This window comes from Manduca sexta, chromosome 8 (genome assembly GCF_014839805.1).
Source record: "Manduca sexta isolate Smith_Timp_Sample1 chromosome 8, JHU_Msex_v1.0, whole genome shotgun sequence".
Lineage (NCBI taxonomy): Eukaryota > Metazoa > Arthropoda > Insecta > Lepidoptera > Sphingidae > Manduca > Manduca sexta.
The window spans coordinates 4,468,151-4,612,329 of record NC_051122.1 but is presented as its reverse complement, the minus strand read 5'-3'; the positions used below and the strand labels follow the sequence as shown (position 1 = coordinate 4,612,329).

The 144,179-nt window shown below is 35.8% G+C and overlaps 10 protein-coding genes and 1 long non-coding RNA gene across 21 annotated transcripts in view; 6 read left to right on the top strand and 5 right to left on the bottom strand.

Moving 5' to 3' along the window:
- Window positions 1–5,894, bottom strand: part of LOC115442750 (uncharacterized PE-PGRS family protein PE_PGRS54) — a 7,006-nt gene extending 1,112 nt beyond the window's left edge. Inside the window, exons 1-3 of one of the 3 annotated variants that reach the window (XM_037436502.1) lie at window positions 5,758–5,894; window positions 3,141–4,313; window positions 1–118 (exon numbers count right to left, since the gene is read on the bottom strand). The exon at window positions 1–118 is cut by the window's left edge and continues 1,112 nt beyond it. In XM_037436502.1, the coding sequence (XP_037292399.1) occupies window positions 1–118; window positions 3,141–4,313; window positions 5,758–5,764 (1,298 nt within the window). In that variant the 5' untranslated portion in view covers window positions 5,765–5,894. Of the gene's footprint in view, window positions 119–1,761; window positions 2,274–3,140; window positions 4,314–5,757 lie in introns of those variants that run through there. The other 2 variants (XM_037436504.1, XM_037436503.1) reach the window with 2 other exon arrangements.
- Window positions 5,895–24,597: 18,703 nt separating this feature from the next.
- LOC119188631 lies at window positions 24,598–28,069 on the top strand. Of its 2 annotated transcripts, none has more exons than XR_005111980.1 (3): window positions 24,598–24,851; window positions 25,277–25,420; window positions 26,798–28,069. It is a non-coding gene; the product is annotated as an uncharacterized LOC119188631 (long non-coding RNA). The 2 variants fall into 2 exon arrangements; XR_005111979.1 differs by having other exon boundaries at window positions 24,598–24,891.
- Window positions 28,070–29,854: 1,785 nt separating this feature from the next.
- On the top strand, window positions 29,855–54,919 carry LOC115442739 (protein ENL). Of its 8 annotated transcripts, none has more exons than XM_030167889.2 (4): window positions 29,855–30,299; window positions 30,383–30,468; window positions 52,325–52,462; window positions 53,557–54,919. In XM_030167889.2, the coding sequence occupies exons 3-4, from the start codon at window positions 52,339–52,341 to the stop codon at window positions 54,192–54,194; spliced, it is 762 nt and encodes a 253-aa protein (XP_030023749.2). In that variant the 5' UTR covers window positions 29,855–30,299; window positions 30,383–30,468; window positions 52,325–52,338; the 3' UTR covers window positions 54,195–54,919. The 8 variants fall into 8 exon arrangements, with proteins under 8 accessions (XP_030023749.2, XP_030023747.1, XP_030023750.2 ...); XM_030167887.2 differs by having other exon boundaries at window positions 52,325–52,511; XM_030167890.2 differs by having other exon boundaries at window positions 30,383–30,587.
- A 545-nt stretch (window positions 54,920–55,464) lies between these two features.
- On the top strand, window positions 55,465–56,170 carry LOC115442743 (UPF0729 protein AAEL015238). The gene has a single exon (XM_030167893.2). It carries the CDS (start codon window positions 55,605–55,607, stop codon window positions 55,851–55,853), a length of 249 nt encoding a protein of 82 aa, XP_030023753.2. The 5' UTR covers window positions 55,465–55,604; the 3' UTR covers window positions 55,854–56,170.
- On the bottom strand, window positions 56,162–64,761 carry LOC115442730 (46 kDa FK506-binding nuclear protein). The gene is made up of 8 exons (XM_030167878.2): window positions 64,505–64,761; window positions 63,221–63,448; window positions 62,256–62,428; window positions 58,730–58,899; window positions 58,238–58,460; window positions 57,753–57,917; window positions 57,275–57,447; window positions 56,162–57,108 (listed from the first exon to the last, which is right to left on the bottom strand). Exons 1-8 carry the CDS (start codon window positions 64,512–64,514, stop codon window positions 57,027–57,029), a joined length of 1,224 nt encoding a protein of 407 aa, XP_030023738.1. The 5' UTR covers window positions 64,515–64,761; the 3' UTR covers window positions 56,162–57,026.
- Window positions 64,762–65,286: 525 nt separating this feature from the next.
- LOC115442753 (40S ribosomal protein S17) lies at window positions 65,287–66,966 on the top strand. Its single transcript, XM_030167906.2, has 3 exons — window positions 65,287–65,452; window positions 65,597–65,748; window positions 66,690–66,966. The coding sequence occupies exons 1-3, from the start codon at window positions 65,450–65,452 to the stop codon at window positions 66,934–66,936; spliced, it is 402 nt and encodes a 133-aa protein (XP_030023766.1). The 5' UTR covers window positions 65,287–65,449; the 3' UTR covers window positions 66,937–66,966.
- A 2,020-nt stretch (window positions 66,967–68,986) lies between these two features.
- LOC115442738 (ubiquitin carboxyl-terminal hydrolase 3) lies at window positions 68,987–85,362 on the top strand. Its single transcript, XM_030167886.2, has 10 exons — window positions 68,987–69,258; window positions 70,292–70,436; window positions 72,622–72,916; window positions 73,082–73,426; window positions 74,947–75,095; window positions 80,559–80,676; window positions 81,170–81,301; window positions 81,673–81,815; window positions 82,049–82,195; window positions 83,053–85,362. Exons 1-10 carry the CDS (start codon window positions 69,168–69,170, stop codon window positions 83,213–83,215), a joined length of 1,728 nt encoding a protein of 575 aa, XP_030023746.2. The 5' UTR covers window positions 68,987–69,167; the 3' UTR covers window positions 83,216–85,362.
- A 4-nt stretch (window positions 85,363–85,366) lies between these two features.
- Window positions 85,367–87,214, bottom strand: LOC119188646. The gene is made up of 2 exons (XM_037436447.1): window positions 87,099–87,214; window positions 85,367–87,017 (listed from the first exon to the last, which is right to left on the bottom strand). Exons 1-2 carry the CDS (start codon window positions 87,154–87,156, stop codon window positions 85,390–85,392), a joined length of 1,686 nt encoding a protein of 561 aa, XP_037292344.1. The 5' UTR covers window positions 87,157–87,214; the 3' UTR covers window positions 85,367–85,389.
- A 25,232-nt stretch (window positions 87,215–112,446) lies between these two features.
- LOC115442737 (forkhead box protein L1) lies at window positions 112,447–114,024 on the bottom strand. The gene has a single exon (XM_030167885.2). The coding sequence runs from the start codon at window positions 113,947–113,949 to the stop codon at window positions 113,005–113,007; it is 945 nt and encodes a 314-aa protein (XP_030023745.2). The 5' UTR covers window positions 113,950–114,024; the 3' UTR covers window positions 112,447–113,004.
- A 14,536-nt stretch (window positions 114,025–128,560) lies between these two features.
- Window positions 128,561–130,841, top strand: LOC115442762 (alpha-(1,3)-fucosyltransferase C). The gene is made up of 2 exons (XM_030167914.2): window positions 128,561–129,567; window positions 130,485–130,841. The coding sequence occupies exons 1-2, from the start codon at window positions 128,633–128,635 to the stop codon at window positions 130,822–130,824; spliced, it is 1,275 nt and encodes a 424-aa protein (XP_030023774.2). The 5' UTR covers window positions 128,561–128,632; the 3' UTR covers window positions 130,825–130,841.
- Window positions 130,842–138,461: 7,620 nt separating this feature from the next.
- On the bottom strand, window positions 138,462–139,528 carry LOC115442731 (cuticle protein). Its single transcript, XM_030167879.2, is given in 3 exon segments — window positions 138,462–139,088; window positions 139,091–139,178; window positions 139,439–139,528. Coding segments are annotated over 3 exon segments (663 nt in total). The 5' UTR covers window positions 139,451–139,528; the 3' UTR covers window positions 138,462–138,525.
- Window positions 139,529–144,179: the final 4,651 nt, after the last annotated feature.

Sequence of the window (144,179 nt, the reverse complement as noted above, 5' to 3'; positions counted from 1 at the left end):
GAGCCACCGCTTCCTCCAGAGCCACCGCTTCCATCTGAACCGTTGCTTCCATCAGAACCGTCACTTCCATCAGAGCCGTTGCTTCCTCCAGAACCTCCGCCGCCTCCAGAGCCACCGCCTCCAGCGCCACCGCTTCCTCCAGAGCCACCGCCTCCTCCAGAGCCACCGCCTCCTCCAGCGCCACCGCTTCCTCCAGAGCCACCGCCTCCTCCAGCGCCACCACTTCCTCCAGAGCCACCGCCTCCTCCGGAGCCACCGCCATTACCAGGAATTACTCTATCTCCACAATCAACATTTTCTGGCCAGTCGCACTGTTCAATGTAAGGATTATATAATGTACCTACAGGGCAGTTCTTGGCTATGGCTTTCCCATGATCACAATGGTAGAATTGGTTACAGTTTTCGTGCGCCACAAGGACTCCGTCAGATCCATTCTGACCGCAGATACTTGCTGCTTCAGCAGGGTTGCAATTGCAACTGGATCCGCCTCCAGAGCCACCGCCTCCTCCAGAGCCGCCGCCTCCTCCAGAGCCGCCGCCTCCTCCAGAGCCACCGCTTCCACCAGAGCCGCCACCTCCTCCGGCACCGGCGCCTCCTCCAGAGCCACCGCTCCCTCCAGAGCCACCGCCTCCTCCAGCGCCACCGCTTCCTCCAGAGCCACCGCTTCCTCCCGAGCCGCCGCTTCCTCCAGAGCCGCCGCTTCCATCTGAACCGTTGCTTCCATCAGAACCGTCACTTCCATCAGAGCCGTTGCTTCCTCCAGAACCTCCGCCGCCTCCAGCGCCACCGCTTCCTCCAGAGCCACCGCCTCCTCCAGCGCCACCACTTCCTCCAGAGCCACCGCCTCCTCCGGAGCCACCGCCATTACCAGGAATTACTCTATCTCCACAATCAACCTCATGAGGCCAGTCACATTGTTCGGTGTGAGGATTATAAAAGAGTCCACTAAAACAAGTTTGGACTACTGGTATGCCGTGGGCGCATTTATAAAACTGGTTACAATTTTCATGAGCTACAAGGACTCCATCAGATCCGTTCTGACCACAGATACTTGGTGCTTCAGCAGGATTGCAATTGCAACTGGATCCGCCTCCAGAGCCGCCGCCTCCGCCAGCGCCACCACCTCCACTAGCGCCGCCACCTCCTCCAGAGCCACCGCTTCCTCCAGAGCCGCCGCTTCCTCCAGAGCCGCCGCTTCCATCTGAACCGTTGCTTCCATCAGAACCGTCACTTCCATCAGAGCCGTTGCTTCCTCCAGAACCTCCGCTGCCTCCAGAGCCACTGCCTCTCCCCTCCAGCGCCACCGCTTCCACCAGAGCCACTGCCTCCTCCAGCGCCACCCCCTCCTCCAGATCCACCGCTCTCCAGCGCCACCGCTTCCTCCAGAGCCACCGCCTCCTCCAGCGCCACCACTTCCTCCAGAGCCACCGTCTCCGGAGCCACCGCCATGACCAGGAATTACTCTATCTCCACAATCAACATTTTCTGGCCAGTCGCACTGTTCAATGTAAGGATTATATAATGTGCCTACAGGGCAGTTCTTGGCTATGGCTTTCCCATGATCACAATGGTAGAATTGGTTACAGATTTCGTGCGCCACTAGGACTCCGTCAGATCCATTCTGACCGCAGATACTTGCTGCTTCAGCAGGATTGCAATTGCAACTGGATCCGCCTCCAGAGCCGCCGCTTCCTCCGGCACCGCTGCCTCCTCCAGAACTGCTGCTTCCTCCGGAGCCGCCGCTTCCTCCAGAGCCGCCGCTTCCATCTGAACCGTTGCTTCCATCAGAACCGTCACTTCCATCAGAGCCGTTGCTTCCTCCAGAACCTCCGCCGCCTCCAGAGCCACCGCTTCCTCCAGAACCTCCGCTTCCTCCAGAGCCACCGCTTCCTCCAGAGCCGCCGCTTCCATCTGAACCGTTGCTTCCATCAGAACCGCCACTTCCATCAGAGCCGTTGCTTCCTCCCGAACCTCCGCCGCCTCCAGAGCCACCGCCTCCTCCAGCACCACCGCTTCCTCCAGATCCACCGCCTCCTCCAGCGCCACCGCTTCCTCCAGAGCCACCGCCTCCTCCAGCGCCACCGCTGCCTCCAGAGCCACCGCCTCCTCCGGAGCCACCGCCATTACCAGGAATTACTCTATCTCCACAATCAACCTCATGAGGCCAGTCACATTGTTCGGTGTGAGGATTATAAAAGAGTCCACTGAAACAAGTTTGGACTACTGGTATGCCGTGGGCGCATTTATAAAACTGGTTACAATTTTCATGAGCTACAAGGACTCCATCAGATCCGTTCTGACCACAGATACTTGGTGCTTCAGCAGGATTGCAATTGCAATTGGATCCGCTCTCCAGAGCTGCCGCTCTTCGCCAGCGCCACCGCTTCCACCAGAGCCGCCACCTCCTCCGGCACCGGCGCCTCCTCCAGAGCCACCGCTCCCTCCAGAGCCACCGCCTCCTCCAGCGCCACCGCTTCCTCCAGAGCCACCGCTTCCTCCAGAGCCACCGCTTCCTCCAGAGCCACCGCCTCCTCCAGAGCCACCGCTTCCTCCAGAGCCACCGCTCTCCTCCGGAGCCACCGCCATTACCAGGAATTACTCTATCTCCACAATCAACCTCATGAGGCCAGTCACATTGTTCGGTGTGAGGATTATAAAACAGTCCACTGAAACAAGTTTGGACTACTGGTATGCCGTGGGCGCATTTATAAAACTGGTTACAATTTTCATGAGCTACAAGAACTCCATCAGATCCATTCTGACCACAGATACTTGGTGCTTCAGCAGGATTACAATTGCAACTGGACCCGCCTCCAGAGCCGCTGCCACCTCCAGATCCACCTCCTCCTCCTCCAGAGCCACAGCCTCCCTCCAGCGCCACCGCTTCCACCAGAGCCACCGCTTCCTCCAGAGCCACCGCCTCCTCCAGCGCCACCGCTTCCACCAGAGCCACCGCTTCCTCCAGAACCACCGCTTCCGCCAGAACCGCCACCTCCTCCAGAACCACCGCTTCCTCCAGAACCGCCACCTCCTCCAGAGCCACCGCTTGCTTCCTCCAGAACCGCCACTCCCTCCAGAGCCACCGCTTCCTCCAGAACCGCCACCTCCTCCAGAGCCACCGCTTCCTCCAGAACCGCCACCTCCTCCAGAGCCACCGCTTCCTCCAGAACCGCCACCTCCTCCAGCGCCGCCGCCTCCTCCAGCGCCACCACCTCCTCCAGAGCCACCACCTCCTCCAGCGCCACCGCTTCCATCTGATCCGTGGCTTCCATCAGAACCGTTACTTCCATCAGAGCCATTGCTTCCTCCAGAACCACCGCTGCCTCCAGAGCCGCCACCTCCTCCAGCACCGCCGCTTCCTCCAGAGCCACCGCTTTCTCCAGAGCCGTTATCGCTGTCTTCATTATTTCCGTTGCATTCACCGCTAACTGCACCACTTTCACATATACAGTTGGGATCTATTCTATCACCGCAGTCAACATTTCTCGGTTCGTCGCATCTTTTTATATACGGATTGTATAATGTATGTGGCGGACAGTCCATTGGGAATGGTCTACCGTGGTTGCAAATATAAAATTTATCGCACCTCTCGTGCGCTACCAGAATTCCATCGGAACCAACGACTGAGCATATTTTGGGTGCTTCCGCAGGGTCACAGTTGAATGGACCCTGGTCGTCAACGTCATTTTCACCGCCATTGTTTTCATTACTGTCGCCGCTTTCATCTTCGGGTATTATTCTGTCACCGCATTCTACCTCATGCGCCCAGACACAATCTCGCTTATACGGATTATAAAGTGTGTTAGGAGCACATTTCATTGCGACTGGTCTGCCATGATTACATTTATAAAAGTGATTGCAGTACTCATGAGCGACGAAGACTCCCTCGGATCCTGGAGCTTTGTAGATGCTCGGCGCTTCGCTAGGATCACAGTTGCATGGGCCTAGATCACCCTCGTCCTCGTCGTCGCTGTCACCGCCGCTACCACCATTGTCGTTGTTTTGAAGACATTCATTCTCTTCATCCGGCACAAAGCCTCTGTCACCACATTCGACATTTGAGGGCCAGTCGCATTCCTCCTTGTCAATGTTGAAGACAGTGCCGCGAGGACAGCAATGGGGGACAGGCTTACCATAAGCGCATTTATAGAACTTATCACATCGTTCATGAGCTATGAAAATATCTTCAAGGTCCCAATTAGCGCAAATTTCGTGCGAATCACTCGGGTTGCAGATACATAGTTGCCTGCTCCCGATGAAGAACTTACGCCCCTGTGCAATGGTTATTGCACAGAGCAACGTGAGTACTGTGCCTGAAAATATAAAGATACTTCATCATCAAAATGAAAAAAAAAAATACTTCGAGTAGTTTTTTTTTTATCGGGATACAGATGAGAATATTTCATTATGTCGTCTATTGTTCTTCTTCAAGGTTCTTACGTATGTATGTATATACAGACATACATATCTTTATTCTACAAAGAATAGGCAGAGATGCAGCCAGGGCATCCACTTTTCACCCTATTTGTTTCGTTCCATGATGTGAAATGGATAAAGCCTATTGCTGTTACGAGGACAAATTTCAAGCTCTAAGTTGATATTGAGCAAAAGATATAGAATATTACTGTCTGATCAGGGATTCGAACCCAGGACCCTCAGAACGGTGTCATCCAATACAACTACGCCACCGCCTACGTCTAAACTTGTCATACTCAATTAACATTTTCATTCAAAAGATTAAAACATTAAAAGTGGTTATATCAGCGTGAAATGTAAATACATATTTTGAACTAATAATATGGGCCTCTCAGGAGTCAATCGATAGGTTTTGGATGCTGAAGCCTATTGAATTAATGTTTGATTATCACTTATAACGTAACTAGTCAAATTAGTTAACTGTTCCCGACTATTAGCACATGTTATGCTTAGCGATTAGTTATCGTTTAAAAATAACTTAATTAGAAAGCTTCAAAATTACGTTAAAAACTATTAACACAGGTATTTTATAAGTAAAATAATTAAAGTGAGAGGGGAAATGCTCCTTATTTCATTCTATGATCTATTTCATCATAAAATTCTTGTCATAAACGAATCCTTTAACTTTTTCCGTTAAAAGGCCAGTATTAGAAAAAATTATAAAACAGAATTGAGAACGACATTTTTAACTATAAAAATAGGAATTAGGATTATCCCGAAGAAACGACCTTTTTGATCAATCTTAAAATAGGTCTATCGTAATTGTAGGCTACGATGCCCATACCGACAAACAGTAAGAGATAAGACGATTAATGTTTCGCGTCACACTTTAATAAAATGGTGAGCATAATGTCTAGAAATATGTAAAATTTTGTATTCCAATAGCAAATAAAGTTAGGTTCCACGGATTATGCTTATTTTTTTTCAGTTTTTAACCGATTTCAAAAAATAAGGAGGTTATCAATTCGACGAGTATTTTTTTTTAATATTAACTCAGAACTCGTCAATTATTAAACAGATTTGAAAAATTCCTTTTAATTCGAAAGTATATACCTCCAGATTAGACCCACAGAATTGTTTTTAAACCACCTTGGTAGTTTGGCTTTAAAACAAAAATAACTAGAATAATTATGTCATCCATGTAAACGAAATTGAAAATTTTGCTTCCCTGTGACGTTTTTAGTTATAAAACCGGCCGTATTTACTTTTAAGAGTATCTAGATATTTTTTATGACTGCTTCTAAGAAAACAAATCATGTGTAAGACGGAAGTAACACTTACCTTTCATTTAACTTTTTACTTTTCACTTGTGTAGTGTGTTGCACTATTAAAACTGATAATAATTTCATGAACTGCACATTATTTATATCCTCCACCTGTTTTTAAATAAATTAATGTCTGATTATCAGCGTGATTACGGCAGAACTGTGATTTGACGATTACAAGGAAATAAAATATGATAAACCGAAAATGGCAAATGTTTATGTGAAATTAGAAAATGTTTACGATCGTTCGACTTCCGAAATTCCTAATACATGGTAAGATTAATGTTATATTTTCAATTTATTATTATTCTGATAGAATCTATTATGCATACTTTTGGCATGTTCCCAAAATTATTAACAAATACTAGATGCCTCCTTATCAATTATTTCTATTAAGTGAGGTAGTTCCGTGACCACGTAGTATGCTTAGGTATACGATAATTTGATAATGGATGTCTTAGTCACGAGGCCAGAAAATCAATCCTAAAAAGATATTAATAAAATTTGAACATATTTGTTTATAGTTTCTGGAGTGCTTTGATCAATACACTTTAATGCAGGAGTTAATAATGTAGGTATTTCTTTCTGCATATGGTTACCAAAACTTGTGGCATTGTCTTTTAATCTAGTTAAAGTATCTTAATGTTTAGGTACCTAAGTTCTTAATAACTATTACTAAGAGTAGGGCTCTAGACTTAACTAAGATACCTGGACAATAACTTAATACAGATTTCTCCAGGAGATCTGATACCTTGATGTAAGATTTAATTTTTTTTGAACACATCAGTATAAACTTCAAGTAATATGATAATTATAATTTTTTTTAAACTGTATCTATGTTATCTTTTTTTTTCATTTTATGAATTTCTGACTCCAACCCTCAAGTGACGCAGTGTTGCGTAGAAAGAAACATCACGGATGTTAACCCAATACTTTCGTTGAAGTTAAAAATTTGATTTGGTTCAGCTAAATTTTAAACAAATCAACATGCACGTTATCAAATCGACTTAATCCCTATGGAATTACATTATGTACACACAAAAACCGCTTTCAAGCTTTAAGAGTGTCTAAAAAGTAAATATCATAATATATACTTTTTGTAAATATCGCAATATATACTTTTTGGGCCCGCTGGCTTCTATTTTTACAAAGGCTTGGAAAGCTAGCGAGTACACGTGCATTTTAATACTTTAAAAATAATTACATAATATTTTATTCTCGAAACGTCAGATTTGCAAAAGTAGCGATGGTCGGCAAGTCTAGCAATTTAAATAATAAAGTTACTAATATTTTGGGCCGGACATATCGCTGACCAACAAGTTAAAGTCCTGCTCCGCTACGCTTCAAGTTGTATAAAAACGTAAGTCATCAAATATCAAAATATCCTTTACCCGGTTACCGTCTAAAATTATAGGTCGAAGTCAGTTTAAAGGTTTTTGGGCTGAAATATAATTTCAAGACCTAAAACTCTAAAAGACAAATGTTCGTTATAACAATTTGAATTAATGATTTGTATTATAGGTTTATGCCATTCCTTATGAAGAGTAGGCAGAAGCTCGCCTACATTGGTGATTATGTGCAACCACACATCGCCAATTTAGTATCCATGCCATGATGCGATGGAGCCTACCCAACCGCTAAATGTCACAATTTCTAATCCCGCTCTGCCCTAGTCAGTGTCACTTTTCGTATCATAAAACGCAAATTATTGTTGCCCGATCTGGTATCGGACCTTAAAACCTTACGTTAACTACTGTGAAAAATTGTGATGTGTAAAATTATTTTATAATACCCTCATTATTCTCGATATTTGATTAAAATTTACCAAATTTAATTTTACCAATAGAATTTGTTTATTTTTATTTCGTGTTGCTAATTCAATCCGCATTGATTATTTATGATAAGAATTAAGAAAATACTGCGAAATCTAATCGCCTTAAAAAAAAAACAAAGACAATACTAACAACAATGTTGTTTTTGTTTTCGTCAATATTTTCGTACTGTAAATACAAACGTCTTTATATTCTCTAAGAGGTAGGTTGCTTGTGACTGCTAGAATTAAAAATCCCACAACATGCCCTGGTCAGCTGCCTTCCCCCCGGAGTCAACACAAGTACATACTTTGTATGCACATACTTGTGTCCTATGTTGAATTATTCAGATTACTTACCTATGTGAAATTTCGGCTTTGCCTCCTAGATCAGATTTGAGATTTGTCATCTATGAAATTGATAGTCATTCAACCAATTCGTAAACTAAACAAGTCAGTTGACAGTTGCTTCGACTAATTGGTCACTGAGTATAAAACAAAGTCCCCCCGCCGAGCCGCGTCGCGTCTAGCTGAACGCGATAAAGTCACAAACTACCAAACAGATTCTCATACAATTTTCACCAATGGATTTTATAATTAAAGAGGAAAGTTCATATGTATAATTCATTAATGTTTTGTACGAAGCGGGAACAGTTCTCTAGTTTACTGTATAGTGTATAGCTAATGAAAACATTTTATGCACGACACCATTTTTGCATCAGATTCGACATTGCAATTGGCTTTAAGGGGGACCTTGATATAAAAAATGTGTCAGTAGGATAAATACCTTTTAATTTTATTATATTGATAAGGTGGCGTTGATAATTTGCCAGACAAGTATGTATTTAAAATATTTGTACAATTTTCGAATTGACTTCGCGTAGACGCTCTGCTGCATAACGGACTGAAACCTTGGAAAGATAGCGCGCGACCCTGGGCGGGTAGACCTAATGGATGCCTTATCTAGATCTGGTTGTTTTACCCTCACTGGGGAGAGTCTATGTTCAGCTGTGAACGGCAATTTAGTGATAGATAAAGTAATAATAAACACTATGAATAATTATGCTGCACTCAAAAGAACATATTATTATTGTTGTCTTCGCGTTTTTTTTTATTCCTTTGAATGACGATACGAGCTTGCCGTTTGCCTGATGGTAAGCGATACGAAAGCCCATAAACGGTGGAAACACCATCTAACACCTTGAATTATAAAGTATCATTTGGTATTGCACTGCGCTCGCCATACTGATTCATGAGATGTTAAGTCTTAATATACCCAATGGTTACACAGGCTACAATGTCCTTCAAAACGGAACACAACAATGACTACACATTGTAGCTTGGCGGCTGAAATAGACATTGCGGTGGGACCTACCCAGGCAGACTCTCACATATGAGAAACCTACCGTCAGTATTGTAATTATTAATTATTATAATCTATCTACTAGCTACTATATTTCACTACCATTCACATCATTTTGCTGGCGTGAGACCGCTTCATTTCATATAAGTTAACCACCTCATTCAACGTCTAAAAAGTCATTCACGTTTTAACTTTATTCGCCATTTGCAAAAATTATTATTTACTCGCTGCAACAAAATGAGATCTTGGAATTTGGAACGCAATAGGTGAATAATGAATCAGTCTAAATCAATGATAAGTAAAAATATGATGCATTGATATTTATTATTCATCAATAAAAATATTATCTTATATCAAAATTGTTTTAATAATATTATTGTGCCATTTAATTACATTTTAAGATGACGAATGATGCAAGACTTTTTGTATTTTTTAGATAAATATGCCACGTAAGGAAATTATGCCTTTCCGGGATCACCCTGTATATATCCGGTTTCAAACAAATGTCAAAAGATGAGAGATGATTCACGGGTGACGAAGCGAATCATCTCCAGTCTTTTGAAACTGTATCTGAACCCCACTCCGCTTGTCATGAGGTGGGGATCATTTTGCCATGTTCGTAGAAAAAAACCTCTATGTAATGTAAGGTTTGGTAAACTTTTGCAATATTACGTAAAATTTAAATATTATTTATCTATTGTTTTATATTCCTACTGGAATTTATCAGTAAATTGAAAAGGCTGGTTCTTACAGATAAGATTCCTCTATCAGATCTAAAATACGATTATAAAGAATTATCAAAAGTAATCAGTGCTGGACGTTAAATTGGTAAGTCGATAAAGATAGGCTGATGACGACCAATAATACAAATAACTAAGTTTTATATGTAATTGTAATTCACTGGAGTATTCGTGAGACATTTAATGGCATATTGATAATAATTTATCTTTAATCAGTGCATTGCGCAGGAAGTGGAGTGTCCGTATATGACATTATTCTTAATTAATTTTAGGGCTTAGCGATAAACAGTTTTATTCGTTGATTTTAATTAAGTCTTATGTTTATGCGAATGTTACGATATTGAAATTACACTATTTTACGGATTTTATCGCGGGTTTTTATATTGTAATTTTCTCCTGACGTTTCGGAGAATGCAGTCTTTATGGTCATAAAATTCTTAAAATAGTTTTATTTCTGTATTTAATGAGGTAGTTGTTTATAACTCTCATATTTCAGGTTCAGAGGGAGTACCAAACAATATTCTATTGTATTGCTTCTTCTTTAGGATAGTCTTTTGGATTTACTTAGGTTATAAAATATTTTTAGGATAGATTGAAACCCTGGTTGGACAAAGTTATATTGGGTTTTTCTATTTTATTAGCTCGGAGTCTGGAATCTGTATCTGATGTGATACCTCCTGATACCTCTCTATCACATCATGGGACAGGAAATACCGGCGAAAATTGGGTTTGCCTACCTCTTCGGGGATATGAATGTGAGGTTTTTGTGAGTGTGTGTATCTGTGCGTAAGTGATTGCATGCGAGTGAGCGTGCGCCGCTATTTATCGATTCTCCACATATTGAGGCTGAAGATTTCTAAGTAAATTTTACAATTTCAGTTCTTCTGAACTATGGAAGTTCTTTTCGTACACGGATGAAATAATGTGATTATGCGATATAGTTGGAATTTATCATTACGCATAATTTACTATCTGACAATCAGATTATTTTGTATTATAGGTAGGTATAGATTACATGATAATAGGAAAATATGTTGATAACCTTTATGAGAGCCAAGTTCCAACTAACATGCGTTTAACGCGCTCAATCTGCGCAATGAGATAGCTTCCTGAAGTACATACTTCATAAGTACATACTTATGCATATATTGCAGCCAAAAACGCTTCTATTACAAACGGGGCTCACGGTTTATTCATTAAATCCTACTAATATTATAAATGCGAAAGTTTGTGAGGATGGATGTATGAATGTGTAGTTGTTCCACTTTGACGAAAAAAATATTGGTTATATACATCAGAATATCACATAGGCTGCAATTTCAAGATACATAAATCAAGTAAGTCGGGAAAAAATTGATCCCGGAAGACTCCTTCACGCGGGCGAAGCCGCGAGCAAAAGCTTGTACACAATAAAAACATAATAAAACACGTTTCTTATATGACGGCGTACAGCGAACAGAACTATATTTCGGTTTTAATTTAATATGTAATTACAGAAATTGTAACAAAACATATATGAAAATACCGATTAACTGAATCTAAGATGTGTAGAAGAAAACATGCATAAAATCTCTTTTATGAAATATCCAAGTGCTTAAATCACAATTTATTTAGATTATTGTGTTCTATCTGATAAGGTAGATTGATGACTTGTGATGCCCACACACGATAAACACCACTGTCAGGGAAAATATGCGCTGTGCATTTGTAAGTACGAACAATGCGGATTTGGAAGTGACATAGACCGGGGCTTCAAGCAGATTTTCTGTTAACAATGGTAGATACCTCCATTGGAGCTCTTCAATTTATGATATATACAGTTAAATGGACTACCCTGTGGCCTGTATGCCGCCAAGCAGCAGTGTGTAGGCACTGTAATGATCCGGTTTGAAGAAAATTGTAGCCAGTGCAACTACTGGTCATAATAAGACTTAAAATCTCATGTCTCAGGATGTCGAGCAGAGTGGAAAACCAAACAATACTTTGTAATTTGGGGGTGTTGGATAATGTTCAATTTTTTCCGCCTTGAGAATGGGATCGAACCTGCAACTTCATACATATAATCCCATATAAATAGTAGAGTCAGAGGGGGCTTTAAGGTGCTGTGGAGCCGGACAGGGCAACCATCCAAGACTTTACGTTTCGAGGAGCCTTGCGCTAGCAAGGAGCATAAAGAAAACGACTCTCAAAAATCTGCCGCTCCTAGCCTCGCATTGATTAAGACCGCTATTGCGTAAAATCCTGAAGTATTGCTCGACGGTTAAGTAATCACTGGAAATCGATCTACTAATTACAAATTTTACTTACTTTGTAGGCTAGATTATTTTACTTACTATAAAAAGATCGCAGGTAATAAAAACAATTATGCCATTTATAGATATTGACGATTAGTAAATAGGAATTGTAAATAATACGTAAACAAAGGTACCAACTCCAAAATGAAGGATTTGAATCAATTTTGTGTATTTATAGTAGCTAGCGGGCGTCCAGAGATGGAAATTCGACCGTTGAATTTAAGACATTTGTATACTACATAAATTTTATTTTAATTCTCCTTCCTATGTGAACTTCAATTGTGCCAAATCTCACAGTATATATATGTATAAACTTCTAATAAAATCTCTTTGGCTGTACTAATTGTATCGGGCTGGTTTTGAAAAAAGAAGTTTTGAGTTTCATCACCGCTGTAGATAGTAGGGCACGGTGGGGTAATCCTAAAAGAAGAATAAATTTGGAAAACATATAATACCTTTAACTTTATTAAACTAATATAAATGAGTACAAAGTACAAACTATTTTCAATACGTAGCACGATGATCCTCGACTGTGCAACAATTATTCTCTACCGCTAAGCTTATTTTTGTTTTAATAGTATTTTCACCAGATAATCCTTAGTAGATAAACACCTGTCTAAATCCATTGTTGACTTTTTAATTACGTGCTATTGTTGTCTGTTAATGCTACAATAGATTATTTCCGATTATTGGCCCTAATTTACTTTAAATGACGCAGTTCCATTGAATTTACTACTGGTGGTACGTCTCATATGTGAGAGTCCACCTGGGTCGGTACCGCAATGTCTATTTCTACCGCCAAGCAGCAGTGTGTCATTGTTGTGGTCCGGTTTGAAGGACATTGTAGCCAGTGTAACTACTGAACATAATAAGACTTAACATCTCATGTCTTAGGATGGCGAGCGCAGTGGAATACAATACAATACAAATACTCTTTATTGTATCCATTGTTAAATAGAGAGACAAAAGCAAGATTAATACATTTAACACAATACCAAATAGTCTAAGAGCCCGTGAACCCCAGACCTTCGTTATTTTATAAAAGCTGAAAGTTTGTCAGCGCATGCTCCCAAAACAGGTAACAACGATGGGCCATTATGAAGTTTGGGCTACAGTGGCTTTGGCAGGTACACGGTACTAAAGGTGTGTAAAATACCGATCTAGTTTCTGCATTACACAGTATTGCTCTAAAACAATACTGTGTAATTCAAGGTATTGGATAGTGTTTCTACTGTTTGTGGGCGGTCGTATCGCTTACCATCAGGCGAACGGCAAGCTCGTCTCGCTATTCAAAACAATAAAAAAAAAGTAATAAAGTCTGTGGCGAATTGCGCCTTACTTAATGCGTTAAAAAGTGCCTGAAGGGGATGGCTACGAATTTCAAGTTGTTTCTTATGAATAAGAATTATGTTTAGTGGGATTAAATTGTTGGCTATGCAATATTGTTGTTAAAGCTTGATTAACTCGTTACAAGTTGAGCAATATTAAGATAAGAAAAAGTAACAATATAGGAACACCACAATTAAATTGGTGCAAAAGAAAATCACAATATTGCGTGGAAAAGTGGAAATAGTCTCTAAAGATTAAGATCTATCGGACATAGATCACGGAAGCAATAGATTGTATTAAAAAGATGAATATCTATTAGTTAATTTCATTATAAAGGCTTGAATGATAATATCTTTTAAAGTAACGTTTATTTTGTCATGTCCTTTGATTTTTTATTATGCCGGTGTCCATAATTGCGAAGAGGGCTAATACTCTATTCCATAATATCTTTAAAATCAGCGATATATTCGATAAATCACAACTGACATTGAGACTCGAAGGTTTTTGACACGTCATCTGTGTCATTTGTCATGTCATCATTTGAAAAGTCAAAACCAAATAAGACACGACATCTTATTAGGTTTTGATTTTGACGTGTCATTTTAGCTGCTACGATATATCCGCCCGGATAACGATCACCGTACACAAGATGTTAAAACTCACAATAGTGACCCACGTAAATGTGCCGCGTTTTGGCATCAATCTGTGTATATTCGGTTCCAACAGGCCGGCATAATTGTGCCGACTGCCGAGGGGTAATCATCTCTCGTCAATGACATTCTATTGGACCCCACTCCACTTACCATCAGGTGCTGTGGGGTCACTTTTCCATGCAAGTATAAAAATGAATTCAGGATTCAATGTTTTATTAGGCTTCCGCCGTTATGTAAGGACGAGCCATTTTTTTTTTGCATCGGACCTATTTTATCCAGTCAGTTTTCATTGGAAAGGGGGGAGGTTCCATATTCCATCTGCTATTTTTATTAGTAGTAAAGGTTGTAGGAATTTATTATATGCTAGCTGTTTCTAACAGGTTTCTGAAAGATTATTAGAGGTGACATTTTCAGCAGTGGAATTCAAAGGCTGTAAATGATGTTAATATGTGATCAATCGAAATGAAGTGAATTTTTCTTCAACACAGCAGTGAGATCTTAAACACCCGTTTAATTTTTACGGGTCAACAGAAAACTGTTATTTATTCTCTCCAGTAGAAAATTAAATTTAACCTTTTAAACATATAAAAACCAAGTCATTTCATGAGAAGAATTTAAAGACGTTCAAATTGAAACACAAGGTATTTTGCGGAATAGCTAAATTTATAGAACAGTCACGCCTTGTTAAAAAATATGACTACCGTAGTGACGCAAATATTTTATTATTAACGATAAAAATAATAAGATAACATCAATAAATCCTGATCTTTATCACGATAAATCATTCAAAGAATACGTGATATGAGGCTCATTTTGAAGAATTATACATTAACTAGGTACATAGTGTTTACCTACTTACCACTTTATCGAAAGTTTTTAGAAACCTAGGTTATATAATAAAGACTGGCTTAGAGGTATTGTTGTACTCTTTCGGTGTTGCCCTGGGTAAGGTGCATAATTGATTATCTTTTTTAAGAAAAAATACCATATTACCAAATTCCTTCTCGCATTGTTTTCTTCGTTGCCGAGGATCGAACATCCCCTTTACATAGCATAATTTTTGTCTTGATTACGTTGCGCCAACTGTTCCTATCTTTGGTATCATGGACTGCAACATGAAGTTTGACACCCAACTTCATATTGCGTGCGTCATATGCGTGGAGCTACTGACACGTGGAGCGGATTTGGTCCGACTATCAAATCAAATCAATCATTAATTCAATAGATAGACTCTGAAAGAACTACCTTTCGGACGTTTACCCTTGACTTTGCCATTCACCATAATTTCTTGGGGTTATTACTGTTCGTTCTAGTCATGTAACCGAAAACTTCCAATACTCGACGCAAGTACATGAATAATATGTATTTAAATGTTACTTATATTAATTTTCATAATTTTACCGAAGAAGAAGGGCATCCTAGCAAGGTCAGCTATTTGGAAACCATGAAAATCATCCCTAAATCATGCGTTTCCGTAAAGGCTAACATCGCGTCCAGGATTCTTTAGAGATTGTGGGTGTTTATGAACAGTGGCGATCACATATCAGAAAACCCACCTGAATCTTTGTCGAATTTAGTAATAAAATTAAAAGCTGTGACACTGGCGCCGTCGCCCGCCTAGCTGCGCATTGTTTTCCAATGGGCAATTAGGTGCATACAATTTCATAGTACACAAAAAAAAATCGTGTAAATGTATCTAAATCCCATTGCAGTTAATACTATGAAATATTCTGTCAAAACTACACTTTTTTACGGAATTACTTTCCCGAGTCCGTACAACGACATATAACTATTAGATGCCTATGCGGAATTTATTTGAATAAGGTACTGCGTAGTAGCATACCCTGCTGATTCCTATATACGACGTGTTAATGGTAACAAAAACAAAAAAAGTAATCTGTAAGTATGCCAAACAAACTTTGCTATGATTGATTCTATATGAAATCTACAGTGGTGGGTAAAATTACTTATAAGAATCGGTCAACATCGCACTGTGAATTAAAACGTGAAGTATGCAGGTTGTAATAACGAAAAAAAACATGCATAAATATCCGCAATGCATTCTAACCCCCTTATTCATAAACGTTTTTTATCTAAGGACGGAGTAAAAGCTGTGATAACAAGCCTGTTTCTCAGTGCCCAACGGCACTGAGAAATAGACATAGGGCCGTTGTGATTGGTTATTATTGTTGTATTTCAATATTAGCCAATCACAACGACCCTACGTCTACGCACTGCGAAGACTGCCATGCTGTCAGCACTGAGAAACAGACTTGTTATCACAGCCTTACTCGGTCGTTAGATAAAAAACGTCTATGAATAATGGGGTAAGTCTATATATTTTTCACTAACTTAAATCAAACAGAATTCGCTGCCGAAAAAATTACTAATGGCAATTGTTTCTTTCCGAGATTGTTAATTAACAGAGCGTAAGTGTGGCCATTGGTAACAATTTATATCAATTTAAATACTTACTTATATAAAATAAATCGATGGCTATCAGCCTTTAGATTTGCGGGATAAAGGCGCGAAGGTTGGTCTGGTATCTAACAATTATAGATAGATTATAATAATTATATTAGTCAACATGTTTATATTTCTGAGTTACTTTTTCTAATTAGACGCACTGGCGACTAATTAAATAAAAAGGTAGCAGTATAATCGTGAAAGATGTAATAGTAAAAGCTGGTAAGATATATTGATGGCTGCGTCCCTGTTCCTGGGCCAGGTATGGAGCTCTTATGAGTAGTGGTTTAATATTGCCCGTACATTCCTACTTGGGCAGAGAAATCAGCCCAAGCAGGAATATTAACTAGATGTTTATGAAAATCATCGTAGCGCTATTAAAAGGTAATATAATTTCTTATGTACGGAGAAAAATATAGAAAATGCTTAATAAATTTCAGAGCAAACTTAAAATACATCTAAATGTGTCGATAGTTGAATGATGTATGTATGTATTCATAAAAAATGGAATGATTACATGCAAATTTCACAATATTTAGATATCTAAATATTCGTTAATAGGCATGCAATCATTCCAATGACGTCAAAAACAAAAGGCATTCATCATTTCCAGAAATAGCTTCCAAAAATAAACAATAAATATCTTTTTCATTTAGTAAATTAACTTTTTATCAGCGTGGTGTGATAAAATCAACACTGTTCGGATCATAATCAAAATTTTTTGGGGCGTTTAGCAGGAACTTTCCATATTATTCAATCGTATTGCATTGTTTGTCGATCAAACTCTCAGCGATCTATATCATCGGATACGATATAAATCGATATTGATCGATATTCATTGCCTAAACTAACAATTAAAGGTCTATAAAATTATCTTCATACATTTCACAGAAATCAGCATTATTTTTTATTTTATTACGATTTTTTTACATATTATTCTTCGCCGATTTCCTGTAACGTTGAACTTTATTATCAACTTCTTAACTAAAAATATTAATGAAGATCATGGATAGTACAATTTTCTTCGTAGAGTACTCAATCAACAGTAGAGGAATATACTGCTGCTAAAAGTACTGATTTTCATAATTACTCCAAAGATGCTGCTTCTCAAAAGTTGCGTAGACAAGGCAATTTTTTGAGTGGGACATTTAAATAGAGATGAGAAATTTGATGGAACAAATCACAGCATTGGTGTCTATGGAGATAAAGACAAAATAATTATACTGGTAATAATTATTTCTTTTCTAATTCAAACATGCTCCTGGTACAGACTACAGAATTCATCCGATCCTGTTAAACTGCGTCTCGCACCTATTAGAATTCTATAAAAGTACGCCTAGGACCTGGTGCCTACCTAACAAATCACGGTTCAGTTATTAGATTTATGTTTTTTTATATGCGCGCGGCAAAGTCACCACACTGCACGCAGTGGGGTCCAGTAGAATGTTAAGTGATGAGAGACCATTACCCCTCGGCAGTCGACACAATTATGTCGGCCTGTTGGAATTGGATATACAAGGGCTGATCCCAGAACGCGAAACATTTATGTACTTGACCCACTGTAGCTGGTTTTAACACCTTGTGTACTGTGGTCGTTGTCCTGACGGATTTAAAATATATCCCACCTCCAACATAAGGTTGCCACCTTTGTTAATATTACAACTGGGGACATCATTTTTCTGAGTACTCATACAATAATATACATAACAATAATCCCCGGACTTAGTGCCAAGTCTATCAAATCTTTTCTTTGAATTCGCACAAATTTCGCATAGATCTAAGCTAATCTGCGTTCATTTTGAATCTTGGGGTAATATGAAAGAGTTCATATTGCCTCGACTGAACTAATATCCGGTCAAATTTGCTGGGGAGGCAGCTTCAGTTGGATAAAGAAGTCCTAATGTGCTTAGAATGTTGCAAAAAACAGACACAACCCCGTGTCATTCTCTCGATTAACCACAAACATCAAAATTAATCGACTTACGAGTTGCGTTTTTAGGAGATTCTAAGAGGGCTGATAATTTTTAATGTCTGTAATCACGGCACATCTGAAGGTAATAATCGTTCAGTCAAAATATAATTACGTCTAAAGGAACTGTTCCACTTACACTGTCTGGCTCAGTAGAATACTATTCGTAGGGAATCCGAGGTAGAGGTGCACAGAAAATATAGATTGAGTCACGATAAAACCTAATAATGAATAACTGGGTATAGTGAACTGACGTGTCTTTTTGAATTGTAATTCAATTAATTAAGTCACTCGAACTGTAAAGTAAATTAAACAAATGTACGTAGGTAATCCAAAGCAGATGTAGCAGGAGGTAGCATAGCGTAGAAAATATACATGGAACCACAATAAAACGTAACAACGTATATCTGGGTCTTGTGAACTCTCATGTCTTTTCCAAGTGTAATTCAACCAATGTAATTTTATTTATTTATTTATTTTTATTTTTCTCACACACAATCATTACAGAACTATTCCAATGCGACAATGTGGGGTAACTATCATTAATTTAAAATAAAAATAAAACAATTAAGTATAAAACAAAAAACAAAACAACCATAAACATTATTAAAATATTGAACAAAATAAAACAAAATTATTAAATACTAATTATTAGGTGTAACAGAGAATAAATAACAAAATCTTTGCCAATTTACTCCACTTACATGCCAAAATATCGGTTTTGGCATGTACCTCATTAATGGTCCTAATCGCTCGGTTGAAAGCCGCTTTTACCAATAGATTAGTCCTAGCCGCCGGCACCGCCAGCAGCGGCGGGCGGCGCCGTCTCCACACGTACCGGTCCGGAACGCTCAGGCACAGGCATCGCAGAACTCCCGGGTTGTGCTCGACACCACGCAACAGCTTCACTAGGTACGACACGAGGACGAACTCGCGCCGCACCCTCAGCTCGTTGTACCCGACCATGCCCAATACGAACAATGAGGGGTACATCAACGGATATAGCGGATATACCCCATACAGTTTCATGTACAGATGTCTCGCGAACTTGTTCTGCACGCGTTCCAACATGGTCGTGTACTTGTCGTCTTGTGGGGCCCAAACGATCGCGCTGTACTCTAAATGACTACGAACCAGCGCGTCGTAAAGTACTCTAATGGTGGTGATATTAGTGAAGTGTCGCGTCTGCCATAACACAAAGCCGAGATTTCTGTACGCCTTTTTGCAAATTTTCGTGATATGATCACGACACGTCAATTCAGGCGTAAGATGCAGTCCCAAGTCGCACCTGCGACACTCTCCGGATGGGTTCCGCGCCAATCCGGTACTCGTGGTGCAAAGGTGCGTGTGAAGCTCATCACCGAGCACTTAGGCACATTGAAATGCAGTTTGTTTTTAAGACTCCATTCAACTATGCTATCTATATCTTCCTGCAGGTGTTCACAGGAAGATTGGTCTGTAAGTTGAAGAAACAGTTTAATCAACTCGAACAGTAAAATACAGTAAACGTAAACGTAGATAATCCGAGGTAGAGGTAGCACAGAAAATATAGATTGAATCAAGATAAAACATAATAACGAATACCTAGGTCTTGTGAACTCTCATATTATCTTTACGAATTTTAATTCAGTCAATTAAGGTGGTAGCTCAAGGTCCATTTTCATACATTTTGTTTCGGCTTTAATCTGGGTAACTAAACAAGTATTGGCAAGTAAAGAATTTAAATTCACGTCTAGTTAGTGATTAGTTCTCGCAGTTGAAAGAAAAACGTAAAAATAATTAATAATCATGGATATTTATGCCTTTAAAATTTCGTCATATTAAATTTTAAAGGCCGAAATATCCATGATTATTAATTATTTTTACGTTTTTCTTTCAACTGCGAGAACTACTAACTGAATTTAAATTTACTTTACTAATTAAGATGCTTAAATCAAAATGACAAGTATATACTGGATACCAATTTTGGAGTCGGTGCCTAATTAAAATGCTAGTTAAGCTAGATAAATACATGAACAAATTACCCTCATAAGTGTGTTTCGTTCCGAGATTAGCTTGCGTATATCCGGCTCAAACAGGCTGGCATAATTCTCTCGACTGGTGAGGCGTAACAGCTCGACAATAACTAAATGATATCAAGCAGGAGGAGGGCGTAATTTGCACTCTATACATCTCAGCTAATCCACTGTACACGAGGTGCGTCGGCCATACAACTCACATAACTACGTTGCGTTCTAGGATCGAACATTGTATATCCGGTTTCAAATAGGCAGGCATAATATACTGGCTAATGAGACATGTGTCATCAGTCAATACTCCATCTGGACTCACTCCACGTACTATGAGGACAGGGTCAATTTGTGAACATTAAAAAAAACTGAAATAAATACGAGGTCAGTTAAGGGGCCGTTCAAGTATTACGTACCGCAATTTGGGTTGGAGGGGGTGTCTTGTAAAACGTTACGATGCGTTACAGGGGCGGGAGGGTGTTTTCGTACAAAGCTTTATGTAACATTGTTTTTTATTTTAAAACAATAACGGTATTTTAGCGACTTTCCGGTATTTTGCGTAAAATAATTGTAAATATTGTAAATTTAGCGTTACAAAATTAATATTTGAGAGGGGGCGGGGGATTACTGGAAAACGTTACGGCGCGTTACTTGGGGGTGGCGGGTCAAAAATCTTCATAAATTGCGTTACGTTATACTTCACGCCCCTTACAGGTGACTCCGACTCAAATGTTTCGACTACTAAGGCCGATCTAGCCATTCTCACGAAGATCCCATAATGCCGGATACTCATCATGCAAATACAGTTTTTCGTCATGCTTTTTATATATTATGATATGAGAAAATAATCTATTTTTAGTATGTGACAAACAACGCCTGATTAATATGATATGCAAGCAATATTTAATAATCTAATGAATCTAATAATTGGGCATAATAATACTATGTTTAATATTCATATTTCCGATTAAAGTCATTGGACAATAATGTCTGCTTCGCCGAAATTAATAAGTATAGACCCTGTAAATAAAACCTTACTCTACATTATTGAATGTATTTATTGGATTAAGAAACGGTATATTGATCTTATTCTTTATTTTTATCAGTTATCGGTCACATCAGTTGTGGCGTGTTTAATATTAATTGGCTCACGGTAATCCCTCTCACTAGTATCAGATAAGTATATAAATGATGGTAGGTAATCCGATTTGACTTTCAGGTAAATATATTTAAATGTACTTATATTTACGGCTTCTCAGATTTATTTTTTAATTTTGCTGATAAACGTCATATTTAAGGATTTATAATTATTTTATATTAGTGATTTGTCAGGATCTTGTCAATAGCTCGCAAATAAATAGTAATAAAATGAATAAACAGAATTAGGAAAACCTGCCGACTTCACAAAGGCATTTAGGCAGCCTCAGTTAAATTTGAAATTTCGTAAAAATAAGGTAGTTTTTAATTTCAAACTTCAACTTAAAAGCAAAGAGAGGCACAACGAAAGCACTTGCAGGTACGATCCTTACATGTTATAAAAGAAGATACTAACGTATGTCTGTCTTAACGCAATAAACACACAATTTTTGCTCGGAGGAGTAGACTTCATCACGGCGCAACGGTAATTGCTCGGTCGAGGCCCGTCTTTGTAAATTACGGGCACGGAACCGGCTCGGTGACCGTATGACGAACGACGCTCGGCTTGGACCCGACACGGTCTAGCGTGAGTCGTCCTTTAACCTGTTATAAGTTTACATAAAAGCCGGACAGCGCGGCGCGGCGCGGCGGTACACGGAGAGATTCCTCGTGGCCCATTTCACTTCAAAAATTTTATGAAATGTAAAATTACTTTTTCGAACGTCACTTGATCTGTATGTTAGCTCTATAAGAATATAATAATTCAGTAATTGTAAATATGTTTTTTTAAGGATATTAAACGTAACATTTTATTTATGTTTTTGGACATTTAAGTAGATCAATGATTTGTTTTATACATGCACAGTAAAGTGACCCCTCTACACCTAATAGTAAGTGGTGTGGTGGTAATAGAATGTCGACTGACGATAGATGATTACCCTTCGGCAGTCGACACAATTATGCCGACCTTGGAACAGGATATACAAAGACTGATCCCAGAACGCGACACATTGACGTGGGCCACTGTCTTGGGTTTTAACAGCTTTTAGATCGGATAGCGAGCATGCATTTCATTTAAAACACTGCTAAGTAAAGTATGCCATACTTATGAAAATCATGAAAACTATTTTGTGTGGTTTAAATAGATCTATTAAAGCCTATGAGAGAAACAATCGCCTGACGTATTCATAACTGGGCCCTTATTCTGTATGATAGTGTAAACGCGTAACGCGGCCGTGTCATGTTATCTTCGAGAAATGTGCGTGGAATGGTATTCTGTAAGCCAAATTTCTATAGTCCTGAACATGATGCGTTGTGTTACGTGCTTGTTACACACTGTCAAAATAACGTGCGGGATAGAGAATAAGGCCCCAGAAATATAGCATCTATGTGACAATCGATTTCTGCTACAAGTTTTGCTAGACGGTAATAGTGGAAGTGAAGATTTTGTTCTAAACCACACTTTTTAAACGAAAACAAAAGTGGTGACTAATCTACACTCTGTTTCCTTATTAATTTGTTCTGATTTTACTGTTAAATATTTTAACACTATAATCTAGTAGAACTATATAATCTAACACAAACACTGATTTATCTACTCTACAATCGCCATCATTAATCATAATATTATTAAGTACATACTTTGTAAAATAATAAATAACTGCTGCTGCTAGGGTCATTTTGACATTGCGTCACTAAATGAAATCACATAAGTATGTAGGTAATCGTCTTCTGCTTTGCTAACATTATGCCAAAAATCATCCATTAATAACTACAATATTTTCACGAAATATCCTGATTTTAGTTGTCTGATTTTTCGATCATTTTGTAGTTTATTGCGAATATGGCGTGTGTTTGAGTGTATCTCCGACTGAAAATATGATGTTGCCGCTGCTACGAATTATCTTAGAGTAGTAGTAGTGGCTCTAGGGCGCGTAAAATTTAAATTACTTTTTATTATTGTTTATTTTTTACGAAACTTACCCTTTTTTGTTTTATATCTACGACTCAAGTAACTTATTGTAAAGTATTATTTCCAAGTAGATATGTATGAGATTTCATTTAGAGACGCGATGTCAAAATGACCCTGTATTAATATATTTTCACGATATTCTTGTCCATATGAGTTGAGAATAAGACGAATATGCCTATTCATCCCATTCCCTCGCTTTGCGTTACGTTTTTCTGTGTTATTTTAGGTTTTTCGGTCTACGTCTACGAGATTAGGTCCATATTTCATGCATGAATGGTCCTCTTAGTTTGCTTTGGTGTATCTTCAGTACACATCATTAAGATTGCCAATGCTACAAACATGGGCGCCGCTAAGATTAGTTTTAGGGAGTTACACCTGCACCTACGCACTATACCTACTAAATATTATTGTTTAAGTTTTTTTTTTAAATTGAAATCTCGCGGGTTTTTGAAAATACTTTACAATAAAAGAACCTCTGTGATCGATAGCTCCCATTTTTGCAGATTTATTCAGTGACTTATATTTTTTTGTGATTTATTTGTGGGTAAGGGGGTGCACATGCACCTACTTGCACCCTCCTTCCAGCGCCCATGGCTACAAAATATATTTTATTTCAGGTAGATGTTAACTACATTTATTATGTAGTCATCACTTAGCAATGATTTAGTATTTCCGCCATCTATTGACGTATAGGTGCGATCACGATAAAAAGAATTTAAACAGTTTAATATTCTTTATCAAACCTGCCGAAAATATGTCAATTAAGTATAAGAAGTTTTAGTTTTATACTTACATAAATATTTTAAAGATTAAGATTCTAAAGTTATTATGATTGGTAAAACGGAACGTGTCGATATACACGTCAAGAAAGCGGGTCGTGAGCGGCAGACCTGTTTAACTCGGCGAAAAAAAGTAACACAATAGCGATGAGCAGCTATCTCACTTTTCACGATTTTTCCATACATTTAATGAATCGTTCCTTAAATGTCTCCTTCTACACAACGTCCTTTATTAGTGTGTGTATTATAGTATAAGCTGTCATTCGATCGCAAATAAGAGTCTCTAATCTCGGATTTTGAAACGACGCGTAGCGCCATTTTTTATTGTGGTTAACCTTTAACCGCTGCTTTGAAATTGAATTTTCCGTTGCAATTCGCTATTTTGATTTGAAGGCGGTTTTCATCTATTTATTATCTAATTATAGTGCTTTATTGTGTGTGAATGTTTTTGTAAACAATATATTATAAAAGCAATCATTTAGTGTTTACCGGTTTAAATGTGTAATTGTTTTCTTCGTATAGTTTGGTTTATTTGATAATATAATGGTTTATAAGTGCTCTGTTCCCGGGTGCAGTACTCGAGGCCGAGGTATTAAATATTATAGTGTGCCGTTCACAAATAAAAAAAGGTGGGAAGAGTGGTTAAGGTTATGTCCATTTCTACAAAATTATCCTCCTACTAAACGCGAAAACATTCGTTTTGTCCTAAACATATTATTCCCGAACATATAAAACAGAATCTAAGATTAACACCTAATGCGATTCCTTTAGTAAACTTAGGAAATACAGATGAATATAAAGTCACAAACCGAGATTTGATATTAGAAATTGAACCCCACTAGTAGCATTACTGAATAGCATTGCTGCTATTAAGTCATTAATATCAGATTCTAATGCTGAACTCCTACGTAGTAACAAATATACCAATGACATCTGTTATAAATCGGCCCAAACCAATTGTACCATATCTATGATGTACCTCATTTATTGAAATGTTTTCGCAATAATTTTCAGACAAAAATCCTACTCATTGGCAACCAAAGGGCAAAGTGGGAGTATATTGAGAGACTTTATAAAGTGGATGGTTTTGGTGGCAGAGCAAGAAGCACCAAACTTACTGAGAAGCACATAAATCCAACTTCATATGACAAAATGAAGGTAAATAAATATACATTGTTCTATCATAGTTTTGTTTACAAGTCTTGACTGATTAATAAAAGATTGAAATTCTCCCTTATTTAAGCATGATTATTGTACTTTGATAATTGCTCCTAATATACTTTTCAATATTGACATTATTAAAAATGACCCTTATGCAAACTCTAATTGGCCTAACTGGCATCATAATTATTGTGCTGCTTCAAAGAATAATGCATCAACTGTAGGCATAGGAGTTTATCACCTACAAATTAATATTATAAAAAAAACCTCCTGGACTGGATTTATTTTATCGACAGCTGCCATAACAGTTGATGACAGGTCAAATAATGCCATATGAATAGAACTGTGCTTATGAAAACCTTTTAGATCAGCACAGAATAATTTATGTTTTTCGAAATATGAGTAATGAGCAGTTAGTCTGTAAATTACTTTCCCAATAACTTTTGAAAATTACGAATTTTTGCTATAATAAAAAAACATTATAGACCTATAATTCTTCATATTACTTTTTTGGAATATAATACACAAAATTATTCCTGTAAATATTCTCTTATATAATAATATGTCTTATCAATTAAAAGGTTTTTAATTTAAGTTTAAATATATCTATGTTTTCTATGTTTACAATACAACTTGTAATTTATTATACTATATTCTTGGACCCATGCAGATAACGCTCTTATCTAATAGAGCTGTATTGTTAGGTGGCATTTTTATTTCGTTTGCTATAATATTTAGTGTACATAATATATGTAGGTTTCTTTTTACAAATATTGAAATTTCGTATATAAATAAACTAGTTAATGTAAGAATTTTTCCTTAAGTTCCTTCCAGTTTTAAGTTGCAGTACACCTGGAGCCCTAAAAATCGTATGGCTTCTGCCTGTAAGTGATAATTTATAGAAAGCAATTTAGTTGCTGACCTATTCTTGAAAAAAATAAGATGTTTTCTTTTAAAGTAATTTATAAATGGTTTTCTGTAAGCCAATTTACAATGTCCTCTAATGCCTTATTTACTCTAGCCTCTAGTAATGACTGAGTTTTCTCAGAGAATATTACCGTACTATCATCAGGAAATAAAATCATATCATCATTACTGATCCTTTTCCTTTCATGTTTCCAATAAATCGTATTCTGTGATTAAATTAACCACTTTCCCCAACTTGAAATTGGCATAATGTACAATTGTCATAAAAACCTTAATATAATATGTTAAATTGCCGTATTCTTGTGAAAGTATTGGCCAGAATATAAATTTCTTTGGGCCATTTAATTAAATATCTTTAAGCTCATAACAGATTAAATAAACATACCATGATTAAAATCGTTCATTTATTAATTTACAAATATATTATTTATATTATTAACATTTCAGGTCAAATTTGCAGCCCAAGTTTTTAGCACGGCAAGTGGCTACATCACTAGAAATCCAGATGAAGTCTCTGCTATCTCTCAAGGATCATGATTACATAAGTTTAAATAAAGACATTGGAAATGGTTTGTTCACAGCAGAAATTCTTCTTTTATAAATAATTTCTTTGATAGTTTAAATGGTCTTGGTCATTATGGGAATAAGTTAAAACATGCTCTTTCATATAATTCGGAGCACATTGCGTTCTGGAATGATGCTGTGAAAAAGCTAGCTTCAATGCGCTTTGACGCTTCCAATGAAAGGGAAAGGAAACCCTTATCACTGAAGCATTTTGAACATAATATAAAAACAATAAAACATTTGTGGTCAGATCTGCTGAGAATTGATGGTGTTAAATTTTTAAGTCTTAGACGTCTTAATCAAGATCCGATAGAAAACTTTTTTGGTCAAATAAGGGCACATGGTAATTTTAGTACAAATCCTAATTGTACTCACTTTGTATCGGCTTCTAAAACCTTGTTGATTAACAACATTACTACCGGTAAATCTTTATACACTAATTGTTCTGATGATGATGACAAAATGTTGGGAACATTAAACATTTAGTCAGCCACCAAAAATATGGTTCATACACTGATAGTCTTCAATGTAATGAAACTAACTTTATAGAAATTTCTATACCTAACGAGAATATATTCCAACATATGTCTGTAGTCTGTACCATATATTGCTGGTGCAATTTGTCGTTTTTTGATGTCCAATTTGACCTGCAAAGATTGTGATAATTGTACAAAAGCACTATTATCTCAGAGAGAGTCTAATGTAGATAGGTTATCTTATCCTTCTAATAATTTTAGTCAAATGGTCTGGCAGAGTATTTACATTATTGAGAAGATGATGCCTTTCTTTGCAGTGTTTATATTTATTCTGAATTAATAAGTAATTTAATAAAATATATTGACACTACTTGGTTCAACTGTAAGATTCACAAAACAGCTGTTATTAAAGCTTTTTGGTCCTACATAGTTAGAATGCAAGTTAAGCAGTGGTGTATTAATTTTAATAATAGAATGAATAATATTGATTCAAGGCCTAAAGATATAGAAATGGAAACTCTAATCCGTGAGAAAGTTACAAAAGGATTGAGTTATAGATCACAAAGAAGGCGTAGTTCCTAATCTCACTTAATTAAAGTTCTTCATAGTATTTTGTCCACAATTATTACGATTTTTGCAAATGAAATTGATGTTTTTTAAAGTGTATTACCCACATTTTTGTGGTTTTAAATTAGCTATTATGCTTTCTGTTTATTGTATAAAATCATAGTAGTTTTTAAAATAATCTTCATTATGGTGACTGCTAAGCAAATAGTTGTTAAAATCTTATATACATAATTATGCTTGTACAACCTAAAATGAGCCTACCAGGTAATTGTCAAGTAAATTACATTTCTACAAAAAGTAGTATTATGTGTATGTTTTCCAAATTGTTCATATTTTTATTGATTTACATTGTGCAGAATTAGTAATTTTACCTTTAATTTAATATTATATTTTCATTATAATGTATCCAACATTTTTTGTATTTTGTAGCATTTTTAGTAGCAAATGTGCCATTATATGATATTGCAAAATGTTAAATTATGCATGGAATGCTTTTCGTGAGAGAATAATCATATTCAAATAAATTCTTAGTTTTGTGTTTTTAGATTAGTTATTATACCTAATGCATAGTGTATAATGGTGAATAGCTTAAGTATGTCTCCTTATATTGTGTAAAATTATAGTGCTAGTCTTCACAATTATCTTCATTTTGCTAACTGTTAAGCAAGCCGTTGTTAAAATCTCATATGCATAATTATGCTTGAACTCGGTAAAATAAAAATGTTTATGTTTCCAAAATAGTTCATATTTCTATTCATTTACTATGTACAAAAATATTATTTTTACCTTTTTATTTAAAATCATGTTTTCAATATAAAATATCTAACATTTTTGTCCTTTGTAGTAATTTTTCTTACAAATGTGCCACTAGTCAGTCATTGTATTGTCATTATTTTTAATTTTATGTAAATTGTTATTGTTAAATTTATATGCAATCCAATTTTGTGTCTTGTATGTTATTGTTGATTTATATGACAAAATATTAATAAGTGGATGACAACCAAAAAATCATGTTGTTGCATTTGCCTTTATAATATTGAATTGTAATGATGAAAATTAAAATTATGTTGGTAAATGTAAGCAGCTGAACGGTGTGCACTATTTATGTATTTGCTTTATGCCAGTCCATGTTTTTAATCCGTGCACCACCTTATATAAGCTATGTGACTACTTTGTATACAACATCTATAAAAAATGTGGTAATTGATGACAAAAAAATAAGCCCGGAGTTCCTTTCTGCCTTTCTTCTTCGGGTAGTCATCTCTTAGGTAGCTAGTGAAAGGCTGGTGGGTTAGCTAGGTAGGGGCCTATATTGTATTCTTCGACGGCGGAGATCGTGATGCATTCCTTTTATTTTATTAAGATTATATAATATACCTTTTGTCCTGTCGGCTCGAGCTGACTTCTTTCGTTTTTTTATCCTTTATATATCAATTATTTTTAAATTTTAGCGTCTGTAGTGCCTTAGTTGTTTGTTCATTAATTTATTTGATTTGTTTTAAACGTATCATAAGTACAGCAATAACTTTGTTTACCTATATTTTATTTTATTGAACAGAAAATGCAATTATACGGACTGCAATTTTAAGTAAAAAAATATTTTCGCTGGCTATCGGTAAATTATGGTAAATTGGGCGTGAAAAGTAATGAAAACATTACTAATAAATCTTTATATTTAGATAAGAAAAGTTGTTTTATTTTATTTGTCAATATTTTAAATGGGTCAACACGTGACACTACATTTACGCCGTGTACTCACTGTAGAAAACCGATAACCGATTTTTTGTATTAGTATGAAACCAGCCTAAGCACATCCCTAATTATTTAAAAATCGGTATATTCGGAAAAATATCGATTTTCAATACGGCTACGTCTCTAGTACTACGGCCATATTTAATTTTCAACATAACCTGCGTGCAAGTGAGAATAATAAGGGTCACAGGTTTTTCACACGGGAAAGAAAGAGAGTTCCAACTATTCATGAATTAATTGTATAACATAATATAGACATGGAACGCATGCTAGTGTGGGTTTCCTTATCGTGTTAAAATCAATGTATGAAGTTAACCGTCTCTCTAGTTTATTGGTCTCTGGTGAGCGGCGCGCGCTGCGCGAGGGGCGGAGCGCCCGTCGCCCGCCGGCACTCGGCAGTGCTCACGTCACAGTGCCAGCCCGTCATTCCGCGCGCCGCGCCTCCCGCCCGCGGCCTCCAATCACTCGGTGATTCAGTGATAAACAAACCTCGCCGGTGATTCCTTGTCAGACATGCTGCGAGCTTGATTTCCCGCCCGGGAACCCAGAGCTGCCTTCATGCATCATCGTTCACAACCTACACAGCACAAGTGAGCTGCGTTCCTCATCGCCCGTGATGCGAACTCCTCGCCTAGTCAACAGCACCTATGACCTCGGTGGCCTCTTGTTGCAGATGTCAGCCGCCGCCGCACGGACAACGGCGGTTTTATCACATTTTAGAAAATGACTGAAGGTCCTCTGTTACATCATGATAAGCCGGTGAGTGTTCGACGACGATTATGTGGTGCAGTGGTGTGAACGGTGATTTATTGTTGGTTGATTACGATCATCTGTCAAATGTGTACGTGCCAACTTGAGCTTTATTGCGTGGGAATAAGGTAAATAATGCTTTTTACTTTGGAATTATTTGGAAGTGTTATCGCCCGAATGCGAATATTGACCGTGAATTACAGAAATTGCCATGAAAATGAAGAACGGTGCTGTCCATGCATGACGCTCGGCATGCGGCAGACACGCACTGTCTAATCGACAATAAATTACCCACTGGGGTTAAAGGACATAAAATATTGTGCCAGAAATCTGAATATGCGAGACAGGTAAACGAACGCTGCGACTGATGTATTTTTTAACTTGATTTTCCCCTCGTTGCATTACTTTGTTGGTTACATACGTTCTGTATATAAATAAACCTGTTTAGTAAATAACTATACACGTATTTATGCAGATCAGGAGGCGTGTCTTGCGTTTGTAATTAACAAAGTCGAGTAGTCAGTACGTAAACAGCACACTTATAAAATTCATAGTAGTCTTTTAGTAGAGCGTTTAAGTAACATATCTATAAATCAAACCAGTACTTAAGTATATTTCTTGTGGCTACCTAAGGAACAATTTTTCGTCGATCGACATTATATTCGGACTCGGCTGTACATCATAGTCATTTCATAGTACTTAACCATATATAAGACAAACTATTTTCGACTTATTCCATTTATTACTGGTTATTATTCATAGACACCAATAAGGTACTTTCTTATCTAAAAATTTACATTTCTAATGAGACTAATCTTGACACTAGAATATACACGTGGGTTGTCTTGGCGTTTTGTCATTAAAATTTTATCTTATCAAACTGCAATCACATGGAAATGTGGAGTTGATATGTCAAATATTTAAACAGGTAATACAGTCGATTGTACATAATAATGTACACTTATTGTCTTTGGTATAGACACAAGAAACAGTATTTCTGTTTCATACATGCTGTGGGTATAATGACGTCACGCGCTGCGCGACGCGGCGACGCAGTTGCTAAAATGTGTTGAGAATAATTCAAAATAGGTCAACCACGCGACATAATGTCGTATGAAATGACTGATATTAAATGTGGGTTATTGATAAGAGATTCTTGTAAGATGACTAATGTTTAAAACATTTAAATATTTGTATCTAAATAGCGACTTCCAAAAATATTAACTTCATTAGCTGAAATACACACACAACTAGGTATTAATTTTCGGGCTTAATGCATGGTGCAACACAAGTCCTTAATTGTATCCAATAAGATTTAGTACATAAAAACATTGACAGAGATAAATGACAGCAATTTATTCGTGCAAATCTTTTTTTTCTAAAGGACGTAAAACACGTGAATCTATAAGTATTATGTCGGCAAATATAAGAAAAAACTAAATTTGCATGTTTTATTAATAATATGCATGATCTTAGTATTAGGTATTAATAAATACGAAAGTTTATAGATATGTTTGAAAGTTAAAAGTAAACGCATCTATGCCGCTGAACGGATTTCGATGAAATTTGGAAACGGACAGACCATGTCCTGGATTTACATGTAAGTTACTTTTATTCGTAAAAAAATCCTATGGGGACTTTTATTCAGAGAAGGTGTAACAGGCGGGCGCAACAACGGGTCAAAGTTAGATAATAAATCTAGTATCATGTTAAGGTAAAGCACCATAGAGTGATACAATTCAAAAAAATCGTTCTATCGCCACTTAAATGTTTACTAAATAGATGCATCTCAATCAATACTTACGCTAATTGTTATATCAGTACCCATTATATCATCCGTATGCACCATATTGATAGGTAGTGAATAAAAGAGAAATATGTTATGCTCCGTGATGTCACAATTTCCGTGAAACCTCATACAATTACACGTTAATAAGGAAAACTGTTGTGTCACAGATTGCCTAGTGTAATGGATTTATCTCCATGACGACTTCCCTGTGGCTTTTGCAGAACTGGATTGTATACTGACTTACATATAAGTACACATAAACTCACGCCTGTATCCTACTGGGGTAGGCGAGATTATGATCCATCAATTCTTAAAAAAGTATTTTCTTATTAATCTTATGGGCGTGGCATCAATTACGAACACCTTTGTTTGGAACTTTGGAAAATATTTTTTTCAAAAACATGTTTACGTACAAACCTTCCGTAGTTCGTACCTCGTTCTTCGATTGATACTACTCATTATCGCTAGATAAACAGCATTGGGCATTTAAAATAACTATCGAGTACTCATTTAATAACAATAGGCATTGTAAACAAGAGAAAACTAATTATCCTCCCTTACTCAAGTAAATATACAGATTTTTTTAAGCAATTTATAGACAGCATGAAACGACATTTATCATCGATGATTGACTACGGTTACTCGGGATTAACCGAATATCATACACGTGCACATACCAAAAGCAAGACCAAAGAAAGACACGCTAAACGTCTATGATCATACAGATCAGAATTACCCCGATTAACAGACTTACTTATAAACTTGTTTTAGCGTTAAGATGTGGTTAAGAATTGCTTAAATAGCTGTCAAAAATATCACCGGTTCATACATAATTTAAACCTTATTGAGAGGCAAGATGGCGGGTTTTGACTAAGCATAGCTTTGCGATTTTTTTATAAGTAAGACTGTAAAGATTTGACGACACCCGTTCAAAAATGGTTTAATATGCCGGTGAAATATGGAAGCTAAATTTGAATTGAAATGTTTATTGTGTTAACGGTATTGCACGTCATTAGATTTACATACATTCTAATTATTAAAACAATACCATATACGTATTTATGTTATTTTTCAACTGTAAGTTCATGTCAATAAAGATTAAAAACAAAACAGCCATTATTTACACTGATGTGACTAGAAATGTTATTGTCAAAATCGTTACTTGTACCAGGAGCGTCAAAACCAATAATGTTCAAGTGGGTATAATGACGTCATTGGTTTAATGACCGTGGCAATTAAATATACACATGAGACAGATTTCTGAGAGTTTGCTCATTTATTTATATGTTTGTATATTGAATGTTTATGTATGTTTGAGTTTTAGCAAATTTTTTAGATGCCTCAATTGAAGTTACTTCGTGAAATTCAATACAGATGGCGCATCATTATTCTCTGCCTATAGATGTATTCTATATTATATGAATATTGATTTGTAATAATATTAGACTTTATTGTAAAATAGTTACTAGACACACTCAGCCTTTTGTCCCCGACGGGGTAGGCAGAGTCACAACTAGTGCACCTACTTCCCAAGTAAGCATGTCGTCCATGGTGTGTAAGGAGGCGGGTCTATCGCCATATCGAGCACAAATTCCAGACTCCGCGCTGATACTGAATAGAAAAACCCAATATCACTTTTCCCAACTAGGAGATCGAACCCGAGACCTCAGCACTGCAGTCGTAACGTAAAATAACTACGCCACCGCGGCACTCAAAATCAAAATAGCTACCAGCTTTACATAATACGAAAATTTAATGGTGTTTGGCAAAAATTCAGGTACAGTTATGTTTAAAATAACCAGTTTAGGACGTTAATTATACATCATTCAAAAACAAACTCATTAACATACTTCGGCTTTTTTGTGTACAAAATAATTCTTTACATCGATACGTGATTCATTATAATTATTTATAATGGAAAGAGTTGAGAATTCGCCGCGGGCCGTCTGTACCGAATAACTCGACAACTGGTTTTGGGACATTATAGAAGCTTCCTTGTATTGCAAATTATGACCTCGCCAATCACGTACGCCATATTAGTTCAGCGTCAAAAATAATATTTACCGTTTATTTTGATGTTCTGTGTATCTCAATATGCTACCAATGTCTATACATAATTATTATAAAACAAAGTCAACTTTTCTGTCGGTATGTTATCGATTTTCTCAAAAACAAAAACTGCTGACCGTATTTTGATGAAATTTGGTGTGGAGATATTTTAAGACCCCGAGAAAAAATATAGCGGAACTTTTATCCCGGAAAATTACTTCACACGGGCAAAGCCGTGAGCAAAAGCTAGTTTAGTATAAATGCGAGTTAGTTAAGAAGTTTGGATTTACTTTAGAACTAAACGCAGAAGCCTTTGATTGTATTTTGATTAAATTTGGATAGACCTTGACAATGAACCCATTCGTCCAAACTCCTAAGGTATACAATATATTGCGCTATATACTTACCTCATTACCCACAGTAATGATAATTTAGTGACTTAACTTGAACATAGGTCTTCTCTAAACATTTATAGACTAACCTGTTAGAAGCGATTTGTTAAGCAGTCTATGTTCAGCCATGGACTTTCAAAGGTTAAAAACGAAAAAGACAGAACTTAGATTAATAAAATCAAATTTAAAATAAAAAAGTCACCTTCTTCCTCATGGGCCTGTTCCAATACTAAGTTAAGGCTATTCGTCAAAATATGTTATATAAGACAACCAAATACAAAAGCTAGTGTCAGCTTCGATCCGTAATAAATGGAAAAAATAAGCACCCTCTACATGAGTACTTTTACTTGTATATTGTAAAACGGGTAAAGTAACAGAGAGAGACAAAACTGTATCATGTTTTTTCATTAATAAAGTTATCAATAGAAATCATTAATGAGTGATAACTGATACGAATAAAGTAAATATTTTGTCGTCCTATCATTTCGAATAGGATTGCAATACTTCATTCCCTACGACTGATCTTTTATTAACACTGTCTTTAAATTACGTCTTTATTATTATTGAGAATGATTCTGTCAGGTCAGAAAGAAAGGTGCGAATGAGTTCATAAAAGACGTGAAGAGAGCTATGTAAAATTGATACTTTTGCTAGCTTTAAGTTTTTTTTTCGAGTAATCTGGGAATAAAAGCTGCAACGTGCACCTAACACTTTACCGGGATAAAATTATCATTTAATAAGTTATTCGAAGGCTAGTTCTATGTGAGTTTTCAGCAAAGTATATTTAACTATTTACTTATTAATTACTACTGGTATTATCTAAGCATATTATAAAATGTTAGCATCTTAACAATGTTTCACATTTATAATACTTATATTACTTAAGATCCATCCTAATGAAGAGACTGGTCGGTCGCTCTGCTTAGATGAAAAAAATCGCATAAATCGGTGTTGCATACCGATATGAGCGAGGTTATGGGATTTGACAGCCACATGGACTCTTAATTAAGGTTGATTCTGACGGATAGGTTAGGATAGGTTGTAAAGCCCACTTGTCCATTTGAATCATGTCCCAGTTGATGCAGCATATGAAGAGAAATGAATGGACTACTGCCGGTGTTTCGATCATTTTAAATATGGAACAAGAATTATAAAAATAATATGGCGGACATATCCATGTCTATTATATCGTAGGTATAAACAAGGCTGACTTTATAGCGCATATTTTAAGTGCTTATAGGTTAAGTTCGTGTACATGAATAAGAAACATATTTATTATCCTCACAGTTCGAAGGGCATGACTTTTGGAACACACAGCAATTAATTTGCTGCCTTTTATCTGGCCAATTACTATTTATTTTCGATGATATAAGATAAATAAATTATTTTTTTATCTCTGTCAAAATTGTAATTTGTATCAAAAAATCATTCGATAATTATTAAAGAGGATCCATTTTACCCCTCCCTTGTGGATGTCATTAACATACTTAATATGTATATTATCTTAAGATATAATAAATGTATTATAAGATTAATTAAACGCAGCGAAAAATCTTTAGTTGTTAATATAAATATTGCTGCCAAAAAACCTTTTATTTATCAGTAATTTTTCCTTTCTTTAATTTTCAATACATAATCTATTCCAACCGCAGCTCTAACTAACCGTCTTTAAACAATCAGTAATAACTCACACTATATTAAAAGTACATTTCAAGAAAACGTGAAAGAAACATCCCTTCAACTTTTATATGTTTTCTATATCAACCGTATGTGTAAACAGGTGTAAAAATAATGATGAGACTTTATTAAAAATTGGTTACACCGTAAAATTACTCGACAAAATAATAGACGTTTTTATCGACATTTAAAATTTATTTTACTTGATACAATATGCATTAAATGCTGTACAATGTATGTACTACATCGCTTCTCGGCCCTTTGGCACACAATGCAGTGTAGTATCTGTAAGATGCTTGTAAGTAATGAACATGTTCTGCTCATAAAAATATAAATTCATTTCACTAGTTGTGCAGTGAGGTATATTAGAAAAGCAATTAAAAATAAAAAAATAGCTAATTTGAATTCTTTGTCAACCATTTTTTTATTATTTTTCTTACTATCTTTATTATATTTAAATAACATTGAAGACGTGTCTGAAATCAGTATGTATGAAATGAGTAATATTGGTACATTATACATATATGACACCGATCCACATATAACTCGACCAGTGCAAGAATGAGTCAACCCTTGTGACTATCGACGACCAAATGTCTGGCCAACGCACCCACAATGCGGCAAACCATGTCATTAAAATGCTCGCGTTTTTTCCGTTTCCCGCATTGCTGTTGGTTGAGGAAAAATGTTACTATAACTCCATCATGTTGATTAGACTTTACCTTCTTATGATAAGGAGTGTTTGGAACACAACTGTGTTGACACCGCACCCACATTGGTGTAAAAAAAACACTCATTGACAAGAAAGCAGTAATATTAAAGCTATATATTTGAGATCAGTATTTAGTAGTAGCATTTTAAAATCTTTGAGTGATAAATGAAACTACGTTTTATGAACTATATTACATACATTATACATTTATAAAATTATATTTTATGAACTTTATAAATAGGATCGCTGTAATGTCCATGATTAGGTCTTTTACAGCAGTGTCCGTTTTTATTTATGTTTAGACCAAAGGTTATCTTACAATCTGCTAGGACGGACGTAAATAACACGTACCACGTGAATCTAAATTAACATAATTATCTGCATAAAACTCCGCGATGTAATCATTAACGATGATAATAATTGTTGGACGTTAATTGTAATTACATAATATAATGGACACGAGCTGTGATGACCTTCGTGTATTCATAAAACATAATTATGTATGTGATACTTCGCAGATAACGAATGCGAGAATGCATAAGTATCGTATTAAAGTACAATGTATAATTATTAAGATACTAAAGATATTCATTGGTTTCCCAGAAGATAGTAAATGTACCAGCTTTTGTACCTTGTAGCCCTTTACTGCTTGGAATTGTTCGCTCTGTTTCTACTTTCTATGCAATTTTCCAGGGTAAGAAAGATAAGAAGAGTTAAAAAGTAGCCTATACATTATTCAATGACTTTGTCTATGTGTAGGGTTGCTAACTAAGCTGTTAATAACAATTTCTTTTTTTCGGTTATGAATACTGTTTACTTTTTTATTTAAAAAAGTATATAAAATACTATGTTCTTCGCTAGTATCAATGTCGTTCACTAATTACTACATTAATAATACGCACGTAACCTCGAAAAGTTGTAGTGTGTGTTCAACAATCCGTTTCATTTCCAACTGAGCCATTGCTGCTGTCTTCTAATAATTAAGTAAATAAATACGGAGCTATTTATTTGAAACTATCTTTTGTCCGCGGCTTCACTCGCGTGAAAGAGTTTTCCAAGATAAAAGTCCCGCTATATTTTCCCAGGATAGAAAGTTGCGTATGTCCTTCGGCAGGGTTTTAAACAATCTGCATATCAAATTTCATACATATCCATTTGGGTAGTTTTGAACTAATCACATTAGGAAAGACAGACAAATGCAACGGGGGACTATTTTTTATAATATATTTTTTTGAACTTTTTAAGAGGAACTATCCGCCATACATGATTGTTGCATAACTTTAACCCGTTTACGCAACGAAAGCTCTCAAAAGGAATAATTTTTCCCGTTTTAATATTGTTAATGTGTGGGAGAAACTCTAAAGAATAGTTATTATTACTTAGAAAAATACTGTTTCTTTTCTTTTACACTATTTACTTTAATTCTCCAATCTCAATATACTTTATTTTTCGTACAATAAGTTGGCAACCCTGTGCCAAATTTTGTCCAAGCCAATTTTATTTTTACGTTAACTTTTAACAATCATCCAAATTTCTTTATAAGCTTTCACATTTAGGGCCAGCTTGACTTCTGGGGTCGGTTATGAAAATTAAATTAAAATATTTATTTTCAATTTACTAACAGAGATGTTGGAGTGGCTGGTGTCGCGAGAAAAACCGGTATTATAATTCATATTGGGCAGCTTGGCGCTTACGTAAAGCCGGCACAACAAATTGACATAATATTTAAGGCCCTGTTGCTATATATAAATCGTCTATTACTAGTTTAGACTAGTTATAGCTTCATGCATTTGTATTTCGATGGATGGCAGGCTGATTGACTTAAGCGACATTAAATTTTATGAATATCTGAATCAGCCCATTTTTCTACGTTTTTGTACCTAGTACCAACTAAAAATATGTCGCTTAAGTCTGCCAACCGTCAATTTGTACAAAACAGAATACATATGTGTTTTTTAAAATATAAGCGTTGATGGTTTTCGGACGCTCAGGAAAGGAGACAAGGGAAGATAATGCCGTTTCAATCTAGCTTCTAACTTATATAGAGAAACAAATTAGTGGAAGAGCATTACTTCTTCTTCGTTTCCTTCCGTATTGAGTATTCTTAGAGGTCGTATCTCACAAATCTCGTCACAAATGATATAATGGCTTTAACTACTAAACTTACAATGCATTAAATAATAAACCGAATTGCAAAATAATTCCAAGAAATGTTTACGAATGCATTTGCTTATGTACTCATGTTTGCAGTCATTTGATATTATCTTGAATGTCTGCTTCATACTATTTACTAAGTGCCTATAATGTTGACAAGATCAATGTAATTGTACTGTACTTTGGACAATGAAATGGAATTCATGATTTAAATCTCAAAACCAATATCGCTTGAATTTTTAATGCCATTCCATACAGAATAATAAATTGCTCTTCTATCTAAGTGGAAGTGATTCATACGTCACAAGTGCTTTGTTAGAGTAGCAACTTGAATGTTAGAAAGGATAATAGGTATTAGTTTTCGTGGAAGTGGGAAACCAGAATACAAACGTGATCTATGTGTCTTCTATACACTATGGGTGACTTTAGAATATTTATAAACGTCTCTTTGACTGCTTCAACGGCGTAGTTCTAATGGCGAGACGTGGTAAGAGTACGTATACTGTGCTGAAATCCTGGGTTCGAATCCCGATTCCGATTCGATTATCGACGTTGCAGGCGAGAACTGATGTTATCAACACCGGACGTTTTAAAGCTGAATGCATAATTATGAGTAATTAAAACATTCTTGTAATTCTTATATTTTAAAATCTTATCTCCTTTAAGAATAAAGGATAATTTGGATATTATAATAAATTATGTACGCAATGCATTTTTCCTGCTGTTATACAATTAATAACATCAATATCAAGATTTTACCTTTTTTTTCATATTTATAGGTATGTAATCGAAGTAGATGAATATTAGTAAAACACAGGGCACAATAAACAAACTCAATTTCTTTTCTTTTTTGTACGTAAATTATAATAAGTTGATTATCTATAGTTGGCGCATAGAACACATTCACAAGTAGTGTATGTGTAATGTAAGTAAATAAACATACGCCAGTCGTCATGACAACGGATTGCTCATGCATCAATAAAGTCAAAAAATATAGTATGACGTTTTGTTTGCATCATGTATCCCTTCATTTATAATATGATGTTTTTTATATACTATGTAAAATGCATTAGTATGAAAACTGTGAACGTGTCAGCATTAGCTAACCGATCCTTTAGTGAAAGATTATAAACCGATTTCAAAAAAAGTAGGAGGATCTTAATTCCACATGTATTTTGTTCTTATTTAGAATATATTTATAAAGTGGATGAAACGTCATGCAATCGTAGTTCAATAATCATTATCAATTTATCAGAATATGATTTACTGTTTGTTGAAATATTAAACAATAAAATACTTTTTTTTTCTATATGCTTCACCGATATAAACTGTATAATGCGTACCTATAATTACAAACAGACGTTATAAGAAAAGTGAAATTAGTTGAAGTATTCAAAACATTCGATCGAGATAATAAATTTTCGTATGTTGCCACCGGTCACGTTTTGTCAGTTCTAAAATGTTTGGGCGTGGGTAGTGGCGCTTATAATAATGCAAATGGCCTGCACGTCTCGTCATGCAGCTGTATAAATAGGTACTCATACATATATGTATACCTAACGTGTAAGTGTATACAAAATTGCTTTAAAGTTTAGACAATCTGTAAAATATATTTTTAAGAATTAGTTCGAGAAGCATTAGTTCGAGATAATCAATTTTCGTAAGTTGTCGCTTGACAATTATAAAACACGTAAACGACTTGGGCGGCTTACTCCGTAAATGACTTGCAGGTCATTTACTCGTAAAAAAATATTTGAACGAATCAGTGTTTACGAATAACATAAAATTACTTTTTAAATAACCGGTCTTCAATACATATCAATGATTAAAATCACCATTATGATAAAATGCATAAAAATAATTACAATAACCGGTCATTATCCGCTTCGAATCTATTGCTGTGACTAATAAATGAACTTTTTTAATAACTTCAATGTATGAAACTAATCAAATGATAAGCAATAGGGATAGATGATAATTACGGTTTCAGCGACCGTCAGTACGAACTGTTGAGTATTTGTGACCGTCGCCATCAGAAAATTTTAATCCTTCGAATAAAGAAAATTTAGGGGCTCTCAACAGTTGCAAATCAAAGCAAGGTATGTCAATCACTATGTTTTTTAACTTGCTGTAGTTTCTTTGTTAAGTAGGTGTATTGTAAATTGTATTTGAGTCTGTACAGGAATCCCCGTATTCTTTAGACACCTGTTTAACCACTAAACAGCGTTAAGTAAAGAAGAAGGAAAGAAAAATATTTTATTAGTCACAGACATAAGAAATAAACCACACATCAGTGACGAAGGGTGAAATGTTCCGAAAGGGAATCAGACACAACATATAGGTACTAATATGCACAAATGCGGTCTACAAACATTCTTAAGATAATTAGAATGTTCATTATGAAAGTGAAGCCTGAGAAAGTGAAGACTCTTCGTCCCTGCCAAACATTAACCATCTTATTCATAGACGTTATTTATCTAAGGATGGAACATTGCTGTGATAACAAATCTGTTTCTCAGCTTTGTTTATCTAACGGCTTGCTGTTTGTTCAGCTTTGTTTATCTGACAGCCAACTAGATTCAAGTTGTATCTCAATATCTACTCGATACGAAGGCTGCCATGCTGTCAGCAGTGAGAAACAGGCTTGTTATCACAGCAATGCTCCATCCTTAGATAAATAACGTCTGTGAATAAGGGGGTAAAACTATAAGTTGTAATACAACTTAGGGCCTAAGTTGTAATACTAAGTAGGCACTCAACTTACTGTTTTTTCCAAGTTGGGAAGATATTAGAGTATATACTATTAATATAGAGTATCTTATAAGGACAAACGTAGCTTACCGCTATTCAAATTCTATAACGTTGTAATACAATATTGGTCTTCCTATTGTTTTATAAGCTATCTTGGCGTATACTTGATTTAGACTCTTGGCGAATAATTTTCCTAATAACTTGGCGAATGAATATCCGTATGAATTTTGAATAACGAATAACCCATAATAAGGTGTTTACACACTCGTATACAACTATTCGTCTGTACTCGGCATGTATCTAAATAAGAATTTAAACGAGTAACTTGTTTGTATAGTCATTCATTCCAATAAAAAAAAACTATAAATAGCAATATCCTTAATGCGTAAAATCCAGGCTTATCGCAAATTAGATTGATTATATAAAAAACCGTCAACCCGGAAATCTCACTTGTCACTTGTAAATTTTAGCTAGAATCGGCTGTCTTAATCAGTGTGACCTAGAGCGGTTAGTGAAATATCGAATCGAGCCGCACGTGCCTCTAGTACGTGATATCAGACCGAATGGCTGCAATGCGCAGCAGGTTCTGTTGTCAGTGTGTAGATAATTATTTTAATGGGTTACAATTTATCTTTGTGACATTGTAACGGACCTGTCTAATGCTGATGCTGTTAGCTTTTGTCTGCGGCTCCGCCCGTGTCAAACAGTTTTGCGGGATAAATATTTTCACGGCATTAAAAGTAAGCACTAAGGAGTAATGTAGCTTTTATTAGCGAAAAAAAAATTGGTTTAGTAGATTAGCGAGTTCAACAAACAAGCAAACTGTTCAGTTTTATATATCAGTATAGATTTTCGTTTGTGTATTACTTGCTTATTTTGTTGAATGCAATGAGAAAATAGGTTATTGTTATAAGTTCCCTTATTAGTCAATGACTAGTAATATTTATTTGAAACATTTATTAAACTGATTACGATTTATGGTCAAAAAAAAGTACAGAACCAACTATTTTGCTTCGTCGTGTGTCGCAAATATTATGCAAAACTATGGATACAAAACTGGTAAATTTTTATACATGGATGTACAATCGATCGATGATTGATGATCGATGTCACTGAGAAGCAATACCTATTAAAAAAAAAAAAAAACTATCCAAAAAAATATAACCAACTTCCGAAAAAAGAAGTCTTTTATTTCTCACTTTTTAGTTATACACCTAAAAATGACATCTCATTACATACACCTTCTCACTCAAAATATAAATTCCAATATGTAATTTCTAATGACTTAATTTAAACTTTCAATACGCTAAATATTAAAAACTGCAGATCTATGGAGTAATTATGTGGTCCATTATAAACATCGTAGCATAGTAATTTTCCTGATTTATTGTCTGTTTACGGAGTTCTGGTGCCTATCTTTCGACTTCATGATGAACTCCACTTTACTAAAGGGTATTTTTCTAAATGCAAATGCTTAAATTTTTAATCATTTGCATTTAAAAAGTGAAAATAACAATTTGTAAAATTGCCGTTAAAATTTGTTAAAAATGTTTATTTTTTTTATAACTAGAAATTGATACATATAAACTATTTCATGATGAATTCTTATATATTTAATAATAGAATTCTTCATTTATCATAAATTCATAAGTCATAAGTTACATTCCAATTAGATAATTAAAGCGAAAAGATCAAAATTGGTTGGTCTGACTATAAAGATAGCCGACGCGCTAACTCTACGCACACAGCTACGCAACGGCTCTGTGTGAGTGAATTTTGCGAAGAATTACCTATAATTGACTTCACGCGCGGCACGTAAACGCTCTTAATTGTTTTCTGATTTAAGTTGTCCATGATTGGAATTTTTGCTCGCTATGGCGATACGTTATCGCACCACGAAGCGGATATAAGCTGTGGGTCACTATTAGATTCTATCTAACAGCTGTTCAGGGTTAAGATCAAGAAGATATATTTTTTTATGTTTATTATTAATTGCTTATCTAAGCTCCTTGACCCCTTTAATAATATAAAAGCTAATTACTTAAATGACTGACTCATCAAACCGTCGAAAATTAAAGATCGATATTGTTTTCAATAAACGATCTCAATCTCAATTTTCAATCCGATTTCGAGAATAAACCAATTAAAATAACTTATTTCGACAGCTGCAATTAACACTACGCTAACTTGAAAAAGTCAACTTTACAGGAGAGACGTTTAAAGTGAAAAATAAGATAAATTTTATAATACTAGAGCTTTCTTATTGAGCGTTTTGTATATGTCAATAATTTTTCATTTTGTGGCAAAAAAAATATTTTGCATTCTGATTGGTCCATTTTTGAGATAGATCGAAAAAGCGATTGAGATAGTTCATTGTAAATGGCGGTAAGTCGCATGTATGTGGATTTCAGCTATTGTTCTTAAATTGCATTGAACTTCTGTGTTTTGGCAAACTACACGAGTTATCTATATTATTATATGTGTTTTATATCGTGCGAAATACAATACGTGAGGTATTCCATTAATAGCTAAAGATAATTTGTTGTTTTAAAATTACTTTATGATGGGAATATACTTTTGTGTTAATTTTTTTATAGTATTTAAAAAACAAACAGTTATACTGTTTGTTTACCGATTTAGTTATACTAAACGCTAATAGTTAAATCAACGAAATTCTTGCCAAGGACAGCATCAATCCACCTTAAGACATACATTTACCGAGCAGTGTGTTTCCTACCAAGCACTCTCGGGTTAATTCTATAATCAGTTAAATAATGCGAATTGTTTATCAACAAATTACTGAACTGGTTTTGATGTATACGAACGAGTCTTAATATCTATAATTATGGAGTTACAAATGTTTATACTGAAAAAGATTATTTACTATTAATAATGACGGACAACACCCAAGAAATAATACAATAGTTTTACAATAGTTTCTATTACAACGTAGGTGAGCATTAAAAAGTATATTGTTAATTATTCGTCCCCTGAATTGAGGAAGACCACCTTCACATGACATCAGAAGAAAGTTATTAGTCAAAAAGGCTTTGAAACAAAAAATGAGATACATGTGAATTGTAAAAACATACAAATAATTAGAGCAAATCGTACTCTATTAACTAAATACATATTTCCCTGTTCATATCTTGTAAAAACGTGTCGAATTAGTACTAGGAAAATAGTGAAGACACTTCTACAAACCGACCGCTGTCGTAAAATATTTGTGTACATTTAATACCTTAATAGATCAATCATAACGCTGATTGTTACTCAACTTGCAATCTACGAGTCGACAAAGAGATTGGTTATTTAAGGCCAACTGTACTGTACGGCGTACGTATCCGTATAACCGTAACAGTTCACACCAAATTGATGTTTAGCTAGGGGAAGGGTACACGATATGTAACCGACCTGAAAACAACCATGACACCTGCCATAGTCTCGTATCGACGAATTGCGTTCCAGGGTTATCTGGTGTACGCTGCAAATGCAATAAGACAGGCCGGCATAGTTCTAATGACCGTGAGAAACTTCACTCGTTGATTATATTCAGACAGTATGGTATTAATAGTAGATTCAATAGCCCTGTTGCCATGCCAAGTAAATAAACTTCATATTATACATATTAATTGTGTACTTAACATAAAATTCAATAAGGCTTTTCCACGTCAAATTTTATGGCCGGCATGAAGTCAGTTATTATAGTCTGACAAAAGCCACGACGTCGTCGCTTCAAATTCAGGCAATAAAGATTGACAATAACTGTACAATTGTTCCCGTTTCCCTTGACTCGTATCCAGGGAAAACACGGCAGCGGAATAAATGTTTGACGGTGTGGAAATAGATCACTTGCTAGTGATTTAAAATAGATTGAGCTGTTGCTACGGAGGTATGACAGCGAATGATTAATAATATTGTAGTATTAGCAAAGACATTAAACAGTATAGTTATAGGCCGAATATCAAGTCCAAATTTGTGCTCTGAAAGTTATTACCAATTGGTAATAAATCGTTGCTGTGGTGAAGGGTTCATATAACTCTATTCCTGTCGCCTTCCATTTTCAATAAACGGTCTTAATCGCTATTTTCGATGTAACTCAAAAATGGATCAATCAGAATATAGTTTTTTTGAGAGCTTACAAATGAATTATTTTTTATTACACACAAATCTATACTATTATATAAAGCTGAAGAGTTTGTTTGTTTGTTTGTTTGTTTGTTTGTTTGTTTGAACGCGCTAATCTCAGGAACTACAGGTCCAAACTGAAAAATTCTTTTTGCGTTGGATAGCCCTATGTTCATGGAGTGCTATAGGCTATATATCATCACGCTATACCCAATAGGAGCGGAGCAGTAATGGCTAATCTCAGGAACTACCGGTCCAAAAAGAAATATTCTTTTGCGTTGGATAGCCCTTTGTTCGTGGAGTGCTATAGGCTATATATCATCACGCTATACCCAATAGGAGCGGAGCAGTAATGGCTAATCTCAGGAACTACCGGTCCAAACTGAAAAATTCTTTTTGCGTTGGATAGCCCTTTGTTCGTGGAGTGCTATAGGCTATATATCATCACGCTATACCCAATAGGAGCGGAGCAGTAATGTCTAATCTCAGGAACTACCGGTCCGAACTGAAAAAATATTTTTGCGTTGGATAGCCCTTTATTCGTGGAGTGCTATAGGCTATATATCATCACGCTATACCCAATAGGAGCGGAGCAGTAATGGCTAATCTCAGAAACTAGGAGTTTGAACTGGGCCCTTATTCTCTATCCCGCACGTTATTTTAACAGTGCGTAACAAGCACGTAACACAACACATCATGTTTAGGACTATAGAAATTTGGCTTACAGAATACCATTTCACGCACATTTCTCAAAGATAACATGACACGGCCGCGTTACGCGTTTACACTATCATACAGAATAAGGGTCCTGAATAATTCTTTTGTGTTGGGTAGCCCTTTGTTCCTGGAATGCTATAGGCTATATATATCATCACGCTATACCCAATAGGAGCGGAGCAGTAATCGCTAATCTCAGGAACTACCGGTTCGAACTAAAAAAATATTTTTGTGTTGGATAGCCCTTTGTTCCTGGAGTGCTATAGGTTATATATCGTCACGCTATGACCAATAGGAGCGGAGCAGTAATGAAACATGTTGCAAAAACGGGGACAATTTATTAGTTATGAGAACTTCCGTTGCGTGCGCTGCGTAAACGGTTAAAGTTATGCAACAATGATGTATGACGGGATTGTTCCTCTTAAAAATTTCTAAAAAATATATTATAAAACAAAAGTCCCCCGCTGCATCTGTCTGCCTGAACGTGTTACACTAAAAAACTACCCAAACTATTAAGATGAAATTTGGTATGGAGACAGTTTGAGATCCTGGGAAGAACATAGGCTCCCGGGAAACTACTACTTTTATAACGGAAAACTTTAGCCTGAAAACTTTATAACGCGGGCAGAGCCGCGGGCAAAAGCTAGTAAGGTTATAATCGAGTACACATTGTATACAAAACAGCTTAATTTTTTTTAACATAATTATAAACTAAAACTTGTATTCCGGATAAGATGTGATTCATTTTAATTGGTTTTCTCGAAATCGGATTAAAGATTGAGATAGGGATCGTTTATTTAAAAAAACTGTTAGAGGATGTAGGTAAGAACCACAATGAGGAAAGTCGTAGGTTATGTAATAAATACAAGTTTTTGTGACCGTACATATTTTTGTTTTATGGCTTAAAGTGACCATACTTTAAGAAATAAAACATTTAAAATATTTGAATTTCGCGTTGCGGAAATATTCTTTATATGAATGTTCCGTAAAACTAGAAACGGTCAAATGTAAGATTAATATAATTGTTGCAAATACTTGATATTTTGGCAATTTTCCAAATAAAGAAGTCTAGCGTAACATCGTGATTTTACGTTGTATCAGTATTAGTGCCCTTTAAAAAATAAAAAATCCGTACATGATTGATTGTAATTTGTCAATATCTATGAAATAATGTCTTTAACAACTTTAATTCCCGTATGAACATTTATTTTTAACTCTGTAGTATTTTAATATTTGATGACGTCCAATAATGACCATTATTTTTATATTTTTTTCTCATTGTATTTTATTGAAATAAACCAAACATATGAATGCTTGCATATTAGCTTCACAAACCAATGAACTTATGGGTACATACAGGGCAGGGCACTTATAGTTTGCGAAATAACTGCACTTGAACCGTAATTTAATATCGCTGATGCATATAAATTCAATATGCGATTTCGTTACGGATTCCGTGAAATATATATTATATTTTTTAATAAAAAACAGCCAGTGAAACAAAACTCTTTATTGCACACGGCTGGCATACACATCGTTGTGTCAATTTGAATAATGAATACATTTGACAAGATTTATATTGTTATTTGTTGAACTCGGCAAATTAAAGGTAAAGTTTTGTGTCCATATAATTTTTATATAGTATTTAAATAATGAATCCAACAATGCAAATTTATATAAATTACTAAGTGTTGTTCGCGGTTTCGATTGCGTATTGAATAGCTTTCGGTACAAAAGACCCTAGAACAGCGTGCGACGCTGGCACCATCTAAAAAAAACATTATTTCACGTGCAAATTACCGGAATAAAAAGTAGCTTATGTGTTAATCCAGGATACCGTCTACCCATGTGCCAAATTTCATCTAAATCTGTTGTTTTTTCTACTTTTACTTATAACAAACATACAGATTTCAAAACATTTTACAATTTTTTGCATTCGTAAATATATGTATAGTAAAATTCTAGTATAACTATATATTTTCGCACTTCATTCCGCGGTAGTGTTTCTTGTTCCATTTTTATTTTATGACTAGGTTATTATTTATCACATATTATACCAAAATGTAGACTTCCAGTTGGACCTATATGCTTACCAAAATACATACGGGGGTACTCAAACCTCGCCGAAACATAAATTATACATAAATTGAAATCCAAAAAGATATTTTTTTCCCGGCCCATTTCGGACCCATACGTCAGATTAACAAACTAAAGACGCAATAAAGCAAAAAGACGTTCCATTAAATACATACATGGAGACAGCGATATCTATCAATATTTTCACTCAATCGATAATACTTGGATACGTAATGTACCGAATCTAAACGACAATACGCTACCAATCTCAATTCACGGTCAAGGCCGAATTATTTAACTTGACGTAACGCGCAGTTTTTATCTGCTTTTATACACGGATAGACGCTTCATTGTATAGATATTATTTAATACCAGTTTCAAACAGTTCATTTTGAGAACTAATGCTATTAATAATAATCAAAATTATCGGGGAAGCATACCTGGAGCCATAAGCGGAATGCCTTTGTACTATCGTTAACACTAATAGAAAATGTATATGGGATTGATCTACGGCCTTTGTAGATGAAATGGCGGGATATCAAAAGCCTTGAAACTAGAAATGACGACTAAAGAACATAGTACAGTAGGGTGTTCTGTGGTAGTACAGTTTTTATAAAGGTGTGACACAGTGCCTTATTCTTCCGAGATCAACTTGTATTGCTATAAGCGTCTGGCTTCGTTTCCGGTTGTACAAAAAAGGATATTCTATATTTTTAAAAATATTATGCTGGTTAACCAAGTTATTTTGGCAGAATGAATAACAAATATCAATAAAAATATACATGTCTAATGTTTATTTTAAACTTGCAAATAAGGTGGACCACTTGAAAAATTCATAGGACCATGTTTGAAATGTCGCTCCGCAGCTCTTGAACGGAATTTATTTGCTGTTTATATCCAAAATAAATATTAAGTTTGTAATCTACAATTCTTTGAACTTTATTCAAAATTTACATAAGAATAATAATTTTAAGATTTCATCATGTAAACACATTAAAATTTTAGCATTAAATCTAATCTCTGTTTACTTTTCCTGATAACAGCGATAAGATCTTATATCAACGATCTTAATTCATGTAATCTTATTTTATCTTTTGCATTGATTTGGATCCATTAAAATGCATTCGTTTTTCTGCAATTTGTCATCACGATTTTACTAAATATTTTTTTTTAGTTTGTTACAATAATAGCAAAACATATAACATGTCATATGTGTGTTGTTAAACACTATATAATTTCAAATATGTATGCCTATTACAGGCGAACGTCTTTGACCATATTTTGTTAACAAGAAATAAGAAAAATAAATATCTTAAAGATGTTAGTTGCTTGAAGTATTAAGTAATATCTATATATATATAGGATTTACACTTTGTTGCCTAAAGGTTATTTTTTACATCTAATACTTACCTAAATTATAATTTAAATCAATATGGCATATAGGGTCACTTTGTCATCGCATAAAATGAAAACACGTACTCATATTTCTGAGTACTTTATCAGCATAAAGCCCAGCTTTGATTGCTGATTTTTTGATGATTTTGTAGTCTAGCCCATTCATTATTTACTACATAATGTTATTTTCCCGTGACACGCGTAATGTCATGTAACTGTCGTGTAGCTGTCATGTTTGCCGGCAAACATTCCGATAATATATGGGCTAGTGCGAATATGGCGTGTGCATGACTGTATTTCTTACTGAAAGCGGGATGTTGTTAGTGCTATGAGTTCTCTTAGAGTAGTAGTAATGACATTAGGACGTGTAAAAGTAAAATTACTTTTTATTGATATTTATTTTATTCGTTTTTTTTTTATATAGATATGTAATATATTTCATTTATCATTGCAATGTCAAAAGGACCCTGTTCACAAGGGTTTTTACTTGTTATTGATTGAGCGGATCGTATTCGTAAATGCAAGGCAATAAAAACCGAGAATGGTTTTTGAAGCACCATGTCGACAAATAAAGCTGCCTCGGTGGCGTAGTTGTATTGCATGTCCGGTACAATAGCGCTCTGAGGTCCTGGGTTCGAATCCCGGGTCGGGCAAAGTGATATTTGGGTTTTTCTGCTCAGTATCAGCCCGGAGTCTGGAATTTGTGCCCGATATGACGATAGGCTCGCCCCCTATCACATCATGGGACGGAACATACTTGGCGAAAAGTGGGTGCCCTAGTTGCGCCTCTGCATACCCCTTCGGGGATAAAATGCGTGATGTTATGTATGTCGACAAATAAATAATTAATTATGACTATATAAGAAAATAAAGTCATAATAAGAAAATTGTTTTACTTTACAATATTCATAATTTTGTTACAATCATCTTCGTGAGTTGCTGTAATCGAGAATCGTAAAGAAATCGTAAAAACAAATAATTTAATTCAGACTCGATCATATCAGGTTGAATGAATAGCGTTAATTTTTACATTTCCTTGATAACCCAAAATAAATTGAACCAGAATAGAAGTGACTAAATTGAAGGATAAAAAAATGACATTAACAGACTAAATTAGGAATTTGACGTTCACTTTAACGGTATTTGGTTTACAACTAAATTAGGCCTTGCTAAGGTTGGTCGCGACTGGTAGCTTCACATTGCCATACAGTAGTATCAATCCATTCGGAGCAGACTACCCAAGTCACTACATTTTTTAATTTAATTCCAAGGAGTAAATTTTAGACATTTCTATAGACTAAACAACTTTACAAATACGATGTAAAAACCTATAATGGCACAAAGTTACCACGTAAAAATAATTATTTGATTTCATATTGCAACACAAAACATGACGAGCTATACAATAGGTAGTTATAAAATGCCGAAATCACACGCGAAATGCTAATTTAAAGATAAAGTGTACGATAAAATCTACAGTAGGTATTGTCTAGACAATAATAATATATTTTTTGTTAAAGACTGTTTTATACATTATTGCTGCTTTGGCAGCTTATATTTATTTTGAAAAATCCGTATGACGATCGGATTTACTCAATTTTTGTCACCGTCTGTTTAACACCGTGCTAACCAAAGGTCAGCATGCTTCATATCGGTTGAAACAGTGACTGATTGGCTAACGGTGAAACGAAAGTTATCCCTTTCTATCTCCCCACCCCGAAAAATATATTGTTCAGTTCTTATTTACCTACGATATCCCCGACGACGCATCTCTATGTTCATGCTCTCTTTCCTTTTGCTCTAATCCCAATGTGGCGTCGGCGCAACACATTTTATCAAGTATGTATGTTGGATCGTAAAAACACGATCGGGGATCTGACCTGTTCTAGATAATCCATGCAAATCGAAATAACACGGAAAATTTCACCAGGATTCGGACTCAGGAGCTCTTAATCTACAGCCTATATCTGTTGCCCATGAGATCAAAGAGAAAAATTTATTCATCAATAAATATATTTGTTTCAGATGTGCGTACGCATATGGCTAGAGGTTGGTCACGAGTGCGAACCGCGGCGATCCGCGCTTGGCCGGGCGCTTGCTCTGGACTGGCGGGTGTGGGTGCGTGGCGCCAGCGGTCACGACATCAGCGCCTTCGTGCACAAGGTCGTCTTCCACCTCCATCCACCAACGGCGTTTGTCTATCCCAAAAGAGGCAAGGACCTTTCCAGTTATCATCATCATCCATCCTAAGCAATCCGCTGCTGCGTCCAGTCCCGTTTTATATGGCTATCTTACAATCAATTGATGTTCCGTATTCGATGAATCCTATAGAATATCATGTCCCTAGGACAAAGAAAATCCTGACCCAAGGCAAATTAGCCGCTCAGTATGCTCGTGTGACGGAGTGGTAGACCTTATACCTCGTGCTGCCTGATTGGGTTTCTAACTTCTGTTTAACAAAGTATATTAGTTACAGACTTCATCTTGATTTACTACGAATTTATTTGACCCGACAAACTAAAATGGGCTGATTTACCACTTTTATATGATGAAGTGTGTGCACCAATATTTTTTTGTCCTTGACGATGCATGACACCAGTCGGGCCATAGATGATGTAAATAGAACCTTCAGTTTTCGTACGCTGCCGTATAGGGCAGGGTGGTGCCGAGATTAAGATGGCCACTATCGGAAACAAAAATATACCGGTACATTAATTTTATATAAGAATGCCAACGTTAAACTGTGGTGCTTGTTTATTATACAAAATTATGTTGCACGTGATGTCAGGGCCCGTTCCCACCACAAGTGTGTGGTCAAACTTTTGAACAGGAAAAACCAGAAATTTTGATGCGAAGCCGCGGTTCCGATTGCCACAGATGTTTTTCCTGATCCGCAAATATTTGTTACGGATCTGAAGGTCTGGATAAACAATAGCTTTCTTAGAATTGGCACGTAAGCTAATAAACTTGCTTACCGTGACACCAACGAACGAAAATGTGCTTCACATTTTGTATCAATATCTACCCCTTTGAGAATAAACGTGTAAAGTATAACAGCTTCACATTGAGAGTAAACAATGTGCGTGTAATAATATTGTAATGTGATCGCCGTTATCAACATGTTGATAGCCCGAAGCCAACCCCGAACCACCTATGACAATATTATCTCGATGACATTACTGCGCCCAGCGGCGCTCGTCATCGATTTAAATAATGTCAATTTTCTAGATAATGAACTCGTTCGCTCTCTCTTTCAGTTCTCCAAGAGCCACCTTACGAGATCCAAGAGTCCGGGTGCGCATCGATAGACATACCGATACATGTGTACCTGAAATACAGTAACCGTCCAAAGAAAATTCGACTCAGATACAGTCTGCACATAGAGAACAACACCAAGAGCAGTTCAGAGTCCCGGTGCATATACTACGACTTCGAGAACCCGTCGGAGCAGCTGTGCCAGGCCCTGATGAGCGGCGGCGGGGAGCCGGTGTCGCGCGCCGCCGCGCTGGACGGCGCCAAGCGGCTCGTGGTGGTGCTCTCCGACGGCGACGACCGTCCGCGCCGGCCTCTCAAACCCAAGAAGTACAAGTTCGTCGAGCCCGTGCCGTGCAAGCACGCGCCCAAGAAACGGACCAAAACCTATATACTAGACGAGATTTGCTCAAAGTGCGGCGAATCGACCGCAGTCGACATCAGAAAACAGCTGCGCGCAGTGGCCATGACTGACGAAGAGATAAGCCAAATATCGCAGTTGTACATGTCGTATACGAGTTACGAGAAATCTGTGGACGCGCTAGTGTTGCCACCGCTGACCGACCCCATATACAGGGTGCCCGAGCTGCCGATGCGCCTGCGCGAAGCTCTCAAGACTGCCGACGCGGGCCACGCGATGTGACGTGCCTTCTGTAAGACACTCGTGATGTGATATTACTCGGTGCCATTAACACTTGGTGCATTTGTTGCGCGCCCCTCTAGTGTTCACATAGTGAAGCCGTGAAAATATATTGAATGAATAACATTTACTCTCTCGTTATATTTTATATAAAATTTACTTGTTAGAGAATTATTTACCTACTTCTATTACTATACAAATACCTACTATAAAAGTACATTAGAATAAGTGGTAAGTTACCGTGGTACGAATACGTGCGCTGTGAATAAGATCTCAATTCTCAAAAGAGGTGTCTATTTATAGCTTGTAGTGAATAGTGAAATATATATTCGTTTATAAGTAAATTAGTTATACGTGATTATTTATAGTCAAGGTTGTGCAAGTTAGTCAGGTGTTCAGCCTAAATTGTAAAAGTTTTAACTATTTATGCTATTAGTAATTGTTTAAATAATGTCTAAGTAAGGATTTCTTCCTATTTATCTCAATTTTGCTTTGATGTGAATATCGGAGACATTTTTTTGTACATTTGCATTAAAAGTTGTTTAGCTTATATACGTATTGTTAATCATTAAAATAAGGCAAGCGTAATATGACAGGGTATTAGAATTTATTGCCTCTTTCAATGAAAGTACTGTAAAGAGGAAATATGTATTCCAATTTAACGCGAATTTTATATCGTGATACATCAAATTGTTACATATTATTGCTATTAAAAAAATATATATTTCCGTGATGTTTTATTCCTCAATGACAATAAATATTTAAACAGTTATCTAAAATCGGATTTAACAAAAGACGCATACCTACTGCCTAGTCTGTCTTAAAACGGCTAAACGATTTTTGATATATTTTCGGAAATTGATTGAAAGGAATCTAAAATAAAAACCTAGCTATTTTAACCATCCGATTCTTACAACATAAAGAGCTCGAAATAACGACAAGCCGAAATGGCGCATACAAAACTCGACATTAGTTATAGCCTGACTGTGAAGTGCATTCAGGTAGAAAAATATAGGAGACTATGAATTGCTCGCAGGTCCCGCATGTACACATGTATATGTACTCAGGAACATCTCATTACATGTATGGTAATATAATGATAAATTAAATCGATTAGGAAGTATGTATACGGGTTCGAATTCCTTTCATCATAAAAAATATCGTAGTTTATGGTACCTCCTTAAGGAGTAAATCAAACCAAAAAAAAAAAAAAGTTTATGGTGTTTAGATGACGTTTGACATCACTCATTTGTAACGTCACTGTCAAGTGTCAAGTTTTCTTTAGGACGTCAATTGTCAAAAACCCAATCTCGAACTCATGCATTGGAATCATAAAAAATAATAAAAGCAAGGTCAAATTTCAATAGTTTCGTCAATATCCTTGTGCAGTAGTTGCTTGACATACAATTAAATATGGTGTGCGTTCCGTGCTTTATAATTCCAGTTCTTTTGTTCCTGTGGCACAAGTTTATACAACCCTACGTGCTTCGCTTTTGGAACCCATGGGCAGTCAAGGACGCGGATGGAAACGTAAAGACAGAATTTCCATTCCAATGTGAAGGAGGCGTTTGTATGTTCAAACGAAAACAAGATGACAAGGAACAAGACACACAAGCACAAAATGAAACTAATACACCAGACAACAGAATAAAAGCAGATTGACGCATTTTATTTTAAGTTATAATTTAATTAACTTGGAATTATCCACCCAAAGTGACCGCGAGACTATATTTTCAATACTATCAAATATTAACCTTGTTATTGTCTCTAGAAAGTTCTAAGGCACTTCCTACTGCTTATTATACCATATAATAGTATTGTGTTAGATATTAATTAATGATAAAGATTACAAAGAGGTACCATCATTGTGCAGCATTTCATTTAAGATACTAAGTATCTATTCAATTCAAATGAATAAATAACTGTCTACATTTCCATAAGTTTGTAAAACTATAAATAAAACAAAAATATGTATTCAATTTGTAATTTTATTTAAACTGAGCTGAAGAAATGAAACATGTTTTGTGCAATCATACATGATGGTATTTTATGTGGTATTTATTAATCAATACATGCATAGTCATAGATGTAATCAGTATTTAAATACTATTGCTATTGAACTTTGGCCATATTGGGACAAAACTTGCACATAGATCGCACCTGTGCACTTTTATAATCAATTCAGTTCAAAAATTAAAGTAAAAAAATAGCTACTCTTAGAATTGGATTCATAAAAGGGCACCCAGTAAGCGACATTGTTTTCAGAAAATAAATTCAGCATCAGTAAGTCATTATAATTTCGTCAAGTTTAATCCTTATGACATACCTTACATTTAACTTATAATGAAAAGTCCTAACAAATAGTGTCTGCAACAGCATTTCTTGAACATTGTTACAGACACTATATATTTGCATTAAGTGTGTGTCATCCTATGCCATCATATAAGAACCTGAAATTTTATACTGAACACTGTAACTATGGACAAAGTACATTTCCTATGTATATGGGAAGTCACTGGGTGGTTAGCTACCATTGGCATAGACAAGACAAAATGGTAGGTTTCAAAAAGTCTGTTACGTCTTATTATCAGTATTTATCTTTACTTAAATATATTTGCTAGTGTGTGACAAATTAAGTTTCACCTAACTGCCCCAGCAGGCGGATAATGTTTTATTATATAATCGAGAAAAATGGAACAGAGGGCAAAATACATGCTAGAGACAAAAGTAGACACACACTGTACATTCTTTCAATGGCAATCACACACCAGCATTTATGAATACACCGCAGTCCATAACTGGCTTGGAACAAATACGAAAGTAATTTTAAACAAATCACTTGACATTTTTAAGCTCTACTTCAAACACAAGGGTCGAGTTTGGTGGGATCACTGGTGGGGACCCTTTTGCTCCATATCTGTGAAATGAAATACATGCTTGATATGTGTACATAAAATACAATATTTTAATTTATTACTGGCATATTGTTTTGTAACAAATTGAAAACAAAATGAATTGTCTAGCATGAAATACATAGTATTATTACTTAGCAGCATTAGATAAATGAGAATTTATAAACTTACGCCATTGCAGGTGGGCAGATGATCTTCCTTTTGCCTCCAACCTTCATACCGTTGACACCAATATCCCAGCCACTGATTACTTCCTTACCACCCAAACGGAATTTGAACCCAGGCCCTTTGACGCAGTTATCAAACATTTTGTTGTTTTGCTTCAGGCGACCTTCGTAGTACACCTACAAAATAAAATATCAATGTGATAAATTTGGAATGTTCCTAACACGTTGACTGCGGCTCAGTTAACTATTGTGTTTTTTGGGTGCGTTGCGCGTGCGGCCAGGACATAACTAATACGTGCCTATCTGAGAATGTCTCACCGACTCGCGTCGCGCCGATACCCTTCGTGCGAGGCGGCCGCAATGGTTAGATCATTAGTTTACGGCGAAGTCAATGTGTTCATATCGTAACAATGATTGGAATATTTACTTTTACTACTATCAAAAATAAATAAAGCTATTAATTTACATTTCAAATGACTAACCATGACAGTTTTGCCGGGCTTTGCAACAGGTCCATTGCCAACTTTCAAGTCCTCGATCTGAACACCACCGCTGAGGCTTTTCTTTTCTTTCTTGTCTGCTGGGGCCTCCTGCTGCTCTTTCTTTTCTGGCTTTTTCTTCTCAGCCTTTGCTTCGGGCTTTTCCTTCTGTTCATATTATAAAAAAACATTGCTGATAACTGATAACTCAAAATATATTAGACAATGTCAAAGGCAAAATTCTAGGATAGCAGACCATTTTATTTTTTTGTTATCCTAAACATTGACTATCCCAATGCATAGTAAACTTCCTTGTGATTGTTATCTGCATCACATAGTAATGATTCTTGTTGTGCATTAAACATTAACTTCATCAAAATTACAAAACTTCCATACAAAAATATCATGGTGTCAAATAAATATACCACAAAGTAGAAAAACCTTAGAAAGATGTTCAAATAATAAAATGTAATATTTGTAATATGCACCTTAGCTTTCTCAACACCGTTTACTTGCGGTTGTTTTTTTTCCTGTGCCTTTTGTTTCTTCTTGAGGCGTCGTTTCTGCGACTTGGTCAGTTTGGACATGTCGATCTTGGAGTCATCCTTGCTGGTGTCGAGGGTAGTCTCCGCTTCCTCAGAGGATTCTTTCTCATTCGCCTCATCGGCATCTTCTTCCTCTTCCTCTTCTTCATCGGAATCTTCCTCATCCCTAATGACAATAATTATAATATGATAAAAAAGCAAATTTTTTTATTGTTGGATAAAGTTATCAATCAAAAAATGTATAGACTGACTAAATACAAAAGTAACAAAAAATAATTTTATTCATATGAATGATATTTTTAGTTTGCTAATGTTGCAATGCTCTATCTTAATGTTGATATAACATAATCGAAAACCATTTTATAATTGACGGCTAAAACCACTACGAGCTACTACAATAAGTTTTTACAACTTCCATAATTATCTAGTACATACTCATCACTTGCTTCCGCAGAGGTGTTCATTTTGAAAGACTCGTCATTCTCATCAGAGTCAACCTCATCACCGTCCAGCAACTTCTGCAATTGGTCAGCAGCATCATCTTCATCATCATCCTCATCTGAACTCTCAGCTGCAGCAGCTTTCTTGGGTTTAGCTTTTTCTTGCTGTAACAAGGATTATATGGTGTGGATTCTAATCTGTTTATCTTATATTAAACTATACTTTATAGGAAATCAATACTAAATGATAATATTTTTTAAATGTGAATTGTTTCGCTCACTGTACTCATCTAAATGGCCATGGGTAAAATTTGCGGTAACTGCACAAAACATTCCTTGTGTAATTTTGTACAAATTATGGATCTTTACCATATAATGTTCCGAATCAACTCTAACTATGGTTTCCATTATCCACAAAAAAAAGAGGCCAATGATCTCTCCAAACCCAAACAAATACTGAGGAATTCAAGTTTCTAATACTTTAATAATATGACCACTTGGGTTTTCATTCATATAAATGATAGTGGTTTCGAAAATTTCAGCGCGCTAAATTTGTAAATTAAAGAATGCGCAATTAACTCCTGTCAAATATTCTATAGAGAAAAAAAAATCCAACAACTGAGGTTACTTCTATCTTACAAATGAGTTAGTTCTTCCAATAACTCTGATGCGCGTCGTTTTTATGCAATAGACAAAACAAAGGTGAAGTCTTATGGGACCCGTCTTATTTGTGTTAAAGAAAGAAAAAACCCAGTAGATCTTTGCAGCATTTATACTATTACAGTGGAAATTCGATTAGCCGGACCTTAGTTAAACGGTTTCACGATTATTATTATTATTATTATTATATACATCAGGCAGGCAGTTGAAACAACTGATAATGCCCGTATCTCGCTATTACTACAGGTTTTCATTTGCTGCTAAGTAATAATAATTATACTGTGGTAACCGTGAGTCTTGTAGCAATGAAAGCTTGAATAAAACTCAAAAACTTCTAACCCAATAGGGGACCGGCCTGTGCTTGATTTTGTACATTATTCTATATGTAACGGTTAATAATACGAAAAGAAGCTCTCCTGCGAAAACTGCATAAAAAATTGTTAAAAAATGAGCGAGTAATTCATATTTAAAATATTGTAATGTGCAGAAGCGGGCGCGATGTGGGGATATCGCTTCATCTCTTTCTTTCGCACGCGTCGTAATTCCCGATGACGTCACATGTGGGTATTTCTGTGTCCTGTAAATTACCCCTTCCACCGAAATTCAAAGACTTACAACTTATTGATTTTTTACCGGATTTTAATAATTCCTTCTGTGTTATAATTTATATTATGTATATATTTGATAATAGTAAAGAACAAAAATTTGTCCGGTACCCTATTATTTTTTTTTTTTAACAAAAGGCAAACTAAATTACTCTAAATTAAGGCGATACCTCAAGGTCCATTTTCATACATTTTGTTTCGGCTTTAATCTGGGTAACTAAACAAGTATTGGCAAGTAAAGAATTTAAATTCATGTCTAGTTAGTGATTAGTTCTCGCAGTTGAAGAAAAAATGTAAAAATAATTAATAATAATGGATATTTAGGCCTTTAAAATTTAATATGACGAAATTTTAAAGGCAGAAATATCCATGATTATTAATTATTTTACATTTTTCTTTCAACTGCGAGAACTAATCACTAACTAGACGTGAATTTAAATTCTTTACTTGCCAATACTTGTTTAGTTACCCAGATTAAAGGCGAAACAAAATGTATGAAAATGGACCTTGAGGTTTCGCCTTAAATAAAAATCTCTTCATCATACATTCAATTATCCGAATTTCAGAATGTGTGAATGGCTTGAGACAAAAATTTGTGCAGTTAATGGAGTCCACCTCAGAACAAGAACAAGCATAGAAGGAATCTAAATTACCCTCATATACTTGTCCTTTTTTTCAAATAGGCCAAAACAGTTGAAAAGAACGAGACAAATATTATGTTGCTAAGGTCGGCTTGCGTACACTTTAAAACTTCAGCGCGTGCTTTTCAAAAGTGGCTGCATGTTTTGTAATATTTTTGTTGTTAATTCTAATAAATACACAGTGCTGTTTAAGTATAATATAGCCCTATGAACAAGCAATGGCCTGCGTTATTATGGGGTGTAAATCTCATTCTTGTCGTAAAGAAAATGAAACTGAAATCATCAGCTTCCATCGGTGAGTAAACAAAAAACCTAATATATTTGCTTAAACCCTGTACATAAGTGCAAAAAGTATTATTAATTAATTTTTATTACGCTGTAGTCATATTATAATCTGCTGTTGGTCATTCGATACAGTAATTATTAAGTATTTTTCATTTTTATCAATTTACGTAGTCGTGTTCAATAGTGTTGTTCTGCATATTCTGTCGATAACATAGATGTTAATATATTGTAGTTGACTATTTTGCATAAATTGCGTTTTACTTTCAATATACGGTGGTGAAGTGGTAAAAGCCACTTGGAAACCGTGCGCGAAGGCTGGGGGTTGAGGAAACTATCTGATTTTCATAGTGTGTTTCATTGCAGATTCCCCACAGATGATGCTATGAGGCAAAATGGATCGTTGCCATAGCTCGTCCCAATTGGCATTGAAAAAACAGCACCGTGTTTGCTCTATGCATTTCGACAAAGTTTTATTAACTTTGAAATAAGTTATCAAACATATGTGACATGAATGATACCGCTGTGTTTTAATTTTATTGTCCCATTTTAGTAGCTTCTGTCAAATCACACCTCTAGGGTATCTTTTAATCCCTAAGAAAGTCAGAAAAGAACAGAAGGCGTACTGGCTTTCTCCTAAACGAAATTCCGGCCGATTTCTTGTTTGTTACTTACAGCGGTTTCCATTCCTTCCGAAATTTCTAAGATTTTCTTAATTTAATAATCTAAATGCTAAACCATTTTTGTGTGAATGACGTTTTGGAAGGCATGGAAACTGCTGTAAATAACTAATGAAAATTGGATAAAATTTAGCTCGAAGAGAGCCGGTAGTTCTATAGTTTATTGTAATTTAACAGCTTCTTAACGAGTGATTTTATATACCCAGACCTCATTTGGTACTTGAATACCAAATTAGGGTTTTGATATCTTTTTTTAACCTTTATCTAAAATAGCATTTTGCAACGGTTTGTAGTTGACTGACCGAAAAGTGTTTATTTTAGCAGGTCTTTGAATTTACCATAGCCGATAGACAAAGCATCTATCGATATCGATAAGATGTCAGAAGAGATCACAACACAATTAAATTTCTTGCTGTCAAAGACAGAGTACACTCAAATGTCATAATGTTACTTCTATGCTTCTCATTGTTCTGAGCAGTCCACTGTATTAAAAAATATTACTCCACAGAATCAATAATGACAAATGATTATATACTGTTTCATAGCTGTAATACAGCCAACATAAAGTATACTTTATCCACAACAACATAACAAATTCTCAGTTCTACAGTTTCTAAAAAAAAGTAAAAAAAAAAGTTGTCTTCTCAACTAACCTTTGCCTTCTTACTGCTGGTGGCTTCAGCGTTGTTCTCTAATTTTCTCTTGTTCTTGGCGGGGACCAACACTGGTACCTCTTCTTCTTCTTCATCACCTTCCTCATCCTCGTCAGATGCCTCGTCTTCAAACTCAGGATCCAGGTAACCCGTTAAGTGGATATTGCACTTGCCTATAACAACATTTTAAATATTAATATTCTATAGGAAATGTGTACGACGAAAACTCTGCCATCTGGTGGCGCAATCTGGATCTTATACCCTATCAATACTTGACAATGTTATAAAGTATTCATGTTAAAAAAATAAAAAATTACATTTAACTTGTTAATAATGCATTGTATGTCTAGATGCTACGAATCAAATCAAATGGTATGAAATCTATAACATTCTCCACAATAGTATCTACTTATATTCCATGGTTATATTAATAAAGTCGAAAATAAAAAATAGATAAAAGTATGAGTTACAAAACTTTAAAAAAGAAATTAAACCTCCTTCAAAAACCACTAAAAGCCAAAAAAATATTTAACATTACCCATGTACTGGTAACTAATTAAATATGATTTCCATATTTCTTGTTGTTTTAATGAGTCACCAACATCAAAATTGGTTACCATATTAAATTTTTTTTTGTTTTTGGTGCCTATTCAGACAGTTGATTTTTAGATAAAAAAAAATTTTTTTTCTTGTTTTAGTAGCAAATAGACTGTGTCATGACATAGGCATGCATTACAACTATTGCGTCGAGGTGTTATACCTCTGTCTATCCTTGACAGTCATATACATATATGTATGGAAAAAATCAAAATTAATCAAACCAAACATAAAAACACTACAGAAATAATCACAAGCAAATTGCAATCTTATTTACTTGGATGTCTTACTCATTCCAGTTATTTTATTTTAAAAAACAAATTACTGAACCAATTTGGAAAAAAATAATAATTTAAGAAATGTCTTACCATTGGTTAGGAAAGCAATAGAGTCACCGGTCTTGAAGTACAAGTCGAGCGGCACCTGAATGCATTTGTTCTTCTGCAGCGTGCAGACGAGGAAGTTCTTGTTGTCAACAACAACCATGACCTGGCACGACTCATTGTCGCCCGTAGATGTGTCCATAGCAGCCTGGGAAATGTGGAACGGCTTCTCCACCACTTGGGTGTACCGTTTGTTTGGCTCCACAATGAGTCCTGGGTAAAAATAATTATTTAGTCACTACTTTGATCTAGTAGAAACATACTTGAGATGTGAATTGTGTAATATTGACTTGCGACACCCTATCCAGGTGAAAAAAAAAATTTTTTTGTTAGTTGATTGCAATTCTCTTGCCAATATGACAATTTGCATGGCGTCAGCTTGTGGGATGGTAAAAACTTAGTAGAATGTAGATCCACTCATTACTGCCTTTCGAAAATGAATTACTGACTTGATTACCCTAAAAATTCACAATACTTTTAACTCATCCCAAATTGATATAAAATTATTTTTAGATCATGAAGGTTTATCGAATACTTAGTTATTGGTAATCCTTATTTTACCAAATTTTGTCTAAAAAATAAATTGCTTTCCTTTATTTCTAGAAAGAGAAGCTTGATTCAAGCAATACAAAATTGAAGCCACATGTTGAGAAATATTGTGTAATTTTGTGGTTAGCAGCAACATAAGACAACCTTTATGTTCAAATATGATCACTTATAAACACATTTTTTTTTACTTGTTGCAAGGAATATATCAAGTACTAGGCACTTTAGTACCATAGTTTAACAATACTGCTCTAAAATAAAAATATTTAGATAAATATCGCTTAATGATCAATGTTGGAACAACATAGTACATACATCCAGATAATGACCATGCAGACGAAGTACCTACATGTTAATATCTGATCATCACAAATCTAAGTTTGTAACGTGTGTGATGACTGAAAGTTCAACCTGCAGCTAGCATTTTTACATTTTCAGGTTAATTAGCGACGTTTAAGAATCATATCAAAAATTATATAGGCAGCACAATTCCGGAAAAAGACAGCTAATTCTGTAAAATTAAAACTGCGCTATTCGCAATAGCTGACATGCCTCAAGGGCCGGTGCTTTCATTAAAAAATTGGTAAGATCTAAATAATTCCAGACAATTGCACAGTAAACAGTTTTAAAAGTAATGAAAACTTTTAAAAGTAATGACAAAAACGTGCCACCCCGGAGGGCTAACGGCCAACACGTGGTGGTACTTGCCGGCACATTACTTACCCCAAAACATTTTGCTGATGTTATAGGCTTATTTCCTTTGATGACTAGATACGTTGATGTAATTAACAATAAGTGGGATAGTCAATTGTAATGCACTGTTCCGGAAATCTTTTCTCAACGATACGAACCACAGCAACTTTTTAATGCATGTGGGCTTTAGGCTAACGCGGCAAAAATTACCCAGTTTCAGCAGAAAATGGAGAAATCCATAAACTATAGAGTAAACTATAGAGTCTGCTTACTGCTGTAGAGATTTAACTTTTGACAGTTGCAGCAACGCTACTATTGAAAAAAAAATATAGCTGTAAAAAGTGATTACTCTACATCGTTATTTTATATATTTATAGAATAGTAGATGACACAGTGAACTTCGTATCACCTACATTTTTTGTATTTTTTTGCAGTGTATAAATATGTAATGATGGTCTTTCACAAATATAAGATCAAAATCCAAATCGCTCTAGCCATTCTCGAGTTTTAGAGAAGCAAACCAACAGCAATTGATTTATATAGATTGGAAAATATTAAATATCTTTGTAATTTTTTGAGTCCTTTAAACTTAACGAAATATTTAAATAAAATACAAATCTCGCCAAAAAATCCTCAAGTCACTCAAATTAAAAAAAATACTTATGTTTACTTCTTACATTAGCGTTTATAACATATGCAAGATAAGGTATGAACTTAAAGTAAGTAAGGTAGGTAGATACTTCCTCTAGGGGTAAGGAGTAACATTTTAGCTGTAATAGCGGATTTTTTAAATTTTATAACAGTTAGTGTTGCATACTGAAAAAATGTATTCAATGTTTTAGGTAGGTATAGAATGTCATCCTTAAAAATATCATAGACAATAACTTGTTCTTTTTTTAGCCGATACGGCAATACAAGAAGAAAACAAAAAATCTTTCTTTCGTATCTGTCAAAAAAGAAGGCAGTGTTTCAGCCATGGTAAAATATTTAATTTTGTCATAAAATCGTAGTGTATCATTGTAATCATAAGTTAATGTAACATAAAGATGCAAGATTCGTCGCAAGGTATATTTTATTGTTAGTAACGTGTGTTTATTTTACAAATAATTTCTAAATTTACAGGGTCGTGTCAGGACTAAGACCGTCAAGAAGGCGGCTAAGATTATCATTGAGAAATACTACACAAGATTGACTCTTGATTTCGATACAAACAAGAGGATATGTGAGGAAATTGCTATCATTCCTACCAAACCCCTCCGTAATAAAATTGCTGGGTGAGTACTGAGTATCCATTCTCGTGTTTTTAGTAATTGTGTTCTAATGTTCATTGGTTTACAAATAGTGTTTATACACTTTTTTATGTTTTTGATTTAAAATATTTGTTACAATAGTTATAGTTATTCTAATGTAAATGTAATGTAAATAAAAAGCAATCTTCGTAAGTTACGCTTCATATTTTAAGGTTATAATTTAGGGTTTAGAATAAAAAGAGTATTTATACTCTAATATATCTCCATTTCATTTTTGTTTTCAAATTTATAAATGCCATTCAAAAGAGAAAACAATGTATACCTACCACTACATAATATTTATTTTATTGTTTTTATAACACTAACAATTATATTGTAGTAAAAAGTATTATTTTTAGCTGCTTACAAGTCATAAGAAGGAAGATAGTTATTAACATCATTTCAATAGTAAATCTACCACATGAAAGATTTTACTTCAGAATGAGGTGTCAGTTAATGATGTTTAAGTACAGTCTGCTACATAAGTAACTGAATTCAAAACTTCAAATTGCCTATACACATAAATTTTAATTTTAAATATTTTTTTATGTGAAGTAAATTAGTTTCCTCTTATTTTTATGATTCCTTTTTTTTAAACTATATAAGTTAAACTTTTGAACTAATTCAGCTACTTATGTAGCGGTCTGTATGTATGTAAATCATAGATCCTACCTTATGACCTAGTTTGTCATTCTACTTGGGGCTGTGACCTCTTTGATTTCCAACTAGTGTTTGGTATAACTTACAGTTTTATTAATTACTGAATTTTGAATTATGCAGAAACATAAAATAACAATAAATAGTTAACATACAAAACAAAAATAACTAGTTTAGAATAATATTTTCCCTCCTGGGAAATATTGTGAAGTTTTCACTGGCCACACATAATATTTGCACAGCATAATAATGTGAGTAACATTGTGCAGGTTTGCCACCCACTTGATGAGGCGTCTCAGACACTCCCAAGTGCGAGGGATCTCCATCAAGCTGCAAGAGGAGGAGCGTGAGAGGCGTGACAACTATGTGCCTGAGGTTTCTGCTCTCGAGCATGACATCATTGAGGTGGACCCCGACACCAAGGACATGTTGAAAATGCTTGACTTCAACAACATTAATGGTCTGCAGCTCACTCAGCCCGCGACACAAGGTGGTTACGGTGGCAGACGTAATTAAGTTAAGAATAAAACATAAAATATAACTGCAGTTTTATTGTTTTTCTTCATGATACCTTAAATGAAGAGATAGATATATGCCTATTTACCACTGCCCTGTGTTGGACATCTGCAATGAATACAACACTTTTATTCTTCTAACAGACAGAATTCTTCTTTTCTTAGTCATAGAGTAAGTAATATGTAAGATTATAGGCCTCCAAACACACATCTTGTGCATTAACTTTGTGATTTAGAACATTATAAATGCGCGCAAGTAACGCAAATAAAGTCAAACTAGTTTCTATTCTCTAATAATTTAACAATCGTTTTAATTAATTTAACTTTGCATAGTATTGTAATCTCGGATTCTAATACTCTGTGACTAATGCGAACAACTGAAGTTTAATGTGTACTAGACCAGTGAACGGCGACAAGAGCGTGCAGCCAGTAGGGTTTTAAAAAATCTGATTTTAATTTGAGTGATAAACATGACTAATTAACTGTAAATAATAACATGTTCGGGCTTTGTATTTTTAAACTAACTCCAAAGAAGGAAGGTTCGTAGATAGAAGATACTAAACGAAGCATATATTCAGCGATATTTTTTTACTCCCTTGTCCGATTTTATTGACACCTACCTACTGTTTGAGAACGATTCCCATTTTAATTTAATTAGTATAGAATCTTGAACTTCGAATAATGAGTGGCAAACTCATGAAAATCTAATAGGATTTTGATCATTCTTTTTGTTATGTTCGGTATTGGAGCTATCTTCAACATACCAGTATAATAAAAATATTTATGTTTGAAGTTGTATCTCGAAGATGCAGCAGGAAGTTCCTCTACATGAAGTAGGATGACTAGGTACTTTTGATTCTTGTTGCATTGGGCTTATTTTATCATGATGTATTTTATAAGTAATAAAAAAAACTTAAAACTTTTTAACAAAGCAAAAGCCGACTCCAAAACCATTACAATATGCAAGATATTATGTTGCTTGTGTATGTAAGGTTTCTTTTATTTTGTGTTCATAATGGTTATATGAGTCGGTTTTTCTTTAGTCAAAAAGTTTTAGACGCATTGTTTTCTTAGGTATTTCATAATTGGACAAGCGTGCACAATGGTGAATACACTCGACAAGCTATACGATCATTCATCACATACTTACCTACTAACTTCTAACTTACTAGTAAGACAACATAATTTAGGGTAGGTATAGTACTCGGCAGTAAATATTATTCATCAAGTTCTAGAAACATACCATACTCGACATTCGGCAAAGAAAAAAACGTACATTGGCTTTAAAAAGAGATAATCCGTACTTTCGAGTTCATACAGCGTAGTTTCCTTGAATTATACTTATGTAACGTTTTAAAGTATATATATATTGTATGTACATACTCAGCCATAAATGGCGAAACGAATTTAATAAGCAAACGACCGATCTTTTTATTCTACAAAAGTACACATTGGCCCAGCAAGTTTTTATTTCAGGAAAAGATGCTAATTCGCAAACAAGCTTGTTATTAGATCAACATGCAATTAATATTGATTTTATTCAAACTAAACACTTTTATAATCACCATCCCTAACCGTCGCGTCACCACCTAGGCTACCATCATAGTTTCTGATTGCGGACCTGGGCCACAGGCTGTGCTACAGCATACTACAACATTTCATACCATCCTGGGTTCTGATAAAGATTTCTTTGCATCGAAAACTCTATTTTACGCACCATGCGCCTCTTCCTAGTATCGCCGCATCACGCATGTGAAATGTGAATTGTGAAAATACGAAGTGCGCGAAAATGATGCCGGAAATACGTTGTGTTTCGGATACGATTTTAGAAAATATTACGCTAAGTTATAAAATTGGGATTTATACCTTATACCAATTTTAACATACTTCTTAAACAATTATTAACATTAAAACGTATCTACGTTACTAAATTATAATTTAAAACAATTCTATGGATTTTATTTAATTAGTAAGTACACAACACATTAACGTCGGTAGGATATTCGAACGGAATACAAATGTTTTTCCTGGTCATGCGTTCTCGCTCACACTTTAATCTTCGACCAATAAAAAAATGCGAATAAATATGTCGCTCTCGTTCGTTTCGGGCTTGCTTGCTGCAAAAGTAACCGAGCTTGATTGAGGTAGTCGTGATAATAATCTATTCTCTTATTTTATTTTCAATGAATTAATTTGCGCCATCGCCGCTACGTTCGTATCATATTATGAAGAATGGAATGCACACATTTGTTAGATAACGTCAAGTTGGTGGATCCTATCAACTTTGAGGACAGCACGATCACAAAGAACTTCAATTGTTCAGGTAAATAAAGCTCTTTAATCATATGCAACAAGCCATAGGTATAAATTCGTTATAGGTAATGCTTCAAAGACGCCACATTGCATTCACAAGGGGAGGTTAGTTTAGAAAAATCAATACAGCAAACTTTAATAATCAGCTGTTCACGGGGCGCGCGGGGGACGGGGGCGCGGCATGGGTGACCGTGACTGACTGTGTTGCGTGATGCGTTTGTTACTTTGACATGATGGGCAAAATGATGCTAACCACAGTTCGCAGCGCTATTTAATAACTTGTAAAATAATAGACCGCCGCAGGGAATGTAGGCATAGAATTAGGCGACCGCTCAACCGCAACTACACGATGCCAATAACCTGACGGCCGACGTTAATAATTTCTATAAACATCAAACAAACTGAGTCATTGAACAAATCCCATAACGATTTCCTGCTAATTCGCTTCTGCGTAGTAGATATATTTAGGATGTGCGGTTACTATAAATTTATCAAGTCAGTATCTGTAACGCGTAGATAGGTACGGCCCAGATACCAGGGCATCAGAATTAGGTGTAAGATTGTAGGCCAAACAAGGGCAACCACCTTTATTCATAGCACAATTGGCATCAACTTTATACTGTAATAAGCAATATTTTTATATACTTATAGTTCACCATAGTATAGGTAGCTGAGGAATGTAAAAAACCTGAAATACCCACATTTTTATGTTTCCTAAAAAGTATGCACATTAAAATCTATTATTATTATTATATTTAGCCAATTATTTGTGCCAGTTTATTGTAATTAGTTACTTATACATATATTTTTGGAATGCTCATGTATTTTCTATAAAACCTAGCTTTTTCCATTATAAATGGTAACAGTTCTTAGCTACAGTAACTAAAATATGAGACTGTGAACTTTGCTGGCACATTTGAGGAAATAATGAGCTTGCATTGTTACATAATCATTTGAAATGTTTACTAATGATGACAAATATTAATTGCAAATAATAACTCAAAGTAATCACTAAATACACAATATGATATTTATTTACACAGAATGTGCAGTGTCGGACCAGAACTGGCTGTGTTTGCAGTGTGGGGCTGTGAACTGTGGCCGATATGTCAATGGCCATGCCAAACAACATGCGGAATCCCTTGACCATCAGCTGTGCATCAGTTGTGATGTTTATTCTGTTTATTGGTGAGATAATTTTGCTAATTCTTTAAGTTATGGATGATCAGTTACCCACATATATGGTATAGCTATTTAATCCATATACATTAATGACTGTATAAAAACTAAATATCTGTTTTCAGATACAGACTTATTAGTCCAATATCATACTGACTATTTTAAATACTTTTTGGGTTTTTAATGAGTGTGTCCGATAAATTGTGATTCATTTAATTCATTTGTTTACATAATTGGTTGACAAATGATAGGCATTGAAAAACTGTGATATAGCATGATATGCATTGATAGTATGTAAACTCAGATAATGCTTGTTTGAAGTAATAAAACAATATATTATATTTAGTATTTATTACATAAAGATTTATAACTTTGTAATGCTTGTTTTTTTTGCATTAGGAAGTAAGTAATGTAAGGAATGTTTACCTTATTTTATTTCCTTTATCTATTTCTCTTTGCCACCAGTACCATGTTATGGACTTACCACTGTATATTGTTAAAGTTTTATTTATAAGATAAATAAATAATAATACAAGCCCTGTGTTATATACTTTCCAACTGCTGGGCCCGTGACTCTACTACTAATGAGAGTGATTATGCCTTATTCTAATAAGCTGAGCTAGTCAGTTGGTAGACTTCATATACCGAAATTCTAATATAAAATTCTTAGGTAAGTAGGTTTTCCCGCAACCTCTTCCATTACCATTAAATTGAGTTACAATTGAAATATACGAATAACTTTGAAAAGCCAGATGTGTGTGCCTTGGATTTTGAACCTGTGAACCTTTGACTTAGCTGTCCGTTCCTAGACTATTGTGCACTGTTTTAAATTAGTTGGGTATTTTTTATTAAGTAGGGAAGAGTAATATGGCTTCAAAGTAAAGCAGGCATTTTATGTCTGTCCAATTTATATTAGTACTTTAACCCGCAAGCTTTAAAAAATATTTAACATTTATGCTATACATTTTGACTTCATATCCATTCTTGTCGCAAGATTGGTTGTTAATATCGGGTTTTCGATATTAAAACATTTTGCCAGTGGTCGTATAATTTATTATCATAGGAAGAGACTTGTATTGTCATGAAAGACGTGTGCGCTTATTATATCGTTATTGTAAGGTGTCTTGAACATCCTGTTACGGAATCCATTTGACACGCCTCAAGGAAACTGTATTATAACTGAGCTATTATCATTTCGACGTCATCTAACAGCGGTATTCAGAATAATTTGCGTATTTTTAAGTATACATGCTCATCAAAGTGACCCCACTGCACTTGATGGTTAAGTAGGGTCGATATCGAATGGCGAGAATCGCCACTCGAACACAATTATGTCGGCCACTATGACGGGTTTAAAAGCTTGTGTATGGTGGTCACTATCCGGGCGTATACAAATTTCTACCAACGTAGCACTATTTTCAATTTTAGGGTAGACGTATGTGTTGTGGATCGATAAATTCACGATTCGATACCTAGGTCGTATAACTTGCTCTTCACTTATAATAATAATAGCAGCTCTGTATGTACTGTTCCACTGCTGGGCCCGGGCACCTCTACTACTGAACGGGATGAGGCTTAAGTCCATCAACGTGGCGTAGTGCGGATTGGTAGACTTCACACACCTTCAAAATTTCGATAATTCACGAAGAATACACACATCATTTTAGAAAAGTTCGAGGTGTGTGCCCTTAGGATTTGAACCTGCGGACATTCGCCTCGATATTCCGTTCCTCAACCAACTAGGCTATCGCCGCTGTGTGCACTTATCTAACTAGATTTTCTGGGGACTAGTTTTTTCGGTAAAAGTTGGCGTCTTGCAGGTGATTGTTAAACATTTTTGAATAAGTGTGTTGCGCTAACTTTGAAATGGCGTAAGGATAGGTGTAAAATGTATTTTAAGCTGATGGGAGGACGCCAGATCTTACTCCCGACTTAATATCTTTTATATGGTAAAAAAACTGTCACAGTTGGGTTGCTTGTTCCGAAATTTGCCGGTACGATCCTGGTAATGGTTGATGGGCGAAACGTCTGCCGTTTGGTCTACATTATATTAAAACTGCGTTGTATTTAGCCTCAGGACTCTTAGTCATTTTGGCGTTGCATTATTGCATAATGAAAAGAAATTAATGATATTCCATTTGTCTATTTTTAACTTAATTTACATACGTACTTACAAATAACCGTAAATTTTCAGTTACAAATGTGACGATTACGTATCAAACGACTTGGAATACCAGACCATAGACAAAATACGGCAGAGTATTATGAGAACGAGGCAAGTGAGTGACAATGAAAATATAGAGCCATGTGACAACAGCAAGGATGGCAGTGAAGGTGGAAACAGTTGCGTGTCCAGCACGTCGAATGTGGAAAAAGTGGCGAGCAATGCAGATGCCATACTAGCGGTCACACCCAGCAGCTCTTGCGGCGATCTCACCAATACACTGTCTCCGGATGTAGCTGAGAGTAAAACATCGAAAAGTATTAAGGTAATGTGAAATTGTAATCTGCTGTAAAATATAATTAGTATTATTATTGATTGACACTTTCGTGTGCTCAAAAGAATCTAAAATTCCGCTAATAGGCACACATTATCTCATTGGAGATATTATTCATTTCATCTAGATAGTAAGTGGAAGATTTCTTCGTTACAGAACTCGGAAGAGCCCGTTAGAAGTTTAAGACCTCGATCAAGAAAAAGAACTCATTCGGACGACAGTAGCTCTACAGAAAACACATCACAAACGTCTAGAAAAGAGAAGAAAACGTCACCGGTTAACGGAAAGAGAGAAAAGAAAATTGTAGGATTAAAAAATTTAGGCAACACATGCTTTATGAATGCCGTGTTGCAGAGTCTGAACAATATACAGGAATTTAGTTGCTATTTCAATCAGTTGCCGTCGTTAGAGCTGAAGGCCAATGGACGGAAGGTGTACCACTCGAGGAGTTACACGCGGCAGGAGATGCATGACGTCGTCATGGCCGAAGAACTTAGGAAGGTCAGTGTTGTTACAGTAGTCACTTGGTGTATTTAATCTATCTATACTTCTATATAAAACTGAAGAGTTTGTGTGTTTTTTTAATGCAATAGTCTCAGGAACTGCTGGTAAAAATTTAAAAGTGTTTTGGTGTTAAATAGCCAATTTATAGAGATAGGCTATAGATTATATTACAACATCACGCTATTACGAATAGGAGCGGATCATCAATGAAAAATGTTGCAAAAACGGTGAAATTTATTTCTTTTGAGAGCTTCCGTTGCGTACGATGAGTAAATGGGTAAAGTTACGCAACTAATATACATAACGGTATTGTTTCCATTAAAAAGTAAAAAATATATATAAAAATTCCCGCAGCATCTGTTTGCCTGCCTGAACGCGATAAACACAAAACTACCTAACGTATTTCGGTTAAATTTGGTATGGAGATAGTTTGAGATCCTGGGATGAACACCTGCTCTACTACTTTATATCCTGGGAAAGAATTTAGCGGTACTTGTACCTCGGAAAACCCTTTCACGCGGGCGATGTCGCAAGCAAAAGGTAGTTCTAAACATATATGGTTTTCGTGTTCACAATTAAAATGCGCAGTAAATGTAATCGGCGATTTGTGTACCTTTGGATACTGCGTAATATATTCGCCTTATGAATCGAAGTCAACAAGAGGAGTTTACTAAATTCGTCGTAAATTATTTAACTTTACAAACATGCACGGAAATATCGATTCAATTGCCCGCGTACACTCAACTGACAATTCCCAATAAAGAGAGACGATTAGCAGCGCTTTATCAATGGAAACCAACGTTACGCGCATTTATATAAGGTTTTATTTACATTAGTAATACGCCGAGGACGAGCGTGGACAATATAGTAACAGCATATTTACATATTTATAAAAAAAAAATAAGATGCGGACACGCCTTTTACGCATCAAGACCGGTACATTTTGGTTGCCAATAATACAATATGGCCAGTACCTTTTTTAGATAATTCACACTACAAGACGATCGACGAGGCACTAATATGCATTTTTATGTTTCTATAATAAGTACCCTAAGGAGAAACACAGTTATATAATATCAGCCATGTATTAACTGTCCCATTGCTGGGCACGGGCCTCCTCCACTACTGAGAGGGATTAGGCCGTACTCCACCACGATGGCCTAGTGCGTATTAGTAGACTTCACACACCTTCAAAATTCATATAGATAACTTCTTAGATATGCAGGTTTCCTCAAGATGTTTTTCTTCACCATTAAAGTAAGCGATAATTCACAAAAAATACACATATAATTTTAGAAAAGTCAGAGGTGTGCGCCCTTGGGATTTGAACCTGCGGACATTCGTCTCGGCTTCCGTTTCAAACGTAACTAGGCTATCGCCGCTTGGTAACAACGAAAAACAGTTCCTTCTTTTTAATTAGGTTTCGACCATTTGAACTTATTCATAATTTACGAAAATATATATTTCCTGTACTTCAAGGTGTAAGAAAATATTTAATTCCTGTATATCCATTTCAGGTGTTGATAAATCTGAACACAGGCGGGTGTGGGTCGAAAGGCGCCATATCGCCGGAGTGTTTGTTCCTGGTCATATGGAAAGTGGTGCCCAGATTTCGCGGTTACCAACAGCAGGACGCGCATGAGTTCCTGCGTTACATGTTGGACAGGTAAATATCGTACTTATTGCTAACATAATTAAGCTCATTTCACATGGACTACTTTCACGTAAGGTACAGTCAGCCTCAAATAAATGGTGTATGCAGGAAAAGACTAAAAATAATAGAAAATGTTATTCATATTTACAAAATAAATTGTATAGCATGTCTATACAATTAGATATAAACATATAGATAGATATATTTAACCCGGCGAGCGTGTGGCGGGGTATATCATACCCCCCATGTTAATTACTGGCGTATATTTTTTGTGCCTGACTTTCAAACTTATAGTCTCTTTGAGTAGCTGGAGTTACAGGGTTGCGGAAGGTAATAATGGCGTGATCACAGTGTCGCGGCAACCTGAATTCGAGTTACACGCTTGCAAACTGAGTTCGGGACGTGATACCCCGCCTCATAGCTGGTGTGACAAAAACTAACATTGCTTTTTCTGCTATTTTAACTTATTTTCTTAGTTTAATTGTAGATTTTAATAGAAAATGGATGTTGAAAATAAAAAAATACAACTTCGGTCCATGATAGAAGATGTACTTACTAGAACAGGGTTTCGCAAACTTTTATTTAGTGCGGACCGCTAATGCCACCTTATGCGAACTTTTTTGCGACCAAAGTCGTAATGTTTGGGGTGATGTTGTTCAGTTGGATTCTTAAATCTGTTTTTACTAGCAGTTTACTTCTGTATTTATTTTTTAGATATACAAGAGTGCAAAAGCGTGCACTTTATAGTTTTTCTTTTAATTTTTATTTTACTTGCGGATCCCCTGAGAGGAGCCCACGGGCCCTCAGGGGTCCTATGTTTCGTGAAAATCAGGGCAAAGACACTAAATGGACCGATTTCATCCGTAATTTAGGCTTGGCTTTAGTTTACGAACACCTGAAGATGTGAAATGACAAAAAATATATATTCCGATTTATATACGTCAGAGAATTTCTTCCCAGATCAACGAATCACTTTCATCGACTCAAAATGTTCCTGGTCATTTTATTAGATGTAGAGATTGCCCCAACAAAAATAATCATAAGACAAAATACTCATGAACAAGCTGATGAAAGGCTATTAGTGTGGAGCATGCAACGTTTTTTTGCAAAAACTGCACAGATTTTATCTCCAGTTCCTAAGATGTTCCTAAAATTTTTTGTAATTTTTTTTTAGTTTATAAAGAAAATTATTTCATATTCTATCATACGATTAAGTTTTTTTTTATCATATTACTGGTTTTACTTTAGTTCCTTTTAGTTTTTAATTAAGAGACTGAAAGTGTTTGTTTGAAATTCAAAGTGACATTTCCATCGAGGTAAAAAAAAATATTTTTTTTAAAATGGCGCGATTGTTTTTGTTGGAGATTGTAACCTTCGTCGTGACTTATTATTTTTTATATGTTCTATTTTTAGAACTAATTGTATTTTGTTTGCCATAGTTACTTCTCTTTAGTCCGAAATAAACACTCGTGTCAATAACATCTTTTTTAGGAAATAGTAATAGTCTGAAAATGTCACATGAATCTGGAGATGTTTCGAGTGTGAAAAATTCCCCGTCGTCGAGCTCATCTTTTACATTTTCATGTTTGAGGAATAAAGATGGATATCCTACATGGAAATTTAAGATGCGCAATTACCTTATGCATGAGGATCTGTGGGAAACAATCGGTGGATACCCAAATGGAGACACAACCCCTGCCTCTACAAAGGTACGCAAAGACGCAAAGGCATTAGCAAAGATATGCTTATCAGTAGAAGGTGCAGCGATAACCCATATAAGATGTACGAAAACTGCATCTGAGGCATGGACTTGTTTGCAAAAAGCCTTTGAAGATAAGGGAATAGGACGAAGATTATTTTTGGAGCGTAGACTGTACAGGTTGAGTCTATCAGAGTTCAAAAATATTGAACTATATATTAACGCAGTTATGTCAACCGCACAGGATCTTGCGGATATTGATGTAGTCATAGAGGACAAGTCTATTGCTGCAATACTTTTGGGAGGTCTAACTCCAAGGTATGAACCTCTCATTATGGCTTTAGAAAATTGTAATGTAGACGTGACTACAGAGTTGGTGAAAACAAAACTGCTTAATGAAATGTCCAAAAATGTGGCTACGTCATTAGACTCTGTTTTTCATGCGAAGAAGAAGCCTAAGTCAATGAATAAGAATATAGTTTGTTATGAGTGCAAGACACCTGGACATAAGAGACCAGACTGTCCACAGAGAAACAAGAAGGAGAAAGGCAATGCGGTAAATACCAATGATACGATATTTACAAGTCTTAATACTTCTGGAAACCCAAGAAAGGACATAATTTATGTAGATTCAGGTTGTACTAGACACATGACTTCTAGACGGGACTGGTTTCAGAATATCTCGATACAGAATCAAGGTACTGTTACTGTCGCAAATGGAGAACAGATTAAGTGCTGCGGAATTGGAAATATTTCAATAAACACGCCCGAGAACGTGGTCAACAATATTAGTGATGTTGCTTATATACCAGATTTGAAAGCTAGTTTGTTATCTGTATATAAAACTGTTGAAAAGGGTTTTATTTGTGTTTTTGATAAAAATGGATGTAACTTTTATAAATCTGATACTTTTAATTTTACAGGTGAATCTGTTGCTCATGCCTCGCCCTGTGGTGGTCTGTACGTTTTAGATGGTACTGTAAATGTTTCCGAGAATGTGGCGGATAATTTTTTGACACAAGATGTGCACTCTGGTTGTCAGGATAGTTATCAAATATGGCATAAGAGGTTAGGACATTTGTGTCGTATAGGCATGAACCAACTGAAAAATCACAAGGTAGGTATAAAGTATACAGGAGTAGATAAAACTAGTTGTATCGCTTGCGTGGAAGGTAAACAAGCAAGAAAACCTTTCAAAAGTTAGCGATTAATAACGCTACTTACCCCTTGGAACTGATCCATATGGATTTGATGGGACCGGTGTCTACAACTTCTTTTCAAGGAAATAGATATATGTTGACAATAGTAGACGATTATACGCGAAAAGTGTTTGCTTATTTTATTTCTTCTAAAACAGAAGTCAAAGATATATTTTGTGTGTTTCAATGTTTTGTTGAAAATCAGTTAGATAAAACAATTAAAGCAATTAGGACTGATGGAGGTAAGGAGTTCGTGAATAAAGAGTTTGTTGATTATCTTGCTTCAAAAGGTATTGAACATCAAACAACGACGCCTTATAGTCCTCAGCAAGTTGGAGTAGCGGAACGCACCCATCGTTCGGTTACAAGAAAAAGGCAAGAACGTTGCTAGCTGAAAGTTCACTACCGAAAGCATTCTGGGAAGATGCATTCCAAGTTGCCATTTACCTTAAGAATAGGTCTCCTCATCGAGCCTTAGGTGGACAAATTCCTTATGACAAATGGTATGGACGAAAAGGTGATCTTAGCCATCTAAAAGTATTTGGTTGTAGAGCTCTAGTCCATATACCTTCGTGTCACAGGAAGAAATTAGATGTCAAGGCACAGGAAGCAATTTTCGTCGGTTATTCTGAAAATCCAGGCACTTATATTTTTAGGGACCCTGCTAACCCACGAAAAGTTATTATATCCAGAGATGCAACCTTTTATGAAAATTGCTTTACAGCGCTAAAGCAGAAGCAATCTGAGTCTGTCGCACAGTCAGAATCTATATTGTTATTTGATGAGCAAAAATAGATTGAGTCTGAGTTTGATCATGACTGTCAATTCTATGACTGTGATGAGAATATCAGCCCGGCGGCTGAAGCAACTTTACCAGTAAATCTAGAAAGTGCAAAAGAGTCAGTGACTCTGGAAGAGCGAGAGTCTCTCAGTGACTTAAGGCTGCCTAGTGTGGAAGAAGTGACAGCGAATTTGGAACAGGAATCGCACCCTGAGCGCAGATACCCTTCCAGAGACAGAAAACCAACAAATTTTTATAAAGCTTACAATACATCAATGGTAGATTCTAATGAACCTACGACATATTACGAAGCTACTCATGCCGATGATGCTGATAAGTGGCAACATGCTATGGTTGATGAGTATAGTTCGTTAAGGAAACTCCATACATGGAATTTAGTAGATAGACCTAACAAAAAGGTTATACCACGTAAATGGATTTACAAAATTAAACTACCAAACTCTATGGTAAAGAACTTATGATATTGGGAATCTTTGTTGATGACATAATAGTCTTCTTTAAATCTAATTTGACATTTGACACTGTCAAGAATTTGAATTTTTGAGAAGATTTGTCGAGATATTTTTCATTAACCCGTCATGACTTGTCAAAATTTTATTTTCAAATATGTACAGGTAGCTGAATGTTTGCCGCCAAACATTGACAGCTACGCGTGTGACGGAAAAATAACCTTATTATGTAGTATATAAGGTTATAATCCCGTGACACACGCAAATGTCATGTAGCTGTCTTGGCTCGCCGGCGAGCCACGAGAGACCAAGAGTTAAAAGATCTCTGAATTATATTCTTTCTATATTAGAAAAGTTTAATATGAAGGAGTGTAAGACCGTGGATACTCCATTAGTTTAAAATAATATGGCAAGAAGAACGGATGGTCAAGTCATAAGAATGAAGAACCATTTAAAGGGTTTTTGTGACGCAGACTGGGCATACTGTCCAATCGACAGAAGGTCATACACCGGTTATGTTTACAAGTTAAGTGGAGGTCCAGTATCATGGGAGTCCAAGAAGCAACCTACTGTTGCGTTAAGTTCGGCCGAGTCAGAATATATGGCATTAGCGTCTGCCACGAAGGAAGCGTGTTACTTACGTCGGTTTATATACGAGATAACAGGTATACTTTGTTCAGTTAACTTAGCTTCTGACAGCCAAAGTGCCATTAATCTTGTTCGAAATCCTGTACACCACAGCAGGACGAAGCATATAGATACTAGGTTTCACTTTATTAGGGAAAAGGTATCTAATAATATTGTTAAGTTAGAATATATAAAAAGTAACGATATGCCTGCTGATGTACTAACGAAGGCCCTCGGGACCTCTAGCACACAAACGATGTGTAGTTAACTTAGGTTTAGAAACTTAATTATTTTATTTGTTTTGTTTCTGTCACAACTGCGATTAAGGGCGGCTGTTGGAGATTGTAACCTTCGTCGTGACTTATTATTTTTTTATATGTTCTATTTTTAGAACTAATTGTATTTTGTTTGCCATAGTTACTTCTCTTTAGTCCGAAATAAACACTCGTGTCAATAACATCTTTTTACTAACTTTATTTAATTACTAAGAACATATACCATATTTACAACAGTTTTATTTCCAATGCGTTATGATAGTATTGTCTTATTATACCAAAAAATAAATAGTATAATACTTCTTCAGAAACAAGTTTTATAGCTAATTTTTTAAGGGGTATGTCATACCCCGCCACATACTCCTTGTTACATTTTTTCACCTCATGCTCGCCGGGTTAAGTATATGGTTTTTTTTTATTTTAGGTTACACACAGAACTGTTACAACTGTTGCCGCCGGATAAGTCGGAGAGTGGTTTCGTTCCAAGAGCTCCTTCGGCGTCAATAGTTACTGCCGTTTTCGGAGGAACATTACAGAGCGAGGTATGTCAACAATGACCATTAATTTTTAGAGTCAAATAATTTAGGAAAAACTTACGTATTTCTTTTGCTTTTGTGACGCGTGAATAACTCAAATTAATATCGTCAACAATCATTTAGAAAGAATTTTAATTAATTCAGAGTTTATTTATTTCAATTGTATATTTATGGTGTGTCCACGTGTATTGAAGCCAGGTCTGTGAGCGCTAACACATTGCCAGTTTGTTCTTTTATTTTATTATTTTCGGAAAACTTACAGCTAGATTAAACAATATTAAAGGTACACATAAATACAAGAAGGCCATTTAAAAGCTTTTACAAATAAAGTACAAGAGTTATGGGGTCGTTAGAACAAATATACACAAACATTAGAAAGTATCATATCTTAAAGTAATTTATAGAGCCTGATTTGCCAATCATCAGAGAAAAGTTAAGACTTTGGCAATGTGTATGCGAGTGTGCAGTGTGCAGGTGTGAGTGCGGGTGTCGTGCGCAGGTGCGGTGCCTGGCGTGCGGCACGGAGAGCAAGAAGTTCGACCCGTTCCTCGACCTGTCGCTGGAGCTGCCGGACGCGGGCCGCCACGACGCGCCCGTGCCGCTGCACGACTGCCTCGCCAGCTTCGTGCAGGTAACTGCTACCCCCACTTCCTCCTCCCAAGCAATCCTTTTGTATTCAATCTCCACACCAAATGCACGCCCTTCGGGGGGAGACATACCTCTTGGTTTCGAATACAAATTGAGACCTATGAGAGCCCATGAACATTTCCTGGTGTTCTCTTCTCTGCCTATCCTGAGAGAGTTCCTTTTTCTCCCACTACACTTCCCTTCTCCTGATATCCCGTCCCAACTTTCCTCCAAGCCCCTGCAATCGCTATTCGGGGGGATCCTAGTTAGGGATACCCAATGAACTTCATCCTGTGTAGTATTTATTATTACTTCATCTTTTGAGAGTATGTGGTGGTTTTAACTCGGCCATTCAAATATAATATATTTTCACAGGTGGAAGAATTGGCCGACACGGAGCGTTACTTCTGCAGCAGTTGTAAATGCAAACAGAAGTCGACTAAGCAGTTTTGGATACGCAGATTACCCAACGTTTTGTGTCTACATCTCAAGAGATTCCGGTGGCACAATTACTTTAGGTAATTGTTATACAATTACTTAACAATAATAATAATAGAAAGTAGTGTGGCGTCATTTTCCTTATGTTAAACATTTTTTATTATCTTTAACAAGGTAAGCAATTTAACATTGTTAGAGAGGAACTTAATAAATCCTGAAGCGTCCTCAATGTGGTGAATCTTTAATATCTATTTTTTTTCTTCTGGTAATACGATTAAGCTGGTAAATGATTGTGATCCTGTATGGTCATCAGGACTAAAGTGGACACGTCGATCTCGTTCCCGCTGCGGTCGCTGGACATGTCGCGGTTCGTGCTGGCCAACGTGCCCGACACGCGCCGCTCCGGCCGCGGCAACCAGCTCTACGACCTCGCCGCCGTCATCGTGCACCACGGCTCCGGGTTAGTATACCGCGCCATGTACCATCAATATAGCAAGGAGAATAGCTCGCACACTTAGAACTAAGGTGAATTAAATAAAAAAAGTTTTTTTTTATGTCTTCATTTAAGAAGCTTGGTCGTTATTTCACGACTATGTCGCTCCATATGTCCACTTTTACTACTAACTTACCAAACTTTTAACTTGTAACTTTGTGCCTACTAACTTTTGATGAAATCAAAATATTTTTTAAATAAAGCCTTAGCCTCTTCTGATACAGGAACCGATAAAAAACTATTTATGCTACCCACATTAAGGTGACTTAACTTAAAAAAAGATGATTTGTGGGAAACTAATAAAAAAGTTTTGAAAACAATATAGAAAGCAAGGATGTGGGCGGTCGACGAAAGTGAAAATGTTTGTTTTTATAATTTTGTCTTTTTCTAGTCATAGGGTTATAGAGCATGCTTTGGAAGATGGTTTTATAACAAAATCAGAAATTATATAAATGTTGAGTTAGGTCACTTTAGTTCTAAGGGTGCGAGGTGTTCATGGTAAGATTGGTAAATTAATCAATTTTGTATTATAAGCATTTGTACGTAAGTACTCTGAGTTGGTTAAGGTGTTTTAGAGATTACCATGGCAAGATGAATAAAAAAGTTAAATGCCTGTCTATGTTTCCATGTGGGAAGTAAATGAGTTTTATTTTTTTATTTGATTGTAAAAGATATATATTTTAGTGATTATTTGTATTGATAAGCATAAATTTTATTTAATTGTATGGACTTAATTTAATGATCATATTTTATGTAATTGATGACACTAAATACTAATCCTTGGTAGTGGATGGACATATGTTTTGATACGTCTGTGTCCCCAGCGCCGGCTCGGGCCACTACACGGCGTTCGCGATCAACGAGGAGCAGTGGTTCCACTTCAACGACCAGACGGTGCGCGCGGCCGACGCGGGCGCCGTGGCGGCCTGCAAGCCCTACATCCTCTTCTACATCCGCCGCGAGCTGGCGCTGCCGCCCGCCTCGTGACCCGCCCGCGTCGAGGGCGAGCGCGGTACTGCTGTAAGGCGAGCCGTTGCCAACATCAGAAAGTCATCAGGGCTTGGTGCCAACCTCAGAAGCAGATGCGCTGTTGTCCGGCTCTTCACTGTCGACTCTGGCTGGAGCCTCTGCCGGTCGTACTCCTCTGACCGGCACTACGTTGGCTCGAAACACTTCATGGATTCCTCAAAACTTACCGACACGAGAGGACTAATTATGATGACTATGATCACCTGTATTAGTGGAATGTAGCGTCTCAGATAATTTAAAAACGTAGTTACGTGAAATATTATGAGGCAATTACGTGGTCACAAGATAAAATATATATTATGTTCTATTATATGTTTAATGTTGTCGAAAATTTATATAACATTGCTACTTATAATTACTTCTCTATTACGAGTTCGTTGGGAAGGCTATGTGAATGTCTTCACAGCAACTCTTACAAGCGTGCGACGTTCACTAACCGTTCCAGTCGCATATCTGATCTCATAAAAGGTGACCTAACCCGCAATGTAATGTGAACTTTCAACATTCTCCTATAGATAGGCTATAATTCGTTCTTTTGAAAATCGTTAAATTTGTTTGCAACCATACTCTTTAAAACTTTTTTAATCTACTTGATAAAGATTTGCATAAAATTTACTGGAAATACAAGTTTCCATAGATTAGTATACAGAACAGGGAATACAATAAACGCGAATCCCATGCTCTGATATAATCTTTGTATAATAAATAATCACCGTAGAAACTGTTTTATTTGGTGATATCGGCATTTTAGGACCTTTGGTCCAACTTGTTCCACTATACCATAGATAGTCACAAATTTGTAGTCATTTCATGGCTCCAGAAAAAAAAATACTGAGCAGGTAGTATATCGATAAATTATGAAATAGATATATTAATGCATTCATTAGAACAATTTGAATTTTGGGCATTTACTATAGGAACAATCTAATTTATTACTACTGCTACTATACTCGTGAAAGATTTTAAAATAACTTTAGTATGATGCCATAGACAAGAATCAGGTTTAAAAAAAAATGTGGCAAGAGAAACTTGGAATATGAAATCAGACTAAGATCATTCCTAGGCTTACAATTGAGCGGGTCTCAATGATTTTGTGTTTGTGTGTGTTGAAATTATTCCATACAGGTCGCTTCGATATACTTAACATTTTTGGCTTCGTTTTCAACTATTTATATAAAAATAAATAAATGTTATAAATTAAAATAATTTTAAGGAAATCGGCGTCTGTTGCTCATTAAAAACTATGTACCTTTCCATAGCATATTCGTAGCACAATATTAAAAAGTTGTAAGCATGAATATATTAAAAATAGTTAACTTATTGAACGAATCATTTAAATTAAATGCATATATAAATAAAATATACAAAGTGTGAAAGACAACAGTTATGAATGTCGTATAATGTTTAGGTAAAGCGCGATAATGTATTTGCAACGGGTAACGAGGTGTCATGCCATATAATGCATTTCACTTAATATAAGCCATAATGAAACTGGGATTTAGTTTGTTCTCGTTTACACAACTGCATACTCAACATTCCCGTGTTTGTTTTCTTTGAGTAAAATTAGCGAAACAAATCATTTGTACACACATCGGTGTTTTTAATTTGTACTGAGCTGTTCAACGGATAATATTTTTCTAGTTAGCGATCGATTATTCGGTTCTAACAGGCCGGCAGAATTGTGTCGTCTGCCGAGGTGTAATCATCTCTCGTCAGTCGCCATTATATTGGACCCCACTCGATTTACCATCAGGTTCAAAGGGTTCATTTTGCCGTGTACTTTTAAAAAATCAACCATAAGTTGACTAAGCTGCAGATTTGTGTGTGCGTGTGTAAGTAACACTCCACATTACAAATAATTTGTTTCGCTAATATTACTATACTGCCCCGCTGTATAGTAATAGTAGCGGCGGGACTTAGCTGACCGTTTTGTGTAAAACAATGTGATAGTATAATTTGTGTATGTACATAAACTGCTGATGATTTGTGTCGTGAATGTTCTCTTTGCTAAGTACCTTATTTGAATAGCAGGTTTATTTTGTGTAAGTACTTCAATTACTGGAAGTTTAAGTGATTGAATTTAATAAATTCGCCAATTTAAACCATTATTGTGTTTTATTTACAGAACGTGATTAATTACAACATTTAAACAGTTTTATTAGTCGCGATAGCCATGATTGTTTGTCTATGGTGCTGTCTAGAGATAAATGTAGCGACAAATGGCTTTCGGCAATTGGTGCGTATTCATTCCACTGTGCGGGTTTCATGAGAGCTAAAGCGTTCTTTGACCACAATCTATCATTTGCCGTAAGCGCACTGTCACCTCTATTAAAATTATTATCTACCGTTCTCTCTAAATCAAAACTAAATGGAATTGTGTGTTCTGCACTTTCTTCTACAATCCAATTATCGGTATTCAGCTTTTCGATGGGCTCAGTTATAGCTTTCGCGTTTATACATTTTTTGCTTATTTTTATTTGTGGTTTAGGAGAACACATAATGACTTCTATGTTTTCATTATCGGCGATTACTTCGACTACATTTTCATCGTCGACTTCTATATGTTTTGTGTCAGGTTGGCTCACGTTTACTATGACTCCCTTCGACTCTACTTCTTGGATATCCAATTTTGGTATTACATGTATTTCAACATCAACAGTTCTTGAGTGAATATTATTGTAAGTTTCAATTTTCTCACCATTATCTTGATTGTCAAGAACTTTAGCTTCACCATTAGGACACACTTCTTTTAACGTTGCAAGTTTTCCTTTATAAATAACATCAGCTTTAGAATCCCTCTCTCTGTATATTCTTCTTCGTTCTCTTGGAGATAAAGCCATCCAATTTACTACATTTGTGGATTTCTCTTGATTATCTCCACCATCTTTGTAATTGTTAAACAACCAACTATTTTTGGGCTTTTGGTTCACAGGTACTTTTCCTGATCTGTCCGTTTCAACAGATGAAGGGTGTTTGTTAGGTTCGGTGATCTCTGTAACAGTTGATAGAGTTTGGGCCAGTGAGAGATTCAATCTTGGTATAAACGGCGGTGGGATCGGAGACGCTGCTCTAATTATATTTTCTGAATCTTCATCAAATTTCTCGAAGGAAAATGAATTGCAACTATCTGTTTCGTTGCTCGGTATATTTATCATTTCAATATAATCATCCGACAATAGATGCTTATTCTTAAAAGAATAAATCCAAATTGTCTTTTTCTCAGCGTCACTATCACTAAGTAACTCGTCTCCGAATACATTATTGAAGTCATGATTTTCCTTAAACGCATCACCAATAGGTCTAACCATTTCTATATTATCGTAGTCTATATTTTCTGAAGATGTGTCAGAATTGATGAAGTGCTTGTTAATTATGGTAAAACAGTTAATTTGGTGATTTAATCTAACATTATTTTTGTTATCGCCAGCAGTTACAACGGTGTTTCCTAGCAAAGTGTTATTATTATGTACATATTCGCAGGGGCTGAATAAGTTTTGGCGATCACGGTCTTTTAAACGTCTTTTTTCCCTGGCTATTGTGTTTACTCTATGAACATCTTGTAATTCCTTTGAAGCTCTTGTATTGTTTACGTAACACCAAGCGTGATCAAAATTATCTTTTGGTGATTCATCTGATGTTTGGGAGTCGTCACTATCATCAAGTTCAATGATTTCTACTCCCGTTGCTACATCTTGATTCAGCCAGGTTTGATTTCCTAAGATTCCTGTATTATTTACAAATAATTCGTTACTATTCACCCCTGCAAAAAATAAATTACACTATCAATTTAACTTTTACAAACATAACTAAGTATGTAGCAAAATCTAAGAGCAAAATATACCATTACTGATTGCTGGATTATTCCTATTAATTGTATGACACATTTCTATTCTCCTCATTGTATTTAACAATACAAAAGAATAAATGCAATCTTTATTGTATGCCGATGACACAAAAGCTGTCTTGTAGACATTTAAAAATGTAATGCAAACTAAAAAGTTCAATTCCTTAGAGTAAGTACCTATACTCCAAAGTCAATTCACATACAATTCTTCTAGCCTGCATGACACCGAAGAGGCGTTTTATCGTAGCGCAATAAACTTCTCTTTATACGTCTATATCCTAAAAAAAACTTTAAAAGTGTTGCAAAAAGTTGACTACAAAAATTATTCTAGTAGTTTGTGGTGTCTTTTTTTATGTCATCAATTTATGTAAATAAATAAAAAAAAAAACGTAACAGCGCACACTATATTAAGGTTATAGCTTAAGGTCCATTTTCATACATTTTGTTTCACCTTTAATCTGGGTAACTAAACAAGTATTGACAAGTAAAGAATTTAAATTCACGTCTAGTTAGTGATTAGTTCTCGCAGTTGAAAAAAAAACGTAAAAATAATTAATATGCATGGATATTTCGGCCTTTAAAATTTAATATGACGAAATTTTAAAGGTCCCAGATTAAAGGTGAAACAAAATGTATGAAAAATGGACCTTAAGCTATAACCTTAAGTATAAGTTGACATCCAGGGGCCTTATTCTCTATCCCGCACGTTATTTTAACAGTGCGTAACAAGCACGTATCACAACGCATCATGTTTAGGACTATAGAAATTTGGCTTACAGAATACCATTTCACGTACATTTCTCGAAGATAACATGACACAGCCGCGTTACGCGTTTAAACTATCATTCACAATAAGGGACCAGAATATATCGTCGTATTGATCGCAAAAGTGCATAAGAATAGCGCATGAATACCGTAGACGTTTCTTTGCAACTATACTAGCTCTATAGTTGCAAAGAAACGTGCGAATATTATGTGCGAGCATTAGTATGCTCGCACATAATATTGCTTGTTCCTTGACTATAGGTACGTACAGGCGAGTCTATTCCAATTCGCCACCAATTTATATATGTTCTCGAAATTTATAAACACAAAAAAATATTGTCCATTCTCACTATTGTTGGAAAACAGGTCACCATAAAACCAAAGTTCAACCGTTAAAACCTAGAAACTGAATACAAAATAAATCGAACAAAACCTCATAGAAAAACCAAGTGAGCCAATTTAGTTGTCGCTAAAAGCATGTCTTACGTGCGGTGGCGACTGTACAGCGGCGGGCTCCGGGTAGTGCCGCTGTTGGCGAAACAAAGTGTAAATGGATTGATTGCACCAATTCCGCCTCACAAAGGGAGGCAAATTGCATTAAAAGCTCCGTGGCGCGGGCCATTTGGCAAGCACTTACTCCATTAGGAGCGTCCAAATAACGTTACCTTAGTGTGGTATGGCTAGGTATCGCTACATGATAGATTCCCGTATACTCTATTCTTCTAATTCTAAACTTATTAGTATAGGAACACCGAAAATAATAATGCATATAGTGCTGCACTAAATTTAAGTAGTACCTTTTTTGAGTTTAGTGTTGAATTTTGTTATCTGGACAAATGTTTTTAATATTTACGATTTGGATCGTTTATTGAATGTATTACTAATTTTGAGTTTATTATCACCATTTGGATTTAAACATGTCAAATATTTTCTTTAGACTTAATGCATGTTTCTATCGCAGATCTCTCTTAAAAATGAAATTAGGAAGCAGTTCTATAAAAACTGTCGTATTTGCGAAAGCTTGCGTATAGTGTATCAGGGTGTTAGAAACGTGTAAGTTATGGCGCTTCGACCAGGCGTGGAGGACGGGGCGCGACTACGGTACAAAGGTTAATTAATTAGATTGCGCTGCGCTTGAGTGGGCCGGCGCGTCGCCCGCCGCTCATTGCACGGCGCTAATTCGCAAATTAGTCACCGACAAAGCGGCCTTTTATCCTCTCCATTATTAGTCTGGCCTGTTTCATCTATATATTTCACTTAATTTCTAATTGGTTTAAATTATTTAGCCTAATGCTTTTAACGCCATTGATTTGGAAATAGAATCGACTGTCTCATTTGCTCATGGCTCATCCTATTCAAAATTTACGTAATGTGTAAGTATTAATTGTCAAAGTATATTAACTAGATGTCTTTCTAATACACAAAGATCAAATACGTAAAAAAGTTTCGTCAAAATGTTACAAACTAACGCAAAAAAACATCAAGATAACATTATGTTGCATTTGACTATCTGCCGATCTAAAGCACGCTTCAAATAGGTTTGCTTGTTTCCGCCTTTTAAACTAACAATAGTGCGCAGGGAATAAATTAAAATATTTGTATTGTTTAAAACTAATGTTGTTGCGGAAGCGAAAATGTTTGCCACAGACAAACTGACAAACCGTCCATTAGAGGGCGAGAAGTCATGAACAACAGAGTGGCGGCGCACTAACGTGTAATTACAATTTATTTTTGTCTATCAAAATGTTTTTAATTGGTTTTAGCGTTGGAAAATACTCTAATATGTGATTAGCGGGCACAAAGCTGTATATTTGCTTAATGGAAGAGTGTTCGAGATAAAAGCCTGCGCTATCGGCGCGGGATCTGGTCGGTAATTAGAGGGGCCGCGGGCGAGCTGACGACTCTTCCTTCACATGCCACTTAAACTTACACGGGCTTGCGTGTCCCGGCTTATGTCTCTCTGTTTCAACTATATATCGATGAACTGCATTACTTCCATTTCTGTTAGGTTGGAATCGTGTTTAAATTACTCGGGTAAACTTATAATGAGGAATACAAACGAAATTATTAAGAACCATAAATTTAATAGCAAGTTTGCTTTTAAATTAAGATCACGAAAATATAGCAACTTATAATTGATTATTAAGTAGCTCAAGGTCAGGTCTTAAACTAAAAGAAAACTTAAAAGCTTTTGCAAAACAACTTAAAAGACTAAATGCAGGTGTTATGTATGTAATGCCTAATTGATTTAATTGTTTTGTAACATTAACGTGGATGCATTTATATTTTATTATTTTTACACAGTGAATTATAAGTGACATGCGAAAGTAGCTGCCAAGTGTTACCCTAATCTTGGCTTATAATCGTATTGCTTTTAGTAAAATTGCTCTATAAATATTCAGAGAGAGTTTGAGTGGGAGAGAATTTAATAACAGTGTATCGAGCGAGTTTAATTGCAAATTACATGTGCATTAATGTCGGAGCATATGTGCTACAAATATTTTAACCGTCACACTTTGTTCGTTTTCACGATGACTTGGGTTTTGCTTGCTGCGGTGGTTTTATGTGAGATCGATAAGGACTACCATCTTAACAAGTGAACCTATGATATTATTTTTTTTAAATAGTCACTTGAAATAAAATTTAAATTTATAGAGGATACTAGTAAATAAATTAATAAAACAATATTTTTTAGTTATCTAGTAGGTTCTCAACTTCCTACCCAGTGTTGCCGTACGAACAATAATAAGTTCAGACGGTCTGAAAAACAAATATTTGGGCTTATTCAGGCACATGTTATAATTATTTACAGAACAATGAGTCTTCAAAGGTAAATCTTACCAGGGCAAATTGAAAATTCTCAATTAAAGAAAAAAATTAATTGATACGGAAATGTAGAGACGAAATGTCTTGTGAGCGTTCCTTCCTAAAAAACTCCTGCTTTATACGAAACTACGAAGTTTGTAACGCCTCGATATATCGTGGTGATAAGGTTATCGTGTTTGATATCAACAAACTTTGTAAAACTGATTGGTTGGTGGTGTAATTTTGTGAGATCGGTATCTTGTGCGTGTCCCGCGCTCTCTTGTAAACAACCAAACATTATGGGCTGCACGCCGCTCTCCGGTTAACAACATTTTCTATGAATAATTTTTACAGGTTTTATAAGTAATAAAAAAATATTTTGTAATGCTAAGTGCTTCGATTGCTGTGTATACGTATTTCATTGATGTGGTTCTTTGGCAGAATAACACAAATACACATCATGCCTTCATCCCCGATCAGGAAGAAAGAAGTACAACCAGGGCATCCACTTTTTGTTGTGTGTTCCATCCCATGGCGTGGTAGGGGGCGAGCCTATGTCCATATCGGGTATAAATTTCTTATTCCAGGCTAATACTGAGCAGGAAAATCTAAATATCACTTTCAGATTAGCACAACTTGTCAGGATGTGTAAGGTTTATGAGTAAACCATAATATTTGATTACCTATCTAGATAATAAATTATGCGGTTTTAGTTTGGCCTGAAAACTGTTAAATGAAAACTATAAAAGCACCAAATGTTGGCAGCGTGGCTATATTAGGCGTAAATGGAACGAATGATTTGACACTTTTGTGTACAAATGTTTTAGGAAACGCCGGCGCTGGGTGCTATCCACCGGCTAATACCAACCTCACGACTCCCACCGGCTAATTGACACGTTTTCTCTAAATTACTATTTAATTTCACACTTTCTATAGATAATAACGTCAATATTGAGGCAAAGTTTTTAATTTTATTTCCGACCTTTATGGTGAAAGGAAATTGGAGAGTTTTACACAAAAACCCGTAGTTTTTACCCATGCATACAGGCAACGTTTTTTTGCGACTAAGTAGCCTGCTTCTTGTGAGAAAAAACGTAAATGTTAGCCTTTGTTTAATTCACTATTACTTAGAAGATAAGGTCGTTGTTTGTTTTTATAGTTTTTGTACATACACAAGTGATTAATGCAGATTAGAATTTAGAATATTGTAATTTAGGCGTGCATAACATAATTATTTATGCGTGAAATATAGCCAGTGTGCTTTGAAAATAATTATACTCAATAGCAACATAGATATATACACTATGAGTACATATCCAATAAAATAAAACATATTTCACAAACATTCGCCATTGAACCTTTATGTATTTAAAGATGGACGTGAGAAATATTTTTTGTGATTGCATAACGAGCCGGATCAGCATGCTCGGATCAGCATAATCAGCGTGCTCGTGTTAAAAACATTTTGAAAGTTAATTCGGGACCGATGGAGTTTTTGTTTCGTGTTTTTTCGTATTGAGTGTCAATTATTTGATCAGGGGATCTAAGCGCCGGCGCACCGCTTCTGAAGTCTGCGCCACAGATAACATATTGGATTAGTTATTTAACAGATGGTTTAATAAAAAATCATTTTAACACGATGTGTATATTATGTTATGAGCGTTGGAAACATGTATTGATAGATTAATATACTGACTATACTGTACATGAATGATTTTTATAATTAATGTGGTTTACGAAAAATTCAAGATAATTTATAATTAAAAATAACATATTACTAACCTTTTTAAATTATATTTGTCAGTCACATGATTATTTTTAGGACTTATCTTATTCTTGAAAATCTTACATCATATCATTTAAATAATTTACAATATTTTCACACCATAGACAAACCAGGAACAGTGCATTTGTTCTATTGTAGTAATGGTGTCCAAAACATAGCCCGGGCTGGTATGATTAGAGAGCGGTCGCGCGGCTGATTACAGGCCGGCTAATGCACTCGCCTTTTAAATATGCCGAAAGTTTTCACTCATTCATACTGGATTGAGTGTGTTTGAGATTTAATTTATTGTGACAGGTTGTGTAAATAGACTGCATTTAATTTATTGTGACGGGTCGGTTGTGTAAATGTATTGCAGTAATAAGAAATATTTGTATTGGCTTGTAAATAGGGTATAGTGTAGTTTATTTTTAGTTCAAACACATTTGTCTGAAATGATAGTGTTTAATTGAATTATGTAGTCATTACAATTGATATTGGACAAATATACATTGCTTTCACTTATTTAAAGGTCACATAGAAAAGTGATTCTTTTGGCAAGCGTGTGATACTAATATTGATGAATGGTCCTTGTAATTCCTGCTGGCTTCCCTTTGTGAAGAATGTATGTAGAATCGAATTATTATTAGAAAGATTTGACGATTTGATTAAAGACCGCATTAATATATAGAAGTATCTTATTGTGCCGGGTTTCGAAAAATTTCACCTTTTGCCACTGGATACTAAAGTAATAATCAAAATCAATTAGTCTACGTAGCGCGTACCGAACGGCGTAGCGCTACGAAAACTCTACGCTCTACGCCCTACACAATTTTATGCTTCCATGACATTTGTAAACATACCAGTGACTTTTATGATCATTTCTTATAGTAAACACTTTTAAAAATCACAACTGTTTTAATTTATAAAATATCCGTCATTAAAATAATATTATTAATTTGTGTCAATAACATATTGTAAAAGCTTTGTTGTAAAAATAAACGCGAGTGGTATTAATTGAGAGGGTCGTGGTTGCGTCAGCGCAGGCACCGGGTCCGGGGTACCGCTCGATGTAAAACAATCATTTGGACAGTTCAAAGAGTGAAGCGATGTAACGCAATGTTAGGGCGTAGTTTAATTTGTAAGCGATAGCGTGGAAATTACTTATGTAAACGGTATTTTTTTACTGCCTTCACAAACACAACAAAATATTAAAATAACCATTTTAAAGCTGTGGTTTTAAAAAATGCGGATAACAAAATAAATTTGAACTTAAAATAATAAGTCAAGTTTTGCTTAATAAATTACAATTCGATGCCCTTATATTGATTGTGACTGAAATTAAGTATAAATATACAGTTATAAAACACAAATAAACATACGTATTAATTAAGTACTGACCTATTGCTTAATTCGTCTTCAGTAATGGCCCACCTCGATACACGGAGTATTTGAGGTGAGTTCTATTAATAACAAGAAAAATTGTCAAAAACCACTATAGACAGCTACACAACGGCCTAAACTCATAGTTAATTTTATTTTTATTTTACTTTATTTAGAAAATACAGAAAAAATATAACACTTATAGATTAAAAGCAATTAAGCAACACATTATCCACAATAGTTTTCGCAGATTACATCACGTACATAAAACAAAGGCGGCGAGGCGCGATATAAGTATGCACTATACACTCATGAACCAATCTACTATTACATTTAGTTGAATATATATTTTTTAATTGAATACTCAAAAAAAACTCTATTCATTTCTCCACCCATGAAACACTTATTGAAGTACGTTACCGATTAAAGAATTTTCGCATAATTTCTTTAACAGAGCAACATTAAATATCTCATGACTTGCGCCAACAAGAGGCTCGCGCCTAGTCATTGCGCGGCGCCTTTCAATTCACATCTCAAGCGTTTGGATACTCCCCCACAATGGGCCCGGCACAAAGCCATCGCGTTTGCCGCCTCGTTATGTAAAATCGGCCAAACAATGCCACCGTCGGGCGGGATCGCTTTCTGTAACATCTCAATTGAATCAAATTAACAATGGCCCTCAAAACAACGTTGCCGGCCGTTTTATTAAAACCCACATGTCAATTATAAATGTATGGTGGAAAGGGTCCGTTGTTGTGGACAATGGTAACAATGTAAACAAAGCGAATGTAACGTTTGAGACGTTCGGTTGACGGACATATTGCCGAAACAATGGCGATCGGTTGTGATTAAAAATGCTTAGATAAATATCAATGTTTGAGTGTTATAATTGTGCATTCAATTTTGCATAGTAAATAGTGTAAGCCAGTGTAATGAAATTTTTCGAAAGGGAAGCCGACACAAATTATGTACTAATTATAATTAGATTTTAGACCACTATGCTATAAATATTGATTATTTATTAATAGTTTGCACATATACCTATATTAAAAAAGGGAAGCCGGCAAGAATCCGGTTATAAATACCCTTCGTCACTAGTCTATGTGTATGTTCTCTTTTATCTCACTTCCGTCGGTTTCGTGTAGGACAGTTCTCCAGTCGTTAGTTTTGTACCTAAGTAACATTTGGACCGCGAAGCACATAATTGAGAGGCGAATTCGCTTTTCCATAATATGACTTCTTTTATTATCTTGTTATTGTTTAGCATGAATCTTAATAATAATTTTCGTATTTTAATCAGTAGTCTATTTACTAATTTCTCTAGAAAGAAAAGTACTTATCTTATTTAACATTTATTATGCTGGTTAAGGCGACTTTTTTCTTTCATTAGTACTATTGAACATGAATCGTTTAGTGTATTTAGATTCGCACATCATAATTTTGTTCTTAAGAAATTACCCTTAGATACAATAATTGCGCTCACAACAAATATGGGAATAATAGTCCTGCCCAACATGCCACAGATCCTACCACATCCATCATTATTTACAATCATTCCTGTACACAACTTCGAACTCCGTTATGCATAAACCGTAGTATATAAACATTTCCCACGGAATTGCTTGTCAGCCGTAGTTTAACGGCAAATATTCAAATATATGTGGGGTGAGAAGAAAAACGGGCGCATTCAGGGCGCGTAGTGTTTTATGTAAAGCGGCGTACACACTACACAGCGCGCGGTACATAACAAACATTACCACACAAACACGCGCCGCCTCCGCCTCCGCCTCGCGCCTCACGCCTCACACCCCGAGGCGCCACGTCGCTATAGCTACTTCGTTATCAGTAAAGCAGGTTTGTATCAAATAAAGTTACATATTTATAAGTTTTTTATTTCCTCTTTATATTTTTGACTAGCTCTTGCTCGCAAGTCAAAGCTTCGCACGCGTTTATGTCTTTCCTGGGAATAAAAAAACAAAATAATATTATAGTCTGTATTGTTCGAGGATAATTTGATAGAATAATTTTATTAGTTCAGTAGTTTTATTCCAACTTTTCAACAACTATATAATTCTTACCACATTGTCTTTACAAAACTGTTAAATTTACACGAAGTAATAAGTATGAATGATACTGATCAAAATGTAACTTTTCTTTTACCACTGTCACCCATTCATAAAGAATGCCTTCAAGCAAATATTCATAAATCGAATTCTTATGTACTGACAATCCCTTCACTACAGCGGGTAGCGAAGCGGCGGCCCGAGGCGGCAAGGCGCATTTGCATACAGCCTCCACTTTGTGCCGGCTAACCCAATACGACGTATGTCAGAAGGACTGAGGTACGTGCCGAGCTCGCTGCTGGGGAACAGACGGACATTTCTATTGCCACTAGTTAAACAATGGACGCTTTTAATTGGGATTGATTTTAAGGCGCTCCGCACACGCTGGGTACTTGTTGCCGAGTAACATTATACTAATATGAGACTAATAGTTTCTGAAGTTGTTAAAGCCACTGCCGTTTACAGTCATGTATACTTTCGAAATAGAATATGATTGCGCAGGGCACTTTTATGCCGTTTGGGCGTAGATTGACAAAATACTAAGAATCTATACTATTATATAAAGCTGAAGAGTTTGTTTGTTTGTTTGTTTGTTTGAACGCGCTAATCTCAGGAACTACCACTCCAAATTGAAAAATTCTTTTTGCGTTGGATAGCCCTTTGTTCGTGGAGTGCTATAGGCTATATATCATCACGCTATACCCAATAGGAGCGGAGCAGTAATAGCTAATCTCAGGAACTACCGGTCCAAACTGAAAAATTCTTTTTGTGTTGGATAGCACTCTGTTTTTGAAATGCTATAGGGTATATATCATCAAGCTATGACCAATGGGAGCGAAGCAGTAATGAAACATGTTGCAAAAACGGAGAAAATTTATTAGTTTTGAGGGCTTCCGTTGCGTGCGCTGCGTAAACAGTTAAAGTTATGCAACAGTGATGTATGACGGGATTGTTCCTCTTAAAAGTTCTACAAAAATATATTATAAAAACAAAAGTCCCCCGCTGCATCCGACTGCCTGAACGTGTTAAACTCAAAAACTACCCAACATATTAAGATGAAATTTGTTATGGAGACAGTTTGAGACCCTGGGAAGAACATAGGCTCCCGGGAAAATATATAGCGTGACTTTTATAACGGAATACTTTAGCCCGAAAAACATTCTAACGCGGGCGGAGCCGCGGGCAATAGCTAGTTATTAAATATTATTAAATAAGGAGGTTTATCTTCCGACATTGCATAGAATTATGTCGGAAAATATTACGCATGTGCTAGTTGTATTTCTGCCTAATCTTTCGAAGATCTCTGCATAATATTCATGTACTCTAAAATAAGACATTAATATTATTTAAAAAAAAGTATAACTTGTTTGAATTTTTTTAAGAATTGTTATAAAGTAGTATAACCAATTTCTGACAACGCCCAGTATTCATGTTTATGGTTTTTGTGTTGTAATGCAAAAACACACAACGATTTTTATTCGTTCATTCTATAATATGTAGTGACATGTTGCAATTCAATCAAAGATTTATATTTATTTATTATTGGAACTATTTTATGCAGATTTTAAATATAAGTGGTCATTCAATGGTACGGTTACCCTACAAATAATCATCTACAATATCCAAAATTTATTTTAACTTACTTGTTACTTTAACTTTCTTATCAAGTTCGTACACAAAATAACTATTTGTTGTTGGGATTAAGTTAGTTATAAGTTACTATTCTATCTAGTTTTAAGAATGAGTAATAGGTATACACATAAAGTCTAGGTTAGTTAAATGAGGATACAGTCTAATCCGATGTGGAATCATACGTTGACAATTGTGATTTATGTTTACACGTAAACTTGCATGGATAACTAGATCTAAGGACAGATAATACATTTTATTAGGATCTATCCAGTATAGGCTGCTACAGTGATGCATTGTACTCAATATTATAAATATAAGTCTGTGAAGCGGCGATAGCCTAGTTGGTTGTGGAACGGACTGCCGAGACGAATATCCGCAAGTTTAAAACCCAAGGCATGCATCTCTGACTTTTCTAAAATTTATGTGTATTATTTGTGAATTATCGCTTGCTTTAACGGTAAAGGTAAACATTGTGAGGAAACCTGCATACCTGAGAAGTTCTCTATAGGAATTTTGAAGGTATGTGAAGTCTACCAATCCGCACTAGGCCAGCGCGGTGGACTAAAGCCTAATCCTTCTTAGTGGTAAAGGACACCCGTACCCAGCATTGGGATAGTAATACAGGGCTAATATTATCATTGTGAAGGTTTGTTTATCATAAATGGATATATATAAAATATACCTCATCGATAACCTAAATACTTTTTAGCGCGGAATCCTATGTTTAATAACGTTTTTTATTAAGGTAAAAGTTAATTATTTCAAATAAGAGATTGGACCCAGCTTAGCTTTTGCTAAGCAATATTATTTAATTAGATCAATAAATCTTAGATCATTTACTTGTCAAATGATCTAAGCTATTGAAGTGGATAAATAAACTCAAATATAGACTTCACTATAAAATAATGCATTATAATTTCTATAAATATTATAAAACAAAGTCGCCAAAAGCTGTCTATATGTGATCGATTTTCTCAAAATCTACTAAACGAATTTTTGTACGGTTTTTACCAAAAGAATTATTGAGGAATCAATTATTGAGGAAGGTTTAGGTTAATAGTACATTACGGTTTTACGCAAATTGACTGAAATATAAAGATTAATGTTGAAGAGGTTGTGTTGTGGTTGAAAAACATTGTGACACACTGATTTCCACGCGGACGAAGCCGCGGGCACAGCTAGTTTAAACTAAAATAAACCGAAGTATGTAACACGCCAACACGCCTCACGGTGGTCCCAGAAACAAATGTCAAAGTGGACGCTCTCAAGTCTAATTTCCGAGTTCGTGGGCAGGGGGTCAGTCTAGGTCGAGGCACTTACGAAAAGTAAACAAGAATGACAGGTCTGACGCCGCGGGGATATGAACCTCGCACTTCACACTCGAGAGGTTTGCCTTGCGTTTGACAATCATTGTAACAATGCCTTATTTATGTGTTACGGCAAATATTGTTTTATATGAGAGAAAGGTTGGTGTCGAAACTTTACAGAATATTGCTTTTAAAAATATTTTAAGGCTGCTAAAACTTTCCTTATGCCCTAATGTTTAGATTCAAATTCCATAGAACTTCTTCTATTAAATAAAAAAGGTAGCAAAATTAAATACACACGTATGAGAATAATTGGAACTGCAATAAATTGTATTGTTAGTCTTTCTATTTGGCGGTGTACATAGCTTTAAGTCAACCGATATTGTACTGCGAGTCTAAGTTACCTCGTCTTAGTACCACAGTATACCAGAAGCACACTACTTTCATATCGTTTAATTTTTGAGCGCCGTGCATGGAGACGATTGCTTGTGTCTACCGATTACGTCAAACCCGAGTTGATGCAAGATCCTATTACTAATAAAGCTTTTGATATATTATAAATCCCAAGAAAAAAAATACAAATACTCTTTATTGTAACAATTTTAAGTAGAGAAATAAATGAAATTGATACAATTTCCGTAAATCTATGATGTAGAACAAGAAGAATAAGCAAACAACAAAATATACAAAATTACTCCTAATACATAGTATATTATAAAATACTAATATAAGCGGCGATAGCCTAATTGGGAGTGGAACGGACTGCCGAGACGAATGCCCGATGTGTCAGATATAATACATGGCTGATATTATACGTTGTTATTATTTAAAATATGTAAATTATTAATTAAAACAATGTTCTAGAAGATAAAAAACCAGATAAGAATTATCTCTCCCTGGAATTTGTACACTGCTTCAAAACTATGTTAGCATTAGTTTAAGGCATTCGTAGGCGAGTAATGTAGATATGCGAGAATAAATAGAAATGGATAAATCATCACTAAACGTAAACGATCCGCAATATTATTATAAGTTTATAGTGGAATATATAAATTGTAACTGATATAGGCGTAAAGTTAGGGTTGCCATATTATCGGGATTTATCAACAATTTGAAATTTATATTCGAAGTTGGCGAATATAAAATGAATCGGAATTAATCGGAATCTTTGTAAATCTTACGTATTTGACTATATATGACTCGATTACGCAATAAATTATACATAAAATATATATAAATAAATTACTTTCTTTCTATTAATCTGTATTGATAGGAAGAAAGAAATATAGTTGCGAAAAGTTTGCTATACATACATTATACATAATATATTTATAATAGAAAATACATACATATTTTTTTTACAAGTGTACAAAAAATCGCATATTTCTTAACGTCTGAAATATGGACTTTAATTTTACTTGAAACTTGAAATTATTTTTTATAGTTTTTGATAAGGCAAACACTGTTTTTGGTCACGACATTTATTTCTATTTTATACAAAAAAATATATTTATTCTCTCGATATAACTTATCCTCTGGCAATCTCGCACTCATGGTCGCATCGCTGGAGAGCGTATCGTTGCGTTGTTTGCCCGTGTAACCGGAGAACGCATATGGTTTGTTGGCATTGCTCTCCTGCGCGTCCACTTCTCGCTCCACACACATTAGACAATAGAAAATATTCATACAACCGCACCGCCATATTTTCGGCTACTTTTATGGAGGAAATTGATGTTTGTTGATGACTTTCCCTAGAAATTTTATTGTCTGTTTAATGTGGAATTTAAAGATAATTTTGAGTATTTAGCGTAGAAGTGAGTTAGTTGTTCACAATGGCAATAGTCTTGATCCATAATTATCTAGAAGGCTTTCGAACAGCTTCATTTAATGCAAGTTGAATCGCGAAAGATTTGTAACTCGCCGCACGTGTACCTAAGAGGGGATAGCAAGAGTCATGAAGATATTGGAAGTAATCCTTTATGTATGTACAATCATATACATGATACTCATAAAGGACATATATTATAGTTTTCTTCAAGGCTATTTGAATAATAAATTAATATCATTTAATTTCATAACAATAATGTTGTTATGAATCTAGTTTTAAAATGTAACATATAGAAAGCGGGTAGACTCTTACTTTCATTACAACTTTTATCTCTGTCTTCTCATTTGCAAAGTTTAGTAACAGTGAACCTACAGGAGACAGAAAACTTTACTGTTAAAACTGTAAACCTAAAGCGCTGATAAAAAATAAAAGGTCTGTAAACTTTAACTCGACTAAAAAACATGAAATTAAATGATACGGCTTTACGCAAATCCGCAATGTAACAATGAATGAATCATGCTCATTATGGATGTTGTAGTAACGTATACCTGTCAGGAATATTGCTAAAAATCCCGATCAACAATAACATAATAACCTTAAGATAAATTGACTACCTAAAGAATATCTTTCAGGCAGGCGGGTGTCTGTTAAAAATACAATCTACATTTATTTTAAACCCGTGAGACGACCACAAATAGAAAAGAGGCGCGGTTCAAAAATTTTTGACACAGACTTATTACAGCAGCTGTCTTCTTGTATATCTGCGAATGATTGCGGTTACAAGGTGACTTCTAAAGCCGCAAGTTACAAGATCAGTCACGATTAATATTTGATGATTAATCATATCCCCGTTGACACAACCGCGACATCGATGTTGACGGTCAATCAAGTGGAGTCCGTCGAGCGGCACGGAGCGGCGCGGGGAGCGCAGACATCGACCGCTGAAGAAGTATCGGCCGGTTTGCGCCGCGTATTTATTTACACATGTACTCCGATGTGTTTCTAATGAGCCACGCTCCTTGCCTCGATAAATAATGCTCTGTTATATCAACTACCAGTCGTTGTGCTCGCTGCGACCACAACTCGGCAATTACGTTTGTGCCGGAACGTTCAAATATTTGGTCAAAACTTTCGGCCATTAATGATGCTACCGATATTGTGCACCGGTGAGTTTTTTGAACTGTGTTTGCGTAATGCCGAAGAATACGTGTCTTAAAGCAATTAAGAGAAAAAAAGTCTTATAACGTGTTTGTAATGTTTAGTTTGGTCGTGTTTAAATATAATGTTTGTTGTTGCAGGCAGTTTAGCCGTTTAGAGACGCATTTACCTGGAATTTATGTGAATTCACCAACAATAACATCGCTGGGAAGGCAAACACTACACTGCACCTTGGGTCACGCATTCTTCTCCTTTATCATAATATTTGTGGATATTTGCTCACGATTTACTTACTACATAATTATTGAAGACCCTCATTACGTTACTTATACATAAAATATGAATTCGGACTCAAATTGAGCTACGCAGTTTGATTGGTTGCATTAACCAAAAATATGCAGTTAAAGACTAGTTTAGTATGGTTTTCCGAGCATTCTGCTCATGTCTATTTTCGTTTAATAACTTTATATCTACCTGTACCCGATGTTAGAAAACATTGATATAAAATTTTCTATATTAGTTGTCTCACTTTTAAGCATAGTTAATATAAAACACCAGCTAAGGCACTATTCAGCGAATTTTATATAAGCCCTCCCCCAGATATGTTTTGATTTCACAAAATATGTTTACATTAACAAAAATCATGGAATTACAAAGTCATTTGGACAAACTATAGCCCGGTTGAGTCCAAATAATCCGCTGCTCACCTAAGGGTTTGCGTCCATTGTGACTGATCCCGAGTCAACACTCGTGGACTCGTTCCTCGAACGCCTTTGTGCCTGATACGTTTCACTTCGACACTTTCCTTAGCCATCGAGAAAGATTAAAAAAAAAGTTTTTGCCTTGTCTATGGAATGTCTTATTGTTATTTGATTTTTGTTTACTTATGCTCATATTTAACGAATGCCATATAAGGATTAGGATAGTATGGAAGTCTTAAGTATTTTTAATTGGATTTGTCATAATTTTTATATTATAATTCATAAGGTTTTTCGTGTGGGCAGAAGCTTGAAAAGAAAGTAGTGTATAAAATAAGTACAATTTCAAATACTTTATATTTAACATAATACCCTAGATGTTATGTATTGATAATTAAAAAAACTTGTGTGGTTATTGATGAAAAGTTAAAGTCTTTGTTACGCAAGAGTGATTTCTTTTACATCTTACAATAACGTAACTAATTGAACAGATTAGTACCGCACAAATGACGCGTGACACATAAAAATAAAATAAAGTAATTGAAAGGAGGAAAGAGCGCAGTTATAACGATTCTATTTCCTTTTATACTATTCATTACAAGATAACATGGGAAGACGATTACAAACATAAGCTATTGTTTCGGGATTGCGATGGGTACATTAATTGCATTTCTGCCTACCACTTCGAAGTTTGGTGATTGGCAAACACATCATTATGCACAAAAGACGTTATTGTGCAATTTTAGAGAACATCCGCAATAATAGTACCTAGTCTTTTCATTTATACTAGAAAGATAGGTACACCTACTCGATCGAACTTTTAAAAATAAACAATAATTTAATTGACGCGTGGGTACGTACAAAGCAAACAGACGAGGTTACAGTCCACTCGATCTGATAAAAGCGATATGTTTAACTAAACAATATTGTTAAACCCGTAATATTGTGATGTGCGTCGGCCGTGGCGGTGGTCTGTTGTACCATAAACACTTGAACGGTTCATTCGAGTTATATGAACGAACTATTTTAGAAAGGGTTTTGGGAAGTATTAAGAGACTTTATAAGTATTGTTTTTGTTATACACATATATAATTTGCTATTCTTATATTTGCTATTATTATAAATACTATGATTTCAATAGGATAATTGTTGTATTTATCTCTTGTCTTTTGAAATCGAGCTGTGATTTGTAAACGGTTAATATTGTCGAAAAGAATAAAATACTTTACTCCATTTATATAAAAAAACAGCTTGATAAAACCTTTGTGATCCGTTATCCGTAATAAATATTTAGGAAGTACACGTTCATTGAGTGAAACTGAAGACACATCTAATTCTATCTGTTGGCTAGCACGCGCTGATTAACGCTCTTAGTGCTATCATAATATGGCATTAGATTTGTTGATGTGTGTATCTAAGGGTATCTATCCTTGTCTATATAACCAATATAGGAATATATAACCAAACGAAACAGTTTAATAGAAACATAAATATGTACATAGCAATCATGCAATAAGAAATAAGTATAGACATTTAAAAACTGTCAAATAGTTTTATTGCTAATAATAAGAAAGGTTAGCAACTCGGACGAAGGCAACGCCGAGAGTTGCTGCCCGCGAAATGATTTCTCATTTTATTCTTCATAATATAAAGAAAGGCAGGATATAGCGTTAAATAAAATTGAGACTTAGATTTAATTTCAGGATTTGTAAATGTAAATTATGGTAATTTTTTGTTACGTAGCTAATGCTTTAATTATAATGGTGCTTAGACTGCAGAGTGCTGTCGAATCAATAAATGTAATGTGTCTTTGGGATAGTCGACAATAATACATAAAAACGATGAATCTAAAAGTAACTTTTTTAAGTTAAAAATAAAAAAATATATATAAGAAATTGTAATTCTTTTTTCAAAAATAGAAATAAACCTTTAATAATAAACAGTTTTTGTGTTTCAATTTGAATTAAGAACACTACTTTTTTTAATGTCTCCCAGCTCCCGTCGCCTGACTTCCGCCACAATTAAACGCATCCACGTCACCGGGTCTGAATGGACGCGCGGGTCGCGGGCACACATCATTGCACCGCATCGCACTCGTTATTTCATTCACTAACATTTTTATTTTGCACGAGTCGTGCCGATTTGTATTTGACTCGATATTTTTGTTCCGGACCCGTTAGTGCGGAAAATTCGTGACGTATTTTATTTTGCGAATTTGTGATTTGAATAGTGTATTGTTGCAGACAGTAAACGTGGAAATGTCAAGGGGCGATAATTGGTAATGCGTTATGCGATCTAGTGATGCGGGTTTGTTTCCCGGGACAGAGGTTGGAAAACATACCGATAATATTAAGCATTGTATAGTACCCGCTACCCGGTATCCAAGAAACGATACTGAGAGTTGAGCTTATAACTTATGTAAAAAGTGTAGTTAGGTAGTTCGAGAAGTTAAGTAGGTTCGAGAACCATCAAGATTATGTTAACAGTTACACGCCATTTTCCCATACACGATTTATTATGGTATCAGATTCTAATTAACCTCATAAAAAAATCTGATTTTCCCATAAATAACAACGATGAAATTGTTTCGACGTGATCACATGCTTTGTTTTCGTTTTTCGCAGAACTGATGTAGAACAAATTCCAATGCATTGTAAATTAAAATAAACTTTTAACATTTGCCACTATAATTTTTGTCTAATAGGACTGACATATTTGTATAGTATATTATTGACGGATTAATCAATAAGATCCAAGAACTGCCCTCTGTCTTATATTCCTCGGGCAGTAGCGGCCCTTTGCGAGGCCCTGGATAGCAGATCTTTACGAGGCCTTTTTACGGGAGCCAAAGGAGAGTAATGATTTTTTCTTTGTATTCCTTCAAAGTGAGATTCCCTGTACAGTTGCCCCGTTCATCACCTTTAAATCTGCTACTCTCAAAGGAGTTAGTCTAAGGAAGAGATCTGTAAAAAATCTTCGACTTATTGTCAGTCCGAGTTAAAATCATTGCAGTTTCCTTTAATAAATAACTAACAATATACAATAATTTTGCAACAACTTACAATCAAATCCGTTGAAAGGTTAAAAAGTGTTGCCATTCTTTGCAGTGTATAATATTTTTCTATAAGTTCTCTTAATAAATAGCCTGTTTGAATAAAAACATCAACGTCAAATAAAAGGGGTTTAACAATTAACTATTAACGTATCGGCGCGGCAAACAGTTTTCAGCTGTTCTTCCTTGAACGGTGGTATGGAGTGTTGAGTGCGAATCTGCGGGCGGTCCAACCACTCCACTCGTCGACTGTTTGTTTTGATGTTTAAACTGCTCCTAGCGTGATGTGGCGCCCTCAACTATTTAAACTGATTCCGATATCACTTATGTTTTGATGATTTGGGAAAGGTGATATACCTAAGTACCTAAGTGATAAGTTCCCGCACTTATTTAATGTCTTCGAATCATAAAAAGGAAGGAGTTAGGCTTCATTAAGCTGCAACTAAATGGCATGGTACAACAGGAAAAAAATCCAATAAATACTATTCTATTAGATTCCAAATCGACAATAAAAAAAAACATTTTACCCAAATCACTTTATTGTAGAAAAATTGTTAAACTCGGAAGCTAACACCTCGCTGATTTAATAAAATGTAAGTTCATTAAAGTGAATGTAAATCACAATGTTGTCAATCAGAACACGATGATTTGTTATAAAAATACTGTGAGAAATGTGTGGCGCGGCGTGCGCGGCGGGCGGGCGCTCGCTCATTCACATTGCTCAACGAATTTGCGCATTAACACCTATTACCGAGGCGCCCTTTGTCGCCGCCACGCAAAATACTACACTTTCCTTTTTACTGTTTATTGTTATCGTTTGTTTCGCTTCGCAAACCGTCCGGCGACAATGTGCCAGCCGGTGCGGCCCGATGAGCGCTTTCAAGTGTCGAAAGGCGGTAATTTGCTTCATTCGTTCATTGTTGGGGCTAAAAGTCGGCCTTTGTCGACACTTGACAGAATTGGGAGCGTTTAGATTCGGGAGTGGGCAATTCGCGGAGAGTGGACGCGTTTTATCGAAAGAGCGACTGCGACCGGTCGCCACTCGGAGCGCGCACCTCAATGGACGCTTAATGGACTATTTCGCACCGTGTTTAAAAAGGTTTCCTCTTTTTACAAATACTTTGCAGATAGTTTCGAATGGGCTTTTATGGTTTTATATGATGGAAATAATATTTTTTAGTAGAAAAAAATATTTGAAAGGCTTCTGATTTTATAAATATGTAGGAACGTATATGTTGCCAGCAGTTACTTTTTAACCCCAGACGAAAACAGAAGGATATAAGTTTAAAGCGCTTACCTATCTGTATATCCGTCTATAGCCTCGTAAATGAATGGATTTAAATCGGTTTTCTTTTATGGAAAGCTGATGTGATCAAGACAGTTCTTAGCTATATTTTATGAAAATCTAGTCAGGCGTTTGAAGACTATCAGTTTTCATATTTCACAAGTCCTATTGACTTCAAATTTGGTGTACTATTATTAATCCTGGCTCGGTAATAATCTGACTGAATTAGCGTCGATAGTCTCGTTGATAGTAGAAAGGACTGCCGAGACGAATGCCCGTAGGTTCAAAACGCAAGGGCACACACTTGTGACTTTTATAAAATTGATATGTGTGTATTCTTTGTGAATTATCGCTTGCTATAACAGTGAAGGAAAATATCATGAGGAAATCTGAGAAGTTCCGTATAAGATTTTTGAGGGTATGTGAAGTCTGCGAATTCGCATTAGGCCAGCATGGTGGAATAAGGCCTAATCACTGTCCGTAATAGAGGAGGCCCGTACCATGCAGCGGGAAATTAAGTATATAATAAAGAGCTAATTTTATTATTATATACATTCATTTCTAAGCTAGAATCGAAGTAATGAACGTATACTATCACAACGATTATTTCATCCGTCGTGCCTCAGAATTAAAAAACATAATATTGACCTTAGAGTATAAACAAAATGGTTTATAGCTGTCTTCTAAAATATTTAAACAATGCTTGAGTAACATCTCATATCCAAACTTAGGCAACCTAATAACGCTAGATCTAGTATTCCATATAGAATAACATATGTTATATCCGTGAACACAAAGCATCAGTAAGGTATTCCTAGGCGTTGATTATCTAATCCGTCTGTCTGCAAACTGGCATTAGGGTACATTTACATGCGCCCGACTCGGCTTTGCTCGCCCCGAGCCACTGCACGCTCATTACGCTAAACTGCAGTACGCAACACTGCACTCCCAACAAACTAATGTAAAGCAGCCTTCATTTGGAGAGTAAAGAGTAAATCAAGAGGAACTTTATGGTTATTAGATTATGTACAAAGCACCTCGTTCGTGTGATGGTAAAACATATATTATAAACAGCGAGCTCGTAAAATACTTACTGAAAACTTTACTTTGGGACAGAAAAAACTATATTATAAGTAATGTATATTTGTTTTTATAGCGAATAAAGTAATATTACACCGAATATATTTATCACTTATATTTTTTCTTCACAAATTTACTACTTAACAAAAAGAAAAAAAAAGTGATAACATGCATAGGGAATTTAAAGTATTGAATTGTTCAACTACTTTTTTGGCTGACTATAGAAACATTTACTAAATTAATAGACACTTTTTAGCTACTGCTCTAATATTAGATAATTCAAAACGTCGTATTCAAAATTTTAACAACAAATTATTCGAGATCATTTTTTGCGCACACTTGGTATAACCCTAAAAACATATAAGAACTAACTGAAAATACAATAACCGTTTACACATTATCAATTAATAAAAACGCCATATAACTAAACATATTTGTAGTACTTTTAGAATGTTATACAATGCGAATACGTAAAACTATTCCACAATGACTTTATCTAGATAATCCCGGCTTACGTGTTCTTACAATGGTGTTACAAGTAATCAGGAAGTTGACGCATTGGTCCCTTCCTTTGGCAACCTGTTTACACCTCACAACTAGGATTTAGCTTTTGTTTCTTTAATAACATGTGATAAGGTTTAAGGTATTCAAACATTCCCCATTCGCATTCATTAGAGTTTCTTGGTAAGCCATTAGGGCTAAAACGATTTTAGAGCTTAGTATTTTCTAGATCGAATAGTTAAGACATAGAGCTTCAAGTTTATAGATACTGGAAATACTCTAGGTTAAAGGATTTCAAATCAATATCTTACACTCATAGTTCGGTGAGTCAACAATTCGACATGACCGGTGAGATCAGGAGCATAGCCAACGGCTTTACGTGGTTTCCTAGGCACGGAGGTATCACACCGCCGAAAGGGAAGCCGACAACAATTGGTTTATATGGACCCTTCACCACTCCGTCTATGAAAAGAGGAAAGGCGTTAAAATTAATGTATATAAACTCGTTGTTTCTTTATATAACCAACCTACTGCATTATGCATATACTCGAATTAAATGGCAAAATTGATGGCTGGCGTGCAAGGCGTGTTGTGTCAAGATACGAGTCCGCAAATTACAAACCACGAGAGCGCCGTCCGCCGTGATTGACGGCCGATCTGCTCTGATAGCTCCCTGGGGGTGGGGGCATCACCCTGCCATGAGGAAAGAATGGACATTAGCAGCTATACAGGGTGGTATTCAATTCGCTGTGTTCCTGAAACGTATATAATTAAATAAATACAATTAGATAAAAATTACGACATGAAGTAAATTTCATATCACAAAACTAACTTCCATTTTTGATTTTTTTTAATTTTGTTTTCCTAATGCTAGGGAATTGTTTCGTCATTTACTATAGCAATGTCATATGCGCTAGCTATATTCGAAGTAGATGTCAATTATTGTAAAACTAGTTTTAAGAATGATATCTTTAACGTATTTCATTCTAAAATTGTACGTCAGTTTTGTGAATCGAAAAAAACCGTGATTTAAATTGCACCGTTACTATTTATAAAAACATAGACTGCCTTGTTAGCGTAGTTGTATTAAGTACGCAGTACGACACCGCTCTTGAGTCCTGAGTTGGAATCTCGGGTTAGGGAAAAGTGATTTTTTTTTTTATCACTAACCACTCGAAGTCTGGAGGTTGTATCCGATATGGCGTTATTCTTATCACATCATGGGACTGAGAACGTATGGCGAAAAGTAAATGCCCTGGTTACACCTCTGCCTACCCTTTCGGAGATAAAGGCGTGCGTGTGTGTTTTTTTGTTTTTGAACAAAAATATAAGCGTATTGTCCCAAAAAGGATTCAAACTAGGATTTTTCTACTTTACTTGATTGATGGAAAACATTATAAATAACTTAGTATAAACTTTATAGAATTAAGAACGATGGCGACAAAGTTGGATATTTATGAAAAATATATACAAAGGTTTTATTAAAACAAATATCAAAAACCTACTTCTCAAATGTATGTCCATTATTAAGAAATTCATTGTAAATATAAATTTCCGACTCAGTGCGTTGTTTGAAGATAATTTGATATTTTCATATATTTGTTTGTGTAAGGCAGTGGTTGACAAAGTTGATTTGGCCGCGATCGATCTAACAAAAACTTCAAAATTCTGGACTTACCTCGTGTTTTTTTTATGAATTAATTGCATGCGAGTGCTTTTACAATGTTTTAGTTACTTTTCTCATCGGTCATTGGTTGCTCGGTTGATGATATTTCTTATATTAAATGTACTATTTTTCAGGGCCTACCCAATATTCCCTCGCGACTCATTGTTTGGGAAAACGCTGTACGCATAAGCATTAAATTAAGATACAATGTTCAGTATATGTGCTAAATGTTTTTTTTAAATATACTGATATATACGTGTATAGATTATGATCGTAAATAATCTGAAAATCAATTATTTTATTCTTTAAAAGTTTAGAGCATCATACCTAATCTTGGTTAATTGAAATATACTTTTTTTTCTGGAAATAACTAAATATTCGTTCAATAAGACTTACAACTTATGAACCACTCGAGTTCCTGGTAGTTTAGTAAACTTAAACTAAACAGGTGATTAGCGTCAGTACATAACAATAGAATTAACCGTGGGAAGATATTTAACGTCTATTTACTCAACAATGAGAACATTACGTAATTATTTGTGGAAATGTATTTATGGCTAAATACTTTCTTAATTCTTGAACGCGTATTGGATATTCTTCGGTAATAAGTAGGTTTTAATTTAAAAAATTGTTTCTGTGTATATTTAATGACCGTATTGCATGGAACTAAAATAGTTCCATGTTGTTTTATTCATATTTTAATTAGATTTATTTTGCATGTGTAAATATTACCCATAATATTTGTAATAAATACTTTTCCATTTTAGATATCTCAAAATAAATATTGTGAAGAAAGCGAAGCACAAAAATAAACTCCATTATTAAAGATCTTGATTATTTAAATTGTTTTAAAACTAATAAGTGTACTTAAAACAAACCATTATTTTATTAATTACAGTTTGAATCAGCAAATATTTGAAATGACCAATTCTTACAACGTTTTTTTAAGTACATATTTAGTGAATGAAACTATAACGCACTACGCAACCGAATATCTACCTACATAAATGTTTAAAAATCCTCAGTAATCGGCATCCATTCGCCTTATACGTACACGCGTCTCCGTCCGACTGTATAAAAGTTGTAAGGTTCAAACCACTGCATTACATTATGCACCATTACCTTTTATTGTTGATTTTTTAAGTCGCAATAAATTATATAATTTTGTCTTTATATAAATTTTTGGTGTATAAATGGATGCCGATTACCATTCACCTTATACGTACACGCGTCTCCGTCCGCACTAGAATCTTTTCTCGGAACAATACCTACACAGGAATCCTAGTTCTTACTAAATAAAAAAAGAATCATACGAATTGGCCCACAAATCTCAAAGAAATCTGTATAAATACCTAAAAAAATACAAACATACGAACTGAGAATCTTCTTTTTTGATAGTCGCTTAAAATAGTCATCCTCTCACTCTTCAGACTGTGTAGTTATTTTATACCTACAAAACTAAGAAACATTTTAATTCATTGCTCCATTATTGCCTAGACAACAAAATGAATTAACATACGTTCGGATTTATAAGTAAGTGTAGTCTTTTGAAGCAAATTAAATTACAATTAGTTATAATAGCGTTAATTTTAATAATAATTAATTATTATTTTTAAACTTTATCGTTATTAAGTTAGAAGCAAAAGATGTTAATAATGACAAATTGCCTGTTTAATTAAAATTTAGTGTTATGACAAAGACTAGACAAAGTTAATCTATACAAACCTGTATAAAAGTTGTAAGGTTCAAACCACTGCATTACATTATGCACCTTTTATTGTTGATTTTTTAAGTCTCAATAAATTATATAATTTTGTCTTTATATAAATTTTTGGTGTATAAATAAATACAAGTTTTTGTTTCAAGTTTTTGCAGCTCCCAGGCAATATTGTTAATTGTTTTTATTCAGGTAGGCATTTCATCATAAATTGTAAATAAAGTAAATTTTATAAAGCTTTAAAAGTAGAAAATGAGATATTACTAGTTCCTGTAGATTTGTCTAATTTTATCTGTTTCATGTGAGTTTAAAACTTTAACTTACTTTTGTGTTTTGTTTTAACAGAGCGGATACAAGCCGCTTTTGACAGATCCCTCTGGAAATCTTTAGGGGAGACCTATTATCCGAAAAAGACTTCATGTGGTTTACATGTTCATGTTGGTTTTTATGTTTCAATAACTTATATGAATAATATAAGTGTTTTTGTGTAATAATAATTTGATAACGGTATAGATAAGGCATTGTTTCTACAGCTTGCATTTTATTAGATAATATTCTACATAGACAGCTCATAGCATTACTTTAAAATGCCTCGACGACAACAAATTTTTCTTGACGATAGGTGTAAAATGAAAAGAGGTTATTGTAATTTATAATATCTATTTATTCGGAGAACTTTAGAGAATAGTTATAATTAATGTTTCTAGTAAATAAACAACAGTGAACAGTATGCACACGCATCAACAACGGTCAGTTGAACTCGGCTCGACGTATGTACAAAATAGAGCGTAAGATTTTATCTACAAAAGCTTGGTCGTTTTCAGACTTTATTATTTACTTACTATAAACGATCACTGTTCTACTTATACATGTTTATACGAACATTACATTTACAATAATTTACAACATATTGTATCATATAAAGAACGGAGAAGAGACTAGAACTAGAACGAAGGAATACAGAGTACAGTGCGCGCGAAGAATACGCGTCTGCTGTCATAAGTAACAAGAGAAAAGAATTACCTATACAGCGGAGAGGTGAAACAAAACAGCGGAAAACGGTAAAGTCTTACAACTAAATAGGTGCAGCATTCGATGAGTATTTCACTAGGCAACGTAAAAAACAATCTTCCGACGGGGTTATAATACTGGATATTCACAACTTTGTACAAGGCGCATTCAGGTACTGCGGGCGCTCAGCCTACGTGTCCGGCGGGCGCTGCTGGTCGGTGGGGCTGGGCGGCGGCGCGGCGTGTCGGCGCAGCTGCTGCAGCAGCGCGGGCTCCAGCGCCGGCCACCACCCGCCCAGAAGTGGGTACTGTGCCGTCGGCACCAGTGGCCCGCGCACCTCCTCTTCTACGCCGCGCTCTTCCTGGTCACTCGCCACCACATCAATATCTTCCTCAGGGTCATCCTCGCCGCTGCTGTCCCGCCGCTGTCGCTTCTCAGGCGCTTCATCAGGCGCCAGGAGTGAGGCGACGTCGAACTGCCTCTTGCGCGCTTGGCCGCCGCCGGGCAGCCTCGCAGCGCCCCAAAAAGGAAGCGGCAGCGCCGTCGGCGGTGGTGACTGCGGCGGAGGAGAAGGCGAATCCTCTCCATCATCATCGACGGCTAGGCCCATGTGTTTCCTCACTTTCCGTTGTGCCTTCCGTCTTCTAAAGTCACCTTTTCGAAAGTCGTCAATATTGGCCGGGTGAATCGCCCAGTAGTGTCCTTTACCGTTAGCTGATCTTCCCGCCTTAACGAAACAATCGTTGAGTGACAAATTGTGCCTTATCGAATTTCGCCAGCCGGGTCCTCGTGTTCGAAAGTACGGATAGTTGTCCAAGATGTGTTGGTAAATATCGGAGAGCACAAGCTTCCTCTCTGGCGAGCTGAGGATGGCCATAGCGATGAGTCCGATGTAACTGTGTTGTGGCTTTGGCTCTTCTGGTTGCAGCGCGCGTTGCTGCAGCAGCGACATGGAAAGCGCGAGTCGCGGGCCATAGGGTGCGTAGCATGGCGCCACCGCCGGCGGGTACAGGCGCAGCCGCTCGGCAACAGCGTAGTTGTATAGCTGCAAGCGGTAGTGATCGAGCGCGGCGGCAGCCACGTTGGGCGCGTCTTTGGCGAGTGGCCAGGGGCCCCCGTCAGCACCACTGCACATGTTGCCGGCCGGAGAGCGCGTGCCGGAGTGCGGCTGCTGCGGCCCTCGCTGACGGCGCTGGGCCCGGCAGACCCCGCGCCGCCCCGCCGCCGCCGGCCAATCAGCGCGCGCCCGCTAGTTGTATACGTGTTTTTGTTTAGCGACGCCCCACTCCAGTGGTTTTGACTCCACGCGCCCTGTCTTGAAGCTACGGGTACTGCTTGCAACGACGTTAAAACGAACCAAAATGTTGTACAGTTACATTAAGTCACTTATTCAATTAATATGTTTACATTTTTTTGTCTACTACTGTGGTTATAGTTTATTAACAAATTTTAAACGTTATTATAAGTGGCGAAAATCGTTTAAAATTTTCATTTTTTTTTTCAAACTTTGTTATCAAAGACCCAAACTCATTCTTTAATAGAAATGGTTGGTTCATGTAGGTGATTTTATTGTTCAGCCTGCTGGAAAAGCTAAATTCATAAATAACTGCAATGCAGTAAGATAGTAAGCACCTATAGGTAAAGGGTTCTCATATTATTTTTATAGTAAAGCTTTAATAGATAGTTGAACCTTCCTGGGATTCATTTGTGGACGGCGCGGTGTGACGACAGACTCGCCCCTTATTACAGGCCCGACATAAGTTCGGGGAAGTATGAGTGCACTAGTTCCACATCTGCCTAAATAAAAGCATGTGCTTAAGTCTAGGTATGATGCACGGTGTCGACTTTAGGGGGAGGCAGTCGCTCAGGGCGGAAAATCCTAGGGACGGAGCCACGATCCTAAAGGGGCGTCAGTTACTCTAAGGCAGCTTTTGCAAACAACAGTAGTAAGGACCTAAAAAGAGACCTTGGATAAAAGGAGCCCCGAAAAACATTGTTACTCGGGGCGACCAAGTACCTAAGGCCGGTCGTGATTATACATACAATTTAATAAACAAATTTGCATTCTTATACAATTATATTACTAAAAACGACTCAAATTAAGCCATAGTTATTTAGATTTTCTAGTAACAAGAATTACTAATTAGTATTTGTGTATAAAACAAAACCTAATTTGGATTCCAAATAATAAATAATACCTTTAATTATTGCGAAATATTGCGTATTCCTTGTAAATATTTATCAGGATTAGCTACATTAGCTAATGGATTCCGAAAATGCAAATATTTATTATAATTTTAAAAATGGAACAAAGTAGTAATGTAAATTATATTGTACAATATCGATGGTGTTATTTACATACGCTTTAGTTTATATTGAGCAGAACTCATAATGTTTTATTTAATTTAGATGTTGGAAAGTTTCTGGAATTATGTGTTAAGCATTTTTTATTATACTGTGAGTTTCTTTACTACAATAAAATAGTAGAAATCATCTATTTAAATACATAATAAATAAATTATATTGAATGTATTTTTTCGTCTATTTTTTCTTTATTTATTTCTTATACATGTATTATAACACCATAACAGTTAATACTAATGCCATGTTATACAAAGGTTATTAGGTAATGATAAAAGCGATGATATATTCCAGGTCGCTCTTTCAGAATCTGTAATGTATTTCTGAAAAGTAAGTAAGTAATCTTCTTATTAAAAGCTCAATTTATATCTAAGAAGCCATAAGATTCCAGAAAATTTAAATATCATTCCGAATATTCATACATTCGTCTCAAAATTTGGAAATGATAGAGGCAAACTAGAAAAAATTTCGCGCACGGAAAATGACCACATCTTTATTTACAACTCATATATTAAATATTGTAACATACCAAAATATGACCATTAAACCTAATTTAATTCGATATAAATATTGCAAATTGTTTTTTCTGACTGTACCGCAGCAAAACCGTTACAAATGACAACTTCGTAGCGAGTGCTTCCCTGTTATTTCAGAGATATCACAACACGCAACAACACATTACTTCTGAGACGGCGAGAGTGAAAGAGATGCACATAGAAAAATACTCCTCCCCCTCAGTTAGAGCGGGATAGACGACCGTGCAACAGTTTCACGCTACGCCAATCTCTGGGACCGATGGCGTTTACTCTACAACCACTGTTACTTGAAACTGAACTATTTGACGTAATGCAGAAAGTTGGAATTTGTCTAGTCGGTTGTTGGTCATATTGCATTGTAGTAAGTATGAATGAGCGTTGAAAATAAAGATGTCTCAGCTACAAGCCGGGCGCGGCGGGTCCGCGAGTGCGAGCGGGCCAGCGCACACTATCGATGTAACTTGTCCCAACAATACAGTCGACGCCCATTTAAATACGCCATTTTGTACACTGTCTCCACGGCTTGTGCCTTTGTGTTTTATACAGAGAGCACTGTTTTGTGGAATAAGTAAATTGCAGGAAATATTTACCTAAGTACTAAGCATACAATGGGTGTAGCGGAATCCGTAGCGTCGCGCGCCTCTACAAATGATAAATGGATTTCATTATTCTTCGCGCTCGAACGTGACTTTTTTATATTAAAAACATTTGCTAAATTACGATTTCGTTTTATTTAAATAAAATTGAAAAATATTTTTTGATGTTAAAATAAGTACCAACTCTCTATCTAAATTAGGAACATTTTCGTTTGACATAAGTATTACATCTTTATATATTATAGTTTCCTTAAGATATTTTTTATTGCGGTATCTACTTCCTTACGTTGTCTTTTACCTGTGCTGCTAAAGGGTAGACTGGGGTATCGATTGCTGCCGCTCGGTTACTGCGTGACCTAATTATACGCTTCCAGATACTTAGTTGATAATTAATAACAATTCATAATACTCATAAACGAAAAAGCAATATATTTTTATCTTAAGGGTAAATTTTTAGATTTTGAATGTAGAAAAAAATGAAAATAAAAGATGCCGAGACTATTCTTTGCTAATGTATATTCCATCGACGTAAATTCATTAATAAACTTGTAGAATTCCATCCCAATATAATAAGAATGAGTTTTCTTTTTATCTATTTGTATTCAAATCTGTCATATACTAGTAACGTGCTACGGTAACAAAAAAATAGGAAATATTTTTTCCGAAAAACTTAAAATTATAGACAAAAGACAATTACTATACATATTTTTCTTTAATACACATATGACCGGAAGCTGGGTCCATGAATTACAAGTTGGAACCACTTTTCCTACAATTTTTATCAACTGTCGCGATTTATATTACTCTCATACTCTAGATTCACCAAAGCTTCTTCTATTCTAAGTGACAGATACATCATAATCTGTTGCTACCATTCATTTGAGCAATATTCTTTAAAGTTAAATAATATAATAAAATCTTTTAAGTTTATTAAGTATTCCTTGTTTTAATAACTTTGTTCTTTCGAAAGCTTTTATACATGGAGTGTGTAATTTAGTCAAATGCTTAGTATAAAAGGAATGAATATTATTAATATAATATTTTTATTTGAATTGCTAATCGCATTAGGAATATACACAGTGCACAATTCAGAACGTTTATTTCTAACCAACTTCAAAAATGTTCTTAATTCAACATTAACCATCTATAACGGCTGATTTGCATCTATAACGTTTTATTTATTTAGTAGTCTAAGTTCTTTATCTTAAACGATATTTCCTTACTTCTATCCATGTCCTACCACTATTATTCGCTGACTCACTATTACAAGGTTTTATGCATTGACGTATAAACTATTTAGATACACACATTAGACACGAACGTCCATATAAACTATTTGTTCAAAATCGGATCCAAAATGGCAACCAAAACGTCACTGTTATAACCTCAGAGTTATAACCTATTTATTCACTTGAACAACAAATAATTTTACTTATTCGACAAATATTTTTCTATTGACGTCCAGGTTTACACTTAGACAAGAGTTTTTATATCATGCTGTCAATATTGACCATACCAAAGTCAGTTGGAATGGATATCAGTTCAAATCATTTGAACACAGTGAATGTTCGGAACGCCAAATCCAGTACGTAGTACATAATATTATATCGATGGTTCTATGTAATATTTTTTTCACGAATTGAGTTATATATGCCATATGATTCTATGTCTTTTTCACAAAAAAGTTCCAATGATCCCAAAAGATAAATAAAAAGGGAATCGTGAATTTATTGTTTTATGTTATTTGCCAACATAAAAACTTTAAATCAATTTTTTCCAACATAACTGAAATTAACATCGGACCTTATATTAGTGAACCAACGAATTGTCTAGAAAATAATTAACTGATGCCAGTACTCAATGACCATCGAAATTAAAAAGTTACATCGAATTTCAACATTCGAATTTCGAATTTATTTAAAATCGGCTTCGGTTGGGCCGTTCGCGGTGTTTGATTTAAATCGCCGGTCACGTGCGGTGCAGTTTTAAACAAGCGATTGGCCGTTGGAAAACAATTGCCGTTGGTATACAACGCGTATAACGCGGTACAAACACGTAGGACGCGACCGCGCCGCGGCACCAGCACGCTGCATCGGTAATGAGACATGATAAGTGTTTATTTTACTTTTATTTCATTTCAGGCCAGTTGATGGTACATCTCTTCTGAATAGGTAAGCTTTCCACCAAGCATAATTGGCATTATGAAACAACATAGGCATAAGATGATGACCGCAAAGCAATGCTATAAAAGTTTGTGAAGTGGTGATGGCAGTCATGTCACTTACTATCACGTGGTCAACTTACAGGTCCCGTCATTCATTTGTATTTAAAAAAAATCTAATATTCTGCTATATATTGCTATTTTTTTTTGGTAGATTCAGTCTGAGTTTTTTAGCCTGAAACTGACTACTAAAAATATTTTTAGTAGAGTTTGTATACCCATTTTTCTCTTATTTCTAGGACAACCTTATGGAAGCCGGTGTAATTATTATGACGGCAGTTTATAATTACACGCAACTTTTGTTTCATTATCACATTAGTTGTTATTCAAACATGTAGAACTTGTTCAGTTTGCTATTTATGCCATGCGATTACAAAAAGGAACCCAAATTCAAGGTTTAAAGCTATTTCATTCCCTCGTCTATATAAATGTTCTTCTCAGACTAAAATATTCATTCTTTAAAAGAAAGAAAAAATATTATGTAGTTGTCTAAATATAGGTATTTAATAGAAATGAGCTCTATATTCGAGACCTCATAGAAATTCACCATAAGTTTGTGTGATCAGTTATTTTACAAATGATAAATTTCATCGTACATACTTAAATTAATAAGCAGACTTTTACATACAATTTATTTGGCACTGCAGGTATCGACGGCTATTATGAATCACTTCCCATTAGTGGCGAAGGATGAAATTTTTTAGAAGGTAACCCTGAGGCAAAAATAATTACCTTACTTAACATATCACGGCCAATTTAAGAGAAAACAAAAACTAAGACTAACGTAAATTAACTTAAAAGGAAGCCGGTAGGAATCGGTTTATATGGACGCTTCGCCACTGCTTCCCATCATATTCAAACGCTTGTTTGGCTGCTTTCTGCTCTACAAATATAGTTACGGACGCAACATCTGCCCAAGACATTGCTCTTTCTAATTTTATAACGGAATATTATGTTTAACACTTTTTCAGATGTTAGTATTTAAAGAGCAATGCTTAAGAAAATTTTATTATTAAACATCGAGTTATGTCAATTAAACATGATTCTTTCTTTTCTAAGCTTAACTCAAGTTCTAAACCCTTAAATTTGCTTCTTTGAAAATTTTAAAATCTTAATATTTCGCTAAATACAAAAGGAATTCTAAAATGTATTTAGTAGTTGGTATTTGTAATTGGAGAGGAGAGCGCGGAGCGGAGCGCCTCATTGCCATAAAGGCGGCGCGCCCCGCCTACCGCTCCGAGCGCTTTTGTCCGCGACTGTACCACTGTGTCATGCTGTTTATTTTTATATTTGCATTGTTTGTTCAACTGTACCCACAATGCGAGGCGGAGCGGAATTGATTTATTTTTAACGTTAATTTTAATAATTTAATACGGAATTCGGGGTACGTAAATAAACGATGAATTTTATTTTTGGGTTTTTGTTTTTTTTATGTGTTCCATTATTGAATATTTAATATCTGCTTTGAGTGCTACTAATTCGCAGGCGAGTGTTACATACTTTTTTAGTTTAACTCACGTCAGTTACCTACTTATGAATAAAAATACTTTGTAGGGTAGTTACAGTAACAAACTTCCTTTTTTTCATTAATATTTGAAATATTAAATTAATTACGTAACGTAAGTAATCTATAATCGCACGAACCAGAAGGTCTACTTCGAAAAACGAAATCCGTAATTTCGTTTGACGGATCGCACGTTTTCTTATTACGAAGTTTTACGGATCCGATGACGGATTCGACGACGGATCCGATCCGTTCATCGCAATATTTCAGACATGGAATTTGTAAGCACTTATAGTTATATTTTTTAAAACCATCTGCGAGGATAAAGTTCCACTGCTTACTCCTAGGAAAAAATACGGAGAATTGATCCTACCACTAAGGTAAGCTACAGAACCGTGACGGATCCGAAGTAATTTGGTAACAGAGTTAAATCCGAAGTTCGTCGTTTCTTCGTTTCGGACCGACGTTTCGACATACGTTTTTCAGTAGACCCTAAATCGTAGAGTAATAAAATTGGCTTGTTTCATTTTCTAATAACAATAGCTTTTTTGTCATCAAGCCAAATATGCGGAAAACACCTAAGCATAGGTAGCCTTGGACTTGTAGGGACAAGCACACGTACAAAACCATTACAGACTCTTTGGCATCGGTGAAGATAGGCATGAGAAACTATTAGTTTTTCAACAGACTGCTTCGGTGGCTTAGTTGTAATTATACACGGTACGGGTACCTATGACTACCTCGCTGAGGTCCTGGATTCGTATCCTGGGTCGGGCCTAATTAATATTGACTGGGATTTTCTGTCTTAAAATTTACTCAGTCGTAGCTTGGAGTTAGGAAGTTGGTCGATACCCCCGTCCCTCGGAAAACATATAAATCCGAATCCGCGCGAATAATGAAAAAGATCCTGTGCCGGATCTCTCTCCCGTTATGCTGAATTGCCGTCTCAACGAAATATGAGAGCGAAGGAACAGAGAGTGCTCTTGTGTATTGAGAACACGCTTGTGCAGTATAATATCTCCTGCGTACTTGACTGCTTACTTGGAAATTCAGTTAAAAAGGAAGCAATCAGTAGTTTCAAAGACTGACATCATTCCACTAACTTCAGATTCCAGTGGGTATATGCTATAATCTATTTTGTCTTTTCAAACATTGTTTCAATTTTCATCTCGCTTAATAAGCCTTACAAAAACCTTAGTAAGTAGGTACATGCAGTTATACCCATAGGCAAAAGTAAAAATAAACTTTCCTTTCATGCATAATAAGTTGCAGAATTCGTCGGCGCCGCGCCGCACCGTCGCCGCGGCCGCATATTGAATTACAGACTTTGTGTGGAAAACTGTTCGGAAAATATTTTGGCGTCACAAAGGAGGTATTAACGCGGTATTGCCAGCGCACTGATTAATATTCCAGGAATACTTTTACCCTATAAATTATTGACATATTTTATTCATTTCATTTGTAAATGAATTAGAAATTTTTCAGTCGAAATAAATGTACCTTAATTATTTCCAGCTACGAGACGCAAAAATATACTATTTGGTATTTTTATTCATTTTAAGCTTAAGCACCACTATTTCGCCCTCGAGTATCTGGAAATTCTAAATTCAAACACCTCTTTGATGACACCACGCATCTCTACAGCGAACATTTCGATTTTTACCGGGAAAATAACAACAAAGAAGGAAAGCGAGTCTCGCCGGCAGCAAGGGAGGGGTTCGTGATAATTTCATGCAAATCGCGTGCCGTCCCTCCCACTCTCCGCTCGCACAACGGCTGAGTTTCACCAACCTCGCTGAATTTGTTTATGTCTGCCGGCGAAACAAATTCTAACTTCCCGCTGATTCTGGGAAAACTTACTCATGTATTTTAATATGTAAATGCTGGATACTGTGTAGTGTGTACAAATCGTTGTTTATGTATGTGAGGCTGTGATAGCAAATTGAACGTAGAAATATCGATTATTATCTTTATTGTTAAAATTGTTCAGCCGGTTTCGGGTTGATTTAGTGAGAAAGAAATAGATAGGTATGTAAAAAACATTCTTCCCTTGGAGTTTAAACATTGGAGTAAATAATGAAAATATATTCTCGTAATAATCAAATTTCCAAAATCCTTTCTTGACCTTATTATCAAGTTTACTCGTCATTATTAAATTGGATCGACAAAAACCCGCTTATAAAAATGATTATGTGTTCTTAGAATGTAGCAAAAACACGACACAACTCCGTGTCGTTTTATTGTGATTGGTTGAGAGACTACCACGTGACCTGACGCACTGCTCTCGACCAATCACAAACATCAAAATTAAACGACATCGACTTACGAGTTGCGTTATTTTTCGAAATTCTGAGGAACTGGTTTTTTATCTCGAGTTAGGGATCTCTTATATCAACAATAGATTATTCCGTTATTTAAACAGATTCAATTGTATTTTTTGCAAAACAAAACATATCTTTACATTTTTATTTTTCATAAGTGCACGTCGTAGTGACCCCACTACACCTGATGGTAAGTGGAGTGGGTTCCAGTAGAATGTCGACTGACGAGAGATGATTACCCCGCGACAGTCAACACAATTATGCCGGCATGTTGGAAGTTGGAACCGGATATATATAGGCTGATCTCGGAAAGCAATTCACTTACGTGGGCCACTATGGCGGGTTTTAAAACCTTGTGTGCGATGGTCGTTATCCGAGCGGATATAAAATATATCCTACCACCACCAAAAGGTTACGGTGGCTAATGGATTGTAAAATTCGATAAATACATTTGAGGATATGTTATCGCCAACATCATGATCAACTTTTCGATGACTGTAGGTAGCATTATTTTTGTGATAATGAGTCATTTACAAACCCACCCCACAATTATCTGCATGAACCATTACTAAAATAGATATAAATTACATAAAGATATAGCAAGAAAAAATTTGTGACAAGAAATAGACTTTAGCGATTATGTTTTACTTGATTACTATTAGGTAAACAAGGAAGAGTAATGGTATTAACACCCTATGTATAATGTATATATGTATCCATTTTATGTTCGTCTCTAGCGTCGTTTCTACTGAACCGATGATAAATAGCTGTGTATCGATTCGTATTTATTTTGCAATTATTATGGTCTTTATACATATATTTATATCATCATTCGACTCTACTCGACTATTCCTTTGTTGTTCATCTTGTTTTTAGATAGCGCTTTATAAATGTATATATTTACATTGAACATAGTCTATCTTGTATACCTCAAAGCAATTTTGGACACTAAAATACCAAACAGCGCATTTACCTAAATCTTATTTGCTCGTCTCATCCTAAATTACCGGTATTTGAAAAGATGAGAAGCATCGAGCGAGACGACGAAGCCTTAGTGGTTCTAAATCTGCAAATAAAGCCCTATCGGGCTCAGACTGGTCCCGAGGGAGTCTCAAGGGAAACATGTAGAGACACAGCGTAGCGAATATTGTTTGTACAGAGTGGAATGTTTGGAGTATGTAGTTGGGTACTGCGGTGTTTTTTTACACTGTGATGCGTGTGCAGCCTTAGTTATTTAGATCACAAAGCACGGGCACACGAGCCGATGTAATACGCTTATTTGAAGATAATCCTCTCCCCTTGCTTCCAACGCGACGGTTTGGCAGTCGATAGAGTCGGCGATGTGCACATTTAAGCAATAATTTCGATTTTCTTAAAACTAGAAGATTTAATAATTGTAAACGTGTATTTGCGTTGACCTGTAACATCCTATCTTGAATACACATTTTGTAAAATTTACTACCAAAGATGATGGGAAATACTTTGATTATATAGCACAAAAATATTGATAGCTTTGTAGAGAATGGGAAGATGATACAAAATATTAAGTTTGTACGCCTTTATTTGAGCGTATTTGTATGTCGCTGTTTGTACGTATGCACTTATTTACAGAATGAGTATTTTTAAAAGGCCTTAAAAATTGCATCTGCGCAGTATTTGTTAATCAATCTCTCGTTTCGGCTTCAATATTACCTACCTACTCATTACAATATCCAAATTAGAATAGAACTAGTCCTATATAAATATATACTTGTAAAACACATCACCTTTATATAAAACAGAGACACAAACAGCTTGTTGTTCTCGGATTGCGTCTGTGTTTTCAGCGAGGAGTGAACCGAAAGAGTGGAGGCTGGGGGGCTAATTACGAGGATCAGGGAGGTGGCTAGGCGGGGACGTAGCCCCCGTCTGTCACCCTCCTACACGTATAATAGACGATATAAACACAGCTATTTCTGCGGCCTTGATCAGTTACTGTATTCCGTAGATGTTGTTACAATATGCTTTAGGAAATAAAATGTATTTACACTCTGCGAATTTATACCTTATATACAACACTTTTGGTCGGTTATGACTTAGCATTAGCAAGGAATTTATATTAGTCAATAGAGTTTACATGTGGCTATTACATAGGAGAGCGCGGATTCACAACCATTTTGATATAAAACGACCCTAAAAATGAATAGGACGATATCTTTATTTGCCATATCAAAGAACGTACTTTGTTTATACAACTGCGAAACTTCTATAGAAATTTGTTAGAACCAAGTTTATATTAAAATATTTAACAATGCAATCCCATATATCTAAAGATATTCTAAATATAAGTGACCTCTCGAGAATCCCACTCGACCTAATCATATTTTCTCCGAAGCACAATTGTTAACAGAAACCAGCGCAACTTGAATAATCATATTAGGACGAGACATTCATATTTTTTTAGATTCATTGTGTAAAACCGGTTGAAGTAGTGTAACACTATACAAATTGGCACCTCCATTGAACTGTCGTGACACTTTTATAACCACTATTAATAATAACAAATGAAATTAGAGTCCAATAATGTTATTAAGGTAACATTTTTTGTTGGTACAATGTGAGCCCCTTCCCGCGGCATCGCTCGGATTACCACCTACGTTTGGTGTAAACACAATAAATATTTTTTGGGCTCTCCCTTTATCTGTTAAGTGTAGATTGTCGATAAATGTAAGCAAAGTTAAGATGAAATGATAAGTGTTGGTAATTTTTGTGTTTGCTGATGTAAATTATTGTTGTGCTTAGAATATTTATTTGCAGAATTTTTAGTTACTATATTAATAAAATATAATATTGCACATTGAAAAAAATAGGGTATAATAATACGTCACAAAAAATATATATAAACGCAATTGCATGCGTTTTATGACACGGATTATTATACAATATTTTTCCCACAACATTGCTTATTAGAACTACATAATTATAGGTACTTGAAGTCTAAAGGCAATCCAAAATTAATAGTTCGCAAAAAATATTTTGACATATTGTGAATGGATGTTGTGATTGAATTAACTCGGTTGGCTGCATCGTTGACAATGGAGTGGTCGGACTGTGCGTCAAGATTAACCGCTAAGTAGATTAGGGCATGTGGCGGCCCTTCCGTCGACCATTGTGCTTATAGCCATGGCCATGTTAATGTGATACAGGAAACACGAATGATTTGCACCGTGGGATATTGTGGTAATGATTTTATGATAATTCATATTATATATAGGTTTGTTAATTTGATGGTGGTACCTTCTTTAGCTTGTTATAAATATAAGTCTATATGTCAGGTTGTCTGGAAGAGATCGCTTTTTAGCGATGATCGCCTATTGGTGCATATTTTTATGATGTAATAGATAATTGTATTCATTTTTTTTGTATTTGGTGTATACATTAAATTATCATTCATTCAGTCCTTCAGTCATTCATACATTCGTTAATTCATTCATGCATCCATTGGTACATATCATACCATGTGAAAGATTTAAATGAAGATTAACCTGTTTTTTCTATTTCTGAGTAAATGCTACCTACTCGTCACATAGATACATGTATAATCCGACCAAGTACTAAAGTCACACTCTTATCTACACTAATAAATAAATGGTAATAATATGTGTACTACTTACATTAGCCGTTTAATACGATAACTGTAAATTAAAATATTGTTGAAACTTGTGAGACAGATTCTCGGGATGATAAACATCCAGTTATTATATCTAATGGCCTCTTAATAGTTAAATAAAGATAGAGGATTTCGGATATAAATTTATAATAATTGCAAAGAAAAAATATCTCTTGAACGCTTTAAGATTGTATAATACCATTAAATTAAATCACTGCTATTTTGTTTAATACTAAGTAACTAACTTATGATTAATTAACATGACAGTATATTTATTTTTTAATCACTTCTTGCTCTCGGTTAGGAAATTATATAAAAAAATCCTAGTGGAACTCTACATCGAATAACGTAGGTAAGTTAATAATTATGTTTCTTTTATGAATAAAAAGTTATTAATGGATAGAAATTATATAATTTTATACTCGTATATGTATAATATTATTACTGGCGCGCAGCGACGGACCTCTTGTAAGTAGAGCTATTTTTACTTTAGAAATTGTTTTGATGCCTAATAGCATCTGTAATTTTTTTTCCACTACAATTGCTATTGACTAACGAATTTCCTTTTTAAGCCGCGAAATAAAAAATGATAATATATTATCTTAAAATATTAAATACAAAATTGAATAGAAAAGAAAATTCTTCATTCACATCACGCAAGTAAAAAAATAACATGTTAATTGAATTATACTACCTAGAGTAACAATTGGCGGTTTTATCGCTGATATTATCATATATAATTTGATCTATAAAACTTTAATATAACCAAAACACTACATACATATAACTAAATCACATACCGCTTCAGTTATTTAAGTAGTGGCAGTAAAATCCACAATCTGTCCTCGTTCCTACCCTCTCCATTGTCCCCTAAACACGGAAGCTCTCCACTGGTCAATAGACCACTTCACACTGAAAACATTCATATCAGAACAATTGGAACAATTGTTCACCCATTGTAATGCATTTTGTTTTGTCAATAAGTAAATAGACCATAAATATTTGAACAGCTTAAGGCTTTAGGGAAATGTCTTCTTTAATGGTGATTCAGCAATTTGATGTATGACTGGCATCAGACTAATGTTACGTTCAGTTATGTTACTTTAAATAGAGTTTAATGTTGAAGTTACGTACTTGGATATTCGTTGTTAAATGTATTATTTTAATCAGTATAAGTGAAAGAAAACAGCACGGTTCTGTCCGTAAAAAAATCTTGTTGTGTATCTTTCTGTGTAACAAATATCATCTAAATTTAATTAGCAATTCTGGGGTAAGTTAAAAAAATATCGGAAGATCTTCAAAAATTTTCACATGTACAATACTAGAGGTAACCTTTTTTTTCTCGCAACATTTGTTTATTACGCGTCTTTGGAAATAGTATGTAAATGAGTTGTAAATATACAACACATTAAGTACATCAAGGCAAACAAAAATCGTATAAATTGAAATAAAGTTACTCGCGATCTGGGAACGGTCTGTTTTATTTTATTTGTTAAATAATTCACGTGCGGCGGAAGCGGGTAATGCATTTTACCGTTGCGTGAAGCGATCGCAGTTAGTTTTTACAGGCTCTGGTTTTATTACAAAGCGCCGCATCAATCACAAACAACCGCGGGATTACAAATGGGTTTATAATTAACTAGTGGCTTTGACTTTCCTCGCTTTTTAATTGCATTTGAAGTTTGGAACATAAATTGCGACAAAGAAACAAATGGTCCTTCTCTGTTTCTACTTTTAGCTATGATAGTTCTTTGTGCTTTTAAAGGAGCGGCTAATACGCTCTGGGTTAGCTGAGAGTTTTTCGTACTATCCGTTGACAATACTAATAAGCCCTGTGCAAGTTTGCTTTGTCATAATCTAAAGAATACATTAAATATTTCTTCGCGTTTTGGTTTGCCGCAGAAAGCTAACCAAAACAAAGCCATGTTATTTGATATAAAAATTTAAAAACGTCTTTTTTAAACTGTTAGGATAAGATTGTTGAGGAAAAAGTTGGTACTAAAACACCTATAAGTCACAACATTTAAAAGCCATTAATAAACATCTGGATAAATAATTTCTCCGGTAGTTCCATATGGCACATTCTAAGAACGGACATCGGTCACACCTCGCTTCCGACCGCTCTTAATTCAATTACACCGCCATTGTCCACCAAGTTTTTGCTTTCAACGCTTTACATTACAACAATAGATTTATTTTGCCAACAATAAATGCCATGGCCGCACAATACTCGAGCTCAGGGATGACTGACCGCCATTATTTTTTCAACACTTCAACTAACTGTTCATGAAATGCGAAGTGTATTTACACGTGAAGTGTTTATCGTGTTCTGTTCCAGATACGATCTTAATCTCGGATTAGTGAGGTGTTACAGCCCTTTGTCAGGTTGTCTAAATTCCTTTTTTTGCTAGATGGTGCCACCGGAGATACAATTGATTGGTGAATGCAAATATACTCCCACGTGAAATCGCGCTTTACAATATCTTTTCCTATCTCCCTACATCCGGTGAGAAACATGCAAACTCTTCAAATCATCATAGACAATGTTATCTAGACTTTTAAACGATGTCAAAACATAAATCTGTCATGAAATATATGGTTTCATACGTTTTTTATACTTTATTTTTACAATGTTAGATTATATTAAATTGTTATTGAAATCGAAATGGTCCGTGAAGAATATAATACTTTTGATTCTGACAGTATCTGTGTGTGTATTTATACACGTTTTGATAATGCACGACCTTGTAAAGTTTGTAGATAGTGTATCATCTGCAATATCGTTTAACAATCGACAGATAGAAAAGCAAGAAATATTTAAATCACCGAAGTACATTCTGTTATGGTACGGATCTGCTCTAGTAAGTCCAAGCGAAGGAAATGCTGTGTTAAAACACTTACACTGTCCAGTAACCGATTGCATTTTCACCACCAACAAGCATTTGTTGGGCAACATATCGAATTTTAACGCTATAGTCTTCAACGAAAACTTTTTAAAATCGAAACGTGTTATTAAACCGAAAGTACGTTCGAATTCGCAAATCTACACATTGAACACTGTCGAATCCGCTCATAATTACCCAGCATGCGAATTATTCCTCGACGATTTCTTTAATTGGACATTTACCTACCGTCTCGCTTCGGACATCGTTTGGAGTTACATTACAGTGACTGATGTCGAAGGCCACATAATCGCACCAAGCAAAAGCGTGGTATGGAGGCACAGTTCGGCCCCAGTGAAACCAGAAATCAGAAGTATTTTGGCGGGAAAAACAAAGGCGGCCGCTTGGCTTGTTAGCAATTGTAATGCGGACAGCCTGCGAGATGAATACGTAACGAGACTCCAGGAACACCTATTCCATTTTTCGCTTGCGATCGACATTTACGGCAGCTGCACCGGAACTAAATGCACGCGCGGTGATTGCGAGGAAATGGTCAAGGAGCAGTATTACTTTTATATGGCGTTCGAAAACTCGTTCGCTGAAGATTATGTGACTGAGAAGGTTTTGCATGGCTATAATAATTATGCCGTGCCTATTGTATACGGTGGAGCCAATTATAGCAGGTACTTTTTTTTTCAATTCAACAGACTAAACTGTTGGTTTCCGTCAAATTATATTGGGTCAGCATAGCTAGTTACGAAAACCTATCCTATTTGAAAAAATATAGTGGAAAAGAGATCTTGAATATCCTTAAAGTAGGTTTGTGTTTCAACACTGATTTGATCAGATTCCAATACAACAATTACAAATTGTCTAACATTGAGCTCAATGTCATTCATCTATTACGGAGCGACTGTTCTTAGCGAACTATACGTGACACGGTTCGTAAACATAATATAACTAGAAAATGACCTATTCCTGTTAAAGCCAGCCCCGGATCTAGGGGGGGGGGGGCAAGCCAGGGCCCGTGTCCCGGGCAGAGAATTTAGAGGGCGGCAAATTCAAACTTGGCAGACGAATACACATCTCATCATTAACGCAACTTTGACTACTGAGACACCCAGTATATAACACACATAAATTATTTCCCGCGGGGCGCGAAATGATGATGATGATGACAAAAATAAAAATATAGGTGGTTGGGGCGACATTACCCAGATTTTGCCCGCCTTCAAAAAATTCAAGATCCGGGGCTGGTTAAAGCAGACGGTTGACGAGTAGGTCGTGTTCTGTAAACCCGTTGATTTAATAATCTTTACGTGTTTTCGTCTGTTGGCTATAAAATTCAAGGCGTTAAAGACATGCAGCATCAATTGAAAATAAAAGTTGCTGTAAGCTATCTGTTTGATACCTATTATTAAATTTTATTTTTAATGTAATATGGGATAATCTCTTTGGCATATAAGTCATGCCAATCACGGGCCACTTATTGAATTGAAACACCAATTCTTGAATTGGATATCTTACTCGTACCCTTCGTAGCATAACTATAAGCTATAAAACCCTAAAAGTAACATATTAAAATCAAATTAACTTTTAGATTCCTGCCTCCCGGCTCCTACATAAACGCAAGGGAAATGCACCCTTACAGATTAGCTCTAAAAATACGGCAGGTGATATCGAACCGAAATCTATTCATGTCCTACTTCACGTGGACCAATTTATACAAGGTTACAACTTCTGAGGTGAAGGTACAGCACCCTCTGTGTCATTTCTGTGAAGCCCTGCATAGCAACAGGGTGCAAAAAGCGCCTGCTATGAAGAATTTCAGATTCTGGTGGAACGGCCTCAATGGTATGAAATGGTGCTTGTCCAACGAGTATTGGAGCGAAAGGAATAAAATGATTATTGATAGTAAAGATGTGTACCCCTTGTATTGATTATACGGTGTCGTTTATTTTTGTTTTTTTTTTATGTTTGTAGAACCATAGTTCTTGTCACTGAAGTGTTGTTGTCCAGTGTAAATCGTACATTATAGGCACTTCTCTTTGTAGGTTAGGATTCAGTTAGAAATCAAAAAAATAGAATAATTTATTGAACAAAGATAACTTATTAGACTTATTATATTCAGAATTTGGTTGAAAAAAAACACATTATTTAGACCGATCTAGGTGCGTGATATTTCTGTAAAAGCAACATATTCGTTCCGTTTTTTTTTTTTACATATTTATCCGATGTCAACAATAGAGTCCTAACCTCCTTTTAGAACAGTCATTGTGTTAATTTTACACTTCATCAAATCGCTGATAAAACCATAGAGTTAAAACACCATTGTTGTTTCAACAAGCAAGAAGCTCTAGGCGGTGCTGTGATGCGTAAAACATCTATAAAACCGTCATTAATTCAGCATTTAGCTGATAATTATTTTAATGGCGACGACAATAGATCAGTGGAGCCACTGTGCAGTCAAGCCGGGGCCACTCAATTATGTGGCATTCAGGAGCGGCGGTGTTTGCGCCCGGAGCGAGTGCGAGAGCTCTCATTGGCTAACCACTCCGGAGGGTAGGCCCTCCCCTACTGAGCTGGCCGCGCGAGCCTTTGTGGATAGGCCGATTATTTTTCTAATTGTTTTCATTGTTCTTATGGAGATGCTAGTTGGGAATCGTTGAAATTATGAAGAATGTTATTGCCCTAAACGGCGATGTAAGGGACGGACTTTTAAATATAAGGTTTAATATGGATGTTAAAATTATTGTTATAAACATAATCAATCATTGTTTATCAGGTTGATTGCTTAAGAAGATGACGCGTAGAATTTCATTGTCTACAGTACGTCCTTTCTCTATAATTTTCATATAACATGAGATGACTAAATCGTCTTTAATACGCTGCGTCAGAAGAACTTTGTTAAGAACAAAGTACCTTAAAGCTATCACTAATAATATATTGAACTGTTTTTAAAAATCACGAAGAAACTATACACATGAACGAAATCCACGTTAATCTATCGCAAATAGACGACAAGAGAAACAGTGGAGAGTGTAGAGTCGAGCAGCGTCGGCGGCGCGCGGCGCGGCGGCACGGCTCCCCACGCACCCGCATTAATGTTATTATTTGGCAACATTTACTAAATAATTTGCTCGTTAAACGTCCGCCGATACGGCCCCCCGTTCCCTAACTACCGTATTGTGTCGGCGGCGATTTGCCCTCGCCTCCCTGGGGACCTAACGACGGGATTCAACCAATACGACTGTAACATTAATTACTCCACGCTCTTTGTTCAGATATTTGTATCAACATGTTCTTTTGTGATATGAAATTAATAACGTTCTGTTATTGTGCGGGACGGATTAGAAACTATCGGTAGTGCTTTCAAAGAACTCTTATACGTGTGCCGCGCGGCCCTGATGAGTTTCCCTTAAGCAGCGGATTAGTTTTCGTGTGATATTGCGATTATTTTTATATGTTACTACTTGTAGATTGATTAGTGGTTACTGATATAAATATAGGGTTATAGGTAGGCTCCTATACATTTTTTCTTTTATTATTTTAGGTTGCCCTTTTAAAATATGTATAGCCAGCGTTTACAGAATGTGCCTTTAATTTTGATACTGTTTTTTAATCTGCTCGTGTTTTTTTTTAAATTAATATCAATGAATGCAATGAAAAAATTTAGAAAACGTAAATATAAATCAGTAAGTAAAAATTCCAAGATAATTACTTCCATATTTAGTCGTAAACCGTATCCATTCCGCGCACTAGGTGTAACAAACATTTCTATTCGAGTAATATTACAACCCAGCAGCGGCGCAGGGCGTTTTAATTGAGCACGCTTACTAAACATTATTCGTAAACGCGAAACAGAATAATGTATTCACGAAGCGAGCGAAACGTTTTGGCGACGTTTTGCGGTACTTCTGTTCAAAACCCTTACCACTGAAATTCTCTGGAATAATAATCGGGATTCGGCATGAAGAAAATCATTTTTAATTCTAATTTAGAGATTTTGATCAAGAATTATTTGTTTTGGTTATTGGAATTAAAGTATTATTTTTAAGTCCTGGTAGAGCTTTCGACGAGTAAATAACCAATAACTGATAATTTTAATATAAAGTACAATACGTACCTAATAGAATCTTTACTAAACATTACGCTTCAAACATAAATTGTTTAAAACATTGACATAAATTTCGTAAAGATACTAAACAAAGCGGTGTGTGAGTCGGTCCCGTAGTAAAAGATCCCTGGGGACAGTGCAGTCCCCGCAAACGGAATGGATAATTCAATAACCGACGGAACGCGCCGCCTAATCCCAAAATTAGCAATACGATATGAATAAATAGATTTTGGTCTCGAACGAAACAGATGTCATGGGAATAGCGGGTTAGGGCCGCTCCCCCCTCGGGGGGTGTTTAGCGAATCATTAGTTTTGCTAATGAAGGGTTGCATCAAATATTACAATTGGTAATGGTGCGTTTAGATATTATATTTATGCTGTTGAGCGAAGTGATGAAATGGACATAGTGTGGTTAGCGCCTAATGAAAGTATGAATATGATAAGATGCAAGTTTGCTCAGAAGTATTCTGTAGGAGGTATTGTAGCAGTCGAGATTTCGGTTAAAGCAAACATATATTACAACTGCGTCTTAACTTCCTTTTTTTAGCTGCCGAAATTGTTTCATTTATTAAAATTAAGTAGAGTTTGTTTAAAATCAATTCAACTTAAATAACCCAAGAAATGAGGTTCCATTAAGTATAAAAAACATTACATGAATAAATAAATACTTCCGATAGTCACATACACTTATACCAACGATAAGATATAATTCTTGCATCATGGATATAAGGATCAGTAGGGTCTCTCGTCTATACATTTAGCAGAAAATGAACCCAGAATCCCTAATTTCACTGGTCATTTTGTTTTTCCAAATATTTGATGCAATTCATACAATTAATGTGACATATTACGAAATGCGTGACCCGCGTGTAATACGCATAGGTTATAAATTAATCGTAATAAACAGGCGCGAAATGTCACAGAATGTGGCGGGTGAGTAACGAAATTACCACACTCGATGTCCGTCAATATATTGGTGTAATAAATGGGATAGAGCTGTTGGCAGTGGATATAAAGTATTATTTTGTGATTAAGTAGGCGATACTTATAGCATCTAGTAAAAAAAAACAAAAAAGTATTCTATAATTTAGACAAATAGGTTTTTTTCAATTCATATTATCGTCTCTTTGTTAAATAACATGATATTTTGAATATTTAAATTATAGAGGAAAGTGTTTTCACCTTGTTTTCACGGGTGTAAAAGATTTGACGTTTGTGAAAAATAATACAAACACCCGTAATACAAATTTAACAAATATATTTGATTAAACCATTATTTTTTAAAGGTGAGAACACTTTCCTTTATAATTTAAATATTCAAAATTTGACGTTTGTGAAAAATAAAACATACACACTTCATTTATTTATCTCCGAAGGGGTAGGTATGCTTAGGCGCAACCTTTTCGTCAAGTGTGTTCCATCCTATCATGTAATAAGAGGCAAGCCTTTCGCCATATTGGACACAAATTCTAAACTCCGGGATGATATTGAGCAGAAAAACCAAAATATTACTTTGCCCTACACGGGATTCGAACCCAGGACCTCAGACCGCCGCGCCGCCGCACCGCGCATGCCGTAGGTACAACTACGCCACCGAGACAATCAAAAGTACCTATTTATATTATTTGACGGATTTATCACGTTATTGAAGCAAAGAAGCATTATGATTTATTACAAGTTACCCAAGCTCTGTACATGAGTTATAAGTTATTCGTGTCTGTTTGTTGGTCTACCGTTTTGAACGGACGGCTGAAGCGATTCCAACAAAGCTTTCACTAAAAGATACCTTATACGACTTTTGATGGGAGCAGTTTAAAGGAAATGAACTAAAATAGTTACTAGGAAAAACATCGAGAAAAAATTTACAATGAACCAAAAATCACATCTTAGTAATTACCATAGTTTTGATAGGCAATGCTACCACTGTATTAAACAAATAAGAATGTCTCCTAAAAAACTATAATATCGACAGGTTTACTGTAAACAAAACAGTTTATATATCAAGTAACACCACCGCTCATAACCAACGTAAACCACATAACGCTAACTGTAACAGATATCAATGTAATGCACAGCGCTGTCAATTATAATACGAATACATGAACGGATCCGAGATACGCCAATTAGACGTCGAGCAGGAAGCCCGGGCGCGTGCGCACCGCCTAATTGTTTCCGACATAGACTAGAGGCTCCCGCTACCCTGCTCGCGCCCCCTCCGCCTACCAGCCTCCCTGGAGGCAGCTCGCGGAGCATTAGAATGCGCAGTGTTCTATCTCCGTAAATATTTTGAGTTGCATTTCGTTGTGAGAGATATGTATGTGATTTGGGACAGGTAAGTTTGAGACTTTATTTATGTTAAGTCTTTCCAGGTCTCAAGTTCCACATTCACGACTCTAATAACAAAACGATGTTGGCATTTGTGTTATTTAACTTCGCCTTCGATTTCTATGCTATAAAAGCATTGCAGTGATAAGGAATATAACTGCCTCGTTGGCATAGTTGTATTACGGTACGACTGCAGAGCTGAGATATCGGTTTCGATACCCGGGTCGGGCAAAGTAATATTGGTATTTGTGCCTGATATGGTCATAGGCTCGCCTCCTATCACATCATAGGGCAAAATATACACGGGGCAAAGTGGGTGCGCCAGCTGCACCTCTGTCTACCCCTTCGAGGATAAAAGGTGAGTGTGTGTGTCATTAGGAAAATACAGTGGCAAGATAGAAACCTTATAACATGCACAATAATATTCAGCGCTAGTAAGTACAGTACCAGTTCATATGATTTGAGGGTTGTCATTAATAAAATAAGGGGTTTTAAGGTTACAATAAATCACCTCCTGGAATTATTGTACCAAACTCAAAGCCTTAAATCACTGCAGTAAACAAGAAAAATGATGACTAAAAAGTATTTGTTAGAGACATAAGCTAACTTAAAGAAAGAACATCTGTAAATATTTTCCGTGGTATTATGCACTATACTTTGTAATTCAAGGTATTCGATGTTGTTTCTACTGTTTATGGGCGGTTTTATCACTTACCATCGGGCGAACGGCAAGCTCGTCTCGTCATTCAATACAGCAATACAGTACAATAAATAATCTTGATCCTACCATAAACGGGCTAATTTTAAAACAAAATTTCGCATACTTCTTCAAAACTGTTTCTGTCATCGCTGAGATAAAATCGCGGATGCCAGCCCTGTCCGGAAGCCCGGCAGCCGGCACAAATGCATGAAAATGTCCAATTGTTCCGACACGTGGCGGTGCCCATTCGTCGATGGACGATCGCGTGACGAATGGTGACGTCTCCATTGTGTTCGATGATAGCTCGTTAGTTACTGCCCACGTAGATAGTGAATATTTTCAATAAATTGCCATTGGGTTTATATTTGATTCACTTTTTCAAACCGTATTTCAAGCTGTAGAAATTATTCATATTTGTATGCTTTTGCGTTTTTCTTCTGCTTTACTTTAAAAGTTTAGAAGATGGTCTGCGGCATTAATTCAACTTAAATAAATTTTATGTACATAAAGGAGTTTACAAATACCTAAATCAAATGAAGAAGAAGTCAACGATTTCAAATTCATGAATTATTGAATTAAACCATGCTTTACTTATTGATAGAGCTCTCTTCTCGTCGGCAGTACGGGCCGTTTTATCTTAAGGATACGGAGCTGAGGTACCTCCTTCTCACACAAAAAAAAACTTTTATGTTTTATTGTGTGGCTAATCAAGTCTTAATCAATGCCAATGAGATGAGTTGGTAGGTCATACAAATCACTTCCGAATTGAAGAATTGTTTTCATGTTACAATACTGCATTCACTTTAAAGATTGTTTCTGCTGTTCCTATAAACATAACTAGTTTACAACTAACGACAGCGGTTTATGATACCAATGCTCTGAATCACAATCTTTACATATACTGAGCATAAATGTTGGGAAAAAATATTGTACGAAATCATATAAAGAGAACAAACTATAAAACAAACTTAAAAACAAACATGTTGTATCAAAGCATTATTTGCCACAACCCTTCCATACCGTGTAATGACAGTACCAAGTCTCTGAGGAGCGCATTCGGTATAATACCACCCGCAACGGTTAAACGAGACGCGGGGGGTGCGGTGCGGCACAGGGGGGTAATAGTTCATCATCCGATAATAGCCGGATTAACACGAAACAACCCTTTGTGGGCGGCTTGTAAAACTTCACCAAAACATTTGTCCGCACTGATTATTCAGCCGGACATTTAATATTCACACAGAGAATGCTTTATTGAAATAAAATGCGGACGGAATAAACATTTTTTTAAATATACGCGGGGAAATAAGCGTGTAGGTCATCTGATGTTACACAATCTACCGGTATTACACAAACTAGGAGAATTAAACTGTGTGCTTTTAAAGGAAATAATATAAGAACCAGGATAGCAAGGAGAATCTTAGGGCCTCCGATAATCCTCGCCATTAGAAACGTATCAGCAAGTTGTCACTTAAGTTTCTGTGAGACAGTGTTACTATATAAGCTGGCCAATTCTCTGTGTAGAGTGCAAACTTATTTATCTACAACGTGGTTATAAATACTACTTTGGAATAAATATCAGTAGGTATAGTAATATTATTGCAAGACTTAATTGAATATACTCCATTTAAGTGGAGCTTTTAGTATTTCTGTTCCTAAAAATAAAAAAAATCGACTTCATTTCATTTCTGTGAGCAAAGCTAGTTGTTAATACATAATTATATATTGTAATAATGGATGAATAAATATTGATTTTACCGTAAGGAAACTTTATTATTTATAAAGTTTACCTCAAAAAGGCACTACGATTATAGAAATATTTACGCCAAGCGCACTCCAAGTAATAACCACAACAAATTACTCAAAACGCAAGTACATTAATTTGTTACTCAAACACTTGACGGTGCAACCCCTTCGGCTGGCGCGGCATGGGGCGCGTGATATAACATTCAGATCACACGCTCGCAGGCCCCTCGCTTTATGCTAACAACTACTTCTAACATCAGCGCTGTCACTTTGTATTTGCCTGCAATTATTAATGTAGGTGTCGATACGTAACGCTACTTTTTGCCAGGCGGCTAGTGTGCCGACAATCACTGTAGGCATACCCCGTCCCCCGGACCCACTTGACTACAAGGCGAAAGAGGGGAGCGACCATTGAATGTATCGGATGTAATTACGGCAGTCTCGGCTAAACTAGCCGAATGAATAGGTGTCAGAAGCAATGCGTCAGGCGGCCCGCCGAGGGCGACTTGGACGTGCCGCGTAACCGGACCCGCTCGCCTCATAACGCAACATAATTCAATTGGTTCCCCGACACTACCCGCACGCTTCTTTCTAACTTCGTTTGGAGCGTTTTGATATCGGATACGTCGTTTTGACGCCTCCTTGCGCAATTCTCGCTTGTCGACCCTCAGGAAAATAAAAGCTTTGAGTAAAATTCACTACTTTGTATTTAACAGAATAAATAGAATTTTAAGTAACAATGGTATTTATAATTTAGTGGTGGTATGAGACGGCGGGAGAGGAGAAGGTGACGTGGCCAAGAGGGGCTGCGTATGCTACTTTGGCGATGGGTGCAGCAGCATATGCAACTTTGGCGACGGGGGCGGCGGCGTAGGAATAGGAAGCTGGGGCGTATGCGATCTTGGCGACTGGAGCGGCGGCGTAGCTGACAGGAGCAGGAGCGTAGGCAACCTTGGCGACAGGGGCAGCGTAGGCGACCTTAGCGACAGGAGCGGCAGCGTAGGCGACCTTGGCTACGGGGGCGGCGGCGTAGGCGTAGTTAGCGACTGGAGCGGCGGCGTAGGCAACTTTGGCAACGGGAGCAGCGGCGTAGGCGATCTTGGCGGGGGCAGCAACAGGGGTGCCTTCGTAGCGAACGATCGCGTTGAATCCGTGTTCATTGTCAGAACTGTACTCAACGATGCGGTGAACACCGTCAGGCTGGACGAGCGAGTATGAACCATGGACAGCATCGCCGGCACGGGATTCTTTTTGTTGCTTTACGTCTCCGGTGTGGCCATCGTGGACGGAGTACTCGAAGTCGTAGTGGGCGGGGCCTCGGCTTCAGCATATGCTACTTTAGCCACCGGCAGAACCGATACGGCAACAGCGGCGGCAGCAGCCACCAGGCATGCGAAGACTGCGAACTGGAAACAACGTAATATAATTAGTAAATAAAGTCTTTATTTGTTCTATCACAAAATGTAAATATTACATCACACTTTACAAACATAATAGCTTTTAATTTACAACTAGTAAATTTATTTATTTATTATTTAAAATGTGATTAATTTAAAATAATTAAAACTTAATTGGGATTGTTTAGGATGTACATAATTCTTAATTATCGTTTTAATCTCTCATTAGAAAGCACTATATTCTTTGGTTTTAATCACAAATGACTCACTTTAGCGACCATGTTGATGTGTTTGGTTGTAGTGAGCCAATGTGCCGGTGAGAGATAGCCCTGTGCTTATATATCGGGACGCGGTCTCGCACACAGCACACACGCACCGCCAAAACTCGACCGCTGTTATGTAACCGCTCAAGATCATTCCCTTGAAGGATCTTTACAAGCAATTAAAATTACCCGATGATATAAATCGTTGTAATAAATTAGCCTATTACGAAAATTCAGACCGTAAATAAAATGAAGTGTATTGTATACACATGTACACATGATTGATACTGGTAAACATTAGTGATATTCTGATGTCAGAACCATGATTAATATATGTATTCTATTTGTACGATTTATCCAATGTGTGAAATTAAAAAGAAGTCGATATTATTGTATTTACAACGCATGGCGTTGCTATCTGATCATCTTCTCTTCTTGAGTTAGGTACCTAGTCATTGACAATAAATAGATAGCAAGAGGCATTCCCACCTTTTGACCGTAACTACTAGTTTATTACGTGCTTGTCTCTTTCTTATTGCCTACAATTTACATCATAGTTCAAAACAGGGTGTCCTAATTTTCTAAACATATTTTTAAAGTTAGAAAGTGTATTTTATTATGTTCTCGTGTTCATTATATTGCTAAAAGATGTCATTGTTACCTTAGAATGGTCCAGGTTTAGTTTAAGTTTCATACATTATGAAATGGAAGAAAATTAACTACCTACTTCTACGAACGACCAAACTTAATGTATATCGCACAGATCCTAGATTAGAGTGTAATACGGGCAAGTGAAAGAAGAAAATGAACCATATCAACGATACCAATTGTCCAATTTTTCATAATATTATTTTCAATGACAAATTGAGAGTTTCAGATAGGACTATGTTTAATTAAGTCCATAATTTCCAAACGATCTTTAGAAGATAAGACTCAGACTACCGGCTCAAAGAACTTTCCAAAATTGAACAATGGGGCTATATGCGAATTAAAATTAAATACTATGGAACCAATTGGCAACAGCAGCATTTTCGAACAGATACGACTTGGCAAGCTCCAAAAAAAGAGCGGATTCTAACCTAAAAGATCAACAACGCATCTCTATGCCCCCTAGTATTCCAGATGTTCATGGACGGCGGTGATCACTTACCACCAGGTGAACCGTATGCTCGTGTAACCCTATAAAATGAAAACAATAAGCGGCGATAGCCTAGTTAGGTGTGGAACGGACTGCCGAGACGGATGTCCGCAGGTTCAAATCCCAAGGGCACACACCTCTGACTTTTCTAAAAATCATGTGTGTATTCTTTGTGAATTATCGTTCGCTTTAACGGTGAAGGAAAACATCGTGAGGAAACCTGCACATCTGAGAAGTTTCTCTATAGGAATTTCGAAGGTGTGTAGTCTACCAATCCGCTCTAGGCCAGCGTGGTGGACTAAGGCAGCTCAGCAGTGGGCAAGTATATAATACAGGGCTGATATTATTAATAAGTAGCAATTACTATAGATAAATATATTAATTGCGAATTAAGAATAGTTTCTTTTCTGCATTACATTAAATATATCTATGTAGAGTAAAACTTTTGAAGTTTGTTTATGATTCGGCGATGATTTATTATATCGTAATGCAAATTCCACGTAAAGTTGGCAAGAATGCCTGTCCTTGGCTTGATATAAAATGACAGAGCCGAACAAGGAAAACTTTTAAACAAATGCTCTAGTTATATTATCCTTATAGATCAGCTACAATGATTTAAACGTTGAATTCAAATAAAGAAATTTATAATCTACAAAAATACGTTTAAAATGTTTTCTTTAATGTTTCTTATCAATACTGACGCCATCGATGACGTGGTTGTTTTTGTTTGCGCTGTACCCGACCGCTGCGGTCCTATGTTCGAATCCCGGGTCAGCCACGGCGATATTTTTTCTGCTCAGTATTAGCCCGGGTTCTGGAATTTTTATACAATACGACGATAGTTTCGCCCTATATCATATCGTAGGACGAAATACGCATGGCGAAAAAAGGATGTATTAGTTGTGCCTACCTACCCATTCGAGGATAGAGTCGTGAGTGTGTGTGAGTGTAGAATATGCTTAAAACAATTTGCACTAAAATCATTTCATATACAATAGGCATAAAAACAGGGTTTTGTAACAAAATTTTGGTCAGCCATATAAGTATTATGTTTTTCCTAAATGTCACCGAACATAAAGATTTTAGTCCTTTATTAAAACTTTTGTATGTGGTATTTTAAAATGAATACCAATTACAAGTTAATTAGAGCCAAATTAAATTAACATCGAATGTCTATTTCCACAACATTAATAACCTTTATTGTACACTATTTTTTGATCGTGGTCATGGGCGGTTATTGTAAATACGTCTTCAAATTCGACTACATAATCAGCAGCATATAAAAACATTATAATTTTCAATATATTTGAGTGCTTAGAAGAATATAATCTGAATAAAATTTAAAAAACTGTATATTAATACATTAAAATCTTTATAAACAAACAGACACAAACTGTTTGTATATATATATTTTATTTATCATGTGTTTTATTATCGTTTGATATAATTATCTCGTTAAATCTGTTTCGTCTACACACCGACTGGTCATACGACATCGTTACGGGTCACTTACTAGTATTAACTATTGCTCAAATATTTTTAAATTGCTCCACACTATTGATTTACATAATCCACGTGAGGTTGTGTAAACATCGCCAAAATCTAAGTTTTAATTTTAAAGCCCTTTTAGTTTAGAATATTTTGTTATAATTTATTTACTTATTATGGGATAACTAACGAAATTTACAAATAGGTTGTTACTGTATCAACGTTTACATAAGTGTAGAGCCCACAACGCTATCCACAGTTTACTACAAAGATAACAACAAATTGCCGTAGATTGATACAAAATTGAAAACGAAGGAAACATAAATATCATAAAGCAAAGTTATACATAATATAAGAAGATAGATACTAACATAAACAATATTAAGTTAAGTACAGAAACAAATTTTAATTTACTTTATCAGGCCATGGAATAAGAAATAAACATCTATGTCAGTGGCGAAAGGTCCATATAACTCGATTCCTGGCGGCCTACCTTTCATAATTTATGTAAAATCTAAGCACTTATAATTAAACCGATTTTCAGACCGCATTTATGCATATTAGTACTTAAGTATATATTGTGTCGGATTCCCTTTCGTATAATTTCAACGTGCGCCCCTGCCGTGTATTAGTTGTAAAATATAAATCACAATTTTGTATGATATATACATACAAAATTGTGTGTATATATCATACAAAATTGTGATTTACATTTTACAACTTGATACTTCTGATTGCCTCGGTGGCGTAGTTGTACTGCGCGTGGTACGGCAGCGCTCTGAGGTCCTGGGTTCGACTCCCGGGTCGGGCTAAGTGATATTTGGGTTTTTCTGCTCAGTATTAGCCCGGAGTCTGGAATTTGTGCCTGATATGGCGATAGGCTCGCCCCCTATCACATCATGGGACGGACCACACTTGGCGAAAAGTGAGTGGATGTTGGATGGTTGCGCCTCTGCATATTCCTTCGGGGATAAATGCGTGATATGTGTAGTTTAGTGGATACTATAACTTTTCGATTGTATAATGAATGCCGATTTAAAATGAAAACGATATAAGTCGTTTTCGCAGCTACCGTTCCGCTTATTTCGATTAATGCGATAATTAATATCATTTGGCGTTAATGTGGCCCTAGTATCAGGATAATTAACAACATATTCAGAATGAGTTAATTACCCATAGTTTATTTGTTCAGCAAGGTAAGTAGCGACTGTTTTGTAGAGTATATCAATATTTATGTTTTATTTTCTCTAGGGCAGATTAAGTAATTATCTTGAAAGACTGAAGTTAAGTTTCTTGAAATTTAGATACTGCAAACATATATTTTGTTTATATTTATGGATAGTGTAGTAAGAGTTCAATTATTTTATGTAATTCATAGTTATTTCGAGCACACAGTAGTACAGTATAGTTGTTTGGTCTCTCTCCGATCATGTGGGATTGCAGTTTCACCGGGCTATGAGAGTGAAGGAATAGAGCATGTCCTGCGTAGGTACTTGGCTGATCTCTGTTGAGATTGGCCGCCGTGACCCAAATTTGGTTATGAAGGAATCAATCAAATATCATTTATATCAAGGAAGAAGATACTAGATACAGTATAATTGTTGTATATGTTATCATTTTTATGTTATAAACATTGGTATTTTTGTAGCGCTCATCTCTCAATTACTTTAGAAAATATCTGTAGGTATGTATCCAACCGAATTTCAACGCGATATACTTATTATACAAATGTTCTGAGATACATTTACACATGTACTATTAATTAAAAATAATTACACGAGTTATGCTCTTGACACTAGCATTTAGTATAATTTAAAAATGTCAAAACAAGATCACCTTATATTGCGAATTTAATAAACGATATTAACGATCGATTTTATGCATCGATATAATTCAAATTTCTAATTTCAGATAGCGTATCTTTGAATATGGTTATTTGTAACAGTAATGGTTATTACATATGTGTTTGCCATTAATCAACATTTGGCGCGTAACACGTTACAAGCCGGGCCACACCCAAAACATTTCGGCCAAGGGCACGGTCACATTTAATCAAAAACTACTTTTGATTTCTTTGCCCATAAACGGGCCAGTGTAACGGAATCCACGGTACTTCTTTTA

What these genes read in the sequence shown, in the direction of transcription:
- LOC115442737 (XM_030167885.2), bottom strand. Translation starts at nt 113,949, where the DNA reads ATGTGCAGTGGTGCTGACGGGGGCCCCTGGCCACTCGCCAAAGACGCG.
- LOC115442753 (XM_030167906.2), top strand. An exon ending in CTCCGTAATAAAATTGCTGG is followed by an intron (nt 65,749 to 66,689) that starts GTGAGTACTGAG and finishes AACATTGTGCAG; the next exon opens with GTTTGCCACCCACTTGATGA.
- LOC115442762 (XM_030167914.2), top strand. Translation starts at nt 128,633, where the DNA reads ATGTTAGATTATATTAAATTGTTATTGAAATCGAAATGGTCCGTGAAG. An exon ending in GGTGGAGCCAATTATAGCAG is followed by an intron (nt 129,568 to 130,484) that starts GTACTTTTTTTT and finishes ATTAACTTTTAG; the next exon opens with ATTCCTGCCTCCCGGCTCCT.
- LOC119188646 (XM_037436447.1), bottom strand. Translation starts at nt 87,156, where the DNA reads ATGAGGAGAATAGAAATGTGTCATACAATTAATAGGAATAATCCAGCA. An exon ending in TAATCCAGCAATCAGTAATG is followed by an intron (nt 87,018 to 87,098) that starts GTATATTTTGCT and finishes TATTTTTTGCAG; the next exon opens with GGGTGAATAGTAACGAATTA.
- LOC115442730 (XM_030167878.2), bottom strand. An exon ending in TATTGCTTTCCTAACCAATG is followed by an intron (nt 62,429 to 63,220) that starts GTAAGACATTTC and finishes ATGTTGTTATAG; the next exon opens with GCAAGTGCAATATCCACTTA. An exon ending in CCAGCAGTAAGAAGGCAAAG is followed by an intron (nt 58,900 to 62,255) that starts GTTAGTTGAGAA and finishes TCCTTGTTACAG; the next exon opens with CAAGAAAAAGCTAAACCCAA.
- LOC115442738 (XM_030167886.2), top strand. Translation starts at nt 69,168, where the DNA reads ATGGAATGCACACATTTGTTAGATAACGTCAAGTTGGTGGATCCTATC. An exon ending in AAAGAACTTCAATTGTTCAG is followed by an intron (nt 69,259 to 70,291) that starts GTAAATAAAGCT and finishes TTATTTACACAG; the next exon opens with AATGTGCAGTGTCGGACCAG. An exon ending in CGGTGGCACAATTACTTTAG is followed by an intron (nt 81,816 to 82,048) that starts GTAATTGTTATA and finishes TATGGTCATCAG; the next exon opens with GACTAAAGTGGACACGTCGA.
- LOC115442743 (XM_030167893.2), top strand. Translation starts at nt 55,605, where the DNA reads ATGGTGTGCGTTCCGTGCTTTATAATTCCAGTTCTTTTGTTCCTGTGG.
- LOC115442739 (XM_037436400.1), top strand. Translation starts at nt 30,696, where the DNA reads ATGCATGACGCTCGGCATGCGGCAGACACGCACTGTCTAATCGACAAT. An exon ending in AATCTGAATATGCGAGACAG is followed by an intron (nt 30,807 to 52,324) that starts GTAAACGAACGC and finishes TATTTGTTTCAG; the next exon opens with ATGTGCGTACGCATATGGCT. An exon ending in GTTTGTCTATCCCAAAAGAG is followed by an intron (nt 52,512 to 53,556) that starts GCAAGGACCTTT and finishes TCTCTCTTTCAG; the next exon opens with TTCTCCAAGAGCCACCTTAC.